We start from the raw sequence: 144,179 nt of genomic DNA, 5'->3' as shown, positions 1-144,179 counted from the left end.
CCTGGAGCTGTAACCCTAATTTCTTTAGAACATTTACAACCAACACAACAGTGCTTGCAGTTAAAGACCGCAGAGATATTGTACTGCTTTCTCAATGAAAATAAATTGAGGCTAAGTTCCGCTGCAGAACAGAACACAGTATAATGCATTCCATTATGCATTTATTCCTCCCCCTGTGAGCATGTACTATAGAAATAGTGTCCAACATATGCATGCTCTGGTCCTCCATTGGTTCTCCTCCCATGCCCTCTCCCATCCCACCTTTCTCTTCCAGTTCATTCCAGACAATAAGCAGCCAGTGCTCTGTCTCTACTGCCTCTGTGCATACTCCCACCCTGCTGGCTCACAACAACAGCAGCATCAGAAGTACTTGTATTGATGACTATCATTTATAAAATCCCCTACTCTCAGCCTCAGCTATATTCTCTCATTGAATCCTCACACCAATCTTGTTGTTGTTAGTTTCAACCACTAAGTGTTTTACGGTGGTTTGTTTGTTACTGAAGTATAATTGACCTAACATTATATTAGTTTCAGGGGTACAACATAGTGATTCAATATTTTTATACATTACAAAATGATCACCACAATAAGTCTAGTCACCATACAAAGTTATTAAAATATTACTGACTATATTCCCTGTGTTGTACATTACATCCCCCTGGCTATTTTTATTTTTATAGCTGGAAGTTTGTACCTCTTAATCTCCATTACCCATTTCACCCATCCCCCCACCTCCCTCCCCTATGGCAACCATCATCTTGTTCTCTGTATCTATGTTTATTTCTGTTTTGTTTTGTTTGTTCATTTGTTTTGTGTTTTAGATTCTATATATAAGTGAAATCATATGATATTTGTCTTTCTCTGTCTGATTTATTTCACTTGGTACAATACTCTCTAGGTATATCTGTGTTGTCCCAAATGGCAAGATTTTATTCTTTTTTATGGCTGAATAATATCCCATTTTGTGTGTGTGTGTTTATATATATATATATATATATATATATATATATATATATATACACATATATACCACATCTTCTTTATCCATTTATCTACTGATGGCATTTAGGTTGTTTCCATATCTTGGCTATTGTAAATAATGCTGCAGTGAACATTGGGGTACATATATCTTTTTGAATTAGTGTTTTCATTTTCTTTGGATAAATACCCAGGAGTGGAATTGCTGGATCATATAGTAGTTCTATTTTTAATTTTTTGAGGAAACTCCATACTATTTTCCATAATAATTGTACCAATTTACATCCCCACCAATAGTGTGTTACCATTTCTCTGCATTCTGACCAATACTTGTTATTCATTGTCTTTTTGATGATAGCCATTCTGACAGCTTCAAAATGGTACCTCTGGGCTTCCCTGGTGGCACAGTGGTTGAGAGTCCGCCTGCCGAGGCAGGGGACACGGGTTCGTGCCCCGGTCCGGGAAAATCCCACATACCGCGGAGCAGCTAGGCCCGTGAGCCATGGCCGCTGAGCCTGTGCGTCCGGAGCCTGTGCTCCGCAATGGGAGAGGCAACAACAGTGAGAGGCCCGCGTACCGCAAAAAAAAAAAAAAAAAAAAAAAAAATGGTATCTCATTTTGATTTTGATTTGCATATCCCTGATGATTAGTGATGTTGAATATATTTTCATGTGTCTGTTGCCCATCTGTAAATCTTCTTTGGAAAAATGTCTATTTAGGTTCCCTGCCCATTTTTTAATTGGATTGTTTGGTTTTCTGATACTGAGTTGTATGACTTCTTTATATTTTTTGGATATTAATCCCTTATCAGACAAAACACTTGCAAATGTCTTCTCCCATTTCGTAGCTTGCCTTTTCATTTTGTTGATGGTTTCCTTTGCTGTGCAAAAGCTTTTTAGTTTGAAGTAGTCCCATTTGTTTATTTTTTTCTTTTGTTGCCCTTGACTGAGGAGACAGATCAAAAAAGTATTGCTAAGACTGATGTCAAAGGGCATACTGCCTGTGTTTTCTTCTAGGAGTTTTGTGGTTTGGGTCTTACATTTAAGTCGTTAATCCATTTTTAGTTTATTTTGTATATGGTGCAAGAGAGTAGTCCAGTTTCATTGTTTTTCATGTAGCTGTCCAGTTTTTCCAGCACAATTTATTGAAGAGACTGTCTTTTTCCCATTGTATATTCTTGCCTCCTTTGTTGTAAATTAATTGATCATATGTGTGTGGGTTTATTTCTGGGCTCTCTATTCTGTTCTCTCTATTGACTTATGTGTCTGTTTTTGTTCCAGTGCTATACTGTTTTGATTACTATAGCTTTGTAGTATAGTTTGAAATCAGGGAGCATGATATCACCAGCTTTGTTCTTCTGAAGTTTGCTTTGGCTATTCTTTTGTGATTTCATGCAAATTTCAAGATTATTTGTTCTAGTTCTGTGGAAAATGCCATTGATTTTTTGATAGGGATTGTGTTAAATCTGTAAATTGTTTTGGATAATATGGACATTTTAACAATATTAACTCTTCGAATCATGAACATGGTATATATCTTTCCATTTATTTGTGTTGTCTTCAATTTCTTTCCTCAATGTCTTATAGTTTTCAGAGTACAGTTTTTTTGCCTCCTTGGTTAATTTATTCCTAGGTATTTTATTCTTTTTGATACAATTGTAAATGGGGTTGTTTTCTTAATTTCTCTTTCTGAAAGTTTGTTATTGGAGTATAGAAATGCAACAGGTTTCTGTATATTAATTTTGTGTCCTGCAATTTTACTGCTAAGAGTTTTTTGGTGGAGTCTTTAGGGTTTTCTATATATAGTATCATGTTATCTGCAAATAGTGACCGTTTTACTTCTTCCTTTCCTATTTAGATGCCTTTTATATCTTTTTCTTGTCTGATTGCTGTGTTTAGGGCTGCCAATACTATGTTGAATAAAAGTGGCCAGGGTGGGCATCCTTGTCTTATTCCTTATCTTAGATGAAAAGTTCTCAGCTTTTCACCATTGAGTCTGATGTTAGCTGTAGTTTTGTCATATAAGACTTTATTATATTGAGGTATGTTTCCTCTATACTTACTTTTGAGGGTTTTTGTCATAAATGGATGTTGACTTTTGCCAGATGTCTTTTCTGCATCTATTGAGATGATAATATGATTTTTTAAATTTATTTGTTTATTAATTTTTGGTTGTGTTGGGTCTTCGTTGCTGCATGTGGGCTTGTCTCCAGTTGCAGCGAGCAGGGGCTACTCTTTGTTGCGGTGTGTGGGCTTCTCATTGCAGTGGCTTCTCTTGTTGCAGAGTACAGACTCTAGGCATGTCAGCTTCAGTATTTGTGGCACACAGGCTCAGTAGCTGTGGCTCTCAGGCTCTAGAGTGCAGGCTCAGTAGTCGTGGTGCCCGAGCTTAGTTGCTCCGCAGCATGTGGGATCTTCCCGGACCAGAGCTCAAACCCGTGTCCCCTGCATTGGCAGGCAGATTCTTAACCACTGTGCCACCAGGGAAGTCCCAATCAAATGATTTTTATCCTTCGTTTTGTTGATATGGTTTATCACATTGATTGATTTGCAGATATTTAACCATCTTTGCATCCCTGGAATAAATCCTACTTGATAATGGTATGTGATGCTTTAGTGTATTGTTGAATTCAGTTTGTTAATATTTTGTTAAGGATTTTTGCATTTTTGTTCATCAGGCATGCTGCCTATAATTTTCTTTTCTTGTTTGTTTGTTTGTGTTTTTGTAGTGTCTTTGTCTGGTTTTGGTATTAGGGTAATATTGGCCTTGTAGAATGTGTTTAGAAGTGTTCCTTCTTCATATCAATCTTATAAGGCAAAGACTTTGTCATTTTATAGATGAAAAAATTAAGTCATAAAAGTAAAGGGAGTAATTTGTCCCAAATTACAATTTGTCCAGAATGCAAATACAAGTCAATTTGGATTCCAAAGCATTGCTCTTTCTATCAACCTGCACTGGATTATCCACACACTCAGTCGTTTCCTTTCTTTTACACATCTCCAACTCACTCATTAAGTATGTTCTCTTTTCTTAATTAATTTTATTGAAGTATAGTTGATTTACAATGTTGTGTTAATTTCTGCTGTACAGCAAAGAAACTCAGTTATACATATATATATTCTTTTCATATTTTTTTCATTATGGTTTATCATAAGATATTGAATATAGTTCCCTGTGCTATACAGTAGGATCTTGTTGTTTATCCATCCAATATATAATAGTTTGCATCAAGCACACTCTCTTTTTAAGCCACATTTTCTGTGACCCCTTTCTCTTTGTTTTCTCTTGCGCAGTTTCCCATTTAAAATTCCTCTTATTTTTTCCATTCATTTTTGCTTGACTTGTTTGATATGTGAAAAAGTAGTACTAGGCAGTTACCTATGAAAGAAAACAAAATTTGTGCTTTTACAAGTAAAAAGTAGACATAATAAACAATACCACTATTCAAAGACTGAGAGATACCCAAAATTCCTCCAGAATTTCTACAGGAAAGTGCATCAATTTTCTCCCCTTTCTCAAATGAAGTATTTTTCTCCTTAACCATCAGCAGTAAACTCTATTATTTTCAGTTTGATCTAGTTTTTACTCTAAAGTCAGGTTATTTGGGGTTGAAGATACTTTTGCAGGCTGACCTGGGAACCCAAGCACCGAACATGCTATGTTAACCCAGGAAAAAGAATTTTGAAAACCCTGTTTTAGTTGGTGATAGTTTGTATAGGTTTTGGAAATGTATAATATGGAAACATATATGTATAATGTATCCAGTCAGTCTGTGCAAGCTCCTGATTAATTCAGGACAACAGCCTCCCCTTTCCCACAATCTTATACACCAAAGGACTGTTGCTTATTTTTTTCACAGTGGTAATTACCTAAATGTGTTTATCCTCTTATCCCTTTCAGTTGCCTGCCTGCTTGATCAATGAACGCATAGTTCACATTCCTTCCCTTAGATTCCTGTTCTTCCTCATTATTCCAGTCCCACTCTGTCACTTGTTCACACAGCATGATGTTGGTACATGATGTTATAGATAATTGAGAGATGAGATGAGATCCAGGATTTTATTTCTTATACCGTGACTCATTCCTTAGCTTGGTGTCAGGAAGACTTGCTTTGGTGTCCTTAGAAACTACTTAGAAACTACATTTTGCCCTAAATATATTTTTAGAAAGGCATCATTTATTTATAAATTCAGTGTCTACCTTTTGGGCACCTTCTGTGGTGCTCCAAAATGGTACTTGCTCAAAAATAGAGTCCTGGCCTAGGATTTATGAAAACTGGATCCGATTCTATTTTAAGACCATTTGTGTGACCTGGGGCAATCAAATAATTCTATAATCCTCTCTATGAATAAGACACAGTTACTTTCCTCAAAGAGAACTTGGCACCATGGACTTTTATTTGTTTCAGGCTCTGCCCTCATAAAACTGTTTATACCTCATGTGGGGAGATTAAATGTGCACGCATAAAACAGATAACAAGTCAATGCAAACTATAATCAAACTCTGAAAATTGTCATGTATATAAAAATGCTATTGAAAGTCAGAAAATGGATGTCCGTGTGGACTAACATGGTTGGCAATGACTTAATGGAGGAGGAGAGGCTGAAGGTGAGCCTAAGCACACGGGCAGGTATATTAGTCTGCTCGGGCTGCCATAACAGAGCACCAGATACTGGGTGGCTTAAACAACAGGAATTTATTTCTCCCAGATCTGGAAGCTAGAAATCTAAGGTCAAGGTGCTAGCTGATTTAGTTCCTGGTGAAGGCAATCTTTGTGGGTTGTAGCTTTCTTGCTGTGTGCTCACATGGCCTTTGCTGGGTGCATGAGCAAGAATAGAAAGAGAGAGCAAGTTCTCTGTTGTCACTCCTTATAAGGACTAATCCTATGGAATTATGAGGCTTATGAGCTTATTTAACCTTAATTACTTCCTTAGAGGCCTCTTCTCCAAATATAGCCACACTGGTATTAAGTCTTCAACATATGAATCTGGCAGGGGGACACAAACATTCAGCCTATAACAGTAGGGTACGACCAAAGAGCATGGAGAAAAGTGGTTTGGAACAAGGACAGCATGAGAGAAAATGAGGAGGTAGGAAAAGAGTGTATATATATATATATGGCATTAATTACTTCTAAACAATACTTATTGAGCACCTGCTCAGGACCAGGCACTGTTCCTGGCACATGGACTGCCCTCATGGAGTTATTTCTAACAGGTGGCAACACACATAAACATAATAAGTCAATTATTTAGCAATGTTATCAGATGTGTAAAAATGATGAGTACTATGGAAATAAGAAGAAAGTCAAGCCAGAGATGGGGGTCAAGGGTAGACATGCTGAGGCAGAGAGGTTGAAAAGTTGAATGAGGGTAGTCAACATAGGCCTCGTTGAAAAGAAGAGAACTGAGTGAAGATTAGGCAGTTAGTGAAGTGGCTAAGTCCCAGACAGAGGGAAGATAAAGCAAAGGCCTAAGAAGCAGAAAATTCCTGACATTCAACAAAGAAGGAAGATGCCAGTGTGGCCAGAGGGGAGTGAGTGAGGGCGGGGCTGTGGGAAAGTCAGAGTGGGTCTCAAAGGCCACTAAAAGGACTTTAGGAGCCAATTCAGGGTTTGAACCAACAAGATCCAACTTTTTGAAGGCCCACTCTAGCTGACGCGTGTAAGGTTAGGAGCTGGGAGGCCATTAGGTATTCATTGTGATAAACCAGACAGGATATGATGGTGGTTGAGACCAAGGTGGTAGCAGGGAGGTGGGAGAAGCGATCTGATTCTGGATAGATGTTGACAGCAGAGCCAAGAGAACTGACTGCGATTTTGAGTATTATGTTTACATATCACACTAGATTCATTTCACTGTAGTTAGAGCACTTCTACTTTCCTACCCCCACTCCACCGCTGTTACTTTGTAGGTGAGAAATGCAGGACTCAAGAGAACCTCACTGAGTTTTCAGAAATCTCTGTGTTAAAGGATTGAGAACCAACATTGTTTCTGTTTGTAATACATAGTACAACTTCATTTTACATTGGTTTAGTGCTCTCTATACTGTTAAATATGAAGAGTCCTTGATCACTCTTCGAAAAGGTGCAACTCAACTCTCCCTATTTCCCTTTCTTCATTTATTTTTCTCCCAAGCAATTGCCAACATCTAGCATGTTGTACTTGTGTATCTTGTGTATTGTCTGTCTCCCACGCAAGAATATAAGCAGCAGTTTTTCTTGGTTTGTTCATTGCTGTATCTCTACAGCCTCAAGAATTGCCTGGTACATGTAAATATGTATTAAGTGAATGTGCTCATGCATGACTGTGTGGAAGAAAGCAGGAGGGAGGGGGAGAGAGAAGAGAATGACAAAGGAGAGGAGGGGAAAGGAGAGGAGAAGGAGAGAGAAAGAAAAGGAAATTAAATGACAAAGCTGCTATAGGAGCACATATTCCTCAGTGCCCTTTACTATGGGACACAGGAAATTCAAACTCTCCAGCTTTTTAGGTCTAATATATCCACATACATATACACAAACAAAATAATAGAACTAAAATTTAAAAGTAATAAAAAATAAATGAGAGAATTGTTAGTTTTTAAAAACAAAATTCAACTTTTTATATATTCCTTTCCCACAAATGATATTGAGTCTGGGCACATTTTCTTTACTCCAGAAGATTTGAAATCCTGCCAATTTCCACTGGGAGGGAGAAGAAAGCTATGGTAGGAGTTAGCAAAGCTATGACATAGATTTTTTTTAATGAGTATTGAGCAAATAAATCAAGTGACACCATTCTTCCCAACAATGCTCAACTAGTGGCTTATAACTCTGAAGCCCCTCACAGAAGAAAACGTGCTACATGCTTATGTATAAAGTGAAAAAGAACCGAAATTTCAGGTCACAAGTTCATAACTCTGAAGGCTGGCCTTTCCAATCTACAGCCCCCAGTAAATCAAAATGCAGTATAGCCAGCATGGGAGTGATTTCCTGCTACTGAACCAGTGTCACTGTCTACTGCAGTTCTTCCTAGATCTGCAAATGGGTTGAATTGTATGAAAACCTACCCTTGGAAATGATGAGTGAATATTTTCAATTAAACTATATTTCAGTTTGCAGTTTACAAAGCATGTTTTCTGTATTTCACGTACTCACTCTCTCACTTCGCCTCAGCTTACCCTTCCCCCTCCTCGGGTGGGCTAGGTAGAGCTCCCTTCCCAGGGTGAGAAGAAAATTACTCAACTGGAGTCTTTCCATGGTCCTTGTGCTGGGTACCTTCCGTGTGCCACTCCAGACCCATTCTCCTCCCTTCTCCACCCTCTCCTCCTACTCTGCCCTCTGTGCCTCGAAAGCCATTAGCCTTCAACTACCATCCCCTGGGCTTCTGGCTTCTCACTGGACTCAGCCAACGGGAGCCACTGGTAGGAGAGGGGAGGGCAACGGACAGTAGGCCCTGGCCATTTACTTCTCCTGTTCCCTGCTTACTGGATCTCAGTGCATGAGCTCTATCCCTCTAGCCAAGCACAGTTCCTTTCTGGTGGCCCCTCTGCATTCCAGACATGGCCCCCTTCCCTCTCCCCTTCTGGCCTAGAGATGGTAACATGTCAATAGCCCCAAATACTGCATTATTTGTTGTTTTCCTTGAACTTGGCTCTTGCTTTGTAAACAGTACTTGTATTAAACTCTCCTCAAATCACCTGATTTGAGTGTACCCTCTGTTTCCTGCTAAAATCCAGTAATACACACACCTAATAAATAAAGACAAGAGCAAGACTTGCACCCAGATCTGTTAACTTCAAGTCCAGTCCTCCTACCCTGGCTCATAGTCGAGGCTATTCAATGGTAAACCTGATTGTCCCCTTCACCTTTTGACAATATCTCATCTCCAGAGGCAGATCCAGTTTCAGCCCTAGGGGGCAGGTGCAGGATGAGGCAAGTGGAAACTCAGAAGGAATTGATCATTCCGGAGGAATCATCATTCCACTGTGTTTTATGGCATGGGTGTAAATCAGTCCCACCTGAGATGCCCAGAAGGGAAAGATTCCTGATTCTCAGGCTTTTGCTCTTTCACCATGCTAGCCAAGCCCATCAAACTATGCTCTTCTCTATATGATATAAAACTGAATAAGAGGGCTTCCCTGCTGGCGCACCTGACAATGCAGGGTCCACGGGTTCGAGCTCTGTTCTGGGAAGATCCCACATGCCACGGAGCAACTAAGCCCATGTGCCACAACTACTGAGCCTGCGCTCTAGAGCCCGCGAGCCACAACTACTGAACCCAAGTGCCACAATTACTGAAGCCTGGGCGCCTAGAGCCCTTGCTCCACAACAAGAGAAGCCACTGCAATGAGAAGCCCGCTCACCACAACGAAGAGTAGCCCCTGCTCGCCACAACTAGAGAAAGCCTGCGTGCAGCAGTGAAGACCCAAAGCAGCCAAAAATAATAAATAAATAAATAAATATAAATAAATAACTGAGTAAGACAATTTAATCTGCCTCTGAGGAATCAGAAGGATGTTAGGATTCTACAGCTGCAACTGTCAAACACAAAAAGGTCTCTGGGTAAACCAGGTGCGCAAGCACAGTCCTGTGCTGTGACAAATTCAAGCTTAGCACTGAAGGAGACAGCTGAACATGTCCATGCCTGACATGAATTTCGTTCCTTGATAAACGTTCCTGTCATGTCAGGTTGGCCTGTGAAAAAACATTACTCTAGACACCCACGTCTTCTCAAGAGTCTATTTAGATGACAGTTTAGATTTACAAACGACAGTTGACTATGGCCCTTAATTCTGGTTAACAGGCTTGATCTTAGCTGAACTGTATGGAATTTGTTTGTCAAAACATGATTTTTTTTCCCTGAGTTAGATAAATGCCTCAAATTCAATGTGCTTGATTTAGACCATTAAAGTGTTAATTGTATGTCAATTTTATGTCACTGTGAAAAAGAAGAGGCTGCACACTTGGGTCCTTCCATTTTCCTGAGACATGCCCTTGAGCTCTCCTCACTGGCGACAGAAATTTAAAGATAAAATTCCATACAGGGAAAATTCCATACAGAACATTTTGCTTTCTTCCAGGGAGTAAAATGAGAACACCAAGGGAAAAAGAAAGCAGCTTTGGCCAGGGAGGAGCCCCATGAGGGTCAGAGCTGAGAACAACCTCAGTTTGTCTGCGCTGTTGCTATAGATTTAAAATATATAGCCATGCAATTGTTTTGGCTGATTTCCCAGGGGCATATATGTTCCAAATTCCTAGCTCATCTATCAAGAGCTATAAATTGTTTAATGTTGCTTAAGACAAGCTGGGTGTTGCCAATACATCCTTCCCTTCAGGGAGCGCTTTTCTCCTTGAACGTTTTCATCTTGGCTTGTTTGAGGCAAAGGCCTTAAGAACACATCAAGTGCTTTGCACTAGGTATCACCACACCCTGAGGGCTCCTCCGTATTCTATACCTCATAACATATAGAAATGAGTCTTTTCGCCCATTCTTTCTTTCACTAAGCCTTTAAGGATTATGTTTGTTCCAAATACTAAGCTTAGAGGACTTTAGCAAGTGGGAGAGGTCAACAAGTCAACACAAAACCATAATCCAAGCTGATTATTGCTGAGAGATTTAGAACAACGTGCTTTGGAATATTTTTCGACAATCTTGTCCACAACTAAATTATGGGCTCATCTCTGTGATTTTGCCTTCTTAGACTCTTCACTGTGCCCCCAGTATAAATATCTCCTTTAGCCCGGTCCTTTCCAGAAGAGAGCACTATCCTCAATTCTTTCTAATGGATGGGCTTGGAAAGTCTAAGTGTGTCTTCCGCAAAGCTGTTTGTTCCATTATTGTTCCGTCAGAGCCCCTATATCAAAAAGATCATTGGGAGATTTTGACTCTCTTCTCCGAGGTACCATGCCATTCCAAATAATAGCTAAGAAGCACAAAGGCTTTTGTGCCATGGAATTCATTCAAGAGGAGGAGAGGCCTTTCCCTTGAACAATTTTATGTAGAATATTGAAGATGTTAACTCAGTCACTGACCCCTAAGCAGGGGCTTCTTTCAAAACAGAAAGGACTGGCAGCTAAATATTCTTTTAGTTAAATCATCTGAAAGTATAAACACAGGAATTCCTCTTCCTTATGGGTTTATCTCCAGTGCTTCTGACAGATAAAAGAGGTGATCTCACGTTGTTGATTGAGATGCGTAACTATTTTACTTAAGCTCTCCAGCAGCAAGGCATTATTTGGAATATGTTAGAGGAAAGAAAAAGTAAAGCCAGTTCTTTAGGACAATTATGGAGAAACTGCCAATGGAGCTGGCATTTCTTTATAAACAGTTGGCTTCAAATGGTCCAGAGATTAATGGACTGGAAGCAGGAATGGCCTCATCAGCCTTCACTTTGACGTCATAAAACTACTGTTGCTTGCTCTTCCTTCCATCAAATGAAGGGACTCAAAGCTCTTCGTGGGTACACATTCCTATTCCCATCACCAAAAGCCCTCATGCGTTTAAATGTCAATGCCTCTGAAAAGGGACCTCAACCCTGCTGAACCAGGAAGAGAGAGAGCAAACAAACGCTTATCTGCAGGACCAGAGGAACAAACAGCTCCCTGGTCTGAACCTGAGTCTACAGCCAAGCCAGGCACCAGGACGATATCGTCTGGCAGGAGGCCACTGCACAGCCCTCTGCAGAGTCCAGCGCCCTGAAAGAGTTCATTCACTCCACGTGGGTGAGCAATTTCCTCCCAAGTGGCTACTCACCAATGGCAGCCTCAATTACAGACAAGATTGATGGGTCTGTCTGGCGTGCTAAATCTACCTTAGTTCTTTTTTTTTCTTTGAAGAAAAATCTTCACACACAAGAACTAAAGCTCTGGGACAAATTTCATCTCAAATAATGGGATGATTTCTTTAAATGGAAGAAAAAAGGAAACAAAGAGGGAAACCAAAAGAAATATTGCAGAAAGGGACTCAGGAAGCACTGACTTCCACACCTCCGTCCTACACACATACACACACACACACACACGCACACACACATGCACACACACACACACACACACCCCAGAAGGGCAATAATGCTCAGGGCCAAGAGTTGAAGACATTTTCTTACCAGTGAAAAGCCATAAGCTCTGACCCTGGGAATGCCATGAGCTCTGTGTTCATTCTCTTCCTGGCTGGATTCCTGCTGCCTGGGTCTGAAGCTAAGGGGATGAGTTTGCCTTTGTCTGGTTTTATCTAGAATAACTTTTTGGTAAAGATGTATTGGACCCTAAGCCCTCTGAATTTCACCTACTAGAATTTTTCTTCCAGAGCCAGCTACTTAATTTATGGGGCCCTGTGTAAAATGCAAATGTGGGTTCCTTGTCCACAAAAGCAGAGAAAAAAGATATTTCTTTTGTGGTTTCTCTTTCAACCTTTTTCAGGTGTTTGTTATTGGCTATTCAATGTTGCACATGCAACAAAGCACTTCAAAGTGAGTGGAGACCCTCACAGGTGTCTGGGGCCTCACCCCACAATGTGGATTGCGTATGCTTGACCACCAAACCTCTGTCCACCACATCCATGCCCCCACCAGAGATAGAAGTCAGCAGCAATAACTGGGTAGTCTCAGGGAGTGGGAGGCCAAGAACCCATCCAACAGAAGTGGCAGGAGACAGGAGTACAGGTAACTCAAGGCTCCAAGCCCCCCTGTGCATGCTCCACTGTCCCGTTGAACTTGACTTACAAAACACAAATTCAAAGATAAAATTGAGAGTGTCAAGATGGTGACCACAGAGCATTAAACTCCAAGTGTGAACCCTTGTGTGAACGTGGGACCCTATATAACTGCACTGGGCACCCACTCATGGAGCCAGCCCTGTTTTCTTCTAATACAGGAAATATGGATATGAAGCTAAAAATTAAAAGTTTCTATAAACATATAGATTTAGATAAAGAGAGGATACATGCAAACATGCACTTACATGTGTAGAACTGACTCTTCCCTATATTGTTCTCTTAATCTATTTGCTTAGATGCAGGGTTACTGAGACAAAGGTATAAATATTGCTGGGATTCTGAGTGTACATTGACAGATTACTTTGATGAAGTGTGTGGTGACTTCCAATGCCGCCAGCAAATCCTGGTAGGACAGGTTGACTATATCCACTTTGGCACGGGGCAGAGGATGGGGTGGACATGGGTACTGTGTGCTGGGCAACAGTTTTGTTCATTTTACATGGAAAAAAAAGTTAGCCTAATGTTATTCTCATTTGGGCTAAAATGTTATTTTATGTAATTTTTGTATGTCTGAAATATTTTGCAATTTTTAAAAACCAAAATTTTTAAAAATTAAGGCATGCTGTTTAGTGATGTCATTCAGCAGACACTATTTTTAAATGTCACCTTTCGAGTTGATATTATTGGACGAGTCTGCATCCAGCAGAAGAGGATTGGATAAGAAAAGAAAAGAGAAAAAAAGAAAAGGAAAGGGAAAATTAAACCTCAGTAGGAAAGTATCTTACCTTGAGTCATCATTGTCACATGTAGCAGTTGGAGCTATCACTTGTTATTGTAATTGGACAAACACATCTGGTCTTATACATTCATTATCAGAATTCATCCAAAGTCCTTTATCACTTGCTGCTTTTACTGTGATTACTCTCATGTATGTTTTATCCCCCAGCCTTTCACCCTCAAACAAATCATAAGCCCCTTGGTTTTTCTGCAGCTTTGCACGACACAGTGACAGGTACATAGACATCACCAGACTTTCTAAAAGCATGAGAAAAATTCAAACAGTTTATACACGTTGAGGTCCCTCACCCTATCCTCTCACCCTCGTGTGTAGCTATTACTAGATTTATTAGTTTCAGGTAGAATTTATGATAACCATGAATTAAAAGATAAAGAGACAAATTCAGAAACATATATATACATAGACATACACAAGAGAATGACATTTTGTGATACTAAAATACTTGCACTATTCAGAGCACACAATAGTTGCATTTTTACCTAAATTATTTCCTAATTAATATCTAAATTCAGGAAACTTAATATGTAATCAAGAATAGTCTTTAACTTTAATTTGGCAAATAAAACTCTGACTATATTAAAAGTTTATAATAATTATACACTAAAAATTTACAAATATTATGATGAAGCTAACAAAAAATGAAGTTAAACATACCTAGGTTGAAATATTTTAAAACTGAATACTTTTTCTTAAACCAGAGCTGAAACCAACAATAATAAATATAGACAACTTAATACAAAACCTTCTACAAATGGAGAAAAATATTTTTAAGGAGATTCATCAGATAATGCAGTTACTACATACAAGTGTACTGGCCAGTAAGAAACTCTGAATATAAATACAGAGGTAAATACAGAGATAGACATAGACATAGATAAGGTGTATTATGGATAATTGAAAGTGTTATCATCTCTGTGTTCTCTGGGAAGTGGAGGCCATGTATGAAAATACTAACATTAAAAACAAAGTTTATTGAGGACACGGGGAGAGGGAAAGGTAAGATGGGATGAAGTGAGAGAGTGGCATGGACATATATACGCTACCAAATGTAAAATAGATAGCTAGTGGGAAGCAGCCGCATAGCACAGGGAGAGCAGCTTGGTGCTTTGTGACCACCTAGAGGTGTGGGATAGGGAGGGTGGGAGGGAGACGCAAGAGGGAGGGGATATGGGAACATATGTATTTGTATAACTGATTCATTTTGTTATAAAGCAGAAATTAACACACCATTGTTAAGCAATTATACTCCAATAAAGATGTAAAAAAAAACAAAGTTTATTGAGCATTTATCATGTGAAAGGTATGCTAGATTATTTAATTCTCACAACAATCCTAGGGAAATAGAGACTGTTATCTGCTATTTTGCAGAGGAGGGAACTGAGACTTAAGAAAGTTAACTAAGCTAGTAAGCAGTGGAACCAGCATATGAACCCAAGCAACAAAGTCCTGCTTTAGCTTCTACATTTGTCTGCCTCACATTGTGTTATTAATGGATTCGCTATCCTTAAGCTCGGACCAGGCCACCAACTGTTTCTTGCCCTTGGAAGCTAGCTTGTAGGGTTGCCAGATTTAGCAAATTAAAAATACAGGATACTCAGTTAACATTGAACTTCAGATAAACAATGAATTTTTTTTTTAGCATAAATATGTCCCAGTATTACATGAGGCATACTTATATTTAAAAAGATTCATTGTTTATTTGAAATTCAAATGTAACTGGGTGTCCTATATTTTATCTGGCAACCCTACCAGCTTGCCATCTCCCAGGACCTCTGAGTGACCATCACAGTTTCTGAAATGACAGCAGTGTGGCTTTTGAGAAAGATAAAAGAGTAATTATAGGTTAAAGTTCGCATCAGAGACAAGGACAGACCCTGTTTCCATAGACAAAATCTCCACTTAACAACAGCCAAAATGAACATCCCTCTTAAGCTTGCAGATTGGGCCAAACGGCCTCATGAACCTCTCCCCTCTTTGGCCCTGTAAACCTTAATCAATATTTACAGAATGAGGGCCTGCTGACCTTCAAACTTCTCACCTTGTAAATAATGATAATTTTTCACTGGCTTGTTTTGAAGATCAAGTGAGGTTATGTCTGTAAACATTTACTGTAAATGCTGTTTTGGGACTCGTGTTTTTGAATATATGAAATTAAGAAGTTATGTCATTTTTATCCAAGAACCAAGAATAAATACTGTTAATCCAAGCCACTTTCAGTGAACATATAAACCAGGAAGCCTAATATTTAAACAAATTAAGATAAAAACTAGCATACTTGAAAGTGTATTTTTTTAAAAAAAGACAGGTTTAAATTCTGAAATCAGCTGTAAAAATGACTTAGCATCTGTTCAGGCAGTTACGTACAAGTAAAAATAGCCCTTTTTATTCTTTATATCCATTATTATGAAGTGTCAACTATTTTTAAATAATATGACATCAAAAGCAAATAATATTAATAAAGATCACCCTTTTTTCTCTTCTTAACTGAAAAGTTACCAAAACACAATTACATAGAACAAAGATTTCATTAAAGACGCTAGCAGCCAAGAGTAACATGGGAAGAGGAAAGTAAATACGTTATATACTAAACGGTGATAATGAAACAATGATTTTTGAGTGAATTTTTTTTTTTTTTTTTTTGGTTGCATTGGGTCTTCATTGCTGCGCACGGGCTTTCTCTAGTCGTGGCGAGCGGGGGCTACTCTTTGTTGTGGTGCACGGGTTTCTCATTGCAGTGGCTTCTCTTGTTGCAGAGCACAGGCTCTAGGCACGCGGTCTTCAGTAGTTGTGGCATGAGGGCTCAGTAGCTGTGGCTCGCGGGCTCTAGAGCGCAGGCTCAGTAGTTGTGGCGCACAGATTTAGTCGCTCCGCGGCATGTGGGATCTTCCTGGACCAAGGCTCGAACCCGTGTCCCCTGCATTGGCAAGCAGATTCTTAACCACTGCGCCACCAGCGAAGTCCCTGGGTGAATATTTTAATTTACCAGCATTTTTCAGATTTTTGCTCAATTCTTGCTTTTTACACAAGTCTTGTTTTTTTAAGAAACCTCCTTCATCCTGTAAATGGGAATTTTGACTGTTTTGTTCAGAAGGAAACATTTTTCTTGAAAAAAAAGAAAACACCTCTGAAGAAAAGTTAATTGAACAGAAGACTCAAATATTCAAGTTGGATTGATCAGCAGAGGCAATCTCTTCCCCCAAATTCCTTTGTAGACCAGCAGCCCTCAGTCTGATGAGGGTTAGACTACTTGAAATATAACTTCTTCTAATAGAAACTTCTGAAAGAGTTTTAAGAAACTCTAGGGAGTTTGAAGAGAAATGATAGAGCTATAGAGAAGAGGGAAATAGCTGAAGCTGGTGGACCAGAATGTAATCCTGTGGCTTCAGAGAGTAGGCAGCTGAGGAGGTAGGGTTGTAAGGAAGAGAATATAAACCTGTGAGGCAGGAAAATCTGAATTCTTGTCCTACTTCCACTACTAACTTGCTGTGTGACGCTGGGCAAATCACTCAATTCCTCTGAGCCTCTATTTTCCTATCTTCAAAATGGAGATGGTAATACCTCACAGGGATATTATGAGGAGAAAATGAGATTGTGTGGCATAAATGTACTTATTTAAAGTTGATAAAGTTATAAAGAGTGTTCCTGCATTATTTATAAGGAAGTAGAACCTGAAGGCTAGATCCTCAGGAAAGAGGAGATTCAGTGAGGAGAGATATAAGAGGCAGAATTCAAAACTTTATACAGTAGAGTTCATGTGGGTACAGGGAGAAAAAACTGAGGATGAAAACTAGATGTAGAGGCCAAAAAAAGAATTATAGTTCCTGAAAGTTCTGATGTTAACTGGGACATAGACCTGGAAATTATTGTAACAACCTCGACTGTCTGTGCACTCATAACTAAAGTCATTGTACATGTAGCTGGTCCTACAAAATCACTTCACACAATAATAACTCCCATTTGTGCTGTGCCTGAGGGTTGAGTGGAGACAACCCAGAATGGGAGCAGTGACTCAGGAGAGTAGAGAAGAAAGGTCGTGAGTTTGAAGGAGAAATACATGATTGGATGCGATAGAGGAAGGTTTCCCAAGTGTCAGCCAAACCAGATAGATGCATTCTGCCTGGATGTGTTCATGTTTTGCATCGGTTCCAAATTGGAAACAGTTGGCAGTCAGAGAGGAAATCAAGTCAAATCAAATCAAATTATGAGTTCAGTTTTGCTCTTCCCCCTGCTGCCCTGCAGGTAGGAATGAAGAATGAATGAGGTACCAGATACCACATCCCCCAGATTCCAGTGGATGCAGTGAAGGTCATCGGAGTGATTTTCTTGAAGTCCCCTCCCCCCACTGGGCTTAGGGTGAAAGGGAGTGTTCCCTGCCCCCACCCCAGGATCATGCTTAGAAGCTTCTCCAGAGATGTGCTCCTATTAACCTTGTCAACCTCCTCATTAATTCATAGCCTTTAAAAAAGATATAACCTCTTATATGAGCTAATAATAGCAGATCTGGATCACTCACTTTGCAAGTCCTGCAAAAATGGTCTGATAATCTCGCTCCATAATATAGGTATTCACACTTATTGGGGGTTTTTTAATATAAATTTGTATTTTATTTATTTATTTTTGGCTGTGTTGGGTCTTCGTTGTTGTGCACAGGCTTTCTCTAGTCACGGTGAGCGGGGGCTACCCTTCGTTGTGGTGCGCAGCCTTATTGCAGTGGCTTCTCTTGTTGTGGAGCATGGGCTCTAGGCATGCGGGCTTCAGTAGTTGCAGCACGTGGGCTCAGTAGTTGTTGTGGCACACGGGCTTAGTTGCTCCGCAGAACGTGGGATCTTCCTGGACCAGGGCTCAAACCCGTGTTCCTTGCATTGGCAGGTGGATTCTTAACCACTGCACCACCAGGAAAGCCCACACTTATTTTATCCTTGATTTTTTGGGCCTCTTGATAAACTGAGACATCAAGAAAATTCTCAGTTAACATCCCACTTCATTAGTATATTGATAGAAAAATCTAAAGGAATATGCACAAAACCATATAGTATCGTGATTTTCAAGGAAGTGGGAGTGATCAAAAGAGACTAACTTTCTACAAGACACAATTCTTCTAAGTTCAAATTTGTATGTGTATTTCTTACTTTTGCAAGAAGAAAAAGAAGTCATTGATATAAACGTCCCCAGGATCTTAGGTTAAGGTATTCACAGGGAATGTTGAATTGAAGTCCACGGAGAGAGCAGACTCTGGCTTCAAGGCATGGTGAAGCTCTAGATTCAGAAGATGACATCAGCTCCCTGCCCTCTCTCCCTCCAAAACTTGGCTTTGCCTTCCTCTGAGTTGGCTTCATTCCCAGGCAGACTGTCTCCATGTGGAAGGAAATATACCTCCCAGAAGTTCCAAGTTCATCTGTGAGCACCAGGAGCACCAGGTCTCTTGATGCTCACAAAATCAGGAATAGGGAGAGTCTCTCCTTCATAGAGTCCATGTTGCTCTCTCCCACACCAACGATTCTCAGTGGCCCTGCTGGAACCAATCGCTATGTCCAGGGAGCAGAACCCTTTGACTGGCCAGCCTGGGTTAAGTGACTACCAAGTGACAGATGAGATAAGATCCACTACATTAGTGGCCCTATCTGTAATATATGTTAAAAAAAAAAAACTGACGTGGAAAGAAATCAAGTCAGATGCAAGAATTTCTGGATTGTGGAATGACCAAGAGTTACTAAGAGAGATACTGAAAAACAAACAAACAAAAATAAATAAATAAAATATACATAAAGGGGAAGAGCATGTCCTCTAAAGTGACAAAGGGCAGAAGAAAAAAAAAGGAAGGAGAAGGAAAGAAGGCAGGAAGGAGGGGAGATAGGAGGGAGGAAAGTAAAAGATGACTACTACCTCAGAGATGCAGCATCTATAGGGAACATTTATTGACTGCCTACTGCATGCATAGTACTGAAGATCCTTGGAAATCTAGCATTTAACATTGAAAGTTTTAGCTTTAAGGAACTTCAAAGATCCAATGTATGATAGCATATAATAAATTCTATAGTCATAATGTGTCCTACATCAGTGGTTCCCAAACTTTGGTATGCATCAGAAGCACTTGGAGGACTTGCTAAAATACAGATTGCTGGCCCAGTAAGTCTGGGGTGGGACCCAAGGATGCACATTTCTAGCAAGTTCTCAGGTGATGCTGATATTGTGAAGACCATACTTTGAGAACCACTGCCCTACATGAAAGTGTTTCATGAAGACAAATTAGATAATGTAAGTAAAGTGGCTACCACTGATTTGAATCTCTGGTTCAGCAAGAGTGGTAACCTTGTGTGAAGAACAAGTCAATTCAACTTCTGCATCTCCACTAGTGGTGTTCATGAGATAGAAAAGCCATAAATTCTATCAATATATTCTTCACAATTATCGAAGGTTTGATGTTCAAAGAAGTTTAACCAAGGGCACACCTTGGATAACCGTGAGATTCCATGTCAGATGCTAGTTCTCTGACTGAAGCTAAATCCGGAAGCAAATGGCCCACACTGACCTTTCCCTGCTGCTGCTCTATCCTATGAAAAACAGTGCAAGTCATGACCAAGTCAAGGACACCATCAGAAAGAAACCAGCAAAACAGGCAGAAATGACAAGATGCTTTAAACTCAAGATGCTTTCATCTCCAAAACAGCATGTTCTTTCTCTTTGGTTCACCCACACTTTCTGACGGAAGTGAAATGCTTCTCTGGCTTCCAAGAAAGATTTATGACTGAAAAAGAACAGATTTTACCTGGCAGAGGGTGCATGCGAGGTTTGCTCTCTTTTACGGCAGGCCCAATTGCTCTTTATTTTGCAGATGCTAATATTAGACTCAGTTAATCGTTGCACATTCCTTTTATTAGGTGAGGAGCTACATTCTTGAAACCACTCTCGGGAAAACAATCCTTCACTTCCAGACCACCCTGAGTTGGAGGCTTGGGGTTTCGGCAGTGGTAGCACTGCTAGGCCATGTGGCAGACGTCTGGGCAGCCCAGAGGCATCTGTTGCTCAGCCTCAACCCTTTGCAAGTGGTTCAGGAACTTCCTCTTTTCTTGTTCACTTGGTCCAAGGTTGCTCCTTCTACAAACATCCAGAAGGTGTTAGTACCACCAGAATATCAGATTTTATTGCCTCTTTCCCTATGAGCAAACCAGCCTGTAATGAGGGCAAGCCTGTTGGAAGAGGATGTATTCAATCTACTTTATTTGAAGGCCCTAATTCAGACAAGTTAGAGCCATCTGAGTTTTGTGCAAAATCTGAAATAGCTAGGTTAGCTCTCGGTGAATATGTCTTGATTCTAAAAGTCATTTCTAAGTTGGTTATTGGCAAATTAGTAGTCAAATTGCCATAGAAACATTGTGGTTAGATTCTGAGCCAACCCCCAGAAGGCTTCCTTAGCTCATTTTGTGCCTGGAGTGTAGCAGTCCACTAAGAGTACCATGAAATCTCATCATCACTTTCAACTCTGCTTTTGAAATTAAAACATTCCAAGTTCCAACTCAGGACATCAGGAAGAGGTTGCTGGGACTCTCTTGTTCCAGCCACAGTCGTCTGAAGGATTCCCAACAGTGAGATGGGGATCCCAGAAAGCAGAAAGGGGGTTCCAGGGGGAGACTTGGGGTGATGGCAGCAACAGAAGCCGAGGTCTTCACTGAACATCAACAAGAAGTAGCAGCTGTCCACATTTCACATGGTGGTCCCCATGCTTGCTGAATGGCAACAGTGGAGGAAATGGGGAGTCAGGAAACAGGAGGAGGAAAAGGTGGCCCCTCACAGAAGCGGTGATGCCCGTAGGGAGATGAGCCTCTGGCTTGGCCTCCCAAACAAGAAGTAAATACTTTAGAGTCTTGAATTAGGAGGTGGTCCATATGATGACCACAGCAGAACAAAAGAGTGTGTTGCCAACAAGGTCCTGTTTCACATTAAAAAAAAAAAAGATTTATAACTGGCACATCAATTCAAAACATAAATGCTTCCAATATGCTTGAAATTAATTTATTCCCTTAAATCTTTTAGCACCTACTTCTCTGCCTACTCCCAGTTTCCATTATCAGACCTCACCCAGTGACATTTTCAGACTACCTACTCTGTGCCAAGGCCAACCTCGTGTATCTACTATTAGTTTGCACAACCTGCAAAACATTTGATGTGCATCAGAAATAAACTCACTTGCCTCGTTTTTTCCCGCCTAACACCTCTGGGCCTCTTTCTCTCCTTTGCTCCTTCTTCTTACCTCTTTAAATTCATTCAATCTGACCAGCCCTCCTAGGGGGACTTGTGGGTACTGCTCATTCTATGAATCCCACTCCTGGTCATATCCCAGATGGACAAGATCCCTGCTGCTACCCAGAGAAGGAAGCAGGCATCAGTCCTGGCTGCAGCCTGATTGTCAAACAGGATAAACAAAGCCCGCCTCTATTTCTGTCTGCATTCTCTTTTCTAGGCTCTAATAGGACTTGCTTCTTTTACTTTCTTTCTTTTCCTTCCTGCCATTTTTTCCCTTGTATCCCTTGCCTTGTATTGCCTTTCCCTTCCCTTTCATTCTTCCTTCCTTCCTTTCAGCCTTTATCCATAGAACCCCTGCATCCTGCTAAGCAGTGTGGGGAAGTGGGAGAAATGTTACATATACTCATATCCAACTCACAGAGAGGAGAGATGCACAGGTTAGGCTCCCAGTGAAGAAAACAAGCATGCAGGATAACATTCCAAAATAATCCTACTTGAAAGACTCCTCACGGGCACTCATGGAAGTCTCCAGGCTCTTAGACTTCATTTACATTTCATAGCTTTTACGGACTTTTCTTCAACTGTATCTCCAAACATGCTTCTCTGGTCCATAAGTCATTTCCAGTGAAACTTGGATCATACTTGTTGTAATTCCTGTAACTTTGCTAGAACCGGAGACAGACCATTCACTTCTAAGCAAAACTCTACTTCAAAGATGACCTTTGCCACTTCTCAGTCAGCATTGTCAGTAGCTCCATCCTCCCTCCTGATAATCATGATGGTCTGTATCCCCCTAAAATAGTGGTTACTGTGACCCTTGTTGCCACTTTTAATTTCATTGCTTCTTTATAAACATTTATTCATTAAACTATGAAACAAGTCTGTTCAAATTGCATGGGGCCAAATGTGAGAGAAATGCTGTAACATTTGATATTCCCAGCCTTCCCCAACCTTGTCCTTTTAAATAAAAAACCTTTTATACTAAAATTTAGATAACAGGTCAGGCTCAGAGGTGACTTCTTCCAGTATATGAAATTTTCATTGGGGCTAATGTAGGGTGGAACTTCAGGGAAGGAGCATCCAGGCTATGTTCTGAAGCTCTTGAAATATTGATATTATAATGTTAAGGTAACCATTTACTCCCCTGGGTCTAAGGGCTCTGAGAAGTCAGAGGAATTGCTCACTGTGCCACTGCTACCTGGAATTTCACTTTTTTTAAAAAATTTTTATTGGAGTATAGCTGACTGAAAATGTTGTGTTAGTTTCAGGTGTATAGCAAAGTGAAACAGTTATATATATCCATTCTTTTTCAGATTCTTTTCCCATGTAGGTTATTACAGAATATTCAGTAGAGTTCCCTGTGCTATACAGTAGGTCCTTATTAGTTATCTATTTTACATATAGTAGTGTGTATATGTTAATCCCAATCTTCTAATTTATCACCTCCCACAACATTTCCCCTTTGGTAACCATAAGTTTGATTTTGAGATCTGTGAGTCTGCTTCTGTTTTGTAAATAAGTTCATTTGTATCATTTTTATTAGATTCTACCTATAAGTGATATCATATGATATTTGTCTTTCTTTGGCTGACTTAGTTCACTTAATATGATAATCTCTAGGCCCATCAATGTTGCTGCAAATGGCATTATTTCATCCTTTTTATGGCTGAGTAATATTCCATTGTATATAGGTACCACATCTTCTTTAGCCATTCCTCTGTCGATGGACATTTAGGTTACTTCCATGTCTTGGCTATTGTAAATAGTGCTACAATGAACACTGGGGTGCATGTATCTTTTTAAATTATGGTTTTCTCCAGATATATGCCCAGGAGTGGGATTGCTGGATCATATGGTACTTCTATATTTAATTTTTAAGGAACCTCCATACTGTTCTCCATAATGGTTGTACCAATTTACATTCTCACAAACAGTGTAGGAGGGTTCCCTTTTCTCCACACCCTCTCCAGCATTTATTGTTTCTCAATTTTTTGATGATGGCCATTCTCACCAGTGTGAGGTGATACCTCATAATAATTTTGATTTGCATTTCTCTAATAATTAGTGAGTTGAGCATCTTTTCATGTGCTTTTTGGCCATCTGTATGTCTTCTCTGGAGAAATGTCTATTCAGATCTTCCAGCCATTTTTTGATTGGGTTGTTTGGTTTTTTGATATTGAGCTGCATGAGCTGTTTGGATATCTTGGAGATTAATCCCTTGCCAGTCACATCGTTTGCAAATATTTTCTCCCATTCTGAGGGCAATATCACTGATGAACATAGACTCAAGAATCCTCAACAAAATACTAGCAAACCGAATCTAACAATACATTAACAGGATCATACACCATGATCAAGTGGGATTTAGCTCAGAGATGCAAGGATTCTTCAACATATGCAAATCAATCAGTGTGATACACCACATTAGCAAACTGAAGAATAAAAACCATATGATCATCTCAATAGATGCAGAAAAAGCTTTTGACAAAATTCAACACCCATTTATGATAAAAAACAAAAAAACTCTCCAGAAAGTGGGCATAGAGGGAACCTAAATCTACATAATAAAGGCCATGTATGACAAACCTACTACTAACATCATTCTCAATGGTGAAAAACTGAAAACATTTCCTCTAAGATTAGGAACAAGACAAGGATGTCCACTCTCACCACTTTTATTCAACATAGTTTTGGAAGTCCTAGCCATGTCAATCAAATAAGAAAAAGAAATAAAAGGAAACCAAGTTGGAAAAGAAGCAAAATTGTCACTGTTTGCAGATGACATAGTACTATACATAGAAAATCCTAGAGATGCTACCAGAAAACTATTAGAGCTCATCAATGAATTTGGTAAAGTTGCAGGATACAAAATTAATACACAGAAATCTGTTGCATTTCTATACACTAACGAGGAAAGATTGGAAAGAGAAGTTAAGGAAAAAATCCCATTTACCACTGCAACAAAAAGAATAAAATACCTAGGAATAAACCTACCTAAGGAGGTAAAAGACCTGTACTCAGAAAACTATAAGATGCTGATTAAAAAAAAATCAAAGATGACACAAACAGATGGAGAGATATACCATGTTCTTGGATTAGAAGAATCAATATTGTCAAAATGACTATACTACCCAAAGCAATCCACAGATTCAATGCAATTCCTATCAAATTACAAATGGCATTTTTCACAAAACTAGAACAAAAAATTTCACAATTTGTATGGAAACACAAAAGACCCTGAATAGCCAAAGCAATCTTGAGAAAGAAAAATGGAGCTGGAGGAATCAGGCTCCCTAACTTCAGACCATACTACAAAGCTACAGTAGTCAAAACAGTATGGTTCTGGCACAAAAACAGAAATATAAATCAATGGAACAGGATAGAAAGTCCAGAGTTAAACCCATGCACCTGTGGTCACCTAATCTATGACAAAGGAGGCAAGAATATACAATGGAGAAAAGACAGCCTCTTCAATAAGTGGTGCTGGGAAAATTGGACAGCTACCTGTAAAAGAATGAAATTAGAACACTCCCTAACACCATACACAAAAATAAACTCAAAATGGATTAAAGACCTAAATATAAAGAGGGATACTGTAAAACTCTTAGAGGAAAAGAGAGGCAGAACACTCTCTGACATAAATCACAGCAATATCTTTTATGATCCACCTCCTAGAGTAATGAAAATAAAAACAAAAATAAACAAATGGGACCTAGTTAAACTTAAAAGCTTTTGCACAGCAAAGGAAACCATAAACAAAATGCAGTTTCACTTTTTAAATGACCAGAGTGTAGTTAGGAAGCAGCCTGATCCATAAAGACCACCTACGACAGGGAACTCCACAATAGGAGAGGCATTCTCTCTGCCTTCACCCCTCCTGGAACACAGAGAACACACAAAGGCAAGCTCCTCTTTAAGTCCCCTGGAAGAACAAAGTCTCTCTCCTGGGAGTCTAACCAAAGAAAAGAGCACTTTGTCAATCATTACTCATCATCAGTTTGGCCAAAGAATTGAGGGTTGGGGGGAGTTGTGGTTTTTTGTTTTGGAGTGAGTTTCAGGGGTTTTTATTTGTGGGAGGGGTTGTTTGGTTTTCAGTTTTGGTTTTTTTGTTTGGTTGGGGGTTTTTTTTGGCGGGGGGTGGGTGTTGCATCTGGGTGGCACAGAATCTGGGCAAATTACATCACGTAAACGACCAGTTTACAATTCTGGGTGGTTTCCCTGAGGCAGAAACTCTCAAACGTGTCCTTCTAAATTTCCAGTGGGATCTATATCACTTTAAACCTAATAGAGTTGACATTTTTATTCATCCTCTTGACCTGGTGAAATGGAATTCTCCATGTACCTCTTCAGAGCTCAGGAGGCTTCTCTGGGAAAAAAAAAAAAAGTTTCTACAGACTATGATTTCCAGGTGCATTTACCTTAAAATGGAAGAATGAATAAAAACACTTCTGTGGGGCCTCCCTGGTGGCGCAGTGGTTGAGAGTCCGCCTGCCGATGCAGGGGATACGGGTTCGTGCCCCGGTCTGGGAGGATCCCATATGCCGCGGAGCGGCTGGGCCCGTGAGCCATGGCCGCTGGGCCTGCGCGTCCGGAGCCTGTGCTCCGCAACGGGAGAGGCCACAACAGTGAGAGGCCCGCATAACGCAAAAAAAGAAAAAAAAAAAAAAAAAAAAAAAAAAAAAAAACACTTCTGTGCATTCTTCTGCTCCCATCACCTGGTGCTGTAGACTCAAGGGCTCAGCTTGCCTTTGCCTTTGGGAACAGGGGGATGCTTTGTGATACTCGGAGTGGGTCTAGCTTTTCTTCCTCAAAATTAGTTATTCAGTGACCTTGTTTGATTTAAACAAGCCCCATTGGTTATTTTGCCTTCGACAAATAGAAAAGTCCAGTAGGAAATCCATGTTTACTCTTGCGGATGGCAGATATGCATTATTGACTCTAATCCTCAAAGGCTCTTAGAAACACTGAGTCAAATTTTCATCTCTTATGATGGTCCCTGGGGAAATCTCAGACAAAAATCATTTGCTTAGGTAGGCAGGAAACAATTGTTAGTATTTCATTTTGATTCATTTCCTGAGAGGACTTGGAAAATCTGAGAGACTTCAGCTCCTCTGATATAGGACATAGAAAAAAATCAAAATATTCTGCTTAAAATCCACAACAAGGCAAGCTGCACTAGCCAAGACTGTCCCAATTCTAAGAAAAAGCCAACAACTCATTCAGACAAAATCAAATTGTATTTTCTAGAGGGTAAATTTAAGAAAGCATTTTCAAACTTTTGTTTTTACTATAACCCACAGCAAAAATATATATCTTTTTACATCACTTATACACACGTATATATTTCCCTGAAATATATTTTGTTAAACATAACTTACCGTTATTACATGCTGTGAACACTGATATTCATCTCTTTTATTCCATTCTATTCAATTCTATTTCATTCTTTTAAAAAATGTTAGCTGTGACCCACAAAATTGATTTCCCAATCCACTACCCACAGTGTGAAAAAAAACTCTTAGGGTGGGGGATAAAGAAGTTAATCCCTATCACAAATCCTCTTAATCCTCTCACTTCTGTTAGAGACGTTCAAAATTTCCCATTGAGGATGTCATTGGTTTGGCTAAAACTATTCTCTCTAATTAAAATGTAAATGAACACTGTACGGGTAAAAGATTAAATCTGGTTTGTCATGTACATCTTTATGCTTCTGAGTCTATTACATTACATCCTCTCACGGCCATCACATCACATCCCACAGTAGATAAAGGAGGTCAGGTTGGATAAGGGAGGAGGTGGGAGTGAGGACACGAACACTCCAAGGAAGGAGTGGGTAAAGGGCTTCTTCTGAGGGCACTTCGGTGATCCTAGACCTTTGCACTCTCCCCGTACAAAAGTGAGGAGGAACCAGGCTGAAAGCCTCCTCAGCACATCCGGAGTTCCCTGGCTGCCCCGCTCCGCTCCAGCATGCATCATGGGGCAGGAATGGGAAGTGAAGGGCAGAAGTGGAAAGAGCAGAGCCAGCGCACCGTGAGGGCTGCAGTGAGGTTTCCATCAGGCGGTGGAGCAGCCCAGAAGCAGGCGCCACCCACCCCACCCATGGCCCCAACTCCTTCCCTTCGCTTCACTCTTTCTCCCTCTAGGAATGTCCTTCCCATTCCTCTCCACATTGCTTACGTTTTCCAATAAGAAGTTTCCAGCTCTGCCAGCCCTTCTCTGGGCCCCAGGACCACTTTATGCCAGTACCAGTCCTCTGCCTTTCAAAGCAGCATGTGCATACATCCACCAGAGCACTGTGTGCAGGGTACCACCACTGATCAGCTGCCTTGGTTGTGAGATTGTCAGCTCCATGAGGGTCCTATGGCCATCTCTAGTACCTGGCCCAGTGACCACACCTATTCGCTCATTCATGTATTCTTTCATTCATTTAACTGATATTAATATAGTACTAGCACTCTGGGCCAGCTGTAGGTAGTACAGTGATGAGCTGCCTTGTAGAACCTGTTGTCTATTTGTTAATGTTGTCTGTTCGTTAATGCATAAATATTTGCAGAATAAATGAAGGGTCAAAGGAGTGAATAAATGAACCCATGCTGCCTTATGTTGTTGCCTCACTGCTTCATCATATACCCCCAGCCATCTGGACAGCTTTAACTGTGAGCAAGTCCTGAGGTTGAATCAAAGTCTGTTGCCCTGAAGCTTCTATGTATTAGTCCATAAAGAATAGGAGCAGCTGACGACAGCTGCTATGTCCCTGGGTCTTCTCTCCAGTCTAAACATCCTCAGTGTTTTCAGGGGCTCCTTGAGATAGCTACATCAGGAATAGTTTGGAATGGAATGGTTTGAGTTGCCCCACCAGTCTCCTTGCTTCCCTCAAAATTCTCTCCACTTGGTCTATAAGCTCCTCTGAGCATGATCCCCATAACAGAACCCCTGCCTCCAGGTGTGCTGACAGCTGCACCTGCAACTCCACATTCACAGACCCAGTCTCCAGCCACATCAGCATCTTTGAAAGACACATTCTCTTGCTGACTTAATATGAACAGTGTTGACCACATGCTTATGCTTAGACTATAGGGGGCTATTTATCCAGAAACTCCCTTTACTTCTTGAAATTTTGGAATTTCAAGGACATTTAAATGTCTCTTTTGAGAGCTGCCCTTTTTTATATGGTTCTGTTTCCCTGTTTACAGGAGAGACCTTACCAGGTTTCCTATCAGAAATCTTCCACAGAATTTTTCTGAGCCTCTCAAGTCCAATAGCAAAAGTCAGAAGACGTGAGACTCATAAGCATTTAAGGGTCATGACCCTGCCTAGTGCAAAAAGATAGTCTGTAGTGAGAGCGAAGAAAACCCAAAGGAGAGAATGGCACCCAAAGGGAAGCTGAGACTAGAATGGAGAGAGCCCCAGGGCTCTTGTGTCCCTTGCCCCATTTACCCCTGAAACCCAACAGCCTCCTTTCCTTCCCTCGGTCTGGTTGTTCTTGGATTCTGAGAGCCAATCAATTCCCTTTCTGCCCTTTTGCCTAATTCCAGTTGGGTTTCTGTAAGTTTGCAACCAAAAAATTCCTGACTAAAACAACCGGTAATTTTTTCTTCCTGAGTGCTGCTGTGCTGTTCCTAAACCAAATATTCACAACCTGTACTTACGGATTTTTGAACTCAAAAGCAGGATCTTACATTCACTGCTATGGAACATCATTTGGTTTTATTTGATTCATAATTCTAGTGTAGCTGGTCACAAATTTGCACACACTACCTTCAGTTGTGCTAAGAAAATGTGGCTTTTGTAAACTTTTGGTAACAGAGCTAGTCACCCTCATAAGACCCTGCTGGGTGGCAGGAAAAAAAATAAATTTTCCAGTAATGATGTCTCATTAAAGAAGACTTTTAAGCCAGAAGAAACTGACTCAGTTCTTTTGAGTAAATTTTCAGTCCGTTGGGGCACTCCAGCCCTTCTTCTCCAAGATGTCAACTAGCTGAAGGAGGGAATCATGAGACCTCATGACGATGGAAAAGGGTCCCCAAATCCAAGTGGCATCCTCTAGTTCTCACTGGTCTAACCATAGAGCAGCTTGTCCAGTCTCATCCCTGAGAGATCAATGGCCCCAACTGAGCCTTGGGTTATCATACTGGCACCCACGGCTGGATCAGTAGCCCTGGCCATTTGCCTCTGGTCACAAACTCACCATATGTTGTTGTCAAATAAAAACAAATCCAGACTTAATAAGATGAGACTTTATCCAAAGGATTGTTGCAAAAGGGGGAAAGGCTATTGCAGAAGGAGGAGGGGCTATTGTAATAGGAGGATTTTGTGACCATAGGTCTGCAAGCCTCTCAAGAATTCAGCAAAAAATAATTTTTCTTTTATAGAGAGGAGTAAACAGGGCTAAAAAGAACTGGGTGTGGAGAAGTAGGATGAAAGGGTGGGTGTGATGGAATAGTAGAGCAGAGAGTATATTGTACTCTGAGACCAGCCTATTCTTAGGAGGGGTTGTATTCTGGCTCAGGCTGAGGGTAGGCCAAAGTTCAGAGACCTGGGAGAAGGAGAGAATCCTAACTCTAACTAAACCAGTTTGCTTAACAAGTTATTTTTTTCCAATTGATCAGTATACACAAGGAGTTTAGCTAATCATTTATGAGGCAAAAATGGGAATTTGGAGACTGTGTGTCTGGTCTTGTCATAGGTAGATGAGGTGGCATCAGAAAGTCTTTTCTAGGTCCTATGAGGGAGGGTGGTTCTTTGTGGTGATCCCTTTCCTGGAACACAAAAGGGTGGGGGATTTCTTATCCTTTAGTTGTTTTCCAGAATCACAGGGTTTGGGTAAGGTCTAACACTATCACTGTGAACTTTTGTTTTCACTCTAAGTCCTCTCAGCTTCTCCATGTGCCCTCCTTGGGGCACAGGAGAATGTCTGGGCTCTGAAAATGAAACAAACAGATCATAGGAGGCCAGAAGTGGTGTGTCTGATCCTTCCATCAACCTGCCTCTCTGTCAGGGATATACCACATTGGAAACTGTGGCTGCCCAACCCATTGAGAGGCCAGTTCCAGAATTTTGCAAGTTATTTCAGTCTACATCTAAAGAAACTGACCAACCATCCCAATATGACTGGGTTTATGGAAACCTGGATATATCTGGATATTTCTTCAGTCCTTGCACTTTGGGCCTTGAATAAAGTCCCCAAAGCCCTTATGTCTGACTTCCATATCTTACTCTAGCTCTTTCCTCCTTCCCACAGCCCTCTGAGATTCCAAGGGATGAGCTTTCCTTCCTTCTTTAATGGCAAAGGCTTCTGAGACATCATACCTAAGTTCCCTCTGCTCTGTTACTTATAGTAAACCTCAATGGTCTGAGACCAAAGAGGAGCAGTGTACTCCTAGTTATATATCCAGGAGAAATAAGACATATGTCCACACAAAAACCAGTTCAGGAACATTCAAGCAGCATTATCCATAATAGCCAAAAATGGAAACAACCGGAATGTCCATCGATTGATGAAGGGATAAATCAAATGTGGCCTGTCTTACAAAGGAATATTATTTGGCAATAAAAATGAATGAAATACTGACCCATGCTACAACCTGGATGAACCTTGAAAATGCTATGCTAAGTGAAAAATCCAGTAACAAAGACCACATGTTGTATGATTCCTTTTGTATGTAATGGCCATGATAGGCAAATCTATAGAGACAACAGTAGAGGTTGCCAAAAGCTAGGGGAGGGAGGAAAGGGGGTTGCCTGCAAATAGGTACAGGGTTTCTTTATGGGATAATGAAAATATTCTAAAATTAGATTATGGTGATGGTTGCACAACTCTGTGAATATACTAAAAGTCATTGAATTGTACACAGTGTTTTGTGAGCTGTCTTCAATATATTTGCCGTATTATAGTGTAATCTGTAACCTTATATACTAAAGGTAAATATGGCCTCTAGGAGCTGAGGATAGCCTCTAGCCAGCAGCCAGAAGGAAGCTAGGGCCCTTAGTCTCACAGCCACAAGGAATAAATTCTGTGAACAACCTGCGAGAGCTTGAAAGAGGATACTTTTCCAGTCAGGCCTCCAAATGAGAACACAGCCTGGCTGATACTTTGGTTGTTGCAGCCTGAATCCAGAGAATCCAGCTAAGCCTTGATCATACTCTTGACCCACAGAAATACTAAGAAACATATAGTATAGAATATATATAGTATGTAAATATATATATATATAATAGTGACATAGTAAATGTATACTGTTTTAAGATACCATGATTGTAGCAATTTGTGACATGGCACAGAAATCTAATACAGGGTCATATAGTGAGGGAACAAACTGTTCAGACATGTGCCTTTGTTCTGCTTCAGATTTTATTGCCCCTTTAGTCAGGTGGCTGAATCAGGACTCAGAAGATCTAGGATCCCATTAGAGAGTTCCCATTAAATTGTTGCCAGCAATTTCCTTCCCTTCTCTATGCCTCATTTTTCTCACCTGTAAAATGAGGATATCATAGTGGTTGAACTCTAAGGAACATTACAGCTCAAGAAATTTTTGTCCTATGGCCCAAAAAGAGGAAGATACCCTTGAAATGCATTTGAACTGAGGTGAAGCAGAGAAGAATGAAGTTTGGACATAATGGAACAGAAATGAGCAAGTATTGAAGACTAAAAGGAAATTCAGCTCAGAATAGAAAGTTTAAAAAGCCCATACACTGATGGCTCCATAGAAGTCAGTGAAATGACCCAGACCAATTACAGACATTATGCTGGCACATCCTGTCAAGTGGGCAATGGGACCATTAGTACTTCCCACCTTTGGTTTTATGGACTTCATTCTGAAGACATCCATTGTTTGGGTGTTTTTTTAATCTAGCTCAAATCTTTTCCAGTGAAAGAAAAAAGAACGTACCTTTAACCCAACTCTGAGAAACTCTGTGGAAATCCTCTTCATGTTCTCCACCCCTAATAACAGGCATTGCTCAGTTATTAGACCACTGTCATGACTCCTTGTTAGTCGGAAGATCAGAGCCAATGTTCCTAGAAGTAAACCAGAGGAACAAACTCATGTGAAATAGTTTTGTGGGTCTCCATTTTCTAATGCTACATAAAGAAAGGCTTTGAATAGTGCTGGATTCTGGGAAGAACCATGATGAGTATTTTCTAAGATTTCAAAGTCAATGGGGGTAAAACTGAGAACATAAATTCTAAAACCATCATAAGCTGAATGTTGGAAAAAGAGAAGCAAGGGTTCTTTTCAGTGTGAAAAAAAAAAGCCTTGCTCATTAAGGCCTTAGCATGAATCTACTCTTACAAGTCTAATCCATGAATAAACTAAGAAATATAACTTCGCTGAAAAATTCCTCATGGATTTACAAGTTGCTGTAAGTCCCCAAGGAGTAGGGTTTGAGCTATAAAGTTGCCTGAGGTATATAAGTCTGTACAGTGTAGTGAGAATTTGGAAACTGACATCTGTCCACAACAAAGACACTACTGATACCAAAAACCAGACCTATCTGGCTTTCTGTCCCCTGTGTTACATAGCACTTAGTGTGGGTTTAAGAGTAACTTAATATATATTCTTTAATATATATATATGTACCTTTGCTGTACACCTGTAACTAACACAACACTGTAAATTAACTATACTTCAATAAAAAGGTTAAATTTTTTAAAATTTAAAATTAAAAAGTAAAAATAAATGTAGGTTTCATTTCATCTTCCATTCTGTGCTTTATTCAAATGTCCCATGATAATGGACCAATTCTTTGCCAACTCTTAGATTTTGTAATGAACTAAGCTGAATGTTAAATGTGTTGTTTTGGATGAACATCAGTTAAAAACACAGTCACAAAACTGGACTATAGTAAGATTAAGCTGAGAATATTGACTATCCAATCTCTGATGCTACATCCATTTGTGAAGCTTACGTTGGTCAAATGCAGCATTCCTTTCTTCCTCAACTGAGGAAGGATCTAATTTGGAAGAACTATGGGAGATAGGAAAACGAGTGACTTTGGGGACATAAGAATGCCTGGTCAGAGTAAGGATTATTTTATCTTCTGTATATTTTGTTAATTAGACTGAATCAAAAATCTGGAAGTCAGTGATTGGTAGTGATCTTACCACCTTAAACAGATAGCTGGAGCTCATCAGATGGAGGACTTCAGGGAAATGTTTCATGACCCTTAGATCTCTTCAGGATGGGCTTTTTACTTAGCTTGGAGTTCATTCATACTTTCTAGTTCACATCCAAGAATTCAATAAAAGAAAATTTTTAGCAATTTCACTCAGTGTATTTAATTACATATCAAATACTCATTCACCAAAAAATGTATTGGTGTCCAGCTACATTCAAAATCTCTTGCCAATTAGGGAGAGCAGTTTGGAGAGAAACATAGTTAATAAATAAGACATAATTCCTGGCCTCTAAGAATACCTACTCCTGGTGGGAGAAATGAGACATAGTCACGTACAACCACAATACAAGGTAAGATATGCCGTAAGAGGAATACACGTAATATAAAATGTGAGTTTGAAGACAGAAGGATTATTTGGGATTGGCAGGAGTCAAAAAAATATTCAATAGTATTTGCCATTGACTTCACAATAAGGAGCAATCAGATTTATCTTAGAATCAAGGATCTCTGAGAAATCTTCAAGTCCAATCCTTTATCCTATGGGTTCTTAAGTAGAAATCCATGGACTGACTTTAGGGTATTTAGACCTTCTACATTGCTTCTCATTCTCTGTCTCCTCTGGAGACTCACCCTCTTATACCCTGTCATTAAATATTGAAGTTCCTCAAATATTCATCTCAGACTCATTCATCCATACCCATGACTTCAATAGCTATAAATATCAATGATTCCTAAATTTATCCTCTAGTCAAGATCTCATCTCTAAGTTCCATATATTTCACTGCCTACTAGGCATCTCCACTAGGAAAACACAATACTTCTAAGATGTACCTCATAATCTTCCCCCTTAAACCTGGTCCTCCTTTATAGTTACTCCCTGCATCCATCATTAAGCCCCTACAACCCTATCTCCACACACTGAAATTAGATCATCTTTTTTCCAACTCATAGCTGACCGTGTCACACTTTTATTAAGATCCTTTAACAGCTTCTCATTGTTCATTAATTAAAGGCCAAACCCTACACAAGGCTTCATGATTTTGGATGCTTTTGGATGCAAATAGCAGAGAACCCTCACTCAACTAGCTTAACTAATAATGATGTCACTTAACAAGAAATCCTTAAAATGGTGGCTCCAGATGGATCATCAGCATCTTCAAGGACCCAATTTTCTTCCATCTTTTTTTCTCTGCCATTGAATTTTTTTAAGATTTCTGGTTTATATTCACCGTAGTTTGGTCATGAAGGAAAAATTTTCTTCCCATATCAATCCTTCATTGAACTGTTATTTAAAGTGTCTTCATTTTGTCTTTTAATTATGGTGAGGGCATTTTGCAAGGCACTTTCAAGTGTGATTAAGTAGGGTCCATGGGATATGTTGCTTCACCAAGGTGCACATTTTTGAGAACAACCACCTTGGTCACATGATGAAAAAGGGTCATGGTCCCATACTAACTTATCTGTAAAGCAGCAGCAGCCAATGAGTTTCAAGGTCAGAAGCATTCAGTTGTATTGGACTGAAATGTTTAATAGTGTTCAGTCATGAATAGGTTGGCACACTGTGTTTCCTTCAGGCTACCTCCCAATAAGATAAAATATTCATTGATTGTGAGTCATAAGTTCTCCCCTTGCCATGTACTTTGTTTTGTTAAATGGGTACAGGGCTGTAATTCGAGAGATAATAAGGAAATAAAAGGGAATGTAAGAAGTACAATTTCTTATTTCTTATTCCCCAGCCATGCTCTGGGGAGAGGCACACCAGGCAGAAATGCACCATGAGATACCCTCTTTGGGAATGGCATAATGCTGACAGGAATACAGCTTGCAAAGCTAAATACACCAGGTTCTAATCCAATATTAACTGCAAATAAAATCTGATGAACAGAAAGTCATTTGCAGTAAAAGTTCTATGTTGCTTGTAGTCATTACTTAAAGGTAGCCAAGGCAACCTTTGCGACATCCAAAAAAAAGCCAATCACCCTAGCTTGAGGAGAGACTGAGACTGAAAATCAGAAGTGAATGGACTCCTATAGTTCTAGTCTAGTCTGTTCCAAGCATATAAAAGACATGGCACAATGACCCTAGCATGAGCTCACAGAGGAAAAGCAGAAGCCAAGATGAAGTGGTCTTTCCATCATTAGGAAAACACACAGAAGGCTTATAAGGAGAGCTCTATAAAGCTTATGTAATGAACCCAGGTGGAATTTGGTAGTGAACATTAATTGAGTGATAATTTTGGATGGAAAGCAAACATGAACTTTCTGGATGTTTTCTACTCTTGATCAGAAAACTCTTAATTTGTAACAACTTCTTTTAATTTTGAAGCTCATTTGAATACCCATCACCATTGAAAACTGAACTAAGCAACTAGAGACTTACTGATGGGATATTTTCAAAACATCCATAATTCCAGGAATCTTATGAAGAAATATAAGAAAGATATTGCCATCTCACGTCCATTAGGATGACTACTGTCAAAAAAACAGAAAATAACAAGTGTTGGCAAGGATGTGGAGAATTTGGAACCCTTGTGCCCTATTGGTAGGAATGTAAAATGGGTATCTGCTATAGAAAATAGTACAGAGCTTCCTCAAAAAATTAAAAATAGAACTACCATATGATCCAGCAATCCCACTTCTGTGTATATATCCAAAAGAATTGAAAGCAGGATCTCAAAGAGATATTTGCACACCCGCGTTTATATCAGCACTATTGACAATAGCCAAGAGACGGAAACAACTCAGATGTTCATCGACAGATGAAAGTAAAAACAAAATGTGATGTATTCATACAGTGAAATATTATTCAACCTTAAAAAAAGAAAGAAATTCTGACACATACTAAAACATGAATGAACCTTGAGGATATTATGCTAAGTGAAATAAGTCCGTCCCAAAAAGGCAAAAATACTGTATGATTCTACTTATATGAGGCATCTAGTAGTCAAATTCATAGAAATAGAAAGAAGAATGGTGGTTACCAGGACCTAGGGGGAGGGCGAAAGGGGAGTTGTTTAACGGGTAAAGAGTTTCAGATTGGCAAGATGAAAAACGTTCTGGAGATCCATTTCACAACAACGTGAATATGCTTAACACTGTTGAACTCTATACTTAAAAATGGTTAAGAAGGTAAATTTTATGTTATGTGTTTTTTACCACCACCATAACAAAAAAGACATTGCCAATTCCTTCATTGGCTATTAACTTCAGGAGAGACTTGGCGAGAGACTTCCTCACAGGTAACAGGAAGATGGATGGGGGAAAGAATGCGGAGAGTTTAAGGGGTCTGGATTTGTCTGTCCTTCCCAGTAACTTGGGAACTATTGAGGCTGCAGAGCGTAAATGAAGAGAGAGATGAGATAATGACCTTGGGATACAAAAGGGATTGAAGAGGCTTATGCAAGACCTCCTTCTTGCTAACTTCAGGTCTCCTCAATTCTGAATCTCTTGATAGATCTGCATCTTTTGATACCACACACACCCACTCTGTCCTTCTTAGAATCTGTACTACCTGAACTGTCAAAGCAGAGTCTTCGTATGATTTGCCTCTATCGTGCTGGGGAGAAGACTCAGAGAAAGTACTCCATCCTGAGAGCTACAACACAAGAGGCAGGTGAGCCATCTGAGGGTGGAAACACATGGTTCTTTAGGTTGGATCAAGGCAATAGTTCAAAATATTCAGACACAAGCTAACACAATAAACCACAGGATTACAAAGAAATGAAAAGAAGGCCAGCCAGTGGGTCAGAGCCTAAGAAATAGAGACCAGTAGTCTGGACCATAGACATGACTAACAGCCTCCCTTCCCCAGGTGGGAAGTATGACAAACAGAGGTTTACGGACTCAGTCAGGTGGTCCAGGCAGCAGATGCAGAAGCCTTGCAGCAAAATGTAACTGATGCCCCTGTCAAGAGAGCTCTTCCCAGGAGTAATAGAGATCACCCAGCACAGAAAATCACCTATACCCCTGTTAGAAAGATCTCCCCAGGAGTAATACAGACCACCCAGTACAGAAACTCACCTCACCTCAAAGACCGTGATTCAGGACTTCACCAATGCCTGGCACTTTCTACTAAGGGTAAGAAGGTGCCTCTGTTGTTGATCTGTTTCCATTCTCTTTACATCAGATTTCAAAGACTTCACTTCCGGCATTATGGAGGATGGGACTACCTAGAAACTGCCCACTGCAGATCAGCTAGAAATGCTGGACAACTCTAACAAACATTCCTTTAAATGCATACCTGAGCTCACCAAAAAATCAATGGAAAGCTCAGGAACCCAAAATGCATAAGGAACGGAATGAACACTGGAGCACTAAAAGCATGAGCCCTGGTACAAAGCAGGTGGGGATTTGTCAGTTTACAGAAACCAGGACTTGGGTTTTAGCCAGACAGGAAGAGAGAATGAACATTTCTGAGAAAATATGCCATGACTAGGTGTCTCTCTTAGGTGACCCTGGGTGACTTCTAGCCTTCTAGTCAGAACCAGTGTCCAGATCTTTCTTCCCATTGACTGGTCCTGAGAAAGAACCTGGTAAACTTTCTTTGGTGGTTCTTCTGGATATGTTTATCTCTATCAGAAAGCAGAGGACATTGAAGCTACTTAAGTACAATTTTAAAAACTCTGGAGACCCTCAGAGTCCTCCAGCTCTGGGCATTTAGTCACCTGAGAGCCTTTAGCTCCTCATTTTCTCACCCAGATTCACAAAGTTTAGGGCTACATCTTCCACTCTTCCTGCCTGCCCCACTCCCAGGCACCTAGAGTCTAGAATCTCTAGCCCAGAGGATCCTGAGTTCAGAGCCTACTTTGCCTTAAAATGAGCAGTCAAGCCTAGAATGTTCTTTCTGAAAAATTAAACAATTATTCCTTTTAGAAGGCGGGAGACTGTCTGTTTTTAAAGCCAAATATGTTGCGTTTACTTTAACAAGTCTCCATAGTGACAACTTTGGTCATGGCCACCTCAAGTCTGGAACCAGCATCTGGGAGAAAATTTGGAGGTCTCGGGACATGGCACCAAACTGTCAGGTCAGGAGACCAGTAGGCACCTTGGAAGGAAAAAAGGAGCACACAGTTACAGTAAAAACAGAACTCCTTATCGGTGATGTTCATCCTTAAACAAGGAATTCCGTGTTTTCCTGAGAAGGTAAACATGAGAAGTTTATTAGCCCTGAGATGACTCACTGAAATGCACCCAGAGTAGCTGTATGTTCACTGGGAGACCCCCACTGGCATTGCAGGCTGTAAATTATGGTCATTCCTAAGAGGTAACAAGAGAGGTTCTGTCAGCTGTGCGATTACTTTGTTTTGGCAGGACACTTTGGAGTCAAGAAAACATTGGCTGGAGTTCAAGGCCAAGATTTTGGATCAGCTGCCTCCATAATTTTTCAGAAATGTGATGACTGTTCCTCAAGAAATAGTTTCCTAAGAAAGCTGCAGGAATGTCTTCTGTACATGTTCAAATGGGATTTAAAGAATGAAGCCCTTGGGGACTGACCAGTTCAACTGAGTTACCATGGGCTTCTCAAGCAAGGGGTGAGAAGACCAGGTCACATCAGGAATCCTGCTCACCAAGTGGGGTGAAAGAATTAGCGATTTTCCTTGAGATAAGGCATGCCTGGACTCTGTATCTTCTACATGATATATGAGAGCAGCAATATAAAATCTATTGAGGTTACCCAGATAGATCTTCTCTCTTCGAGTTCTGTGTTAAACTAACAGTGTACTACGCTTCCTATGCTTTTCCATATCCTGTTTGGATGTAATAATTGTAAAGACGAGAATCATGTGAACATCTAACTGGCCCCCAGCCCTCCAGAGGGCCACTGGATGCACTCACTCTTTCTTGCCTATTCATAGTCCTTGATTTATATAGCAGAAAGAGTCACTCATACTTTAAAAATTCAGGTAATCATTGCAATTTGAATACCCAAGTCTATGGCCTGGTGTGAAGAACACTCCCTGCTCTTTTTTATTTAGCATAACATTGCATCTATGTAAACAGTGTATATTGGGTTCCTCAACAGAAACATTTACAATGTACCTGAATTCCTAAGATAGAAAAGAAGATAAAGTTTGGGTTGTTGTTGGAGGTTAGGTATGAAATTGAGAGTCGAATATTGAGTCAGAAATTCCATCACAGAAACATAGATATGATGCCTGAGGAGGACTGAGCATGCTTAGCAGTGAGGGCAGAGAGAGGAAAATGCCAGTCCTTTGAGGCAGTAGCTGGGCCATGCAGATAATAACCTGAAAATTAGCTTATTATCAGCTATTACAGTCATTTTATTGATTTTATAGGAGTAAAATTAAGTGTATTAAAAACACCGCTTGCTCTCTAAGAGATTAAAAGAAGATGGTAGCCGGTCTCTGAGAGTTTATATAGTTCACACAAATGGTTTCCAAGATGGAGGCTGATGATGGAATTCTCATTCTATTTAGGAAATTATATTCTTTTCTCTTGGTGAAGCCTGTAAACATTTCTCTGCTCTACTATGAGTGTGCTTAGATCATTTCTACATTAGAATACAATGTTTAAAATGTCACAAGATGGTGTTATGCAAATGGTATGGACTGAGATCTTACTTGGAAGACCTACTATATTTCAATTGTTTTGAATTGAGTTACTTATTTATTATTTATTTACTTATTTTATTTTTGGCTGTGTTGGGTCTTTGTTGCTGCACGCGGGCCTTCTCTTTTCTTTCTTTTTTTTTTTTTTTTTTTCGGTATGCGGGCCTCTCACTGTTGGGGCCTCTCCCGTTGCGGAACACAGGCTCCGGACGCGCAGGCTCAGCGGCCATGACTCACGGGCCCAGCCGCTCCGCGGCATGTGGGATCTTCCCGGACCGGGGCACGAACCCCTGCCCCCTGCATCGGCAGGCGGACGTTCAACCACTGCGCCATCAGGGAAGCCCACGCGGGCCTTCTCTAGTTGCAGTACACAGGCATCTCATAGCGGTGGCTTGTCTTTGTTGTGGAGCACAGGCTCTAGGCATGCAGACTTCAGTAGTTGTGGCACACGGGGGCTCAGTAGTTGTGGCTTGCAGGCTCTACAGCGCAGGCTCAGTTGTGGCGCATGGGATTAGTTGCTCCGCGGCATGTGGGATCTTCCTGGACCGGGGATTGAACCCATGTCCCCTGCATTGGCAGGAGGATTCTTAACCACTGCACCACCAGGGAAGTCCCTTGGATTTTTATTTTCTAAATTTCTTATCATGTTGCTAACTTTACCATGTGTGCCATGTGGTGAGTGGGGGTGGGTGTACATTTAAGGAGGTGGGAGAGTCTAAAAAGTTCAACAATGAAGCTTCCAATTATCAGATCCCCAGGGATTCTCATCCTTTTGTGCCATTCTCCCTTTGCCATCCCACAACTTGCAATCCATACACAAACCTCACTAAAATACTAAGGGTTTCTTGTGAGACAACAATTTGGGAATATTAGCTGAGGCTGCAAAAACATTTTCATATTTTAAGGATTTCTGTTATAAGAATCGAAATCTTTGCTCTCTCAGCAGACCCTTAGGGCAGAACTCTCTCCAGGGCTCTTGTTAATCTGGGAAGTTCATCCTAACACTCAAGATTCTTTTTTAGGATCTGAGGTGTCTTTCATCCACTAGTATAAAAAAGGCACTAGACTTTTGAAGCCCTGGGTTCTAGACCTGAGATTATTGTTTGTCAGCTGTGAGATTTTGAACAAATCATTTAACTTCTCAGAACATCAATTTCTTTATCTGTGAAAGAGAAGTGTCATTGTTGGGTTGAGTTCTGGGTTCACCTACTAGGAAGACAAGAATGACAGACAGTGGTGTGCTGGTGAGCATTTAACAACCGTGTCTCTGAAGGGAACGTGCCATGGTTTGTAGTGTTTGTTGATTTCCGTGGTGTAAATACTCGTACCATGACCCATTTCTAGCTACCTGTGTGACATCACTGAAGGTGGAGCTGGGAAGAGATGTACTGTAGCAAGCACACCATTATTTTGTGTTTCCGTACAGATACCTTACAGATAGAGTAATGTAAATAACCTCAAATGCATAGGTAATGGGAAAATGTAGTAATTAGAAAGTGATGGTTTGAGTCTTTATTTCCTTTGCTTTTAATAAGATTTATTTAATTGTGATCTAGTTTTTAAGAATGGCTTTGTTTACCCACCAGCTCACAGAGTTCCTGAAAATGTAATAAATTTTTCTTACAAGCCAGTAGGAGCCAGCTCCAACACACCACCAGTGGGTTTGGTCTCTTTATATGACAGAGATGAACCAGTTGGCAATTAATTCTTTTTTTTTTTTTTGCGGTACACGGGCCCCTCACTGCTGCGGCCTCTCCTGTTGCAGAGCACAGGCTCCGGATGCACAGGCCCAGAGGCCATGGCTCACGGGCCCAGCCGCTCCGCGGCATGTGGGATCCTCCCGGACCGGGGCACGAACCCACGTCCCCCGCATCGGCAGGCAGTCTCCCAACCACTGCGCCACCAGGGAAGCCCAGCAATTAATTCTTAAATAAAATATAAGAAAGGCTTTCAGCCAAGGCTTACTTGAACAAGAAGATACAGGATCTTGGATGGGTAGAAGTGAGAATAAAATGCAAAAAAGCATCCACAGTGATATGCAGGACTTGGGCATCAGGGGCTATTCTTTTTTCTCTTAAGTCAGAGCAGCTAAGTTTAAATTGGCTTAAAGTAAGGAAAAAACAGTTTCAGTGTGATGGTTTGGAAGGACACACTGAGTGGAGGTCTCTAATATGTTGTCACATTATTGTCACTATCCTTATTGTTGTTATTATAATAAGCTGATAAGTAGTGGTCTGTGTCACTATAGAAGCTGCTTGTAAGGTAGCTAAAAGTTCAACATTGGGGACTGGTTTTGAGAAACAGCTATGAAGCCTTTGAAGGAAAGAGCTTCAGTCTGAGATGTTTGTTCTGCCAACAGTTTGGGTTTGAAGATGACTTAATCATGACTAGTCAGAATGTGAGGGGTCGCTCAAAGAAGGGCAAAGATAAACTATTAAGAATCTGGGCTGGAACACAGGTTTTGTGTGGCCCTTAAAAGAATCAGCCAGCAATTTTTACTCAGCAATATTTACTCAAAAAATATCTCCAACCTCCTGGGATACATAAAGGGGAGAAGGCTGACCCAGAAGACAAGATACAGTCTCATGTAACAATGAATAAACAAGCGGACATTTTGTAATTCCATCAGACAACAGACTATGTTTCTAGACTGGTGGATTTCAGGAATTTCAACCATTATTTGCCAACTTTTTATTTGTCTAATAAAGACATTTAGAAAAAACAAAAACTGGGGCTTCCCTGGTGGTGCAGCGGTTAAGAATCTGCCTGCCAATGCAGGGGACACGGGTTCGATCCCTGGTCCGGGAAGATCCCACATGCCGTGGAGCAGCTAAGCCCGTGCACCACAACTACTGAACCTGCGATCTAGAGCCCACGAGCCGCAACTACTGAAGCCCGTGTGCCTAGAGCCCATGCTCTGCAACAAGAGAAGCCATCGCAATGGGAAGCTCGCGCACCACAACGCAGAGTAGCCCCCGCTCGCCGCAACTAAAGAAAGTCCGCGCGCAGCAATGAAGACCCAACACAGCCAAAAAAAAAAAACACACTACTAGTGTCATTACCATTTTATAATAGAAAAGGTATTTTTTTCACAACTCAGACACAAAATCACTAAGTTATAATCTCAGAAAAAGAGCCAGTGCTTTAAATACTGAATCAACTTGTGTTAATGAACATTTCCCTATTATTGTCCTAATTTTTCTTATTTCAGCACAAACTGGTAAAACTACATGGATTGACACAAGTCTGCAAATGGTATTGATACTTGGGAACCTCTGAGCTACAGTCCTAAATTCTGCTATAAACATACTATCCTTTTCTTATCATAGTGATTGATGTGTGATAGGACAGGAGGTGACAGAGGATTAAAGGTGGAGGGTCTTTGGGGGTCTTGTAGACATACTGAGGACATTAGGACACCGAGTGTGCCTCTGGTGTATTTCAGAGGGAGGAGAGCTTGGGTTCTAGAACCAGATTTGTTACTTTCACGCCTTGGTGCTGTCATTTCCTGACTGGGGATCAGGGCAAGGTGTTGAAGCACTCTGTGTCTCAGAGGTGACCACAGTGCCAGCCTCGTAGGGCTGTGGTAGGATACGGGACTGCGTAAGATACAGGACTTAGAACAGCCTCTGGCAGAGGGTCTGTGTAACAGACATGAGCTATTGGAGCTGCTCTGTGCCAGGAACCTCACAGCCACAATCTTGGTACCCCTCAGCATCCTCATCTATGAAATGGGGATAAGGTTAGAAGGATGCATGTCTACCACAAGGTTCGTGGCAAAAAGACCCCATGTCCTCTGTTTGGGACCAGGCTTGACACCAGGAACCCAAGAACTTGAGGCAATAAGTAAAGCTGCCTCATGAAAATAGTAACAGCTCCAATTTATTGAGCTGCTGCTGCATATCAGACATCCCTTGAACCCCACAAAGTAGTTAATATTCTCCTGATTATACAAAGGACGAAACTGAGGCTGAGAGAGGCCTGTGGTTTGCTGGGCCCCAGAGCTAGTAAACAGAAAAGCAGGGATTTAAGCTCTGGAGTCTTCCTTGTGGGAAGACACTTAAGAATATCCCAGTTTTAAGAAAATTTCACAGAGCAGAAAGATTATGGATTGAGTATTAACATTACAAAACTACATGGAGTCTCTTTGGGTAATAATTCCCCTGGGGAGGGAAATATTTTATTTTGGAATCACTTAGCACTTGACAAAGATGATAAAGGAAGAGAAACAAATTTAAAGTGTCAGAGAAATTGTTGAAGACCAGCAGCTTGGAAGTTATGATGTTGAAAAGATAAGTAAGGTGGCAATAGAAGAAATGGGGTAAAGCTCCACGTGATTGTCCAGTTAGCTGTACATGCAGAGTTTGCAAGCCCCAGAGCCCTGATGTAAATCAGAAAACTGGGTGTAAGAACATCAAGACTGAAAGGATCTGGCAAACTGGAGAGCATTTGTCCCATCCAAAAACATTCAAATTCCTTTTGTTTTGTTTTTTTCCTTTCTAAACACTGGCTGGCCAAACAAAACACATCTGCAGACCACCCATTCATAACCCCTGCGACAATAAATGCCACAAAATAGAGTAGCGCTCATCCGAGGCGAGCGTGGATAAGGAAGCTTACAGAGGAGTTGGGATGTGAACTGCAGATAAAGGATGGATGGACCTGATTAGGAAGCAAAGAGTTTTCCAGGTGGGAGGAACAGTGGGAATAAAACGCTGCTGGCAGGAAAGTGCAGGGAATGTTTAGTGGATGACAAGTAAATCAATCTGAGTAAGTCAATGTCAGCATAATTTGACTGAACAAGGAATAGTGAATAATAAGGCAATAAAGGAAGACTGAGGGGGTAGGGCTGTGACACCAGGAACCGAATATGGAAGCTGACCTCTGGGGATTGGGAGTCATTATAGGTTACTGAACAAGAGAGAAGCATTATCACAGCAGTATTGTAGGGCGACTGACAGGGCAGTGGTGAGACAAATCAGTTAAAGGAGGAGAGCTTAGAAATAAGAGTTAGGAGACTGCCCCCTGCTAATTTGGGGTGAGGTGGTAAAGGCCTGGTTTGGCGGCAGTAAACATGGAGAGGGAGAGATGGATGAGACTCTGATTGGATGTGGAAAGTGAAAAGGGCGCGAGGTCTACTGATAGAGACTGAACTGACCACGAGCCACGGGATTCAGCTGTTGCTAAGGCCACCAGTCTGCCTTCAAACCCCAGCCCTGCTGCCTAGTAGCTGGAAGGCCTTGGGCAAGTTACTTAGCCTCTCTGTGCCTGAGTTGACACACCTCTAAAGTGAGGAGGATGACCATAGTCCTGCTTCGTAGGGGTGATGTATGGATAACCATGTCTGGTGAAATAAACGAGCACGGTTTAGGTGCTCGGCGCAGTCTTGGCATGTAGGGAGCGCTCCATAAATAGCCACTGGGGTTGGATTGAGATGGGGACACGCTCCTTCTCATTCTTCATTTTCCTTCCGAATAAAATGCTGAGAATAGTCATCAAGGGTATATGACTAAGATACCAGGTGGCAAGTTCTATTTAGATAGGGCCTCTTGCTGGATTTTTGCCTGAAAGCATAAAATACCTTTGACGGCACCCAAGACGGCCACTGCTGGGGGAGCACAGCTCTCATGCACAGCTGGTGCTTCTCAAGCATTTTATGGAGCTGGTCCACCCCCGCCAGAGGGTGCCCAGTGCTGGCCCCTGCAAGAAGGGATGTGGAGGAGGGGCCACAGCCTGGAATGCAGCCTCCCAGACCTGCCTCACCCGACCCTGTGCACTGTGGCAGGCTTTCCAGAAGAGCGCTCTGTCTTCATCTGGTCTCTGGGGCTGCTAGGTCCCATGGGGAGAAGCCCCACAAGCACCAGGGATTCCATGGCTTTGATGAGGTAACTTTCCAGCAGCCAGCATGATGCCTGGTCTCTCTTGGCCCACTGGAGTGGCCGTGAAAAAAGAACCCCCTTTTGTCTACACTGGAAAATCCCCCCCATCCACTAACACACTTATGAGGTGCCGCTGTTGCATTTGGGACAAAATCCCAGCATTCTCAGGGGAGGCCTGGGGTGAGGGCAGCCCCTGGCGGGAAAGATGTTCTTTAGGGCCCACGAGAGCCCCTCATGTTGCAGGGGAGAACGTACTGCTCTGACTGATCACAGCTGCTAGCGTCGTTGCCCAGGGGGGATGAGGTCCAGGGAGCGGTCCTTAAGGTCCTCTCAGCCAGCGGCGGAAATCAGGATGTGTGTGGCAGGTGTGATACACGGGTCCAGCTGAAGAGAAAACAGATTTGAATGAAACTGCTCACGCCCTCTGACAGCTTCATCACTGTCCCCTCCTGTCCCTTGTCTGGACCTTTTGGCGGGTGGGGGAGACAGTGTACAGAAAAGGGACCTCTTTCTCTTCATAGTCTCTCATTTCATCCTCTAAGAAGGCAGGACTAGGTGTCATCAAGCCAAATTGTCTTGAAAAGGCTCAAAAATGGCCAACTGAGAGTTTTGTCCCCTTATCCAAGGAAACAGGAGAGTGTGGTAATCGTTCTTTTGAATGCTTCACCGTGTGGCAAGTTTGAAGTCCTTCCAGCAGCCTGATGAACTCGGTACTATGATTATCCCCATTGTCACACAGGTTACACAGCTGCAAGGATCAGAGTCAGGATATAAATCCCAGGGGTCTGGCTCCACTGTGTCATCGTCTATGAAATGGGAATGATAGGGCTTTAGCAGCTATGACAGTCAGAGATGCACAAAGCCTGCAAAAGGAATTATTTTTCGTGGTTCTAGTTCGGTGATAATAGATGGCTTATTAAATTGCTATTTTTTAAAGACCCACAGCCGTTGGTACCTCTCCCAATAGTAGATGCTATTTAAGTCAACCTCAGAAGCCCATGATTTAGGGTTAGGGTGAGGCCCTAAATCAATTGTTTTGGGAGCTCCCAAGGGTTCTTCCAGGGACATACCCCCCGCTAGTCGTAGTCATGAGGCATCTTTGGCCTATTGTGGGGTGTTGGGTGTTCATGAAGAAATTCAAAATGGGTAGGATATGGAATGGAAAGATTCAGGGAGGCCATGGTCCCCAAAGTGATGTAGGAAAGTAGTGATAATACTCTGTGCTATGGACTGAATGTTTCTGTCCACCTTAAAATTCATATGTTGAAGTCCAAACCCCAGTGTGGTTGTATTTGCCTCCAAGGAAGCAATTAAGGTTAAATGAGGTCATAAAGATGGGGCCCCATCATAGGATTAGTGTCCTTATAAGAAGAGACACCAAAGAGCCTCCTTCCTCCTTCTCTCTCTCTCCCTCCCTCTCTCTCTCTCCACACACACACACACACACACACACACACACACACACACAGGACAGGCCATGTGAGGATGCAGGAAGAAGGCAGCCATTTACAAGCCAGGAGGAAAGCCCTCATCAGGAACCAAGCTTTCCAGAACTGTGGGAAATAAATATCTGTTGTATAAGCCCGAGCCTATGGTGTTCTGTTACAGCAGCCCAAGTAGACTGAGACACCTGTGTTTCCTGGAGGTTTCCTGGCCCCACCCTTCATTCCTGCCAGGACCCCCACTCCAACCTCCAACCCTAGAGTCAGCATCCTGATGCAGAATCTTCTCAAACTCCAGTACCCAATGTGTCATTGGTGGTACTGCCAGGGGACCTCACTGGCGGTGGCAACAGCAGCAGCAGGGCCCGGGGCACATTGATCCAACCCTGAGGATTGCTATGTGTTTCTTGGGCCTAAAATAAATCATGACTAACTTCCCAGAAGTGAAGCAGCTTTTTACAAGCCAGAGTCACCTATAGATGCTCCAGGCTATTAACTTGTTTAGTACCCTAGAAACTGAGGAGCTCTTTAGAATGACAAAACTGACTTAAGACCTCTTCAGAGTGGGCAAGGGACATAATAATATGAGGCCAACGTGTAGCTATGTGGTGTCCTCAAGCTGTAGAGACTCAGGATATCATTCACAAAGATTTCTCCCCTTACCTGCCAATTCAAGGTTTGCTCCTCATTTTAATAATATATTCTTTTCTTATTTCTGCAAATTTCCCTTTCCTGGGAAGAAATTCTTGAGTTCTTTCATGGGTACCATTCAGACAGCACAATTCATCACATCTGCTAATTAATCTTTTACTTAAACTGGTCCTAGGAGACCAGAAAGTCCTCGGAGAATATGGATATGTGCAGTGTATGTTGGTTGAATTATAAACAGGAAAATGTTTCTGTGGGATGTATTTTTTTAATGAGAACACATTGTTATACTGTGAGCATGTGGCGTTCTTGCTTAACAGAAACATTTACAAGAACACATACACATTTATATCCAAACACCAAATGAAGATATCTTAAATGACCGATTTGCACCAGAAATAAAATATATTATACAAAACAGGGGTTATATCCACAGTCATTAATTCTCGTTTTCTACACAAAACAACAATAAATTAAATCACATTATATGCAGATAGTTCTACTTACATTAGAATAATAAACTGTATGTAGTTGTCAGCTTTTACTTTTACTTTTCTACCAGACTCACGGTAGGTATGTATTGTTCGGTAGTCCTATATAGTATATTATCAGTGAATAATATGGTCCAGAAGACAAGGACTGCAGAAGTAATCTCCCATGTGTCTGTTCTGTGTCCTCTTGGATTCATTTATGCACCATGCACAGGGAACAAAGCTCAGATTCCCAGGGCCCTCCAGAAAGATCTGCAAACTCACAGCATCTCCAGGCTGTTACGGGCACCTCATTGCTGTCTTGTAAGACACACTACACTGAACATTTTAAGATCTTGGCATTGAATACTAAATAGGATATCCTGTCTCAAAATCCAAATTTTCCTCTTTCTCAACCTTCTCTGAGCAATTATTATGTGCTATGACAGCCTTGTTCTTCTAGCAAATAGAAAACACTTTGGTAGCCTATGTTGTGACTTACCCTGGTGAATGGGCCCTTTCTTCCTTGCACGTAGAAATTTAGGTCTTTAAACATGTGAATCAAAGCAATGCAGCACTTTTGCTAACTCTTAATTCTGCTTGTTCAAATATGTCCCCTAGGAATCATCCCACACCTGATACATCAAAGAGTTATTGTAACATATGGATTTTTACTTCTGAGACTCAGCTCCCACTGAAACCCTTTCACTGTGTTTGAAGTGGCTTAAAATATGAACACTAACAACATCAGCTGGTTTAGAATTGCTTTGCCTTTGGTATGAATTAACATTAGTGGTTAATGAGAAATTTGAACAAACTCCAATCCAGCACATTTTGAAAGTCGATTTAATCCTGGAGTCTAGCTATGGGGGCACACCTGCAAGCTCTACATGCTGAAAACCGAAGCCAGGTTTGTTGGAGTATATGCACATCAGAGGCTTGAACTGCCCTGGGAGCCCGTGATCAAGTTAGGTAAGGGTTCTGATCAAAAGCCGGCTACATTCTTACAGCCAGCACGTTGTCTTCTTTCCCCCTGAGGAAGCATGGATGTTCTACTCGCAAGCTGATATCTGCATGGGCACGATGCTGATGCATCTTTGGAGCCATGGTGGACAGTGGATAGGGTATTGGGGGGAGGGGTGGTAAAGATGCTGGCAGCTGGCAACACTACCCTCTTCTGTTTCTTTTGGAAGAGCTTGATCCTGATTCTTCTTGCTGGGTGTGTCCCAAGCTTCTTACTGAAGAGGAACTAAATTATAGGTTATTCTATAGTTCTAAAGATCAACTGGAAAAGAAACAGATTCCTCTGAACAGCACCATCTCATTCTCTGTGCTTCCGCACTGCCCCCAAAACATATTCCATGTTATTAGTTTCCATTTTTTCTACTGAAGAAGAAACTCAGCTCATCTTCAGCTTCCTTATGAAGCACTGAACCACACGGCATAACTAAACAAACCCCATGAAATGTAGACTGAGGGACCTGATTTTGGTTGGTGTTTGGCTTTATGACTGCATCCACTCAGGATCTGAATACTTTGTGTCCCAGGAAACATAGGTATGTGTTCCTTTCAGTTTATAAACACTCCCTAATACCAGTGGCATAATATTCTATTTGGTATCCTAAGAGACTTCCACAAACAGCTACTTTATGCTCACTCACAAGAAGGTGGTAAGCCCACTGGACCTACTCTGAATTCCTGTCTCTGTCTGTATAAGGTCTATACAATGGCCTTACTTTCACTCTCAACAACAAATCTCACACTCCCAAAATCAGCGGCAACCAGAAGGAAAGTGGTCAATTAGGGGAGCAAAGGGCGCAGGTGCCTTGAATAAGTGAATGATACCAGGAGCATGTGAATAGGGAGAAGTGCCTGGCATTCCAAAGCAAAAGACTTTGAACTTAAGGAAGAAGAGAAAAGGAGGCATTAACTTTCCCTACCTTTCTCCCCTTCCTCCATTAAATATAGCTTCTGAAGTGTAAAGAACCATTTTAAAACCTGTGGAACCATGTCTGCGGTTCAGGAAAGGACAGGCTGATGGTTCTTCCAAGAAATGTAGTGTTTACAGGGACTTCCTTGTGGAGCCTGTGGTCATTCTTGGGGAAGCTCCACACTCTACACAGAAAGTTCTTCCTGGATAGAAGTGATCACCTAGAGAAAGCTTTTATTTCTGAGTCCAGAAAAGAAAAAATCTAAGATGATGATGATGACCATAAAAACCTATACTTATTTCCAACACCAAGAGTATACACACAAAAAGTATATACTCATTCTGACCTGTATCAATGTCAGCTTATGTTTGGCCAGATAAAAAAATGCTGATAAAGTATCCCTTTTGAAATCTGAATGCCCTGAATTTCAGGATAATAATTTATGAACGATTTAAGATCTAAAGTCCTATTTATTTTACCATATGAGATGTGGCTACTGGCGAAGTTGCCACACAAATAACTAGTTGTCAAACATGTTAGCAGTTAGGAATTTCAATCCCGATTTATAATCTCCAGAAGTCTTAACCCAGGGTAACCTTGGGCCAAACACCTACACTTTTAGCAAAGGTTTCCCAACTTAAGGGAGCTTTCAAAACTTAATAGAGTTTTGTAACTCATGTGACAATTTCAAGGAAGAAAGGATAGCAAACAGACATGTAAATAAACAATCTTAAGAACACTAGAATTGCTTTAAGATTGGAAGAGAATGGTATTCAAATATCAGAAACCTTATGATTTGCTCTACCTTTTTTTTTTTTTTTTTGAGGTATACGGGCCTCTCACTGTTGTGGCCTCTCCTGTTGCAGAGCACAGGCTCCGGACGCGCAGGCCCAGTGGCCATGGCTCACGGGTCCAGCCGCTCCTCGGCATGTGGGATCCTCCCGGACAGGGGCACGAACCTGTGTCCCCCGCATCGGCAGGCGGACTCTCAACCACTGCGCCACCAGAGAAGCCCTGCTCTACCATTTTTAGAAGACTAAATTCTCACTTAACATTTTTAATATTTTACCTGGGAATATAATATTAAGTTTAGAACTATTCCTCTACCTGAAGTAGAAATAAAAGACATTTGCTTTAAAAAGGTTAGAGTTAACAGCCCCTATATAAATTCTAGAAAGGTTAGAAATGTTTCTACCCAAAGACTGCAGCCAGGTAAGAGTGTTTTTTCCCTGTAATAAGCACATAGGCTCAAAATTTTAATGTTTTTTACAAACACAAGATAATAGAGAATGAGTATCTCTAAAATACATGGAAAACATCACTGAAAAACATAAATGAGAGAGAAATAGTCTCTCAACTCACAAAAATAAGATGGATGCAACTCTTCCATTCTGTTTTCACGTTGAGTCCTGAGATGTTATACGCGTCGCTTTCCTGGATTTTACTTCCCAAACTGTCTTCCTGTGTCAGAATTTCTGAAGCTGGTCACTCTTGCCTTCTTTTTCCATCCTGTTTTGAATTCAGCACTTTTTCATTTGCACCCAGCATGGAGAACTACAACATAGTTCCTTGAGTTGATCAGAGTTCATTCTTTTATCATGTTCTCCAACTGCCTGCGTTCCATTTTTAAGCAATAGAGGGGGAATTGCCTCACGCAGAAATAATCCATTCACTTTGACTGGTTGAAGTAGGAGTGGCGGACGCCTCCAGGGAAGCAAGCTCAGGCCAACTTCCAGGACACACGGCTCTCACTCGCCCTGCCTCATCTCCACCATTACTAGTGAACCACAGCCTCCATCACTACCTAGGAATTGCTCCAATTCCGGTATTCCCCTATTTTCTTAAACTGCCCTATTTTCCTCCTATAGATGGTCTTTTCCAGACATTAAGATAATTTTTAAAACTATTTTCCAGCTGCTCAAAACATTATTGAGGAAAGACCTTTGTGACGTCATGATAAGATGGTACACTGATCTGGCAACTTCCCATTCTTCCCTCACTGTCTATTTTCTCCACAAATTATACATGAAAGCGGCAACCTGAGTTTAAACCCATGAGCAGAGTACTAGGCACAAAGTAGGGATTTGGTATATACTTATTCAACCCTGTCCAAATTCCTCATATCCCCACCCCTGTTACATGGGTTATTAGTGGATGACTGCAAGCCTCTCTGGAGTTTACTAAAAGGGAAGATAGTAGCTATTTAGATTCCCTCTTTTAACCAAAATCATCATTGTGAATTTTGGAAAAATGTCATTTATTAAATGTATCGTTTCTGTGCTACTGTCAAGTTCTAACTCTATAAAGTTCTTCTTGAGAAAAAAAGGACCGCCTCCCTTTTATAAAACCTGACTTAATTCTATTAAATTTCATCCTTGGTCTTGATACTCATCACTGGCCAGAACTGGAAGGAGTCTATCACTAAAACAAGTTGCATTTAAAACAGGTAAATTGATGTATTCCTGTAGAGTCTATAATCTGAATACATTTCCAGATCTCTGTAATTAAAGCAGCAATTCGTATTGGGCTACAGCCACGGGGAAGAGGAAAACACGGAGAAAAAGAGAGGCATCTTTCATCATTATTGGTTTGTTGTACACTTTACCCATGCTTTTAAAATATAAGTGAAATTTAATCTTCAAAATGAAAAAATAGACACATTTTCTAATAGTAAAATATAAGATTAAAATACTTAAAAATAAAGTGTTAGTGTGAAATAGGGCTTTTTTATATTAAAAAATGAAACCTCTTAGATTTGCTTTTCTTGTATAAATCCTCTTAACTTATTAATAGTTGCAACTTTCCAGAGTAGCTTTCATGAGATGCTGAAGGAGACGGGGGGCAGGGGGGGATTCTTTTTCGAGATATGAAGTCAGGACCTGAATGTATACATCGGACAGAGCAGTTTTCAACTTCAGATCTGTCCACCAGCACTAGACAAAGGAATGATGTATTTCCTACCTTGAGATTTTTCATTATGTTTTCTTCTTCTTGGGGTTAAATTCTTTTCAAGAATATTCTACTTGTAAAAATTATTTTATTCTAGCTATAAAACATTTCATTTAAGAAAAACACATTTTATAGCCTTGCATAAAATCCCCACAAAAGCCATCAAGATATGGAGACATCAGACCTTCAAAACATAAATCTGATCATGTGCCCTTGAAAAAGTATGAACATTTAACAAAGTGACATTATATTCTTATATTTGTTTGTCATGAGATGAAAGGCCGGGAGGCATATGGCAATTAATAACAGTTCCTGAGCTTCTGAAGAAATTTTACAATGAAATGACTAACTGCTTAAAAGAATGAGTTTTTCAAGAGCGCCCCTTCTGTTCCATTGGTCTTTCATCCCATTTATCTCCTTAAAGAATCTCAAGCCAAAAGAATAGGCTTCCTTTTAAGCCACCGAAAAATGGGATCTGATGGAATCTTCCCGTAACTCCCGATGTTTTCCAACGTTGCTTTCTTCTTGCTGGTTTCGCCTCTCAATGGTTATTCTGTATTTTTTCCTGGGTAAAGGGAAAGTGAATGTAGTAATAAAACCTCTCTTGGCTACAAAATACTATGGTTTCTCTTACAAAGAATGCCCTCAAGGGACATCTGGGTTTGGGTTAATAAATGAGAAGTGACACAATATGAAACCCTGGTCAAAGATTAAAGTAGTGTGCCCTAAGGCATTGTGCCCTTATTCAAGGAGGAAAATTGGCCTGCCTTCCCAGATGCCATAGAACAAGCCTTCCCCTTCTTCCCTGGGTGCCTCGTGGGTTAAGTCTTGTCTATTCTGCCACAGAAGCTCTCCCCAGCTCCCAGGATATGCCCTAGATAAAGATCAGATGAAGCGTACAGGAATACAATTGTCCCCACAAAGAGTCACATACGCCCGGAGTTTCAGTTCCATGCAGAAATGAAAAAACTCATGGTCCGCTGACTTAAGAATAAGCCATAAACTCAACCACCAAAGATTGCAAAGGAATGAACAGGTCTCAAGATGCGAAACTATCGGTATCTTGAACACACATAAATATTACAACTTTACAAGACTCGGGGCTTAACCACAGTGGTCACTAAGCATGTGGGTTCTCAAATACTGAGCACAGACATCCTGAGAACATAGGCTGCTTGGAGCCACTACGTCCTCTACAGAAGGTGAGCCCAGCACCTGTTTCTAAACTGGAGGAAGCCAGAGACTGGGGAAGTTGATTCTCCCTTTGTCCAGATTCCCTCTCCACTTTCGCATGTGGTGGGTGGTAGGAATGGGGTCAGAATATTTGTGAGCCAAGGACAGCATTGGCTCTGTGGTCCATAGGGGGAGGCAATAGAAACCCTGACCCACTGCCTGGTATGCTAACCCACTGACCATCAAACCAGCGTCACACCAAAGGAATGGCTCAGTTCTTCTCACCACATGCTTTTTGGGTAAGAGCAAGAGAGGCACAGGTCACAAGGAGGATCGTTCAAAGGCAAGTGGCAAAGGCAATTAAGGGGAGTGAATTTTAAAACTTTATAAAGTGGTCCTAACCTGAAAAAGTAGAAGGCCATTAGCAAACCAGCTCCTAGTAAGGCTCCCACAACAATTCCTGTCACCGCTGACTCTTCTAGGCCACCTGCTTGAAAAAGAAACAGAGATAATCTGAGTTCATGTTGAGAAATAGCTAGAAATCCCTCATTCTGACGTTTCAGTCATTGAAAACTTTCATTCATTGGAAGATGTTTCTCAATTTCCCACTTGGGGCAAATTTTCCAATTTTCCTTTCTTTTTGAGAACTATTTTCTAGGGGATCTTGTTCATTGTTGTGGCAGTGGTGGTTGTGGTTTGGTTTTGGGTTTTGGGGTTTTTTACCAAGTGCAAAGCTCAAAAAGCACTTAAGAAAATACTAGATGAATGACTGTTACAAAAAAAAGTGAGCACAGTGGGAATAAAGCAGGTTCAAGGGGGAATTGAAGAAAACTGGAAACTGAAGTTTTCAGATCTAGCCACACTCTTGAGATTACAGTCAGAGAAGACAACCATGTGGACCATGGGACTGAGCCGGCTCTTCTCATTTTCAGTGTCACTTGGATGGTGACACTTCCAAGTGCTGGAAGATTTGGTGAGAAAATTCATTGGGTCAATGTTTTGTTTTTAGATGTTCTCTCACCAAAGCCAGAGTTTCATGTCAAAATGTCTTATATAACTTTGTGAAAATGTAACAGTTTGAAACAATCAAGTTCAGTAGTGTCCCAGTTATTATATAAAAATGATAAATAGCTAGCTTGTGTAGAAAGAGTTTAGGACACAGTCTTATATGCATTCATATTTAATCCTCAAAGCAGTCCTAAGAGTGGGATACATTTCTTTCGTTTTACATATGAGAAAACTGAGGCTTAAAGAAATGGAAGGAATGCTCCTGGGTTCACAAAACCAGTAAGTGACAACGGTGGGATTCCAAATCCAGGCCCAATAACTCCAGAGACTGTGTTCTTAACATATTTCTGCCTTATGCCTTCCCATAATTATTGCACATACACAAACACCTCACAGGTTAAAGACTGTTCCCAAGACATAAGGAGCACACATACATTAGCCTAAAGTGAACAAGTTCCCTGAAAGGTCGATACTCACTTTGCCTTCCCTCAATAGTTTATCAAAGGGTCTCGCTGAAGCAATGATTTCCAACCATTTTCCTACTTTTAAGCTCCTTATGAGACCCTCCACTTGCTTCTATGTTTATGACAAGGCTGCTCATAAATAACAGATTTCACACTTATTTGTCAATTTGTAAATTTTCAGGTGCCTAAGGGACACTGGTTCTGAGGGATAAGAGGATAAATACAAACTTTGAAACAAGGGATGAATAAGTGAGTGACATTTAGCATTTGATATTTTAATCTTCCCTAAAAGTGTAAACCTCAAATTCTAAGAAATTATAGTAAGAGATGTAAAAATAGGGAGATGCCTTCTACCATTTTGGAAAAGAATAGAAGGGAAGAAGGACCTAGAAGCCTCTGCTGAAGGCAGATGCCAGTTTGTGAATTGTTCCCATGGGTTTTACCACATCAGAAACAGTAATCTGCACTTTCAGGGCATGACCCCTGCATTATACTGATACCATAGATGATGAAACACAGAGCGAATTAAGTCTCTAAACTTACATGCTTTGCAAGGAGAGCTGTTTGTGTGCTCCACCATTCTGGTTTCATCTATTCTCAGCTTTAAAGGTCCCCAAGGATATTTGACATTCGGCCGCATTTCAAAACGACCTTCTTTTCCAAAGTAATCACCAATAACCTATATAAAGGCAAAAAATACATACATATACACACTGAAAGGTCAAAGTTATCTGGTTCCAAAGGAGGCACAGAGTGGGCTCTCCTGTCCTTCACACTGACTACAATGGTGTGTTTCTGAGGACTTTGTAGGTCAAGATTTGCAGGCGCCAACAGCGCTCTTAAGGTGAGCATAATTTATGGAGAGCGGGCTCCCCATGGCAGGGAAGGTGGTTATACAGAAAGCAATAAGCTGGGAAGGCATGGCTTTTCCCCTGCTCACGGGAGAGGGTGCTGCTTCTCCCACCTGCCACAGAGCAGCCCACGTGGTCAGCCATCTGTCAGGCCCAAGTTCCTTTCAGGGGTGAGTGAAGTCAGGACCCATCTTACGGGTCCCAGGCTAAGTGGGCCTCACACCACTCAATTAGCTTGGCATATAATTCAAGCATTACAGAGTGTCTTTAGGAACTTCCCACTTCACCCTCCTTTGGTTGCAAAACTATTCCCCATCCTGACTTCGGGGGTTACGTTCTCCTCTCTGATGAATTTACCCTATTTACACCCCACCTCCAAGCTGAACTCCTTTTCAATTAGTTCCTGTGGACCCTGAAAAAAACCAGTATTCTTTTATGGGTCAGTTCAAGGTTCACTCTCAGTTTCTGGTTCAACAGCCGTTTCATCAGCTCCCTGAGCCCTGACCTGGAAGTACCTTCGCACCCAGGTTCTCGGGATCTGTTTCCCTTTTGTCTGGGCACCGGCACCCTGCTCCTGAGTGGCCTGTGACACTCCCTCCCCCTCTCTCTCCTGAAGGAGGCCCAGCAAGCTCACATAGGCCATTTCATGTCAGAATGAAAAGAATTCTAGATAATCACCAAACTAACCATCCTTGGCATGTACTGAGCACATACCGAGTACTTTACACACATGAGCTCCTGAATCCTCACCACAGCCCTATCTATAATAGACCATTACTATCCACCTTTTATAGAGGGGGACACTCGAATAAACACGAGACCCAGACCATCGAAGAGTAAAAAACCGTGCAGTAAATGCAGCAAGTGCGGGTCCTGCCGGCTCAGCCCCTCCCACAAAGGCCAAGTATGTGTGGACTGAGGGAAGAAGAGCCAGTCCTTTATGCAGGGTCGCATGAAGTGTGACAGGAGCATCAACTCTGGGTGAGATCCTTCAGAGAAGCAGAGAGGGAGCCGCATTACGTGACCTGAAACACTGCATATTCCGATAATCTTTATTTATATATTTATCATGTAAAGTTTATATAGTACTTCTCTAGGTTCCATTTTATCTGGTGCTCATGATCGTCATGTGAGATCAGCAGGGGAGAGATTATGATTTCCTCATTACAGCCGAGGGAGCTGAGGCAAAGAGCTTGCACCCCAGGAAGTGTCAGAAACTCCTCTTTGTGTCCAGGGCACCCTTTTCTCTTCGTGATGCTATCCTGAAACTCCATCATCTTTTACTTTATTTATTTATTTATTTATTTATTTATTTATTTATTTATTTATTTATTTATTTTACATCTTTATTGGAGTATAATTGCTTTACAATGGTGTGTTAGTTTCTGCTTTATAACAAAGTGAATCAGTTATACATATACACATGTTCCCATATACCCTCCCTCTTGCGTCTCCCTCCCACTCTCGCTATCCCACCCCTCCAGGCGGTCACAAAGCACCGAGCTGATCTCCCTGTGCTATGCGGCTGCTTCCCACTAGCTATCTATTTTACGTTTGATAGTGTATATATGTCCATGCCACTCTCTCGCTTTGTCACAGCTTACCCTTCCTCCATCATCTTTTGAAATACTAATGCATGTCCAGTTTGTACCCAGCCCCGCCAAAAACAATTTTTTTTTCAAATTTTTAGGGAGGAAGTAAATACACAATTTCACTTTACATCTCTCAGCTGATGATGCTGTCCTGCATCTTAGGACTGAGGTGTGATTCTTGGCCACTTGAAAGGTAGGATTGCCCCACTTAGGATAAACGTGGAACCATTTCCTGAACTCTTCCCTGATACCCTCAACCAGAAGGAAGCCCTCTCTTGGAAACTCCCTGTGTGCAGCTCATTTTTATTTGGAGGCTGCTTTGGGGGCAGCTATTTGGACACCAGGACAAATACATTCCCTGGAATCTCAACAAGCAGAGGAGCTGCTGGGGCAGCAGTCCTGTTTGCTCACCTCCTGGGTGCCCGCCTCCGTGTCGGTCATGGCAATCACGGAGAAATCCCCGTACCGGTCTCCGCTGGCATCTATGGACACCTGCCCGGCAATACCTGGAGGATGAGATGTAAAGAACTCCAGTTGGTTACTTAAAATGCCTCTGTCCGCCAACAAAAACAAGAAAATGAATTGACAGGACTTTTTTAAACAAACTCATGCCACAGGGAATCTCATCAAACTCGGAGCATTTTTGTTGGCATTTGAAAAGACATTGTAATTTCATCTGTGTCTGCATTCCTAAATTCTTAACATTTCTCCATTTAAAAATGAAAAGAAAAAGAAACAAATGACCTTCTTTGGGGAATATGTTAAAGAAAAAAAAAAGATTAAGGCTAATCCTGAAAGCAGTATGCTTATCCCGGAGTTTTGTATTAAGTTTTTAAAAAAATGCAGAGCGAGAAGTGGAGTTGTAGTACAGTTCCTAGACTTGTCATTGGTTCACGTTATCACTGGGCAAACATTATAAAAGAAAACCCATTCCAGGGCCAGGACTCAGTGAATGTGCTTGCCTATGGGCTCCTTGGACGCCCAGGAGAGCAAAGGGCCTGCTTCGCAGGTCATGGGAGCCAAGAGCAAAGATGAGCTAGTTTTATCGCACTTGTGTTCATTCATTCATTGTTTTGGGGGTTTTGTTTCTGGCTTCCAGTTTAATGGAGATGTAACTGACATATCTCACTGTGTGAGTTTCAAGTGTACAGCATAAAGGTTTGACTTACAGATACTGTGAAATGAGTTTGACATTCATCATCTCATATAGATACAATAAAGCATTCCTTGTTTATCCAGTGATAACTAGGGGCTGAATTTAATGCTGGGGCAAAGATGATCTGGACACAGTGTCTGCTCAAGAGAGAGGCAGCCTGGACAAAGGGTTTATTTTGGTGGTGCTGGAATCCAACTGCCTGCATCTGAATCCCAGCTTTCACATTTCCTAGCCTATGACCTTGGGCAAGGATTTAGCCCACTGAGCCTCAGTCTCCAGGACTGTAAAAGAGGCATAGTAGTAGCTCCCTGCCAAGAGGCTGCTGAAAAGATTAAGTGAGCTAAAATAGGTAAAGTACTTTCAACATGGGTTTAAGAGAAGTCGGTGGTTTTCTTCTTTTGTTATTACTTCTATCGCTATGCCTGGAATCTGGGAGAGGACATTCTGACTATGCCCACACCACTCAGAGGAGGAGCTGGCACATCTAGTTGGAGACTCCTGGGGGACTCAGTAAAAGAGCAGGTCTTTTATAGGAATGTTGGTGAAGCCTCTGATTCAGACAAGCAGCCAGCAGAGTGTGGGAGTGCTCTAGGCAGAAAGGCAGCCCTGTTAGTATTTGCAAAGACACAAAAGCTGAAAGGAACCCAAGGGATGGTGAGGTTTTGGGTGAGGTGGCCCATGTGTATGGAAGGGAACAGTGATATGTAAAGCTGGAACAGCTGGAACAGGGTGGCCAGAGCATGGAGGGCCTTGAGTGCCACACAAAGGATTTGGATTTACTTTGGTGAGCAATGGTGGCTTACAGCAGCTAATCAATAAAAGCAAATATGTATATACTATTAGTTGATATTAAATATGTCTATATTGCAATTTTCATTAACTAAGAGAATTTATATGTCAGCCACATTCTAAGTATTTGTTTTCTTTCAATTTAAACTGTGGCAAAGTTCAGTGTAATTCTTAATTGGCACCTCTACCGATGTGGTTCTCTCCGGAAGTAAAATGAAAGTCTGGGAAAAGGGATCCCAAGGGAGAGCTCCATCCTCTAGTGTGGTTTGGAGAGGGCAAGTATTTGGGTTTACTGTCCTCTGGGTTGCTGTTTGAAGGCCCACTGATTTTTCCAGACTTTGGTCTACTTTGCCGGAAACAGAATGGAGCTACTATTCATCTTGATTTCTTTGTCTTCTTAACATAGACTGATTACAAAGGATACACCTATCTCAAGCTAGCTTATCCTTGACAGTCTATACAACTTTTAAGTAATTAATGTCATTTAAATATATATACATTTATCTGCAAACATATTGGCTGTCCAAAACCATATGCCGTTCTGTTCAGAGGTGTTTATGATGGTGTGTTCTGCTACATGTTTTGCGGAGTATTTTATAAGGCAAGGTGGCCCTAGTAATCCAAGACCTCATTACACTTTAAGCTATTACAATTCTCCCAAGAAATGGGGTGTGAACCCTCAGGGTGGCCAATTATCAAGTGAGACTTCACCTGAGAGTATTGTACATAAGGTGAGATCGTCAGGCTGACAGCAGAATTTTCCTGTACATAAATAATGAGACTTTCCACCCTCATTTCTATTGGCCTGTAGCAGAGCTCAAGGTTTGAGCCACAGTCCTATTTACCTTGTCACTCTGACCTCTCACACAGAGAGGAAATTCAGCTTCTTCCCAGGCATTTATTGAAAGCCTTGAGATTTGGTCATAGGTTTAACCGTAATGAAATCTAAATCTGTCAAATAACGTCCAGAGTATTTTTCCCTTGACAACTTTATGGTCACTTACAGTGACCATTAAAATTTAAATTGTTTTTAATTTTAGAACAGTTGGGGATTTTTTTTATAGTTCTTTTGGGGGCTACCCTCAGATTGATCATTGTTTAGCAAATAAAATGGGCTCTTCAAACACTTCAAGGTCAAAACTTACCTTGGCTTCAATTATCTTTACATTTGGACAAATGAGATTCTACGTTTAGACTGAACTATACAGTTGATTGTTTTGGGACTCATTTCATATTGCCTGCGTAGACCCAGCCCTAGAATGGAAGCATCAGGTTGGCCTATGGGAAAATTTAGTCCATGCCCTCTAAACAACACTGAGTTCCAGCCATTGTGGGCACCTGCCCTTCCCTTAACAACCTCCCTCAGATGACCAAGAGCAAATGACTACATCGTGTAGTGAAGAGTAACTAGGAACAGGATGTGGCCTACCAAGGTCATGTTCACATATGCCGGTTTCTTAGTGCACAGGACACAACTTCTGGGAAATTTGACTCAGTCCTAATATGCCCCCTGACTTATCCTATTGGATTCCAACTCCTCAGCTGAAGCAGTCAGAGGTTGAGCAAGATAATCCTGGAGGCTTATTTTATTCATTCATGTCCTACAATCTGTCCAAAGTTAAAGCAGATGTCACTCTAGTTTTGAGTAAGATGTGGCATCCACTGAAACCACCAAGGAGAAATGAAATCCACCAAATGTCACCATAGCTGTTGCCCAGACAACTCTCGCTGGAACTTGACCTCTCTGTACCATCCTACCCTTTCTAATAACCAAGGGCAAGACGAGGCAGTGGAGTGGATGGGAGTCCCAAGGGAAAAAAAAAAATGTGCCCCAAATCTAGCCTTGATAAATACATATAGGCATAGCCCCAGTGCATTAAAGGGCTCAAAGGATGAGTTGGCATGATGCAGAACTGAAAGGGTCTTTGTCAGTCATCAGCTAGTCCAACCCCCTTAGTACTGGTGACAAAGAAGAAGCCCAAAGGACTGAGGTCACAGCCAGTGGCTAGGTTGTGGGTTTCCTGACCTCTGGTCAGTGACCTGTATGGCAGTGGTCCTCAGATGATACCCACCAGCATACTACAGTTTATTTTCCTCAGCCCCCAGAAAGCCCCCATCTAAAAAAGACTCAGTACAGATCCTGACCCTCGACACCCTCTGGTGGCTTTCCATCTCACTCAGGTGGAAACTCAAGGTCCTCAGTGCAGCTTCCAGGCCCACAGGATCTGGACGCACTACCTCTGACTCTGGCTACCATCACACTGCAGCTCACATACTACTGCAGCCACACCGGGCTCCTTGCTCTTACGGGGGCCCTCAGCACTCTCCAGATGATACACTCAGGGTCTCTGCGTTTGCTGCTGCCTCTGGAATATTCTCTCTTAAACATCTACATAATTTCTTTCACTACTCTGAGGTCTCTACTCAACCACCGCTTATCAGAAAGACCTTCCCCGACAACTCTATTTAAATTAGCAGTCCTACCACACCCCTCCCTTCACTTTCCAGTTCTCTAACCTGCTTTACTTTATAGCCCCTGAAGTGGTGTATTTATTCATTTATCACCAGTTCCCCCTACTACCATGGAGCTCAGTTGATTGCAGGGAATTTCTTTTTCTTCTTTTTTTTTTTTTTTTTGCAGTATGCGGGCCTCTCACTGTCGTGGCCTCTCCCGTTGCAGAGCACAGGCTCCGGACGCGCAGGCCCAGCGGCCATGGTTCACGGGACCTGCCGCTCCGCGGCATATGGGATCCTCCTGGGCCGGGGCACGAACCCGCGTCCCCTGCATCGGCAGGCAGACTCCCAACCACTGCGCCACCAGGGAAGCCCGGGAATTTCTTTAGCTCACTGCTGAATCCTCAGCACCTTGACCGGTGCCTGGCACATAGTAAGTGCTTAAGAATATCTGATGAATGAGTGAATGAGTGAATATGAAGTTGCTATCCGCAGGGCTCCAGCAGCTGGATCATTCTCATACTGAGTCTTATGTTCATTTTTTTTTTGACTGATGGGGAGGTGAGAGGAAACTAGCATTCCACATGCTGTTAACAAGAATATGGACTGGTAGACCTTCCTGGAAGATATTTGGCAATACCTAATGCACTTTAAAAGGTACCAACATACTTTTGGACCCAGATAGGCCATGACTAAGAATGTTCCCTATTGGATGTACTCACAAAAATTCATCAAGATGTGTAAGATCATAATAGCATTTTGCATAATAGCAAAAACTGTAAACAACTGAAGTGCCCATCAATAGGAGACTGGTTAAAGAAATACTTGTACAGCCAAACAGTGGAAAAATATGGAACCATCATTTAAAAATGTGCTGAATCTATGAGCGCTCATATGGAAAATTCTTCTACTTGACATACAAGTGAAAAAGCTAAGATGAGGAATGGCATTCATAGTATGACCCTTTTGTGTAAATTTTTTAGATAAGATATACAAATGCATATGTGCTGGCAGAAGGCATAAAATATTTTTAGGCTGAATCATAGGAAATTGTTAATAGTGATTACACTGGGGACAGGGGACTAGGGTGTGAAGGGAAAACTTTCACTTTTCATTTTGTACATTTTTGTAGCATTCAAATTTTCCAGCCAAGAATGGTCTCATTCTTGTACAATGTTTAAATGTCAACAGAGATTGCTTGAGTGATGAGAGGACGAGCCATTTTTTTGTTGTTGTTGTCCTTATACTTCTCTGTTCTTAAGCAACAGCTAGTATTCAACATTTTAAAAAATAAAATATAAGCAGAGAGCTCAAATGGACCTCCTTATCATCTCAAAGCCCCCAGTTTTGAACAGAGGAATGTATATCTGGGATTAGTCCTTTTAAAACTGATCACAGAACTCTTCACAAACTATTTGTTGTGAATGAGGCTTGTGATTAATTTTAAGAAGCCTAGAGTTGTCATCTAGTAATCAGGAGACAAGGCAATTCCTATTTCAGTGGGACTCTTTCAAAGCACTTTCACATGCTTTATCTCATTTAATTTTCACAACAAGCCTGTGAAGTGGGTTGATTTTGACTTATTATCCTTTTTCTACAGCTGAGAAAAGTAAGACACTGGCAAGGTCCCAAAGTTGTACGAGAGAAAAACAGAACCAGGAAAGAAGCAGCTTGATCAGCTGCAGAGTGTTGTTGCCTTGTAGACTGAAACCTCACCTTCAAATGTTCTGTTCCAAGTCTGCTGGATAATTTTCCCTCCATCCTTCTTACTGTAACCAGCTCTGAGTACTTCATGTAAAGCCAGGACGTAGAGGAGGATGGCATCATGGAATCCTTCAACAAACATGTTAACCTGGAAAGGAAAGCCCAGCTGGGTGAGCCCAGACAACAAATGACTCACATTCGGGAATAATGTGGGCAAATCCAACTGGTTAACAAGTTAGACTCGAGGCCCATAAGCGATGGCAGAGGTGTGCAAAAGAGTAGCTAACAAGACTCATGCCACAATTGTCCTGGCACTGGCTTAGTCAGGAAAACCCTTCCCCCATTTGGGAGTTTGGAGAGCAGACAAGATATTACAGAAGTCAAGAACATTGTACCTGTGGGCCAGGTTAAGTATTCCAGGTGCATCAGCCTTTGCCCATAGATGCCTCTGCACACGTGCCCTCCTTCTTCCCACATCTGCTCTCTACCTCAAGCCAGCTAGAGTCCAACCTTCCCCCTGAGCTCTTCTCCATCTTCACCAGCCCCTGCGATCTCCATGCTCTGAATGTGGAGCATGGCTAGAAAAACAGTAGGGATCCATTCATTCATATTCAAATACTACTGAACGCCTAGTAGAGCGCAAAGGGGGCAAAGAGGAATGGACGCCACCATCCCTGCCTGCCCAGCATTTCTGTCCTCTCCTCTACCAGCATCAACATCTCAGTTTCTCTTTCCAATTTGTGTTCTGAGTAGTTCCAGGGCATCTGACCACTCCCTACATCCAGTCCCTGCCAGGCTCCAAGGACAAGAATGGAAACAGGCCATTGGTTTATCTCAGTTGAGTCCTGGCTCAAGTAAGATAGCCCTTGCGCTCAGAAACATAACAACTTCATGTGAAATTGGAGAAGTCACTTAATCCTTCTGAGCCTTGTGTCCTTCTATAAGCACCATTTGGCAAGTTCTGATACCACATTTAAACCCACTGTAACATTCATTGAACATGAACTGAGCAAATACAATCTTGAAACACTTAGTAGCTTATAGATTAGGTATAAGAGTACCCCCAAATTCCAGCCTTCTTATTTCAGAAGAAAGCATCAAGAATGGAATTCCATGCAGCAGAGTGAATTGGGCATCCCACAGACAACCACGGTGAGGCATTGAGAGAGGCATTCCTGCCCCAGTCCTAGAAAGAGACCCCGGAGGAAGAGAGCCACCTGGTTCAAATACACAAACATTCACAGAAGACATGGCTCAACGTCCAGTTCTTCTTGGCCTCAACCCACCCTGAAGGACAATAAGTCCTGTTTGCATCAGAGGAGCGAATATTTTGGAATTGCCAAAGCCTAGTGCTGAGAGGCAGGCTAGAATAATGGTTAAAGAGCCTGGGCTCGCTACCCAGCTCTGCCACTTCCTGGCTGTGTTTTTGCACCACTCTGGGTCTCAGTTTTCCCCATCTGGAAAATGAGGAAAATATTTGTGCCTGTCTCAAGGGGTTGCTGTCATGTTTAAGTGAACTAATAGATGTAAAATATGTAAAAGTCAGCACTCCCTGTTAGCTTTTGTTGTTATTGTCTAGAGACAGAGAATTATAAACTTAGGAATCCTGCTTAGCTTCTAATTCCTAAGAGCAGTGTTCAAAAAATAAGGGATCTGGGCTTCCCTGGTGGTGCAGTGGTTGAGAGTCCGCCTGCCGATGCAGGGGACATGGGTTTGTGCCCCGGTCTGGGAAGATCCCACATGCTGTGGAGCAGCTGGGCCCGTGAGCCATGGCCGCTGAGCCTGCACGTCCGGAGTCTGTGCTCTGCAACAGGAGAGGCCACAACAGTGAGAGGCCCGCGTACAGCAAAAAAAAAAAAAAAAAAAAAAAAAAAAAGAGGGATCTACTTACTATTACAACATATCTCATTGACCCACTTTACACTTAATGGAAACTAAGCCTCCTTGCTCATGCTTTCATATTCCAAACAGTTCTCTTCCACAAAGTCACGTCCTTAATTCCACCCAACTGCGATGAGTGCAGCCCAAGCTAGTCAATTCCACTGACCCTCTGGGAAAGGCAGAGGACAGAAGAGTATGGTTTACAGGAGACCCCTCAGTTAGCTGCTAGACCCAGAGTCTAATCCTGGCCCTGACATGTTAGTTGATCTCTCTAGTCTTCAATATCCTTATTGACTAAATGGGGGTTTAGTATCTACTCATCTCATAGAGCTCTTCTGGGGATTAAATGAACAAGTGCATGTAAAACATCTAAAACAGTTCTTGGGACTGTGAAAGCAAATGGTAGACATTAGCTCTTACTCTTAGCCATCAAGTTTAAGTCTCAGAGTCATTATTTTTTTAGGCAAAGCAGAATGGTATAGAAATAAAATCTACTAGTCAAAGATAATTTTCTGCTGATTGTGCTATGCTAATTCAATTTTCCAGAGGAATATGAAATTTTCACTTAGGCCACAAAGTCATCATGGCTTGAGAAAGTAGCATGCTGATGAGTTAATGAGTTTTAATGAGTGGACTTTAGCTGTGTAACTTAATCCTCAGGCCACAATAAATCTAATTTTTCAAAAGATCAATCTTCCCTTTGATAATTGTATAAAAACCACCCTGCTAGAGAGGGAAGCATCATAGAATCATGGAATATGGGAATCATAAGATGCCTTTGGGACTTCCGGGTAAGATGGCGGAAGAGTAAGACGTGGAGATCACCTTCCTCCCCATGGATACACCAGAAATACAGCTACACGTGGAACAACTCCTACAGAACACCTACTGAACGCTGGCAGAAGACCCCAGACCTCCCAAAAGGCAAGAAACCCCCCCACATACCTGGGTAGGGCAAAGCGGAGAGATCCCCACACAGAGGATCGGTGCCGAGCGGCACTCACCAGCCCGAGAGGCTTGTCTGCTCGCCCGCCGGGGCGCGCAGCGCTGGAAGCTGAGGCTCGGGCTTCGGTCAGAGCGCAGGGAGAGGACTGGGGCTGGCGGTGAGAACTCAGCCTGAAGGGGGCTAATGTGCCACAGCTAGCCGGGAGGGAGTCCGGGAAAACTCTGGAGCTGCCGAAGAGGCAAGAGACTTTTTCTTCCCTCTTGGTTTCCTGGTGCGCGAGGAGAGGGGATTAAGAGCGCTGCTTAAAGGGGCTCCACAGACGGGCGCGAGTCGCGACTGAAAACGCGGAGCCCAGTGACGGGCGTGGGACGCTGGGGCTGCTGCTGCCGCCGCCAAGAAGCCTGTGTGCGAGCGCAGGTCACTGTCCACACCGCCCTTCCGGGAGCCTGTACAGCCCGCCACTGCCGGGGTCCCGGGATCCAGGGGCAGCTTCCCTGGGAGAACGCACGGCGCGCCTCGGGCTGGTGCAACGTCATGCCGGCCTCTGCCGCTGCAGGCTCGCCCCGCACTCCGTGCCCCTCCCTCCCGCCCGGCCTGAGTGAGCCAGAGTCCCCGAAGAGGCTGCTCCTTTAACCCTGTCCTGTCTGAGCGAAGAACAGACGCCCTCCGGCGACCTACACGCAGAGGCGGGGCCAAATCCAAAGCTGAGACCCAGGAGCTGTGAGAACAAAGAAGAGAAAGGGAAACCTCTCCCAGCAGCCTCAGAAGCAGCAGATTAAAGCTCCACAATCAACTTGATGTACCCTGCATCTGTGGAACACATGAATAGACAACACATCATCCCAAATTGAGGAGCCCGGAGTCAGTGCTGTGCCTCTGAGGTGGGAGAGCCAACTTCAGGACACTGGTCCACAAGAGACCTCCCAGCTCCACATAATATCAAACGGCGAAAATCTTCCAGAGATCTCCATCTCAACACCAGCACCCAGCTTCACTCAACGACCAGCAAGCTACAGTGCTGGACACCCTAAGCCAAACAACTAGCAAGACAGGAACACAACGCCACCCATTAGCAGAGAGGTGGCCTAAAATCATAAAAAGTCCGCAGACACCCCAAAACACACCACCAGACGTGGACCTGCCCGCCAGAAAGATAAGATCCAGCCTCATCCACCAGAACACAGGCACTAGTCCCCTCCACCAGGAAGCCTACACAACCCACTAAACCAACCTTAGCCACTGAGGACAGAAACCAAAAACAACGGGAACTACGAACCTGCAGCCTGCAAAAAGGAGACCCCAAACACAGTAACATAAGCAAAATGAGAAGACAGAAAAACACACAGCAGGAGAAGGAGCAAGATAAAAACCCACCAGATCTAACAAATGAAGAGGTAATAGGCAGTCTACCTGAAAAAGAATTCAGAATAATGCTGGTAAAGATGATCCAAGATTCTATTTCCCAGATCCAAAATCTTGGAAATAGAATAGACAAAATGCAAGAAACAGTTAACAAGGACCTAGAAGAACTAAAGATGAATCAAGCATCGATTAAAAACACAATACATGGGCTTCCCTGGTGGCGCAGTAGTTGGGAGTCCGCCTGCCGATGCAGGGGACACGGGTTCGTGCCCCGGTCCGGGAAGATCCCACATGCCGCGGAGCGGCTGGGCCCGTGAGCCATGGCCGCTGAGGCTGTGCGTCCGGAGCCTGTGCTCCGCAATGGGAGAGGCCACAGCAGTGAGAGGCCCGGGTACTGCAAAAAAAAAAAAAAAAAAAAAAACACAATACATGAAATAAAAAATACTCTAGATGGGATCAATAGCAGAATAACTGAGGCAGAAGAACGGATAAGTGAGGTGGAAGATAAAATAGTGGAAATAACTGCTGCACAGCAAAATAAAGAAAAAAGAATGAAAAGAACAGAGGACAGTCTCAGAGACCTCTGGGACAACATTAAACGCACCAACGTTCGAATTATAGGGGTTCCAGAAGAAGAAGAGAAAAAGAAAGGGACTGAGAAAATATTTGAAGAGATTATAGTTGAAAACTTCCCTAATATGGGAAAGGAAATAGTTAATCAAGTCCAGGAGGCACAGAGAGTCCCATACAGAATAAATCCAAGGAGAAATACGCCAAGACACATATTAATCAAACTGTCAAAAATTAAACACAAAGAAATCATATTAAAAGCAGCAAGGCAAAAACAACAAATAACACACAAGGGAATCCCCATCAGGATAACAGCTGATCTCTCAGCAGAAAGTCTACAAGCCAGAAGGGAGTGGCAGGACATAATTAAAGTGATGAAGGAGAAAAACCTGCAACCAAGATTACTCTACCCAGCAAGGATCTCATTCAGATTTGATGGAGAAATTAAAACGTTTACAGACAAGCAAAAGCTGAGAGAGTTCAGCACCACCAAACCAGCTTTACAACAAATGCTAAAGGAACTTCTCTAGGCAAGAAACACAACAGAAGGAAAAGACCTACAATAACGAACCCAAAACAATTAAGAAAATGGGAACAGGAACATACATATTGATAATTACCTTAAATGTAAATGGACTAAATGCTCCCACCAAAAGATACAGATTGGCTGAATGGATACAAAAACAAGACCCATATATATGCTGTCTACAAGAGACCCACTTCAGACCTAGAGACACATACAGACTGAAAGTAAGGGGATGGAAAAAGATATTCCATGCAAATGGAAACCAAAAGAAAGCTGGAGTAGCAATTCTCATATCAGACAAAATAGACTTTAAAATAAAGACTACTAGAAGAGACAAAGAAGGACACTACATAATGATAAAGGGATCGATCCAAGAAGAAGATATAACAATTGTAAATATTTATGCACCAAACATAGGAGCACCTCAATACATAAGGCAAATACTAACAGCCATAAAAGGAGAAATCGACAGTAACACAATCATAGTAGGGGACTTTAACACCCCACTTTCACCAATGGACAGATCATCCAAAATGAAAATAAATAAGGAAACACAAGCTTTAAATGATACATTAAACAAGATGGACTTAATTGATATTTATAGGACATTCCATCCAAAAACAACAGAATACACATTTTTCTCAAGTGCTCATGGAACATTTTCCAGGATAGATCATATCTTGGGTCACAAATCAAGCCTTGGTAAATTTAAGAAAATTGAAATTGTATCAAGTATCTTTTCCGACCACAATGCTATGAGACTAGATATCAATTACAGGAAAAGAGCTGTAAAAAATACAAACACATGGAGGCTAAACAATACACTACTTAACAATGAAGTGATCACTGAAGAAATCAAAGAGGAAATTTAAAAATACCTAGAAACAAATGACAATGGAGACACGACGACCCAAAACCTATGGGATGCAGCAAAAGCAGTTCTAAGAGGGAAGTTTATAGCAATACAATCCCACCTTAAGAAACAGGAAACATCTCGAATAAACAACCTAACCTTGCACCTAAAGCAATTAGAGAAAGAAGAACAAAAACATCCCAAAGTTAGCAGAAGGAAAGAAATCATAAAAATCAGATCAGAAATAAATGAAAAAGAAATGAAGGAAACGATAGCAAAGATCAATAAAACTAAAAGCTGGTTCTTTGAGAAGATAAACAAAATTGATAAACCATTAGCCAGACACATCAAGAAAAAAAGGGAGAAGACTCAATAGAATTAGAAATGAAAAAGGAGAAGTAACAACTGACAGTGCAGAAATACAAAAGATCATGAGAGATTACTATTAGCAACTCTATGCCAATAAAATGGACAACCTGGAAGAAATGGACAAATTCTTAGAAATGCACAACCTGCCAAGACTGAATCAGGAAGAAATAGAAAATATGAACAGACCAATCACAAGCACTGAAATTGAAACTGTGATAAAAAATCTTCCAACAAACAAAAGCCCAGGACCAGATGGCTTCACAGGTGAATTCTATCAAGCATTTAGAGAAGAGCCAACACCTATCCTTCTGAAACTCTTCCAAAATATAGCAGAGGGAGGAACACTCCCAAACTCATTCTACGAGGCCACCGTCACCTTGATACCAAAACCAGACAAGGATGTCACAAAGAAAGAAAACTACAGGCCAATATCACTGATGAACATAGATGCAAAAATCCTCAACAAAATACTAGCAAACAGAATCCAACAGCACATTAAAAGGATCATACACCATGATCAAGTGGGGTTTATTCCAGGAATGCAAGGATTCTTCAATATACGCAAATCAATCAACGTGATACACCATATTAACAAATTGAAGGAGAAAAACCATATGATCATCTCAATAGATGCAGAGAAAGCTTTCGACAAAATTCAACACCCATTTATGATAAAAACCCTGCAGAAAGTAGGCATAGAGGGAACTTTCCTCAACATAATAAAGGCCATATATGACAAACCCACAGCCAGCATCGTCCTCAATGGTGAAAAACTGAAACCATTTCCACTAAGATCAGGAACAAGACAAGGTTGCCCACTCTCACCACTCTTATTCAACCTAGTTTTGGAAGTTTTAGCCACAGCAATCCGAGAAGAAAAGGAAATAAAAGGAATCCAAATTGGAAAAGAAGAAGTAAAGCTGTCACTGTTTGCAGATGACATGATACTATACATAGAGAATCCTAAAGATGCTACCAGAAAACTACTAGAACTAATCAATGAATTTGTAAAGTTGCAGGATACAAAATTAATGCACAGAAATCTCTGGCATTCCTATATACTAATGATGAAAAATCTGAAATTGAAATCAAGGAAACACTCCCATTACCATTGCAACAAAAAGAATAAAATATCTAGGAATAAACCTACCTAAGGAGACAAAAGACCTGTATGCAGAAAATTATAAGACACTGATGAAAGAAATTAAAGATGATACAAATAGATGGAGAGATGTACCATGTTCTTGGATTGGAAGAATCAACATTGTGAAAATGACTCTACTACCCAAAGCAATCTACAGATTCAATGCAATCCCTATCAAACTACCACTGGCATTTTTCACAGAACTAGAACAAAAAATTTCACAATTTGTATGGAAACACAAAAGACCCCGAATAGCCAAAGCAATCTTGAGAACGAAAAATGGAGCTGGAGGCATCAGGCTCCCTGACTTCAGACTATACTACAAAGCTACAGTAATCAAGACAGTATGGTACTGGCACAAAAACAGAAAGATAGATCAATGGAACAGGATAGAAAGCCCAGAGATAAACCCACGGACATATGGTCACCTTATCTTTGATAAAGGAGGCAGGAATGTACAGTGGAGAAAGGACAGTCTCTTCAATAAGTGGTGCTGGGAAAACTGGATAGGGACATGTAGAAGTATGAGATTAGATCACTCCCTAACACCATACACGAAAATTAGCTCAAAATGGATTAAAGACCTAAATGTAAGGCCAGACACTATCAAACTCTTAGAGGAAAACATAGGCAGAACACTCTATGACATAAATCACAGCAAGATCCTTTTTGACCCACCTCCTAGAGAAATGGAAATAAAGACAAAAATAAACACATGGGACCTAATGAAACTTAAAAGCTTTTGCACAGCAAAGAAACCATAAACAAGACCAAAAGACAACCCTCAGAATGGGAGAAAATATTTGCAAATGAAGCAACTGACAAAGGATTAATCTCCAAAATTTATAAGCAGCTCATGCAGCTCAATAGCAAAAAAACAAACAACCCAATCCAAAAATGGGCAGAAGACCTAAATAGACATTTCTCCACAGAAGATATACAGACTGCCAACAAACACATGAAAGGATGCTCAACATCTTTGCTCATTAGAGAAATGCAAATCAAAACTACAATGAGATATCATCTCACACCAGTCAGAATGGCCATCATCAAAAAATCTAGAAACAATAAATGCTGGAGAGGGTGTGGAAAAAAGGGAACACTCTTGCACTGCTGGTGGGAATGTGAATTGGTACAGCCGCTATGGAGAACGGTATGGAGGTTCCTTAAAAAACTACAAATAGAACTACCATATGACCCAGCAATCCCACTACTGGGCATATACCCTGAGAAAACCATAAGTCAAAAAGAGACATGTACCAAAATGTTCATAGCAGCCCTATTTACAATAGCCCGGAGTTGGAAACAACCTAAGTGTCCATCATCGGATGAATGGATAAAGAAGATGTGGCACATATATACAATGGAATATTACTCAGCCATAAAAAGAAATGAAATTGAGCTATTTGTAATGAGGTGGATAGACCTAGAGTCTGTCCTACAGAGTGAAGTAAGTCAGAAAGAGAAAGATAAATACTGTATGCTAACACATATATATGGAATTTAAGAAAAAAAAAATGTCATGAAGAACCTAGGGGTAAGACAGGAATAAAGACACAGACCTACTAGAGAATGGACTTGAGGATATGGGGAGGGGGAAGGGTAAGCTGTGACAAAGTGAAAGAGCGGCATGGACATATATACACTACCAAACGTAAGGTAGATAGCTAGTGGGAAGCAGCCGCATAGCACAGGGAGATCAGCTCGGTGCTTTGTGACCGCCTGGAGGGGTGGGATAGGGAGGGTGGGAGGGAGACGCAAAAGGGAGGGGATATGGAAACATATGTATATGTATAACTGATTAAATTTGTTATAAAGCAAAAAAAAAAAGAAAAAAAAAAGATGCCTTTGAAAAGCCCTGGTCCGATCCACTCCTTACTTTGAGAACCTGAAGACATCGCTCACCTGCCATCTCCCTGCATTCTGTAAGTGAGAGTTGTTCCATCTATAGTCCTTGTTCTGAGGGAGCCTAAGACAGCCCCTACTTAGACTGTGAAGTACCAACTGCTGGACACCACCTGTCCACCTCTCTCCCTCCTCCTCCTCAAAATCCTAACCCTGGGCTGCCATGCTGCCATTGGCCACCCGAAGCACTGGACACGTGTCCCAGCACCACCCTCTGTCTGGCTCTTGAGCTTCCTTCCTTCTTGATATGCCCTCTGAGCTGCCCCCTCTACAATCAGGATGGGAAGAATAATTATCTGGCTGAAAAACATGAACTTGGATGACTTCTGTCCTAACAGGCTTAATGATAGAAGAGAATAGATAGGCTCTCAATACATGCCCGCGTCCGAAAACTCATTTTATCTGGGTTTGCAAATGAATCGCAAAATTTACCTTCTTTCCTCTCAAAGTGGCTGTGTCTCCCTCTCCTGCCAAAATTAGCAGGAGAGCTGCTGACCCCCACTGAGGTTCACTCACACCCCAGCCCGCTGCAGGGGATGTTTAATAACACCTACCTCATAGGACCTCAAGCCAGAAGCAAAACCCCAGAGGCCCTCTTTTCTCTAGGAGAACATTCTCACATCCACACGTGTTTTTTAATAGGAGGAAAGCCCATTAGCATATTATAGACACTGAAAATTGGAAGTGCCAATTTAAAAAAAATGAGGGAGAAAAATAAATCCAGAGTATTAAGTTGTCTTTGGAACACTTTCCGCTGGCCCCCAGGCTGAAAGGAACGAGGTCATCTGGTCCATCCCCCCTGCCTCTGGCCAGAACACTGGGACTTCAAAATCCTGCCTGATAGATCAGGCGGTGGTTACTAAAGGAAGAAAACAGCATTCCCTCTTATGACCGACCTGTTCTAGTAGTAAGCCTCATTTCTAAACGGAAAGCCCTTCCTTACTGTCATTAGCCATGAGTCTTCCTTAAATTCCTAAATGCAGCCATTCCCCTGCTCGATGGCAGAGTTAAGAGAATAAATATAGTTCATGAGCCCTAGGAGTTTCATCTCCACCAAACAGCACCGCCGCCCCCCACTGGCGCATAAATGGACTCCACACAAGGCAGCTGGTGAAGTCGACCCCCGTGAGGGACCAGCTCCAGGATGATAATGATTTGTGCTGTGCATCAAAGTGTCTATAGTTCAAACAAGTTGGAAATCGTTCACCATCTTCCGCTCATTCTGGGGAGTTTGCCCAGAACAAGGAAGCATGCTCTCCCATCATTTCGTCTCAGTTCCCTTGATTTTGTCCTCTGGTTCTGGCCAGTGGCAGCTATTCCACGTAAAAGAAAGCCATTTTTGTCTTTGGCCTTTCTCCCTGATAGCACCTGTCAGCGATGTCTGTTTGTTAGTGTGGTTTCTTCTTAATTCTCTATCATGGGAAAAGCTGAATACAAATCTAGTTCTTTTCCAAAGCGGACCCACAGATATAGAGAACAAACCAGTGGCTACCAGTGGGGAGAGGGAAGGAGGGAGGAGCAACATAGGAATAGGGGATTAAGAGGTACAAACAATTAGGTATAAAATAAGCTACAAAGATACATTGTACAATGTGGGGAATATAGCCAGTATTTTATAATAACTATTAATGGCATATAACCTTTAAAAATCATGAACCACTATATTATACACCAGTAACATATAATATTGTACATCAGCTGTACTTCAATTAAAAAAAAAAAAGAAATCTAGTTCTTTTTTAACTGAGCATAAAGAGTTGCCGTTCCTGACATGGCTCCTATCTGTGACAGTGAGCAAAGTCTTTCTCATTTCTCTTTGGGGAGACAAATTCATAGGTGAATTCCTCAATGCCTGTGCTCCAAACAAGACAGCAGAGAATGCTACATGCCTCAGCTGTTCTTGTAAAGTGAGAGTGGACAACCCAGCAGTAATCTCGCTCCCAGGGTCGTCTGGATATCTGAGAAAGCCTGTAAAGCTCTCAGATGGAGACTAGTGGGAGAAAGCTACCAAAGTTAAGCACAAGGCTAGGCTATCCCAGGGCTTCGCTTGTAGTATTCACATGTACTCAAGCATATCGTAAGGTGGTTCTGTCTTTCTCACCATAAACCAACAGTTCCAAATGCAAATCAGGAAAGCAGAGGGTTTGGGGCAGTGTTTCTTAAGAGTCTTTTGAAAAGACATGACCCTTAACGTCCCCATCAGTTAAAGGGGAGATCAGGGACAAGGACATTTTGATGGCAGGCAGATAAGAGGAGAGATGGTCCAGGACCTTCCTCTCCCTATCACAGCAGAAACAGTGGCAGCTTCATCTTGAATTATTAGTAATAAGACCCTGAAAATGAACCTTGTCCTGCCCTCCTAGGCCACTGGAGATGGTAGACACAGAAGAAAGTGGCCTGGCCATGCTGCATGGGGAGGCCGAAGGTTAGAGGACATTATGCATTTGATGAACACTGCACACATGACCTCCATACAATAAAAATATAGATCCTATTTGTTTTCATTCCATTTTCTTTTGAATCATAAAATTTTAAATCTACAATATAGAGTAACAACAGCAGGAACTTCCATAAATCAAGTGATATCACCAATTCAACATCAAAATAGGGGTTCTCACTCTTATTGGCATACACCCCAATGTCTGCTCTTCTATACTGGGCCTGCCTTCATGGAATTCACACTTGGTCACTTGCTGACTTAGTTTAGCCTTGAGGAAAGTGAAGTTGAAAACTTTTACCCTTATCCTAGTAACTCCGAGGAAATGCAAAGGGCAAGTGTCTTACCAACAGTCAGGCAGCAGCCCTGGGAGAGAGCCAGGGTCCAGCCCTGTGCTTGGCCGAAGAATTGCCATATTGTCTGGCAGACTTCTTTGGGGTGGGGATGGGCCCTAAGTTGCCCAAATGACTGTCTCCATCCCAGGCTTAGCCCTGCCCCTATAGTAATGCCCTAGACTGGGAAACTAACTTGGGTCTCCTAGCCTAAAGTGTGGCTGCCTACACATAGAAGCAGATTTTTTTCTCTCTCTCATCACATAAAACAAAATGGATCATTAAACAAAAGCAGTCCTGGGAAGATCATTAAGTCAAGTTCTGACCCCTCAGGTGTCTCCCACGCTACCACAATCGGCTGCCCTTCTAATGACGGGGACAGCAGTGCAGGCTGCACACAGGTGTCACGGTGCCGGTAGACGGCATCCACTTACATGAGGCAACCTCAGCCAGGAGAGCCGCCCCAAGAAACGAGGTGGAGGAGAACTCTGTGGAACTGGACTCCTGGAATTAGTGGGTGTGGAGCACAAGCAGGAGAATGACTTTTTTAAATTCTCCCAGTGCTCATACAGGGAATTTGGTCATCTGATACATGTGCCCTTTGAATGTGTCCCACACACACGTCATATAAGGTTGCGTCTCATCACCTATCACTCTTGAAGGCTTAGTTGAGAAATGCACATACCTAATGACATAATCGTCTCTGGCTTTCAGATGATCAGGTGAGCAATGTCTGTCCTTGACCTTGATGTCCCACCAGTGCCCGACCAGATGTGCCTCCGGAAAACCTGGGGACCCGACCCCCACAGACTGCTCTGGACACTTGCTGGCCTTCTTTCCAGGGGTCTATGTTCCTGTCAGGCACAATGTTGAGGTGGGTAAACACACACACCAAACCCAAGGGGGAAGGGCCGAGGCAGGAAGCGAGTGCCCTGCTCACTCTGCTGGACGGTGAGGCAGCCCCAAGACTGCAAGTGGGGTGATCAAGCCAGAGTGAGATGGAGACCGGGGGACACAGGGGGACAATTTCTGGCCTCACTCCTTCTGAAAGGCCAAAATCAGAAGAAGCATGTAGACTCTACTTTATCTACCTTGACGACATCCTTGAAAGCTGATCCTGAGAACTTCACATAGCTTTCCTTAAATTTCTTGAGTCACCTGGAGATGTGATTACAAGGAAGAAATAAACCAAAATCTAGGCTTTGTATAAGGATGACTTTTTTTTTTCATTTCTGTCTTGTGTCTTAAAATGAAACCTCTCCTTCTTATACAAGCAGTTTCAAGGTGTGGTGAGGACTGAGTTAAGATCCAGAAGCCCAACTCCCAGTTCAAGCAGCACTGGTTTATTCACTCACTGTGAACAGTCAGCAGCTTAATTTAGTTCAATTCTTAATTCAGAGTTTCCGAAGCTGGATTCCATACAGCAGCAGCATTCCTTAAAATGTTAAGAGATGGCTCTAGAAATAGCACTATCATGGTTAAACAGGTTTACAAAATGCTAGATTGAACAAAGTCAAGCAGTTCTCTTTACTTCCAGGTATTAACTATGATATTGAACATCTCCTATACTCTAGGAGCTGAACTTAATAGAATGTAAGTTCTACTGTGTTTAGTCCTTACAAAACCTTCATAGATGGACACTGTTATTTTCCTGTAAGAGACACTCTGACTAACATCTTAAACAGAATCGAGAGATCTTTGCCGATGGATGGGGTCAAAACTGCAGAAAATGTTGGGTGGGCAAGTTCTTAAGTAGGGGTTCAAACCAGGCTTGCCTAATTATGACGTCTATCCAACTGGCACATATGTTCAGCCAGCTAAGGTTGTAAAACAGCTTTGTGCTCTGGTTTCTTCTTCTAACCGGCTAATAGTTGGGGAGTTCTACAAGTTGAACGCGTAGGCTGGAAAGACCAGTGAGGGTCTATAAAAGAGAAGACTAACAATGTACTTGAAGATGAGGGAGGGACAGAACCTGCACCTAGAGATGGAATGAGAGGGCAGAAGATGGAAGAAGAAAAGAGGAGAGGGGACATGAGGCAACATACTAACTGTTAAGCAGATATTTAAACCAGCAGCTCAGATCAAGTGAATCAGGATTTCTGACTCAGCTAAAGTGGCCCTTGTCCCATCTGTGAATAAAAAGGCCTATTAAACCTATTAGTCCCACTTCTGGGTATATATCTGAAGGAACTGAAGTCAGTGTCTGGAAGAGATAACTGCACTCTGTTCATGGCATCATTATTCACAATAGCCAAGCTATGGAAACAACTGTGTCCACTGGTAGATGAACAATTAAAGAAAAGGTGTGAGAGAGACAGATAGAATTTTAAAGAAAAGGTGTGAGAGAGACAGATAGACTTTAGTCATAAAAAAATATGGAAATCCTGCCATTTGTGACAACATGGATGAATCTGGAGGGCGTTATGCTAAGTAAAATAAGCCATACAGAGAAAGACAATGCTATATGATCTCACCTGTGTGGAATCTAAAAAAGTCAGATTCATAGAAAAAGACAGTTGAATGGTGGTTGCCAGAGGCTGGAGAGTGGGAGAAATGGGGAGATGTTGGTAAAAGGGTAAAAACTTTCAGTTATAAGATGAATAAGCTCTGGGGCTCTGATGTACAGCATGGTGACTATTGTTAACAATACTGTATTGTATACATGTAATTTACTAAGAGAGTAAATCTTAAAATGTTCTCACCACCAGAAAATGAAAATAGAAAAGGTATGAGGTGATGGTGTGTTAACTAACCGTATTGTGGTAATCACTTCACAATGTATACATACAACAAATCACTATGTTGTACACCTTAAATTTATGTGACTTCATTTGTCAATTATAGCTCATTAAAGATGTGGGGGGAGGAGAGTGGTTGCTTATGGGGGTAGAAACTGATTGGAAAGGGACATGAGGAAACTGCATGTGGTCATGCAAATCTCCTATATCTTAACAGGAGTAGTAGTTGCATGGACATACACATTTATCAGAGGTGATTAAATAGCACAATCAAGAGCTATGGATTTCATTGTGTATAAATTTTACTTAAATAAAATAATAAACTTATCTTTGAGATACATATTAAAATGCTTACGATGACACAAGGATGCCTTAGATTTGCTTCAGAATTACGGGGGCCTAGGGGTAAGGGTGAGAAAGAAGTTAGAGATGAAATTAGACTGACTTGGTTAATTATTGAAGCTGAGTGATGAGGACACGGAGTTTCACATACTGTGCTCTCCATTTTTGTATGTATTTAAAATTTCCCATAATAAAAATTTTCTTATTTCCCTAAATGAATATCCCAAGTCTGGAAAATTGTGGAAAACTTCCCACAGTAACTTCTATAAGAACATATGAAAATACATAATCATAAGGTCAACATTCATGTTTTGTCCAGTCCAGTTCGGTTTTCTATCATTGAACTAAATTCATTTTTAATTTTTAAATGAATAATTCTTTAAAGGTATTTGTATATCTCAAATATCAACTTTAAAGAATAGGGCCTCACACCAAAAGATCAACACACTCTGAATCCCATTTGGGATGCAGCATAATGAACTGATCTAAATCATTCTGGAACCCATGTTAAGACAGCCTTTGGAAAATATGCACGTAATGAGTTTCATATGCTTACTAACTACCAGGAAAAATAGTCATTCCTTGTCATTATCCTGAAAGTATCCCTTCAGGTCTACTGATTGAGAATTCAGTTAAGTCTTCAGATTTCAAGAAATGCCCCATGGTCTTCACAAGGTTGGATGGTGCAACATTTCAAAGAGATTGATCTTCTTTTTTTTTTTTTTGTGGTACACGGGCCTCTCACTGTTGTGGCCTCTCCCGTTGCGGAGCACAGGCTCCAGACGCGCAGGTTCAGCGGTCATGGCTCACGGGCCTAGCCGCTCCGCGGCATGTGGGATCTTCCCGGACCGGGGCACGAACCCGTGTCCCCTGCATCGGTAGGCAGACTCTCAACCACTGCGCCACCAGGGAAGCCCTGAGATTTATCTTTTTAAGTCTATTTCCTAAGAAAATTGTTTCACTCCCTTGGGCAATTAAAAGATACTCTATTTCTTTTTAAAAACATTTAGGGCTAACATATGCTACTAATGTGAGGAGACTCATTTCTCTTAAGAAAGTTACCAGAATTATGCAGAGTACTCTAGATGCAGATGTATCATGATTTTGAATCATGGATAGAATGACACTGAGCTTCATAAATATATTGGCCACAATACAAGAGAGACCCTTGGGTACACATCTTAGGGAGATGCATCATTTTAACCTCACAGGCATTCTTAACAGCCTAAAAGAATTACAGAATCACAAGTTTACAACTCAAAGAGAATTTAGAGCTCATATAGTCCAACCAGCATATTGTGTAAATGAGAAGCTGAAGCCTGTAATAGTTGCCTGATTCACTCAACGTTGCACAGTTAGTAAGAATAGAGCTGCGACTGGAACTCAAGTCTCCTGGCTCCAAATCAGTACCTGCATCATCCGTGTTGATTTGTCTATCAAGCAAGGCACCTCCTTAAAGACCAAACTCACACCTAAGGATAGAGCATCAATATGAGTTCTCTAACATGTATAAGATTTCCAAGATGTTATACGCACATCAAGAGAGAGAAAAAAAGAACGAAGAAGTTTGCCCTAGCAAACACATTTTTAGTTAACTGTCAGGAAAGTATAATCAAAGGAGGGGGGAGGGGCCTCCCTGGTGGCGCAGTGGTTGAGAGTCCGCCTGCCGATGCAGGGGATGTGGGTTCGTGCCCCGGTCTGGGAGGATCCCACATGCCGCGGAGCGGCTGGGCCCGTGAGCCATGGCCGCTGGGCCTGCGCGTCCGGAGCCTGTGCTCCGCAACGGGAGAGGCCGCAACAGTGAGAGGCCCGCATACCGCAAAAAGACAAAAAAAAAAAAAAAAAAAAGGAGGGGGGAGAAAAGGTGATATTGGATACCAGATTGTTTAAGTTAGCTCCAGGTTCCCTTTAAAAAAATGTAAATTGACCAAAAGGCTTAATCTGTTTAAGCCCACTGCTCGTAAAGTCAATTCATCATTATTTAAGGATCTGCTATATCTTTTTTTTTTTTTTTTTTTGCGGTATGCAGGCCTCTCACTGTTGTGGCCTCTCCCGTTGCGGAGCACAGGCTCCGGATGTGCAGGCTCAGCGGCCATGGTTCACGGATCCAGCCTTTCCGCGGCATGTGGGATCCTCCCGGACCGGGGCACGAACCCGTGTCCCCTGAATCGGCAGGCGGACTCTCAACCACTGCGCCATCAGGGAAGCCCCTGCTATATCTTTTTTAAGAGCTGAGGCGCAGAACTTAAAGGGGAAAAATTCTAATCAGAGGCTCTGTTCTCAAAGAGCTAAGACGTCAAAAATCCTATGTCAGGGGCTTCCCTGGTGGCACAGTGGTTGAGAGTCCGCCAGCCAATGCAGGGGACACGGGTTCGAACCCTGGTCTGGGAGGGTCCCACGTGCTGCGGAGCAACTGAGCCCGTGCACCACAGCTACTGAGCCTGCGCGTCTGGAGTCTGTGCTCCACAACAGGAGAGGCCGCCACAGTGAGAGGCCCGCGCACCGCAATGAAGAGTGGTCCCCGCTTGCCGCAACTAGAGAAAGCCCTCACACAGAAACGAAGCCCCAACACAGCCAAAAATAAATTAATTAATTTAAAAAAAAAAGAAAAATCTTTAAAAAAAAAAATCCTATGTCAAATATCACTGTCATCTGACGCAAGGACCCTCCCTCACTCCCAGAGCATAATGAATGCATTAAGGAGGTTGGCAGTCAGCTCACATTCTTCCTCTCCACCCACATTATTGCATTCGTACTGAACCATTTCAATCTCCCTGGGCATTATCCATTCATTGAACATTGAACATTGAATATTTCATCTCCACTGAACTTCATCAATTCACTCTCATGCACATACCCTAGGCCAAAGCTTCTCAGAACTGTGCACACAATTCACCTGCAAATCTTGTTCAAATGCAGATTCTGATTCAGCAGGTCTGAGGGATAGAGCGCTACACCTCCTCGTTTCTACAGTCTCCCAGGTGATGCTGATGCCGCTGGTCCATAGACCACCCTTTGAGTAGCAAAGATCTTATCCTCACTCAGAAGTGCTCTACTATCAAAGTCCTTGAGAATCTCTTTTTGACTACAGTCTCCTACTTTCTACGTTCTTCTCCGTGCAGAATAAGTTCTTTGAACTCGGAGCTCCACCCTCCTTGACTCCCCCTCTAGGCTTGGTCCAGCAGAGCTCAGAATGGAGCAGTTCTGAATGAAAGGATGAGGCAGGTAGACACAGTGTTATTCAGGCAGAGGTGCCCGTGGGCAATTGGAACTTGGGGCCTGCCACTCAAAGACAGGCTGGAGTTGGAGATAGAAATTTAGGTGTTATCCACATCAAGATGAACATCCTACCCAGGCGAGTGGATGTGCTGCCCAGAAAGTGTTTAGAGAAGAAAAAGGGCCAAGGAAAGAATCTGGGAAACACTAATATTTGTGGAGCAAGGGGAAAAGGGGAGTCATGAAAGGAGACCAGGAAAGTCCACAATGTAGGCAGAGAACTTAGACACGGTGGTGTCTTGGCAGCCAAGGGAGGAGCAAATTTCAAAAATGAGAGACCTTTCCAAACTCCTCCTCTGCAAAATCCCCTCATTCAAGCCAGGTGATTTTGCTCACTATTCCCTAAATGTGTCTACTGCCTCCTTCTTCTAAGCTGGGATTCCCTATATTGGCCTCTCTGAGGAGGCTCTTCTGTACCCAGCTCTTCTTACCCATCCTTCAAGAGCCACCCACACAAGTGATGAATTGTCCTCACAGGACACAGTGCCTTGCCTGAAGGAGGCACTCAGTAAGTGTGCAATGGCGGGCATACAGGTTCAATGAACAACCATCTGCAGGCTTAACTGTATGCCTGGTGATACACAGGGTCAAATGATCAACAAAAACTCACGTGCATCTAGAGGGCATACGTGCTGTATCTGAAATCTGTTCTGCCCAAGAAATTCTTAAACATAGGGTTACCATAAATATACTGCTAGTATATTTCAGTCACTGCTGAGTTACGAAAAGGGAAAATGGCCCCAAATTGAAATGAATGTAGTTTGTAGAGCAACAATGGGCAAATTAGAGTGCCAATCTGATGCAGGACTATTTACTTATAAATGAAATCTCATTAAGATTTTTAGGATAGGGTGCAAACAGAGCTGGCTGACTTCAGTGATTTAGTAATTATCCCACATAGAGATAACGGTAAAGGAAATAATACAGGTCCCCAAATTTAGGTCAATTGTTAAATTGTTCATTATACACACACAAATTCTCTGCTCACTTCCTCCCTATTTGTAAACCACAGTCTGTGGGAGCAAGATTTTTAGAACCAGGACTTCCCTGGTGGCGCAGTGGTTAAGAATCCGCCTGCCAGTGCAGGGGACATGGGTTCGATCCCTGGTCTGGGAAGATCTCACGTGCCTCACAACAACGAAGCCCATGCACCACAACTACTGAGCCTGCACTCTAGAGCCCGTGAACCACAACTACTGAGCCCGTGCACCACAACTATTGAAGCCTGTGCGCTAGAGCCCATGTTCCGCAACAAGAGAAGCCACCGCGATGAGAAGCCCGGGCAACGAAGAGTAGCACCCACTCGCCGCAACTAGAGAAAGCCTGTGCTCAGCAATGAAGACCCAACACAGCCAAAAATAAATAAATAAATTTTTTTTAAAAAAGAAGAGAGAGGGACACGGTGGCTGATGCCTTTTGTTTTGTTTTTTTTTTTAAAAAAAAAAAAGATTTTTAGAACCTTATAAAATGAAGCAAGTTCTCTCCAGGGGGGAAATCAGATGATAAAGACTAATCCAAAATAATTTCCTACAGCTTAAGCCACTTTCGAATTTCATAACCAGGAAGGAGTTGGGCCCCCAGCAATATATTATTCTAGTTCCTCCCTTTTAAAAATTGGCTGGACCTCAGAAAGGATGCCATTTGACACTGCTGCTGCACACTGCTCACAGGGCCACAGAGATGTTCTGCTCTCTGCAGCTGGGGCTGTTTTCTTCGGACACTATCAGTCAAAGTGCTTAAGCTTTGAAAACCCTTTACAATCATTCTTCATAACTTCCAAGAGCAACCTGGTGTGGTTTTCTCCATTTTACAGATTAACGTCTTCGGCACACAAGGTGGCATGCCCCCGGGTCATCGATTGTTTTAATGCCTATCAATTAACATTTACTGAACCCCTACCTTGGGCTCCTCTGCCATATCCACTCACACGGACAGAAGCATCAATGGCCAGGCCTTATGAACCCAACTCTGCCCATGGACTTTCAAAACTGTGGCTGCAGTCAGCATCAAACACCAAGAGTCCTCTGTTAGTGCAGCGGCCAACGAAGCCGACGGGGCCCATCGGCCTCCCTCCCGTCTTCCAAGCTGGAAGCCTGAACACATGGGCACTCCTTTCTGGTTCCTGTCAAATTACGTGAAATGCAGCCATTTTGCTGCTGCTCTATTAGTAAAATGCAAAGCTTCATGTAAGTTTAGAAAGTACCACGCTGCTCTAGCCACAGGGTGACCTGACTAAATAAATGTTTCCTGAGCAGAGCTCTCTGGCAGAAAGACTAAAGCCTGGCATTTGAAAGACTCACTCATATCCTCCATGGAACAGAAAAGTATCATCTTTAGGTTTACTTATGTTGTCTTCCTTTTCCAGGTTCCTCCTTTAAATGAAATGTCCTGGTAAAGCTAATCTACCGAACCCCCAATATCTTTGTGGAAATGAGTTCCTCACCAAGTGGACAAAGAAGGATGCTGAGGTCCCCAGAGCACAGAGATGTTGGACGGGAGGAGAAAGGCAGAAAAAAGAACTCTGAGCTTTCATCGTCTACAGTTTTGCCCCATGCTTCTTCACTTATGCTAATGGGTATAATTGTGCCAGCTGATGTATGTTCTTTCTGCAAGCTGAACTGGTAATGAACTGGTCTCTAGTCCATATTTTAAGTGACCTGACTCTTCTAGAAAGAATGTGCTTCCGCTGTAAAGAGTTTGGCCAAATGCGTGAAACGCCCTTCTACTCCATTCAGTGACGATACAGGAAGAAAAACAAAGGAAAATAGCTTGGCTTTTGGATTGTGAAACTTATTTCCACACTGCATTGCTATTTTAGTCATGCGCATTTGAGTACATTGTCACCATTATTGCAAAATATCTTTCTAACTGAAATTACATCGCCGCACATAATGGAAAAAAAATGCAGTGATTGTCTTTTGAAAGGTCAAAATGAAGTCTACTGCTTGGAAAAATCATGTCTCATAGGTGCTGTGGATCTTCCTTGAACATTTTCCACTTGCACCAGTTCAACAGCATTTTTGCAGTTAATAAATCCACACCTGCCAATAGGTAGAAATCACAAGCAAATGGATACCTATTTACAATCAAACAAAAATACTTTAGCCAGGAGATTCCCAAGTTTTTTTTACTATTCTAATTTAGCACAACTAAAGCTATTTAAAAGTTACAGAAATAAACAATTTTAAAACATTTTTCCCTTTTATGTCAAGAAAGTGAAATTGATGTATTTTTTTAGATTTCAGTACATCTTTATTTAAATGTGCTTTGAAAGCCGACTGATATTTCTTTAGCTAGAAAATAAAAGAATGGCCTTTAAAAAACCATTCCTCTTGCAGTCCTTATTCTGCCTGATTACATCTTCCTAATAAAACTAATCTTATTAACATGTTGGTATGTGAACGCATTACTTTTCTGTTGTTAAAAGCCAACTTGTGGTTTGCTTTGATTCTTTCAAATACAATTAGCAAAGCCCTCCAGTGCCTGAAAGGGCCTTTTCATTTGGACAAATTATTCCCTGGCTGACTTTAAAGAAAGGGGGTGAGGGCACAGGGCAGGGTGGTGTTGGGGGGATTCTCCTATTCTGATGCAGCTCTTGCAGACACAAAAGGCTGCCTGTGCACACCCTCACCAGAAGTGGGGCAAATACTGCTTGTGTCCGCTGCATTTTTTTTTCTCTTTCATTGGTTTTACTGAAGAGCTAACTGAAAATTTTCAGTAAGAGTATCCAGTTCCAATTAAATGATATTATATAAGACAATAAGGGGGGAAGTGCCCGGCCAAGATTTCACTGATGAGCTGATAACTTCTCAACTGATATCACCTCCCCCACTGCATCTGTGCAAAACCAGTGTCAAAACACAAGCTGGATTAGACAGCTTTACTGCTGGGCCTTCCCCTCATTGAAGGAAATGAGAGTGTTGTTTTTCAACATTTTGGACTTTCCAAAATGTAATGCCTGGCCTATCTAAACAATGTTTTATTAAACCTTGTCTCTTTTCAAATACTGTGACTAGATAAGTTGCAGGCTCCAGGCTCCCATTTCGTTTTTGAGTGTCAGAGGGAAACCTGGGAGGGAGGGATGGCCCAATACACATCCCACCTCCCTAACAATTCTGCTGTGCATCAGACACTGCCGGAATATTTGTTTAATTAGTTAAATTTTCAACTTTTAAATAAGGAGAAAAAGCAAGCTACGGGTGGCCTGCTAACCTCAAATGAGCAAATATCCAAGGTTATAAAATCACCTCCTGCTCAGAATACCTGGTTAGAAATAAAAACAGCATTTACCAAATTCTACCCCAAGTCAAGAACAGAGGTAGCATTAAGAAGTATGAAACTGAATTTGAAAGCCAGAGTACCAAGGATGCAGTATTATTTCATTTAAAAAAAAGGATTCTGCACATTCTCTATAACTAAAACACCTTTCTTTAACAACAACATCAAAAAGCCATCTCTGAGATTAACTGGAGAAATACTTTTTAAAAAAATGCATCTAAACCACTCTTAAAAAACAGGCTTTAATTTTGTGTTTGCAAAACGACACTTGCAGCTGGATCCCTGCAAATGCAAATTGGACGCAGAACATTGCAATTACTTAGTTTGTGTACACAAAGATGAGTTTTGCATATACAAAGGGTTTCAGGCTGCAGAATGGTGACCAGTCTGGAGCTGAAGAAAAGTTGGTCCTTTGTATTTTAAAGCTGGAGTAACGAAAATTTCCAAGAGACTTTTATGATGTAATGTTATAAGCAGCAGAATACTTTACTGGAATAAAATCCTCCTAAAATGCAGGTGGGTGGGTTGTGATGATTGTTACATTGTGATTTTTCAATAAAGCGTAAGTAAATTCCATATCCAGATATTGACAATGAAATAGCAACATCTAAATTAAGACTAAAGTTAGAAAAACACTTTCAACATATAATAACAGAAACCTGGGAATGGGAAAGCCCCTTGAGGTGGTGGCCCCAATCTCTGGTTTTACAACAGAGGAAGCCCTAAGAAGTAAAGAGACCCAGGCAAGGACCTTCTCAGCCCAAGTCCAGGGTCAGGAGCTCTGCCTTCTCGCCTACAGCTCCTTTCCCAGCTGGATTGCCTTTGGTTCTAGAATAATGCTGTCTGCAACATTGGAGATTACTAGGGAACAGATCCTATTCAGAGGAGATGGTCTCTACTACCCAAGGTTGCACTGGAAGGTGACTGAGTCCCATGTTGGAACCCTCTATACAAGTTTATGTCTTCCAATGTTTTCACTTTTTTCTGAAGTATTTTATTGTACAATAAGAGAGTCCTAAGAGATTCTAGAAAGGGTGCAAAATTGCTACCACTGCATTGTGATAAATAACCCACCAGGACACAAACAGTTCCAATTATTTTTATGTAAATATTCCATTTTTTAACCTTAAAACTTAGCTTTTTAAAAAATCCACTTTAGAACCTAAACTTCTACTTACACTGGCAACAGGATTCCTAGATGATATTCCTATATGTGTTCCTTTTTCAAATGACACTGGCATAAGAGCTATATTAGAAGAAACAGTTTAGGCCTGGACATAAAGTAAAATAAACTCTTCAAACACTAGTATGAAAAACCTGTAAAAGAACAAGCCTTTTCTTAGTGAGTATATATTATTGTTAATGTATGTTGCTTCTGTACAACTGCTTTTGAAGAATCACAGAGGGCAGGCATATCTGTGAGGGCAAGAAAGAAAGCACTGAGCTAATAAATCAAGATTAAGTAGCCACTAGAAGAGAAACTGTAACCAAGTGGGAATTTCTAAAGGAGCAAGAGCATTCTGGACTAAAATAAATACACTGACCCCTCTTTCAAACACACACTCTGTCTCTCTTTTCCTCTTCCTTCTTTGCTTTGAATATAACTAGATTACCACAACCACCACCACCCCCCAAAAATAAAGATGGCACCACCATCTCTGCATACTTGCATGGTACTGAGAGACTTCAGTAAGTCACAACCATTGAAACATACTTTCCCTGCAAAATCCCCACTAAAATGACAATGAAATTTTTAAGATGTAAATTTATAAGTTGAAAGAGTACAGGAAGTAAATAGTAGATGAGGAAAGTCAAAAAAATTTTGAAAGTTGGAAAGGGGTAAGTGACTCAATAGACCTGAGAAACCTAAATCCAAGTGTGCAGGGGAGCATGACAGGGAATTCCAACAAGAAGCAAAGAACTCCAGTCCAGAGGCTCTAAACTGGAGACACTAGTTACCTCTGGAGGTAGGGATGCAGTGGGGTTGGAAATACTGGGATTAGTTGAAAATCTGTACAAGAAACACTTAAATGTCAGATCCCCCACCCCCAAGCCTTAAACAGAGAAGAAACTGTCCCTTCCTATCCAGGCAGAAGACAGCAGATTTATTGTCTGAATATGTTGACACAAAGATCCGACTGGGAGGGTACAAGGCACAGCTGGAGGTTGGGTGAAGCATAATACTGAAAATTGAGGTGTAAGTGAAAAGTCCTCAGTCCTAAAGGTGAGAGTCCCCCCTTTCTAGGATCCCAGAATGTAGGGCAGGCTTATGACTCTCAAGAAGTTATTTGGAGAAGTATTTATTGAAACTGACCAGCCTAAGAGAAACAACCCTCACATAATCATATTTGGGATAACCCTTTGAAAAAGCCAACTTGACATGTTATTACCGTACAATAAAGTCCACCACTAGACAAGTTCCCATGCACACAGAACTTAGATAAGGATTACCAACAGTTTAAGAAAAGCTATAATATGAAAGAGAAAGAATTCAAAATGAATATTTTTAGAAAGGAATTTGAAAGAAATAAGTGAGCAGGAAGTAAAAGAAAACTTTTTAAAAATCTCAACAAATATAAAATATCTGCAATTATGTGAAGCACCTTTATTATATGTGCCCTTAGAAAGAAAAAATTATGACAGCCCACCAATTATAAAATGAATCTCAACTTTAGATGAGTTAAAATGTGAACGAAGTATATTCTAGAACTGATGAAAGAGTATACTCAGGAAAAGAAGACATTGCATCCAGGAAACAAGGTGTGTGTTATTTTTTAAAAAGAGGCACTCAGAGAACAAAAAAGAGGTCTTGTAAATTAAAAAGATGATATCAAAAATTAAAAATTCAATAGACAAGTTGGAAGATAAAGTTGTGGCAATCACAGAAAATAAAAGAAGTTGGAAGAGTTGAAAAAATGGGGGAACCCAAGAAGAAACACTCCAAGACACATATTAATCAAACTAACAAAAATTAAATTCAAAGAAAAAATATTAAAAGCAACAAGGGAAAAGCAAAAAGTAACATACGAGGGAATCCCCATAAAGTTTTCAGCTGATTTTTCAGCAGAAACTCTGCAGACCAGAAGGGAGTGGCAGGATATATTTAAAGTAATGAAAGGGGAAAACCTACAACCAAGATTACTCTACCCGGCAAGGATCTCATTCAGATTCAATGGAGAAATCAAAAGCTTTACAGACAAGCAAAAGCTAAGAGAATTCAGTGTCACCAAATCAGCCTTACAACAAATGCTAAAGGAACTTCTCTAGGTGGGAAACACAAAATAAGTAAAAGACCTACAAAAACAAACCCAAAACAATAAAGAAAATGTTAATAGGAACATACATATCAATAATTACCTTAAATGTAAACAGATTATATGCTCCAACCAAAAGACACAGACTGGCCAAATGGATACAAAAACAAGGCCTATATATATGCTGCCTGCAAGAGACCCACTTCAGACCTAGGGACCCATACAGACAAAGTGAGGGGATGGAAAAAGATATTCCATGCAAATGGAAATCAAAAGAAAGCTGGAGTGGCAATACTCATATCAGATAAACTAGACTTTAAAATAAAGACTGTCACAGAGACAAGGAAGGACACTACATAATGATCAAGGGATCCATCCAAGAAGACATAACAATTATAAATATTTATGCATGCAACATAGGAGCACCTCAATACATAAGGCAAATGCTAACAGCCATAAAAGAGGAAATTGACAGTAACACAATAATAGTGGGGGACTTTAACACCCCACTTACACCAATGGACAGATCATCCAGACAGAAAATAAATAAGGAAACACAAGCTTTAAATGACACAATAGACCAGATAGACTTAATTGACATTTATAGGACATTCCATCCCAAAGCAGCAGAATACAATTTCTTCTCAAGTGCACACAGAACATTCTCCAAGATAGATCATATCTTGGGTCACAAATGAAGTTTCAGCAAATTTAAGAAAATTGAAATCATATCAAGCATCTTTTCTGACCACAACGCTGTGAGATTAGAAATCAATTACAGGGGGAAAAAAGCCGTAAAAAAAACCACAAACATATAGAGGCTAAACAATATGCTACTAAATAGCCAAGAGATCACTGATGAAATCAAAAAATATATACAAACAAATGACAATGAAAACACAATGACCCAAAACCTATGGGGTGCAGCAAAAGCAGTCCTAAGAGGGAAGATTAGAGCAATTCAATCCTACCTTAAGAAACAAGAAAAATCTCAAATAAACAACCTAACCTTACACCTAAAGCAATTAGAGAAAAAGAACAAACAAAACCCAAAGTTAGTAGAAGGAAACAAATCATAAAAATCAGAGCAGAAATTAATGAAATAGAAACAAAGAAAACAATAGCAAAAATCAATGAAACTAAAAGCTGGTTCTTTTTATTCTTCAATTTGTTAATATGGTGTATCACATTGATTGATTTGCATATACTGAAGAATCCTTGCACCCCTGTCCTTCAAAACTAAGGTGAAATTCAACAAAGAAGGAGATTTGATATCCAAGAAAAAGAGGATCTAGTACAGGAGAGAACTAAAGGTTGATATTCAAGAAAGCAATTACTCTAAACTAGAGCAGGAAGACAAAGGGGGGAAAAAAGAAACATCATTATCCAAAATTTTTGGCTGAGGGAATAAGAATGAAATAGTGAGAATTACATGGAAGCAAATAAAAAACCAAGGACATTACTAACTGCAGAAAAAACAAAAAGCTAGGCAGGAAAAGAAATGTAATCATAGAACACTACATGATTCAGTTGTAAATATATATACATATACATATATATGCATGTCATAATAATAAAAGCTCTATTTTTTTAGCTTCAAATTTTATTTTGTGACTATACCTTTAACGAAAAATTATGTCACAAAATATTGGGAGGATGGGAGGAAAAAGAAGTATTGGTAGAGAAAGAGTGTATAAAGGAGCTAAATCTTTTTCCATTTTACAAAATCACAAAATAATATCAAAATTTTTAATATTCGAAACATCCATATAAATAAGCTATTTAGAAATATAAAGGGTTTCCCTTTATATTGGCAGAGGCCAATAAAAACGTTAAGGATTATGGCCTCCAAAGAATGGGAGTCAGGAGCGGAGAAGAGTAGAATGGGAGACTTGTGTTTGTCTTAACTCTCAGAGTATCATGAATTTATTTTTAATTCAGTGTGGGTCTTCTTTCATTGTACTCAATCTAGAAAATCATGTATTGTTTTGATTTAAACAACTACAACATCAAGGAAAGAGGGTGAGCTTCACCCAAGGGCAGAGCCAACTGCTAAAGGGCCAGCCAGTGAATGGGTCTCAGAAGTGCCAAACACAATAGGAGAATGGGGCAAAGCCAAGAGTGGGATTTACAGGACCGAGCAGTCAGAGCAGCTGCCAGAGGGGAAAAGAGGTCTCCAACATTGGCTCAGTCTAACCTGAGAAATAGTAGCTGGGACAAATTTAAGTCTACCTCTTAAAGACATTATGTGAAAACACTGGTAGTTGTAAAGACTGGACTGACTCCCTAGTTCAGAATGAAGGAATAAATAAATGAATTAGTATCTCTTTCATCTCAGAAATAAAACGAATGATTTTAGAATATAAGATTAAAAAATATTAGAGCATTCAGGTGTCTCTTCATTTTCTTCCAGGGGAGTGATTTTTCAACGCAGCACTGCTTGCACAATGTTGTACCCTATCCATAGGAATAAATAGGGCTTGGGGTAGTAACTGATTAAATGGTATGCTGACTAACCCTGGTCTAGTTCAATGATTCTTACCTTTTTGTGACATTGACCCCATTAAAAATCAGATGAAGGGTGCTGACCCCTCTCTCCAGAAATATACACATGTGCACTTACATACAAAATTTTGCACAGAATTGTAAAGAGTTAATGCCCCCTAACTCAGGAAACCCTCATCCACTTAAAGAGGTCACGGAAAGTTGGATGAATTTGGAGGGAGCCTCCTACTAAAGAACTAAGTGAACCCACTCCACCGTGTTTGATTTCATTTCTCTAGAAACATGGATATTTTCACACATGTGCCGCATTTGCTCTACTGCAAGATAAACTGTCCAGACTTGTGTGAATGCCATCAGTGTGTCAGAGTGCTGACACTGAAGTGAATGATGTTTCACATCCGTGCTGGCACAGGAATGCAGCTCTTGTAGCCTCCCAGAGCTCATGGCCATGGATATTTATATACTTGCTCAAGTATTTTTAGGTGATGAAGATCCCACCCAAGATGGGACCATTACATGATCCAGGATCAAGTTCACAGCCATGGTCCCTGGGGTGCTCAATAAACATCACCTGCTGATTTAGGAAATGGTGGTTTACACTTCAGAAGAAAACAGGCAAAAGAGATCGCTGCAGATGGAGAGGAGACAGAGTCCTAGCCGGACTTTGTCAAGTATGTGAAAGAGTAAAGAGAAACTGATATCTTAAAAGTGTGTATTCAGGGCTTCTCTGGTGGCGCAGTGGTTGAGAGTCCGCCTGCCAAAGCAGGGGACGCGGGTTCGTGCCCCGGTCCGGGAAGATCCCACATGCCGCGGAGAGGCTGGGCCCGTGAGCCATGGCCGCTGAGCCTGCGCTTCCGGAGCCTGTGCTCCACAACGGGAGAGGGCACAACAGTGAGAGGCCCGTGTACCGCAAAAAAAAAAAAAAAAAATTGTGTATTTGGGCAGGCAGGGGGCAGGGAAAGGAAGGAAGTGCTCCTGCCTGTGCCGCCTGCCGGGCTCACTTGTAGGGCCTGAGACACTTAATCTTCGGGTCATGGGTTTGCCCCCATATTGGGGCACATTGTTGTTAAAAAGGTCAGACTGATGTAGTGGATAAAGAAAGCCACTGACCAGGAGTCAGGGGATGCAACTAATCTTGGCTTGGCCACCACACAGCGCATTCTAAAACCAAATACCAGTGCTCTAGAATTGGAACCATTCGGTGGCAGAGGCCAAACAGCTCCATCCAGACACCCTGGAATGAGAGCCACTGCACATGTGGGTGACCCAATATAAACCACCAGAGAGCGTCCAATAATGACTCCGGGAACCCGGCAAGTAACATGACTAAAAAGAAGCTGGAGAATCTGGGCATCGCTCTAGAGATCGATGGGCTGTTGAAGAAGCTGTCACAACGTCGGAGAGACCTGGAGGCTGTGAACTCCAGGCTCTATGGGGCGAAGCTGAGCTCAGAGGCCAGGAGGTCTCTGGAGAAGGAGAAAAGCAGCCTGATGAACAAAGCCTCCAACTATGAGAAGGAGCTGCAGTTGCTTCGGCAGGAGAACCAGAAGAACATGCTGCCGTCTGGGGCCATCTTCCTCCTTCGGACCCTCATCTACGCCTACTGGATGCTGTGAGCCTGAGATTTCTCCAGTCAGCACAGGCTTCCCCTCAGCTCTGTGGTCATGGCCAAGCAGGCCCGTCAAGCCTCAAGAGGACCAAGGTACAAGGGCCATTTCTGCCTGACCCAGACATCGGAGCAGGGCTTCCTGTCGGCCCAGCCCCTCTCGCCTCCCGTTCCTGCTGTGGGGCTTGAGTCTCCAGAAGGACTTTGTGCTGGCTTAGCCCAAGGGAAAGGCAATAAAGACCACCCTGGCTGCAAAACAAAACCCCACTAGAGGAGGCTAGACAGACACTTGGCAAGCACTTGTCTGAGCCACGCTGGGAGTCCCACTGATATTTGACGGCCTCTCCAGTGGGGCTTTACTTCTAACTTTAGATTTCTGATGCCACCCACTAGAAGGTCTTCAGAATCCCCACTGGAAAAACCCATTACTAGCCCCCAGTACCATCTCCCACAGTATAAATGGACTTGAACTCCTGGCTTTGTGTACCTGATAAGGTCTAAGTACAGGACTCTGTCACCACCCAGCATTGTTGTACTGACTGCAATATAGTGGTTACATTTGGAAAAGCCACCTCACCTCCCTGGGCCTCAGTTTTCACCACTGTACAGGAAGGGGCTTGGATTTGATGTCTTCTGGTCCAATAATAACCCCCAATAATAAGCCTAATAATAATAGCTTACATTTATTGGCTGCGTCCTATGTGCCAAGCATACAGTAAGGGGGATGCAAGAGTGAACAGAAACAGACATGGTTGCTGCTCTCATGGAACTTACTCTCTGGCAAAGGAGGCCAAGATTAACTTTAAAAAATCCCATACATAGACGTGGTTACAACCAGAGAGGCATGCTATGATAGAAAGGAGCAGAGTGTGTGAGATTCGTCTGGAGTGTCAGGAAAAAACCTCCTGAGAAAGTGGTATTTGAGTCAACATCTGAAGGATGAGTAGGGGTGCTGGGGAGGACATTGACATGCAGAAGCCTCATATACATTGGTCACATTGGTCTGGAATATGAGAAACAAAAGTAAGAGAAATAACGGCTACCATGTATTGAATATTTACTTAGTGCCTGGCATTGTGTTCAATATTATTTATATACAATGCTTGAGTTCTTTCAGTGACCTTGTCAGTTAAAAATTATTTATCCCCATTTTAGAGTCAGCAAACTAAGGCACAGTTTCAGAAACATGCTCAAGACCAAAACAGTAAGACGCAGAGCTAGGTCTGTGAAACCCCAAGCCTGCACACTTAGCCATTAGGCTATACCACCTCCCAATATAATGGGCCCTATTAAAAGATGATGCATCAGAATAGATTAGGTTTCCAAATATACTTTTAAAAATACTATTATAGTACCCATAGGAATGGCAGAGACACTGTCATAGATACATATGGTAATAATGAGACAATTACAGTACATGCAACACCCAGAGCCCCAGGGATAGCCCAGCCCTAAGCAATCTTATTTTCCATCGCATCGCACACATGTACCCACCCAACTACCCACCAGAGGTGAGTGAAACAGGAGTGGACTTCCAACCCAGAGAGCCTAATACACAGGCTGCCAATAGCCTTTGAGACAACCCAGCATGGAAAGCTCCACCAAGGCAAACTTGTACAGGTTCAACCACAATTATATTCTCCAAGATATGAACTGGGAAACAGAGGAGTTCAAGACTTGGTATAGAGAAAGAGCAGAGTTATTCCAGGAGTGCAGAGATTATTAAAGTTAGAAAACTCTAGTAATGAAGGTGGTTCAAAGATACAAATGTCCAATTATAAGATAAATATCAATACATTCCAGGGATGAGATGTACAGCAAGATGACCATAGTCAACAATACTGTACTGTATATTTGAAACTTACTAAGATAGTAGATTTTTATAGTTCTCATCGCCAGAAAAAAAATTTGTTTGTAACTATGTGAGATGATCAGTGTTAACCAAACTTATCATGGTGATCATTTCTCAATATATACAAATATCAAATCCTTATGTTGTACTTACACTTATACAATGTTATATGTCAGTTATATCTCAATAAAACTGGGGTTCAGGGCCTCCCTGGTGGCGCAGTGATTGAGAGTCCGCCTGCCGATGCAGGGGACGCGGGTTCGTGTCCCGATCCCGGAGGATCCCACATGCCGCTGAGCGGCTGGGCCCGCGAGCCATGGCCGCGGAGCCTGTGTGTCCGGAGCCTGTGCTCCGCAACGGGAGAGGCCACAGCAGTGAGAGGCCCGCGTACAGCAAAAAAAAAAAAAAAAAAAAAAAAAAAAAAAAAAAAAACTGGGGTTCAGGGAGAAAACCCTGGTAATGCAACTCACCACATTATAACAGAATAAAGAAAAAATATGATTATTTCCATAGATGTAGAAAACGCATTTGATAATATTCAAACACCCCAACCTACACAGGTGATAAAATTCCACAGAACTGAATACCCACACACATGCACATACACACATAAGTACAAACAAAATTGAGGAAATGTGAGTAAAATTAGTGCATTGTATCAGTGTCAATATCCTGGTTGTGATCTTACATATAGTTTTCCAAAGTGTTACCACTGGGGAAAACTAGGCACTATATACGAGGAATGTCTCCATATTGCATCTTAAAACTGCATGTAAATTTGCACTCTTCTCAGTTAAAAAGTCACTTTAAAAAAAGAGAAGGCAAGAGTTGGAGATGAAGGTAGGGAGAAAGAGAGAAGGAGAGAGAGAAGAAGAGAGGGGGAGAAACAAAGTAACACTAATAACAAAATTTGGTAAGCTTAAAATATATAATAATAATTTTATTAAAAAATACCATTGCCATTCCATCTTTCTAATGTTTCAGTATAGCCTTATAAAAATTTTTAAGCTCCAAATGTTTGCATCTTGACAAGATCCTAAGCTTTCCAAAGATGCCAACCACATGCTAATCTGATGACTGTGATACTAGCATACATGACATGGGGTCAAGAATATCATATAGTTTACAATGTCTACAATCAAAAGCTGTGTCCTGACACAGAGAACAGAAATGTGGTTGCCAAGGGGGAGGTGGGTGGGGGAGGGATGGAGTGGGAGTTTGGGGTTAGCAGATGCAAACTAGTATATATAGGATGGATAAACAACAAGGTCCTACTGTAGAGCACAGGGAACTATATTCAATATCCTGTGATAAACCATAATGGAAAAGAACATGAAAAAGAATATATACATGTATAACTGAATCACTTTGCTGTACAGCAGAAATTAACACAACATTATAAATCAACTATACTTCAATTAAGAAAAAACCTGTGTCCAGATCCTTTCCTAATCTACATTATGTGAATCTTTATGTTTTCTGTGCTATTTTTGTTTCAGTTATCCTAATAAAGGGTATCATTTTGCCAGAACAGAACTTCACCAACAAATAAAAACAAATAAAAGAGAACTTCCACATCTAATAAAGACTCTTTCCCCAAAACCCCAAGTAAACATCACACTTAAATGGTGATATGAACAGATATGAAATCTGTTATATGCTCTTCACTTTAAAGTTCAGAACAAGGCAAGGATGCCCACTACCACTACGTATATTCAATACTGCATTGGGATCCTAGCCAGTATCATTAAAAGATTTAATTTAATTAATTATACTTAATTTATTAGACAATGTAATTAAATATCTCTTAATTAAGCATGCTTAAAAGAAGAACTGAAAAGAAACAAAATTGTTACTATTCAAAGGTCTTGTGGTTGTTTAGAAAATGCATGGTAAAACTTTAGAATAGAGTCCACCAAAGTTGCTGGATTTGAGATCCAGTAACAAGGACTGAAGAGCTCACGATGGGTATCACTAACAGAAATTCTAAGTAGATGAGACAACCCATTAGTACAAACAAGAGAAGCAGCAAGAATGAGGAAAGAGCTGAGGCTTAAGATGAAGACCACCAAGTCTTGTTATTCCGCTCCAGCATCTCCCGCTGCAGGAGATCAAGCTCTAGCCTCTGCGAGGCCCCGTATCTCCCTCTTCCACGATACTCACCACAACCACCTGTCTAAACTAACCTGATAAACAGCTGCAGTGGCACTCAAAAGAGCACAGCTAAAACACACATAACTATGAAAGACAGAATAAGTCATTATGAGGAACTCCAATTTCTAGTTTACATTATCATTTTTATTTATTTATAAAATCCGTTTTAATGATCCCACCATCAGAGGGAAGCGATATTGTAATCTACAACTACAAATAATCTCTAAAGCAGCAGTATTTGGTTTGGAATGTATTATGGATCTTTATAGTAGGTACACCTTCCAGGGAGATTTTGCCTAGACTACCATTAAAATAAGATTTAATATTCTGAACACAGGATAATTAATGACCAAGAAGATGTACCTGATAGTGCAAAGGAATGCCAACTTTTGCCCACTAAGTCTCATAATGTTGGACGACCTGTACTGAAATACTTGAACTTCAACAACCTTAGGAAAGAAGTTAGACAAAAGGACACCATTTCTGAGTTTTTAAACCAGAAAATTAATATGAACCTAGCAAAGTAAAATAACATACAGTGGCATAGGTAAAAGACTTGGATGTTTTCAATATTGACATAGGCCACCTCTGGCAGAACTACTGAAGAGAACTACAATGTCCTTTGTGTCCTTTCACATTCCTGAGGCAAAAGATTTGGATGATGACAATACTATCATAGGTTTCTGTAAACTTGGGCTCTACTTCTTTCATAATTAAGAACACCCTGTCCAACATGGCAGCCACTGGTCACGTATCACTACTGAGCACTTGAACTGAATTAAGATACTCTGTAAGGGTAAAATACACACTAGATTTCAAAGACTTCATACAAGAAAAAATATATACAATCTCAGTCGTAATTTTACATTGATTAAATGTTGAAATGATTTTTTTTCTATTTAAGTGAAATAAAATGTATTATTAAAATTAATTTCACCTGCTTTTTTAACTTTTTCTAATGTGATTACTAAAAACTTTTTAATTACATTTGTGGCTCACATTACATATCTAGAAGACAGTGTTAATTTAGAAAGTCAAAAGGTATTTTAAATGATATGTGTATAATATATAAATCGCATTTAAGACATGAATACATGTTTATAAGACCCTTTGTATGTCTAGTAGCAAATTCCTATAAAGACAGGTATGATCTTATAACAATAGTACAAAAGAGACACCATTCATTGAGTTCCAACTTTTTGACCAGACAATGCTAAAGACTTCAGCTAGATTATCTGTAATCCTCCCATCCTCATCTGAATGAAGGAGACTGAGGAATCTGCCCCAGATCACACAGTTAGATGTCCCTCTACTTAATCCTGAGCCTGGCCTGAGCTCCAGACTCCAGTCCACTCTTGGAAGATGCATAAGTAACAACCTCACTAATGGTGTGCGACACTCTGAAATACTTCAGTAGGGAACAGCCTGCAGCAGAAGGAGGCAACAACACGGCCACAAAAGAGAGAAGCAGACTGGTCACGAAGCTAAGACAGATTGCCAAAAGAAGGAGCCTTCTAAAATCCAAAATACCTTCCTCCACCAAGCTCTGGAAAAATCAGGCATGCAAAACTTTGGCAATCCTTCATCCGTCTTCTCCCCCAACACGCTCCTAGCAGAATAGGTGATGGAAGTCTCCAGATCTCTGCTCAGCATGACCACAAGTACCCACAGAAAGCCATTTCCCTTCCTTCAGCAGCTGGCAAAGTGTAAGTGAAGCGTGGGGTGATGGGCGCCTGGCGGGGAGGAGGGAGGAGAGATGGCCAGAAAAAAAAAAACACACAGGAAGCAACAGTGACATTCAGACATGAACCTAGGAATGGTTCAGAACAGGATGCTTTATCACACCTGATTTAATTCAAAGACTGTTTTCAGGATGCTGAAGGTCTAGGCTCATAATCAATTACTTACGTAGTCCTCCTCACTGAGCCCTTGCTTCTCAACAGAACTTTTCACCTCCATGGAAAACTTCTCAAACTCAGGTTTCACTGTCCTCAGTAGAGTGATTGTTTGGAGGGATGAGTACGCTTGCTTAGCTTCAAAGTCGTGTTTGTCTCCTCTCTTCCACGAGCCATCTCCTACGGGAGAAGTAAAAATATTTATAATTCCAAGCCAGTCACCATAAAGGGGCCATTCTCCCTTTTCAACTGCGAAGTGTCTCTACATGTTTCTTTTGGTGGCCGGGGCAGGAGGTATTGTCACAGTTTTGCACTTGGATAGAAAGTGACAATGTCAAGATCCTCAAAGGAGAAGAAGGCCCTTTGGACATGTGTTCCTTTGAAATGTGAAGCAGAAAGAAAAGCACTGTTGGGTTAATTGCCTTATAATAACCCTGTAACTAATTTTCATCCCCCAAGAATTGCACCACTGCAGGAGTAAGCAGTAGGTCTATTCCTTTCCATTCACACTTAGTTTTTAATATTTTTTAATCAACTGTGGAGGTCAACCAAGATGTTACTGCGCTACAGTAAACCCGACACTACATAGATGTGGAAGGCAGGGATGGTTACGTACGACAACAGATTTACACGAGTATTATAAAGTTGGTGCTAAAAGAAAAAGGTTTGAGATTATTGATATTTCTTGAAATGTTTCTCGAATCTCTTCAGACTGAAAAGTAGCTTAGGTGAACTTGAGGATTTATATCTCTCTAGTGCTGGCAACATCAAAAAGGTTATTTATTGGACAAGTTGATCTGTGCATCAATAGTAAAAAAATAAAAATTGCTAACATTTATTGAGTGTATATATATATATATATATATATATATATATATATAATAAAAGCCTAGTTATTGAACACTTTATATTTATAAACTCATTTAATCCTCACAAGATCCCGTGACTGTGAGTACAATTATCCTCTCTATTTTACAGATGAGGAAACTGAGGCATTCAGAAGCTGGGTACCCCCACTGCTTCATGGCTCTCCCTTTCACAAAAGCAAAGGCAAATTACATGGATAAGAATCATTCTTCTTCTCTTTATTATTTCATTTTTGAGAAAACATGTGGCTTGCAGGACCCCAACAAGAAATATGGACCTCTAACTTTTGACCATAATAATAATAATTCTGTGAATTATCATTATGATTCCTTGAGATCTCTGCAAATACAACAAGGAATTCAACCGGCTGGAGTCCAACATCACAGTCATTTGTTTGCCCTGAGCCCAGAGTCCATAGCAGATGCCCAGAGCCCAGAGGCTAACCAGAGAGGTTGCTTCTGGAATGTGCAGCCAGGGCTCCGTGGCCCTTGCTCTACCCTTACAGAAGAAGTTCAGTTAAGAGCTGGTGGTTTTGGAATTTCTATCATAGCTTAAATCAGACAAACAAGGATTAACTGAACTACGTGCAAGTTTCTGTGACAGCCAGCACAGGGGGCATCATAAGTGTTTTGAACCGTCTCCACCACCTTCAAGAGAGGGATTTAGATATGGGCATGTAAACACCTGAAGTCATTACAGGGTAACAGTTAGCTTACTATGCGGGGCGGGGGGTGGTACATGGAAACCACGCAGAGTACAGAGGAAGAGGTAACCAGCTCCAAAGAGGGAAATTTCATGCCAGGAGGAGGCATCAGCCTGGCCCTAAATGTGTGAATAGGATTTTAATAAGAGGAGAAGAGGATGGAAAAGCATGCTTGGCAGAATCTACAGCACGGGCAGAGGTGCAGACGTATATGACATCCAGTGGGCAGCTGGGAACCTTTGTCTGGAGCATGAGAAAAGGCAGAGACAAAGAATTTGTTTGTGGAGGCATCTGTTTAATCATAATCCTAATAATAGCAGCCATTTATTAATTGCTTAGTATGTGCCAGGGAGCTGTTAAAAGATAAATAAGACACAGTCAAGGACAGAATTCATTAAGGGCTCGGTCCATTCGCAATGAGCACAAGAGTAAATTTCAAGCCACTGAACAAAACTTGATGAAGTCCTCCTCCTCCTCCTCCACTATGAAACCTCCCAAACCCCAGTGAGGCCACAGCTATGCCAGCGCTTGCTCAGAGGGCAAGTGAGCTGTGTGGAACTGTCATCGGCCAGGGCCAACCCCTCTGGGTGCTCAAGACATGGACAACGCAGCCTTTTGTCAAGGGGCCAAATCCATTTGCCAGCAAGGCCCCAAATTCTAAGAATGTCCATCTTCAACCCATGAAGGAACCCATTTCTTCTAGGTGTGCAATCCATATGTATTGATTCTTTTTTAATTGACTCGAGGTATCAAGAATCAGCAGGAATGGTGTTTCTTAGGCAAAGAGGGTCAGAGTTCCTCGGCTTTGGGTAAGAGTCCCGTCCGGGCACAAGAAAGGAAATAACCCTATAGGGTATTATGCTGTGTAATTAGAAAATACACATAGAACTGGAAATAGCAACTATCTTAGTTACTAATATGGAAAAAAAAAATTTTTTTAATTTGAAAGAAGTGAAATACAGTACAATAAATCTGTCTACCACAATCTAAAAGGTAATGATCTTGGAGTTCCGTTTTCTAGAAAAAAAGAATGAAGGGACTTCCCAGGTGGTCCAGTGGTCAGGGGGCATGGGTTTGATCCCTGATCGGGGAACTAAGATCCCACACTGCCACGTGGCATGGCCAGAAAATAAAAACAAACAAAAATTTTTAAAAAGAAAGAAAGAAGAATGGAAACAAAAGTGCTTAGTAAATGTAAGCCAAACTAAATAGGTATCTAGTCACAACCATAACCAATACTATGACTTCCTGCTTTGTGTGTGTTTCTTATTGTACTGTGTCAGTAACCTCTCGGGGCCACTGAACCCTAGCAAAAGCAGAGGTCGGCTTGGCATGATGCCCCATCAGTGGGGACAAGTTTAATTCAGCAGGCACTGGGTGCCTCTGGAGATTTACGAGCAGAACAGAAGAATGACATTATCAGACTCATGTCTTGGGAAATAGCAATGGATTAGACTGGAGAGACACTGAGGGCTCACAGCCACAGTAATCCAGGCAAGGGGTTACCAGCGGTTATATGTGGGAAGTCACACCTCCCAAAAAATTGAACATGGTTCTCCAGATGGTTAGAATTACAGGCATCTTTTCTTTTTTTCCTTTTCTTTTTTTATGTGTTTTTCTGACTTTAGCAAATTTTCAGCAGTATATTTATTGCTTTTATAATCATAAAAAGAGGGAGGACCCTTGAGAATGAATGCAGAGGGCTGTGCAAGAGGAATCTGAAGACTCTACAAGAGTGAGGGAGTGAACGACAGCCGAGAGGGACACGCGTCACCAGTGATGCCAGAGAGGAAAAGCAAATGGTTGTCAGAAGAAATAGCAGAGCCAGAGGGAGGAGGAGGGGTTAGGTGGACACGGAAATGACAGTGATTTCCGTTAGGGTCATGGTCAATCCAAGGTGACTGACTACAGAGCACCCAAGTGGCAGCACCAGGCTGGGGTTGGAAAAAGGGATCTGAAGCCAGCAAGAGGGGTGAGGGCTAGAGAGAGTGCTGGATGCCACATCCATATGTGTTATACTTAGTACCCAGAAGCAGAGGGTGGAGGGTGAGCACACACACTTTGGGGACGTTGTTTTTAGTGGGCAAAGGACTAAAAGGAGACAGAAGAGCTAAGAGAAAGCCCGAAGAATGCTGTGCCACCAAAGCTAAGACAAACAGGGTTTCCAGAAAGAAATGGATGGAAACAATATAGCAAGGACTAGAGCTGTATATAGCTCTACTATAGCAGCCACTAGCTCCATGGGTGACTGCTTACATTTCAATTACTCAAGATTAAATAAGATTAAAATTTCAGTTTCTCTCTTGCACTGGCCACATTTTAAATGTGCAATAGTCACATGTGGCCAGTGGCTCCTGTACTGGGCAGCAAAGAGTAGAACACAGCCAGCATCATAGAAAGTTCCCCTGGACAGCACTGCTTTAGAGGCAGGTAGGCACGGTCTGCACTAAGGCTGGTGGCTTTGGTGATGAGAGGGTCAGCGGTGACCTAACACTCTCAGAGGAGTGGTGGGTCTTGTTGTCATACTCTTACAATGGTCCTGAGCAAGGGATTAAGAAGAGGAGAAAGAAGTCAGCTAATGAGAAGTAGGGCAGAGAAGGTGATGCTTGCAGTTGTTTCAGGAATAAGGGAAAGTGAATTTGCTTTCTTTGTTTGGTTTGGTTTTAAACATCATGGAGCCCCAAGCTTGCATTTAGAGTGAGAAGGGTACAGAATATTTGTGAAAGAGGAAATAACCTGCTCAGCACCAAGCCCTGTGCTTGGCAATCCTGTGGCCAGGAAGCTGGTGAGAGCCGTCAGTACTGGGATAACTGTGTCATCCTGTAGCTCTCAGTACTTACCAAGGACCCAGCACATAGAAAGCCTTCGGTAAATGTGCGCTGAATGAGGAGCTGAGACATCACAGACTACATCCAAAAAATGATGCCTGGAGCACACCTGGGCTGGCTGCAGAGTATGTGGCTCTTGCCCTCTGGAAGCCAATTAAGTGAGACAAAAGGATTGTCCATCCTGCCTCACCCCAACCTCTCCAAATACCCAGGAGTTACCTGCTTGCCTTGAGCTAGGCTGGTCCAGATTCTCCCATCAGTGATAACAGGACCACTTACTGAGCGATGCCATTGTGAATGGCTTTGCCTGGAGCATTTCATTCTTTAATCCTAATGAAAACTCTATGAGGAATATTTAAGTATGATCCCCATCTTACAGATAAGGAAACTGAGGCTCAAGGAGATTAACATGCCTGAAGTCACTTGGTTAATAAATAGAAGCAGGATTCAAACGCAAGCCAGTCTCCAAACTCCAGTGCTGTGCCTGTTCCTCATTCATCTCATCAAAGTTTGGTGTGTTCTAAGATTTAAAACTTCAAATTCAGTGGAGTACAAGAATGTTAAAAATAAAAGTAACAGAGAAAGAAAGATCAGAAGAAGAAGTGTCTAAACGTGGTTTAACAACTGTTACAGTTGAAAGATTGTGTGAGAATTCCTTCTCTTTTCTCACCACCCTAAACTGACTATAACATGAATATATCACTTTAATAGCAAAATATAAATCCAACCCTCCCCCAGTTTTTTCTGCCATTTTTCTACTTTTAGCGAGTCAAGTAATTTATGTGCATGACCAGCCCTGGAATACTCCCATCATCACCTTAATGAGTGCCTCTGTGTTCTCAGGAAGTCAGGAAAGCTCTACAATAACCTTACATTCCCAGACAAGATTGCGCAAATGACTTTCCACCTAGCTTACATCCAAAGAACATAATGCCAGTGAATGAAAATGCCAACAGGTGCTATTCAAAACTCTGCAGCACAATATATATCATCTTCACTCTGGATTTTTTTAAAACCTATCCTTTCAATCTTATTTTCCATCACTTGAATTCCCTCATAATATATTCAGAACTCCTGTAACAATATAATTGGGGCAGATCTGAGAATTTTTCTGAGTGCTCACCATGACAATCTAATAATCAGTAAATATGGACATGCTATCAATATGTTTTCTTAAAAAAACAATCTCAAGTATTATTTAAAACAGAACCTTTTTCTAGAACTGGTGTAGACTTTGATGTGACGAAGCACAGGGAGAGGAGGATGTTGGAGAACTTTTCATGAACATATATCTGATTCTTAGAGTATAAAAATCTCAGAGAAAGCCCTTTATGAGCGACAGACAACAGAACCTTGGTCTAGGTCACTGTGCCTGCCATAAGATTCTATTTACTGCTTCTACTCTGAAGAGGAAAAGTGCTTCAGGGTCTGCAGCAAACCTCCCCACATCCATTCTCCCACCCATTCTCTCTGTTACTCCCTTAGTAACAGATTCCTGAATTGATGTGGGGTAGCAGTGAGCCCAGCTAAAAGCACACATTTACTGGCCCCCCTCCCAACCACGGGTAGCAAATGTTACATAAGCGAAAGTTAATGAGTGGGGCTTCCAGAGAGCCCTTCAAACAGAACTGAGTCAACTGAAAAGGATCTCTTTTTGCCTCTCATCTTTCCCCTTCTGTCTTGCCTAGAATTAAGACACAATCCCTGGAATCCTAGCCACTATCTCATGATCTTGAGGATGGATGCCATTCACTAGGATTGAGGGAGCAGAAAACAAGAAGAAGCTTGGATCCCTGATGACATTATGGAACCATCATTCTGCCCCGGACTGCCCACCTCTGCACTTCTTACAGTTGAGAGAATAAACCTCTACATTTGTTTAAATTACTATAGCTGGAAGTCTTGGTTATTTGCAGGCAGATATAATTCCTAATGCACCCACGTCCTTAGGATGTACTAGATAAAAGTTGACTAATTTAGTAACAAAAAAATGTATGGCCTAAATCAAGCTATAAAACTGCACCACAAGAAAATGTACAAACTTAACTTATCATTTTTAAAGTATTATATGTAATGGTCAAAGTAAACTAAAATTAATAGTAAATATAGTGAACATTTACTAAACACTCATCATGTTCCAAGAAGCTTTCTGTGTCTCTCACATACACTACCTCATTTATTACTCAGCCTGATGCCATGAGATAAGTACTATTATTATCATTAGAAGAAACTAAGACTTGCAGGGGAAGGGCAGGGTTATGTCAATTTGCCAAGAGCTAGTACATGGCACAGACTCTCAGGCAGGCTGACAGCCGAGTGCAAAGCCTAAGCAACCAGGCTGTAAAAGGGAAAAAAAAGGGGATATAATCAGAAAAACCCTGACACCACAGAAATACAAAGGATCATGAGACACTACTATAAGCAACTGTATGCCAATAAAATGGACAACATGGAAGAAATGGACAAATTCTAAGAAAGGTACAATCTCCCAAGACTGAACCAGGAAGAACAGAAATATGACCAGACCAGTCACAAGCACTGAAATTGAAACTGTTGTTTAAAAACTCCCAACAAACAAAAGCCCAGGACCTGATGGCTTCACAGGCGAATTCTATCAAACATTTAGAGAAGAGCTAATACCTATCCTTCTGAAACTGTTCCAAAAAATTGCAGAGGAAGGAAAACTCCCAAACTAATTCTATGAGCTCACCATCACCCTGATACCACAACCAGACAAAGATGTTCACAAAAAAAGAAAATTACAAGCCAATATCACTGATAAACATAGATGCAAAAATCCTCAACAAAATACTAGCAATCTGAATCCAACAATACATGAAAAGGATCATACACCATGATCAAGTGGGATTTATCCCAGGGATGCAAGGATTTTTCAAAATCCACAAATCAATCAGTGTGATACACCACATCAACAAATTGAAGAATAAAAACCATATGAGCATCGCAATAGATGCATAAAAAGCTTTTGACAAAATCCAGCCCCATTTATGATAAAAACTCTATAGAAAGCAAGCACAGAGGGAATATACCTCAACATAGTAAAGGCCATATATGACAAAACTACAGCTAATATCATACTCGATGGAGAAAAGCTGAAAGCATTTCCTCTAAGACCAGGAACAAGACAAGGATGTCCACTCTCACCACTTTTATTCAACATAATTTTGGAAGTCCTAGCTATGGCAATCAGAGGAGAAAAAGAAATAAAAGGAATCCAAATTGGAAAAGAAAAGTTAAAGTGTCACTGTTTGCAGATGACATGATACTATACATAGAAAATCCCAAAGATGGTACCAGAAAACTACTAGAGCTCATTAATGAATTTGGTAAAGTTGCAGGTTACAAAATTAATTAATACACAGAAATCCATTGCATTCCTATACACTAACAACAAAAGATCAGAAAGAGAAATTCAAGAAACAATCCCACTTACCATCGCATCAAAAAGAATAAAATACTTAGGAATAAACCTACCTACGGAGACAAAAGACCTGCACTCTGAAAACTATAAGATGCTGATGAAAGAAATTGAAGAAGACACAAACAGATGGAAAGATATATCATGTTCTTGGATTGGAAGAATCGATACTGTCAAAATGACGATATTACCCAAGGGAATCTGCAGATTCAGTGCAATCCCTATCAAATTACCAATGGCATTTTTCACAGAACTAGAACAAAAAAATCTTAAAATGTTTATGGAGACACAAAAGACCCTGAATAGCTAAAGCAATCTTTAGAAAGAACATGGAGCTGGAGGAATCAGGCTTCCTGACTTCAGACTATATTACAAAGCTATAGTCATCAAAACAGTATGGTACTGGGCTTCCCTGGTGGCACAGTGGTTAAGAATCCGCCTGCCAATACAGGGGACATGGGTTTGAGCCCTAGTCTGGGAAGATCCCACATACCATGGAGCAACTAAGCCCATGAGCCACAACTACTGAGCCTGTGCTCTACAGCCTGCAAGTCACAACTACTGAGCCCGTGAGCCTAGAGCCCATGCTCCACAACAAAAGAAGCCACCGCAATCAGAAACCTGCACATTGCAACAAACAGTAGCCCCAAATCACCACAACTAGAGAAAGCCCATGCACAGCAATGAAGACCCAATGCAGCCAAAAATAAATAAATTTTTTTTAAAAAACAGTATGGTACTGGCACAAAAATAGAAATATAGATCAATGGCATAGGATAGAAAGCCCAGAAATAAACCCACACTCCTATGGTCAATTAATCTACAACAAAGGAGTCAAGACTATACAATGGGGGAAAGACAGTCTCTTTAATAAATGGTGCTGGGAAAACTGGACAGCTACATGTAAAAAAAAAAATGAAATTAGAACACTCTTTAACACCATACACAAAAATAAGCTCAAAATGGATTAAAGACCTAAATGTAAGACTGAACACTATAAAACTCTTAGAGAAAACATAGGCAGAACACTCTCTGACATAAACTGCAGCAAGATCTTTTTTGATCTGTCTCCCAGAGTCATGGAAATAAAAACAAAAATAAACAAATGGGACCCAATTTAACTCAAAAGCTTTTGCACAGCAAAGGAAACCATAAATAAAACAAAAAGACAACTCACAGATTGAGAGAAAATATTTGCAAATGATGTGACCAACAAGGGATTAGTCTCCAAAATTTACAAACAGCTCAAGCGGCTTAATATCATCAAAACAAACAACCCAATCAAAACATGGGCAGAAGACCTAAATAGACATTTCTCCAAAAAAGACATATAGATGGCCAAGAGGCACATGAAAAGATGTTCAACATCGCTAATTATTAGAGAAATGCAAATCAAAACTACAGTGAGATATCACCTCACACCAGTCAAAACAGCTATCATCAAAAAATCTACAAACAATAAATGCTGGAGAGGGTGTGAAGAGAAGGGAACCCTCCCACACCGTTGGTGGGAATGTAAATTGATACAGCCACTGTGGAGAACAGTATGGAGGTTCCTTAAAAAACTAAAAATAGGACTACCATATGATACCTCTATCCCACTCCTGGGCACATATACAGAGAAAAACATGGTCTGAAAGGATACATGCACCCCAATGTTCATTGCAGCACTGTTTACAATAGTCAAGACATGGAAGCAACCTAAATGTCCATTGACAGAGGAATGGATAGAGAAGATATGGCACATATATACAATGGCATTTTGCTCATTCATTAAAAAGGATGATATAATACCATTTGCAGCAGCATGGATGGACATAGAGATTGTCATACTGAGTGAAGTCAGACAGAGAAAGAGAAATATCATATGATATCGCTTATATGCAGAATCTAAAAAGAAATGATACAAATGAACTTATTTACAAAACAGAAACAGACTCACAGACTTAGAGAACGAACTTATGGTTACCAGAAAGAAAGGGTGGGAGGAAGGGATAGTTACCGAGTTTGGGAGTGACATGCACACACCGCTGTATTTAAAATGTATAACCAACAAGGACCTACTGTATAGCACAAGGAACTCTGCTCAATATTATGTAACAACCTAAATGGGAAAAGAATTTGAAAAAGAATAGGCACATGTATATGTAAAACTGAATCACTTTGCTGTATACCTGAAATTATCACAACATTGTTAATCAACTATACTCCAATATAAAGTAAAAAGGTTTTAAAAAAATAAAATAAAATAAATAAATTTTTAAAAATTAAAAAAAGAAAAACCAGGGATTTGGTAGATTGTATCAGAGTACATTGTATAACTCCATGCAATTCAGTTTTCAAGAAGCAGAAAAACTGAACTAATGGAAAAATAAGTTTTAAAAAGTTGTCCCCAAAATCACCAACAATAAGTCATATATACATAAAGCCAATAATAAGTCATATACATATGTATATACAAATACATGACTTCTTATGCACTCATATTTTGCACTGAGAAGGACACAGCACCACTTTTGTAGTATTCTTGCCAAAAATGTGTAAACTCAACTTATTTGAAAACACCAGATAAATCCAAACTGAGAGACATTCTACAAAATAACAGACTTATCCAAAGTGTCAGGTCATAACTAACAAGGAAAGGTTGAAGAACTATCACAGACTGGAGAAGATTAAGAAGACACAAAACTAAATGGATTGGATCCTGGAACAGAAAAAGAGCATTAGGAGGAAAGGTGGTAAATTTCAAATAAAGCCTGTAGTTTAGTCAGTGGTATTGTACTAATGTTAATTTTCTTATTTTGATCATTGTACTATGCCCATTTAAATTGTTAACATTAGAGGAATCTGGGTAAAAGGTATACACAAACTATTTTTTTTTAAGTTCTTTTTACATCTAAAATTATTTCAAAATAGATGTGTTTTTTAATTTTCCAAAAATTACCTCTGAAAAGAAGTTAGGTCCAGATAGAGAGTTGAATTGTTTCCATATTTCAAGGAATATTCTTATGGTATATAAACTGTTCTAGAGCATAAAAACAATGGAAAGTGTCCCAGTTAATTTTATAAAGCTAATATTAACCTGATATTAAAATCTGATAATACCACCTAAAGGCAAGAAAACTATCCAATCTCAAGAGTATAGATTCAAAAATCATAAATAAAACACTAAAAACTTAAAGTCAGCAGTACTTCTAAAAAAATCATGACAAACTATGCTTAATTAGAAGAATACTATAATGGCTCAATACTAGGAAATTTATTAAAAGTACAGATAAAATGTATTTGATAACACTCATCACTCACTTCCAATTTTTAAAACCACACTTAATAAACTAAAGAATATTTTAACATCTACTTCTGACAAGATATTAGAAATTAAGTATCACCATTGTTATATAATATTATTCTAGAGGCTACTGCCAATGCAGTAAGAAAAGAAAGATAAATATAACATTCAACTATCAAAATGGAGGAATACAGCTTCCCTGGTGGCGCAGTGGTTGGGAGTCCGCCTGCCGATGCAGGGGACATGGGTTCGTGCCCCGGTCTGGGAGGATCTCATATGCCATGGAGCGGCTGGGCCCGTGAGCCATGGCCACTGAGCCTGCATGTCCGGAGCCTGTGCTCCGCAACGGGAGAAGCCACAGAAGGGAGAGGTCCGCGTACCGCAAAAAAAAAAAAAAAAAAAAAAAAAAGGAGGAATAACGATTGTTATTATTTGAAAGTGATTAAGAAAATCTATTAGAACAGAGGATTTAATATGTGGAATTCTTGTTTTCTATATAACAACTACAGTTACAAAATATAATAGTAAAAGGTCATGAACATAATAACAACCAAAAAACATAAAATGTCTAAGAATGAACTCAGCAAGAATGGTGCAGAATTCAAATAAAGAAAACTACAAAACTTTGCTTATGGACATAAAAAGAAATTCAAATAAGTAAAATAATTTAAAAGTTAAATGATACAGGGTTGACAGAAGTGCAGGAAAACAAAATATCTCATACACTGTTGCAAAAATGTAAATTGGCAAATCTCTTTAGAGGACAACTTTGGCAATATCTATCAAAATTTAAATGCATGTAACATTTGACCCAGAATTCTACTTCTAGAAGCTTGTCTTACAGATTATACACACATACATACGTGTGTATGTATGTGCACACATGAATGCACATGGCAAGGCAACTCAATATAGCATTGCTCTTATAGCAAAAAGCTGGAAACAACATAAATATTAAAAAACAAAAGACTGATTAAGAAAGATGGCATATCAGGGCTTCCCTGGTGGCGCAGTGGTTGAGAGTCTGCCTGCCGATGCAGGGAACACGGGTTCGTGCCCCGGTCCGGGAGGATCCCGCGTGCCGCGGAGCGGCTAGGCCCATGAGCCATGGCCGCTGAGCCTGCACGTCCGGAGCCTGTGCTCCGCAACGGGAGAGGCCACAACAGTGAGAGGCCCGCGTACCACAAAAAAAAAAAAAAAAGTTAGGGGGAAAGACAGTGATGGGAGCAAGCAGGGGGAAACTGGGTGTTTATCCTGCAAGCCTCAAATCTTCAATTTTATCCGCTACAGGAAGCAGAGGTTACTTCAACAACTTTGCTTTATTCCCGTGAGAAGTGTGATTCACTACGTTTATGCACAATGATCTACAGCTTAAGCCAGGAGCTTATCAGAGCAGGAAACTGAGGCATATGCTTTAAGGTTTAGATCCCATCTAACTATATCTCGACCATGATAACTGAGAAGTGGAGCTCAGCATGAACATGCTGTTCGTGATACACACACTTACAGTTCCCCTGTAACTGCCAATGTGCAGTACTTGAGAAAATGTTCCATAGCCCTACACTGTTTACTTCAGAGAGAGCCCTAACCACATTTGGGGAAAATGTTTTATACCCGCGATCTTGATGACTTCCTTGAACACTCTCCATCACAGGAACCCTGGGAACTTCCCCAGATCCATTTTAAGGAGTTAAATGCTTTCGATTGTAACTGTTAGTGGCTACCCAACTTTTCATAAGAGAAGCTAAGAGACAGTAATCTGGAAGGAGGAGGGGCTGGGAGCAGCACCTTTCAAAATTTTTTACCTCGATTTACAGTAATGGTTATTTTATTTATTTGACATTGTGGCCCATTACAAATACATGTGTAACATGCATAAATATATACACACAGACATGTAATCGTATTCCTAAAATAAAAGTTGTATGAAACCATACATATGCTATGTGTGACACACTTTGACATGTTCTATTACGTTGATGTGTTCGAGTCTATTCCATGCTACTAAAAATTCTGCCCAAATCTCTCTAAAATTATTCCAGCAGTCCATCATGGTGGCAACCCAAAGTTGGAAATGCACTGGGGAGGGGTCCTCAGGGCCTGGATTTATGATCCTTTAGAGTGCTGGAGTGAGCTATGTTCTCCCCCAAGTCCCTTGGCATCACAGGTGGTGGTAACTTTGTGCTCTGAGTTCTCAGAGAAGAAAAGCTTGAGACCTTATGAGAAGTGGGAGTGTTCAGAATCACAAATTTCTAAAACCCTATCTATGGAAATCAAATCTACTGAGATGACTCAAGTTTTTGGCGCTGTCTGACAATCCCTTTTTGACACCTGGCAGTGGGAGGGGAAACCGAAGGCAGAGTTACCGTAGGAAGAGCTGTTGAAGAGCTCGATGTTGAAGAAGGCATAGTCTCCGCTGGTCATCCCGTGCCTGTGCGCCGCCAGCATGATGCCCCGGATGGTGTCGCCGCTCGCACACATGATCACCACTGCAGGGAGGAACAAACAGACGCGTGAAACGCCCCTGCACGGAGGACAGCATCTGACGAGGAGCAGGGCACGGTTAAAGTCCTAAAGAATCCTCACAGGGCTTCCCTGGTGGCTCAGTGGTTGAGAGTCCGCCTGCCGATGCAGGAGACATGGGTTCGTGCCCCGGTCCGGGAAGATCCCACATGCCGCGGAGAGGCTGGGCCCGTGAGCCATGGCCGCTGAGCCTGCGCGTCCGGAGCCTGTGCTCCGCAACGGGAGAGGCCACAACAGTGAGAGGTCCGCGTGCCGCAAAAAAAAAAAAAGAATCCTCACAAATTATTCATGAATTACAAAGGGCAGAATAATAGCTTGACAGTGGAGAAAGCTATCCATCGCCACCATAACCAAGTGATGGACGTCAACATCACCCACCATGGGAGCAGACTCAGGAGTCCCCTGGTGTAACACACCCCGGGCCCCAAACCTCACCATGGGTGACCTGAATCTAATCAGAAGGAAGCCGCTGCAAACCCAGCTTGGGGGACAGTGTATAGAATAGTGGACCTGCACCCTTCAAAGTGGTCACTTTCATGAAAAACAAAGATGGCCTGAAGAAATGTTCTAGACTAAAAGAGACTTAGAGAAACAAAGCTGACTGCAGTGTGTGGTCCTGGATTGGATCCTGGACCTTAGAAAAATAATAATAAAAGCTTTTCTATAAAGGGCATTATTGAGACAACTGGAGAAATTTGCATAAGGTCTGTGAATTGGATAATAGTATTGTGTTTGTGTTAAAGTTCTTGCTTTTCATAATTCTACTGTGGTTATACGAGTGAATGTCCTTGTTCTTAGGAAACACACACTTCAGTTTTCAGGGGTAAAAGAGCATGAGAGCTCTATTTACTCTCAAACCGTTCATAAAAAGATAGTAATATTTGTGCATGTATATGTACATGTGTATATATTTGGAGGGGCAAGGGAGGGAAGGGAGAGATTAGAATGACAAAGCATAGCAGCAGAATGCTAACCATTGGTGAAAATCTGGGTGAAGGCTATAGGAGGTGCTTTATACATTCTTACATCTTTTCCAAACATACACAATTGTTTCAAAATGAATTTCTTTAAAAAAATACTTCAAATAAATTCCCAGGTTTGCCCAATATAAGATAGTGAGGCTTGTCAACTGCTTTTTATACTTTTACTAGCATAGTAAACATATTTTCCTGAGAAAGCTTTCATTTGGCAAATCAGAGGATGCAGCGAGTGCTACAGGCTTTCTGCAGGCTGAATGTAGAACCCTTTTTCTCAAGCTGTCTCAACATATATAGGAAATAGTTACCAAGATTCCAGGTCCCTCCCCACGTGCTCTCAGTTCACAGCCACACTGTCAGAGCTGAGAGGCTCTAAGCAGCTGCAGAAGAGTGTCGCCTGCCACGTAAGAGCTGCAACGGACTAGAGGGAAGTGGGGACCTGGCCTCCATCCAGTTATTTTGATCACTGTTGATGGCCCCTGGCCCCCAAGCCAGTGCCCGCAGTGCTTTTCTGCACACACGGAGGAGAGGAGAAGCCTGGGTGCCATAACCACATTATCGCAATGCGTGCCAGCCCTGCAGGTTGTGTACGTTCTTTGTAAAAGCATGGGTGCTGAAAGATGCAGAACAAACTTCAGGCTGTGCCAAAGCCTCCTTGGCAGCCTGCATGAAGGGCCAGGAGCTTGTTGACATTTCGTTGACTGCACAGGTTAATTCAGAGTGTTAGATCATGACTCTGACATTTCTTACGACAAAAGGGCTCAGGGGACAGGCTAAAAGTCTGCAGAACAAGTTTTTAAAACAATACAAAACTCCGAAAGATTTATAACTGTGGGAGTAGGTGTTGTTTGTGCCTGGAAATATAGTTATATATTTCGGATAAATAGTCAAATTGCAAGATGTCTCAGTAAGGAAGCTTTTGAAGAAACTCCTGATTGCTCACTATGACCTAGACACTTGTTTTAGCTCCGATTTGATTCTAGTCCTTTACATGACAAAAGAGCCAAGGTGTCTCACAAAACAGCCTGGGCTAAGGCAGGACAAGTTTGAAGAGTGTGGATTCCAAGGGTGGGCATCACCAGGAGGGTCCAGGAAGCTCTGGCTGACTCTCCACTGGCAGACCTCATCATTTTTTGATCACTTGATCATAGTCCAGAGTCTGGCTCTAAACCTAAGACACAGAACCTGATTCTGTCACCACATAAAGAGTAGAGTCATTGCTTGGGGGAGCAGAATCCTGATAACCTAACTCAGACATTTTTAGATAATCTGAAGTGAAGATTAATATCAACGAGGACCAAAATGGTCACAAACATGTTTGTGCCGACATAGACCTGGGAGTGCTCACTGAGTAGCCAAATTATAAGCAGAAGGATGTTAGTGGGGATGAAGTCAGAATCAGGGAGATCAGCTGCAGGGTTCAAGCATCCAAAGACATCAGGTCTTGATAACCCAAAGCATCCATCTAAGTGCTACACCTGGCCCAGGCCTGAACAGGCTGTGTCCTCAGGCCAGAGCACAGGCTTCCCCAAGTCCTGGATGGGCTGTGCCCAACACTGGCCTCTCTATCACTTCTTTTCTATTGTTACAGCCCTGGCCCTTCTCCTCCTCTCTCTTCCCATCACCCCTAAGACCAACCCCTTGTGATAGACACATTCTTTCTTTAAATGGCAGTACCTGCTTGGACCAAGCAAGAGTGACCCAGAGCAGCACTGGGCCTATCTGAGCAGACTGGAATTATTGTAGATCTCATCTGTTTTGTGTGGACAATGTGGTCCAATTCTGAAAATGAAATCCTAACTCCCATCTTCATGGGCCAGGTATTGTCTTTCTTCCACAAAACAAACCCATAGTGCACATTATTGCCCAGTTTAAGTTGGAGCAAGCACTCAAAGACACTGGCCGAGCAGTCAGAATGCAGAGTCCTTCTAGATTGGTAGAATGTTCCCTAATCTGTTAGGGCTTTTTCATTCATGCCTAATTCAACAGCAAGTATTTTTAGCAACATGCCTCTATACAATCTTATGGAATGTTTAAAATAGTTTTCACTGAAATAGCTTTCTCTTCTTACTCATGTTTCATCAGTTTACATAATAACTAATTAACTTGCATACTTATAATAATAAGTACAACTGGTATACACAGATTTATGAGAAATGTGCTGGCAAACATGGGAGAAGTATACCAGCTACCAGCGTTCACCAACAGCCAATGAAGTTTATAGAGAAAAGGAGAGCTTCAGCTAATGCTGCAAGCTGCTTAAGTGGAGGTCAATTAAAATAATTTCTGCTATACTTAAGTATATTTAAATATATAAATATTTAAATATATTAAGTATATTTAAGTATATTAAATATATATTTAAATATATAGGTACTAACTTTTTTTTTTTTTTTTTTTTTTTTTTTTTTTTTTGCGGTACGCGGGCCTCTCACTGTTGTGGCCTCTCCCGTTGCAGAGCACAGGCTCCGGACGCGCAGGCTCAGTGGCCATGGCTCACGGGCCTAGCCACTCTGCAGCATGTGGGATCTTCCCAGACCGGGGCACGAACCTGTGTCCCCTGCATTGGCAGGCGGACTCTCAACCACTGCGCCACCAGGGAAGCCCGGTACTAACTTTTTTGGTCAAATTGTTAAACTTCTAGAAGAGGAAATGATGATGCGATTCCAAGTTTCTGGGTAGACTTTTCATCATTCTGCTCTATCTTTTCCTCCTTGCCAAAGAACTTGTGATGTTCCATGTTACCCTCCACTATCTGATTCCCACAATGTCTTCTGTTAAGTGGCTTCTCCCTACTGCAACACGTTCTTGCAATCACTCTAAGAATAGCAGAGAGAAGTACAAAGGGGTGGCTAGAGAAGTCAGTTCAGAGATCCCAAAACAATCCAGGAAGCATACCTGAGTTAGGGTGCTACCCTTTCCCCCTTTCAGGTTTACATTTGGAGCAACCTCTAACAGAAGGACACTCTTCATCTCCCCATGTGCCTTCATTTGTCCCTCTCCCCCCATTCCCATGGGGAGGAGAAGGAGGGAATTGTCTGATTGCTGTGTCTGGAAAAGACAACTGGGCATACTGGACTCAGCCCTTTCTTCCTTCCTCTTTGGGGTGTGTCTGCTTGCAGAGAGTACACATTACGGGCAACTTTCACCCTGTAGTAAGGGGCCTGTCCTGGAGGGGGGCCTGCAGCACTACCTGTGATTTAGTGGATGACCCTGCCTAATTATGAGGGGAAGTAATAGCAGGCAGGCACTTTTGGCAACAGATCTAAACCCATGTTCTCCAATAGGTTATCAATAATAAAAATGACATTTTCATATTCTCCATCTGACTCTTGCATCCATCTTCTATTTAATTCTAAACTTACAAGGGAAAAGAGAGGTTATTCCATGGAAGCAAAACAAGATATGCCATGTGCTGCAAATTGAAAATATGACAGCAGAAATTTAAAACTAAAACTCAATAGTAACTGTGGGAGTAGCCAAAGAAACATCTAAGTAAGAGGAACTTTTTTTTTAAAAGACAGGTGGTAAATAGGAGAAAAGGGATAAGAAAAACAGAGTCCCAAATCAGAGAGCCTAACATCCAAATAAAACAAATTGTAGAAAGAGAGAACAGAGAAAATGAGGGGATATAAGAATTAATTTAAGAAATTTTCTCAGAACTAAAAGACATGAGTTTGTGAACAGAAGAGACTTACACTTCAATACCCTAAAGGGCATATGGCAAAATATGGGCACAGAAGTACAATCAGAATGAAATGTTAAAACACTGGGAGAGGGTTTCCCTGGTGGCGCAGTGGTTGGGAGTCCGCCTGCCGATGCAGGGGACACGGCTTCGTGCCCCGGCCCGGGAAGATGCCACGTGCCGTGGAGCGGCTGGGCCTGTGAGCCATGGCTGCTGAGCCTGCGCATCTGGAGCCTGTGCTCTGCAACGGGAGAGGCCACAACAGTGATGGGCCCATGTACCACAAAAAAAAAAACAAAAGCAAAAACACTGGGAGAAAAAGGGGATTCTAAAAATTTACAGAAAAAAAAGCAAATAGCAAACAATAGGTCAAGAATCCTAATCAAATCAAGTTTTCCAATAGCACCACTGGAATGTAATTGACAATTCTTCAAATTTTGAGGAAAAATTACTTCCAACCTAGAATTCTATAATTATGTATAAGGGTAGGAAGAAGAAATTTCAGTCATGAAAGGTCTCAAACTTTAGCTCTCATCCATCCTTTCTCAGAAAGCTCCTAGAGGATGTGCTCCATCAAAAGAAGGGCATAAACCAAGAAAGAGGAACACATAGGGATCTAGCTCAAAAGGGAGAGGTGATAGAGTTGCAGAGGATGTTGAAGAAAGAATCCAGAGTGGCAACCATGTGGTATGCTTAGAAAATAACCAAACTGGAGCAACTCAGGAGGCTTAAAATAGAGAATTGGTAGATGATTTAGTTATAAGTTCATAGGAAACTAAGCAAAAATAGACTATTGTTTTAACCCCAAGGAAAACAAGAAGGGCAATAAAGAAATATCATTGTAGTAGCTTATATGGCTCAACTACATATAACATTTAGAAGGTAATAATAATACAGACACTGAATACTGAGCTAACCAAAAAAATCCTGACACAATCATATTGAAAGGGTGACTGGAAGGAAAGCTTGAGTGTGTGGTTAACAGGCAGTAGAAGAAAACTAAATCACTATCTTCCCCTGGGATGGCAAGAAATAAGATCTAAACCTGAAAAAAATAAAAAATAATGTTATTTAGAGGTATGAAGTCAAATACCTTCAGACATAGCTACAGGAGTTGAAAATAGTTGCCTCTGGGAGGTGAGATATGGGGAGCAGGAGATAGAAAACTCTTGTTCCTAGTAAGACTTGTGTCATTTTCTGACTTTCTAAACTACATAGCTGTATAACTTTCATAAAAATAAAATCTATTATTTAAAAATATATATTTCTCTCTGGCTGTTTTTACTTTACATAAGCAATAGGTTTCATTTGCAAAATAGAGACTGCACCTTTATTTTTTTTTTGTTCACAAAGTTCCATCTACTCCAAAGGCTTTCAGAATTTCTACACTGCAGCCTACAATGCTCCTTTTACCCCCTGCTGTGAATTAGTTATTTTACATTTATCATGGGTTCTTTGCTTAAAAACTCTGACCAACCTCTCTGTCATTTACCCCAGCCTAATTCTAAAAATAAATGACTCTTCTACTGATTAAATACTGTTATCACTACAGTTGTTATGCAGGCCAAGAATAATGACATATTAATAACTGAAAAGATAAAACTACAGTTCTTCATACAAAAATGTGTGTGCACACACTTCTAGCTCTGCATCTTATGAGATGTACAGACAAAACAACTGCTGGTTTTTATTGCTTAAAAAAATATTTATTTTTAAACTTCCCTTTTTAAAAATAAATTTATCATTGAGTATAGAATATTGAGGGTAGTAGTTGACTTTTTAAAAATAATATATGCTCAGGTGTGTGTATTTTAGTGATATATGTTAGCTAAAAACATGAGAGAAAAAAATGTTCATTATTGATTTTGATAGTAAATCCCTAAGAAGAATAAATAATACCCCTCAGTTTTTCATTCTATAGCACACACAAAGCCAAATGAAATTTTAGTTATATTATTATTAGAGATAGTGGCATTATCACTTTTACCCTTTAAGAGATTAAAACTTTTGGGATTTCCCTGGTGGCGCAGTGGTTAAGAATCCACCTGCCAATGCAGGGGACATGGGTTCAAGCCCTGGTCCGGGAAGATCCCACATGCCGTGGAGCAACTAAGCCCGTGTGCCACAACTATTGAACCTGCGCTCTAGAGCCCGTGTGCCACAACTACTGAAGTCTGCATGCCTAGAGCCTGTACTCCGCAACAAGAGAAGTCACCTCAGTGAGAAGCCTGTGCACCGCAACAAAGAGTAGCTCCTGCTCCTGCAACTAGAGAAAGCCTGCACACAGCAACGAAGACCCAACACAGCCAAAAACTTAATTAATTAATTAATTTTTTAAAAAAAAGAGAGATTAAAACTTTTGTGATCTGATTTTAAAGATGAACTTAAGTCCAAAAATATGCTAAAAACATTATCTTCAAAAGGGGGTGGGGGGGGGACGGGCTTCCCTGGTGGCGCAGTGGTTGGGAGTCCGCCTGCCGATGCAGGGGACGTGGGTTCGTGCCCCGGTCCGGGAAGTTCCCACATGCCGCGGAGCAGCTGGGCTCGTGAGCCATGGCCGCTGATCCTGCGCGTCCGGAGCAGGAGGGGCCACAGCGGTGAGAGGCCCGCGTACCGCAAAAAAAAAAAAAAAAAAAAAAAAAAAAGGGAGGGACTCTCTAGTTCTATGATATTTAATATGGAATTTTCAAAGACAAAAATAGAGTCAGTTCCATTTTACACTTGAGTGAGCAGAAATCAGAACCACCAAATACCAGTCTGAAGAGGCCTGATTCTCAACCCACCTCAGTTTCACAGAAGAGGAAATTCAGCCTCTGAGAAAGTAAGTGACTTGGGCAGGCCCTGCAGCAGCTGAGTGCAGCCGCCAGATCCAGAGGGTCTGCTTCTCACCCTTGACATGGTCTCACCTTCTGGTAAAAGAAATTATCACCATATATATAAAATAATTATAACAACTCTAATAAAACCTAGGTTTATTGAGCACTCAGTAGGCATCTGCCCTGTTTCAGGGCATTCCTGTAAGATAGCTCATTTACTCCTCCCAGCATCCCCCCACTTTACCTGAGGAGCCTGAGGTACAGAGGTTTATGGCAGCCCAAGCTCCCTTCCCAGTGAATGCCTCAGCCAGGCCAAGAGCTCTGAAAATTCAAACTCCACTAAATCCTTGTACTGGACCCCTATTTAACCCATTAACCACTTATGGTGAAATAAAGGTGATTAGTAAAACTAAAAGACCCCCAGAGAGAGCTTTGTTATCAAGCAGCTTTCTCTCCTGAGAGTAGGGAATTTCAGGGGAGGGAGGAGGGCTTAGGGGAGAAATTATTTTGTTTTATATTTCTGAACAACTGCCAAGTCACTGTTGGAAATGTACTTTAGAGTAAGAATGGTAACCTTATCACCTGTAAAACATACCGGTCAGTCAAGCAAACTTTCACCACTAGATTCAAACTTGGGGCGGTGGGGGGGGTGGAAAGTAAAGAGGCTTGGGAACATCTACGAGGCTTTCGGAATTAAAAAATAATCAGCAGCAAGACTGCAGCCCAAGCTCTTTGAAGCCCCCAGGCCCACTAGGGCCCTGGCGCCCTCCCTACCCTCTGGCTCAGCCACACCCTTGTGAGGCTGAGGGGCCCCCCGGTGGCTTCGATCTGCCCTCTTCTGGGTTGACCTCGGCCACGAATCCCAGGCCACGTGCGAGGAGATCACCGCTGGCATCGAGACCTTCAGGGCAGTAGCATCACGGACGCATTGGCAGACCGCGGATCTCGCCCGTAGGCGGACACACCCCCATCCCCAGCCCAAGCTGGGAAGTGTCCAACTCCTAGCTCCAAGCCCTCGAGAGCGAGAGCTGAATAATCAGGTTCGGGGGCTAGAGCAGCCCGAGGTCTGCAGGGGTCTGCAGGAACCTGGGGACTGGGAGTGGGAGAGCAGATGTGGCTTTCTCAGCCTGGCGTGGCGAATCCGCAGCCATTGTATACAAGTGTCCTTTTTCATAATCAGCAAAGCCGGCGCCCCGCCTGCTTGGCTGGCAGGAATTCGGCGCAGACAGCCTGGAGTTCGAACGCTCAAAACTTGGCCGTGCATCCCCACTGTCAACACTTCCCGCCTCTTCGCTCTGAAGAGTGCGTTCACTCCGAGTCCGAAGTAGTCACACTGGGAAGGGGGATGACCGCAGCGCCATCCTCTTTGGAACCTTTACCCACCCTCACATGTTCCTGAGGCCCCCTGCCTCCGCTTGCGCTGTCTCCCACGGCCAGCGCCCAGGTGCCCAGCCGTGCCAAGTCGTGGGCTAGCCCTGCGCCTGGCTCCGCCCCTCTCCCCTTCCGTCTCCCCGCGTGGGGTACTGGGCCCCTCTCCCCTTCCGTCTCCCCGCGTCCGGTAGTGGGGAGCTTTGCTGGGGCTGCACCCCACCGACAATCGAGGCGCGTGCGCGCCGAGCGGGAGCAGGCAGGATGCCCTGAGCGTTATGCACCCAAACCTGACATCCGTAAGGAGGGAGCTGCGCTCTGCTGGCATCTCCGCCCGCCATCCCGCAGGTCTACTCTGCAGTACAATGAGGCAGCCGCACTGGGGGGTTCCGCGATTATATATCCGTGACCGGCCACTTCTCCTCCCATTCCCTGTAGCCATAGACACTACCCTCAACCTTGAGCTCTTTGGCCAGTTTGGTGGTTATTCAAACCCCCAAAGACCCGCGGAGAAAACTACAAGGGGGCGGGGGCGGGGGGACGCGGAAAGCAGGTTCAGCGCCCGCTTCTCCAGCGCGCGCGCTCTAGCAAAGTCTAGCTGCCGGCGCTTTAGACCGCGATGCCGACCGCGCCGGGGGCAGTGAGTGTCGCCAGAGTCCAGACACTGCGAGGCATTTTTGATGAAAACCACAGAAGCCAGTTCATAAGCGGCTGGAGGGGCCAGAGGAGGAAGGAGAAGGGCGATACAATGAGCCTTTAAAAGAAAGCCGGGATCTGTGCGAGGAGCATCCGGGAAACCCGGAGACCGGAGCGGACCGTGAGGCGGAGCGTCGGCTGTAGAGCGTACGCTTCCGCACTCGGAGGGGGCGGACGTCGGCAAAGACCGGGTAACCAGTTCTTTCGGCCTCGTCACGCTTTCAGACCCTGGTTGGAGAAGGGCACCCGTAGTGAGCCCCTAACCACAAGCCCGGCGCCGGAGCCAGGGAAGCGAGAAAGAAAAAACCCAGGAGCTTTGACAGCACCTGTTGGACCAGAGCACTAGCGCGTTGCGGGCTCACATGCCCCTCCCCCAGGCTCCACCACCTCCCCGGGACGCTCTACGTACACCCCACCACAGCCATGGATGATGGTCAAAGGTCTTCGCAGCCAGACAGCGCACAGCCCGGCGAGTCCAAGCGCACGCGCCCTCCCCGGGTCCGCAGTGCCGCAGCGGGTAGTGGGGTCCCCAGAGGAGCGGACGAGCGTGTAGGGAGAGCCGCGGAGAGCGGTTGGGTTAGGGCCTGGGGCCCGAGGCGCACTCCTGCTCACCTCGCTCACTGGCCTGGATGTAGCGCACGATGTCGTCCACATCCAAGTCTTTGGTCTCATCAAAATTGTAGGCGGACGTGTGCAAGCCTTCCTCCTGGAAGACCTCATGGACCCCCTCGAGGGTGAAGTAGCAGTTCCGCTCCAGCTTGTCGTCGCTGTAGACCAGCACGGCGCGGCTCCACTGGTGGTGGCGGAACAGGGCGAGCATCATCTCGCCCATCTTGGCGTACGCGGGCGCCACGCGCGTGAGGTGCGAGTACTCCGTGTCCTTATGCCGGAAGCCGGCTGCCAGTGCCCCGGCCGACAGCATGGGTAGGTCCCAGTGCGACGCTAGCCGGGCCACCGGCGCCGCCGCGTACTCGCACACAGGCCCCAGGATGAGGTCGGGCTTGGCGCCCCGCGCCGCCGCCACGCGGTCCACCAGACTGAAGAGTGCGCGGTTGCCGCAGTCCGAGTCTTCGTAGGCCACCTGGAAGCGAGTGCCGGGTGGCAGAAGCCGCCGCCCGGTCCCGTTGCCCTCCACGCTGCGCAGCGCGTATTCGATGGCCGGCCGAACCCGAGCCAGGGAGAACAGGTACGAGTCGTCCTGGGGCAACAGCACCAGCACCTCGATCTTCTGCGGCGGCAGCGCCTCTCTTTCCCGGCGCCCGCCGCCCGGGCCCGCGCCCCCGCCGACACCGCCACCCGTGCAGCCGGCCAGCAACGCCCAACCGAGCAGGACGCACGCGGAGAAAGTGAGCACCAGCAGGGACGGCATCGTGCCGCAGGAAAGCGCCTGCCCTCGCTGCGGACTCGCCCTCTGCCCCCCACCGACCCTTCCTCTTTCCTCCCCACTCTTCTCTCCGAGGTCCCTGCGCCCCCTTGGGCGCTCTAAGAAAACAGAATACCCCCTTCACTAACTCGCCAAAAGATAGAGAGGAAGAGTCCTCCTCTGCAATGCCACTCGTTTAAAAAAAAAAAGAAAAAAAATTCACCGGGTGTAAACCTGTACGCCTGTAATATATTTATATATATACTTTTTATAAATATATATATTCGCCCTCCCTTTATATATACTATTTTGCTTAGAGGTGGCTTCTTATTTGGGCATTGCTAAGGTTGCTTTTGAAAGCGTATTTGTAAAAGAAGAAAAAGTTAGACTTGTCCAAGTGCTTGTAATTGACGGTGCATCTCCCTCGCGTTTGATCTCATTGATTCGCGCCGGTTCCTGGATCCATAACCCGCGTTTAAATAGCGTGGCAGCGGCTGAGCGTGTTACCACACAAGGCGCGCCGAGGCCCGGCTTGTATTTCCAGCGGGTGGGGAGGGTGGGGGGGGGGTGGCGGCTGGGCTAGGGGAGCCTCTCATTAACATTCTTACATCAGGACTCCTCCCCGCACCCCTACTCTTCCCACCCCCTCCCCTGTCCCTAACTCCCGCTCCCCGCCAGACCTGGGCCTTTTCCTTAAAGCCACAGTCGCTCACTTCTGTACCGGCGGGAGCCCCCAACGCGCTACACCGCCACCTGGGTGTAACGGGGTCCCCGCCTCTCCCTGGTCCCGCACGCGGCAGCTCTCTTTCCAGTTCTGGGCTTTAAAAATGGAAATATGTTTGAATGTAAAGAAACGCGCGCTGGCACACACACACACACACACACACACACCACGCCGTGCAAAAAACAACAGGATTAAAGGAAGGAGGTGGCCCTGGAAATTGGTGGTTTCGTTGCAAAAAAAAAAAAAAAACCACCCTAGGTCCCGCTGACTCTCACTTCTTTCTCACTCCAGCCACATTCCCTCCTGATGCGCCCACTCGGGGCGTGCACTCGACCTTCCCGGTCCCCTGGCGCAAGGTCAGGGAACAGAGACCAAGGTCCCGGGGCAGACGGCTCGGTCGCGGACCTGGAGCACCCAGCCAGCCCGGGCGTCCCCGCTATCCCTCCTTCCCGCGCTCCTCACCCCCGCCGGCCTCCTCCCCCTGAGCCGCGCGAGTTCGCGCCAGAGTCGCAGCGCTGCCGGGCATCCAGTGTCCCCGCGCACGGACACCTCCGCCGGCGCGCTGCGAGCAGAAAAGCTAAACTTGTTGCTTCCAAAGGCGAGAGAACAGTTCTTCTGAAGGTGGCAGAAAGAAAGCTTGAAAAGCATCTCCAAGGCGTCCTCTGGGCTTTATTTGCTAAGCCGGGTAATTAAGTAAAGAGACCTTCTCCCTAAAGCTTCACCCCGAGGGTCCCCCGGGTGGAGGCGCGTCCTCCGCTCCAATCCGTGCGCTCGGAAATCCCACCACTTCTCCTGCGGGCAGCGCGAGACCCTGTGCTCCGGCTTCGGTAGTGCCGAGGAAGGTCCTGCGTCCAAGACCCAGTCTTGCCACTCGTCACAGGCACAGCAGCGGTGGAGACGAGGGTGGAAACGGCCGTGGAGAAGTCGCTGGCCAGAGGAGCCTCGCCGGAGTCCGCCTCGCTGCAGGGCAGGTCCGAATGGAGCTTGACCCTCTGGACGTGGTAACACACCGAGGTCATTTGCAGTGGGAACGTACTACATTGGACGGGTGAATTCTGACACTGAAGTCCAACAAATTAAAATAAATTGAGAATGTTTTTAAATGGTCTTTCATTTGGGCGTCCGTGTCCACCAATTTCTATTAGTCTTAGACCAACGCCCTCTTTCGGCAGAAACTTGTAGCCGACTTGTAACCCCGATGCCACCACCCCAGGCGCTGAGTTTGCTTTTTGGTCTTTGTTTTATTTTTCCTTGTTTAACGCCGAGGCCTCAAAGAGCAGTCGCTCTCATTTGTGACGATAAGAAGGCGAATTGGAGCTTCCGGAGATGTGGCAATTTCAGGCATCAGAGTTCGACACCTTTAACAGCACCCTCCTTATCGCTCTTTCTGGCACCGTAAATGTAATTATGAGTAACGTCTCATCCTCCGGGACATTTAGAGTTCAGATTATGCCCTGTGATCCCTGACTCTTCAAGTAGGACCTTCTTACTCCTGTGAAAACGTTCATTTATTTTATTACAGCTGCTAACCAGTAGCAAACGAGGCATCGGTGTACAATTTAATTCCACACAAAGGGTAGTCCTCACATACTGGAAATAGAGATTTAGAGCTTCACAGCGATAAAATCCCCCCTGAACTCCTAGGAAGGAGGGAGGGAGGGAGGGAGGGAGGGAGGGAGGGAAGAGAGAGAGAGAGAGAGAGAAACAAGCTAAATCCCGAATTCCAAGGGTCTTAATGGATTTCGAAACTGGTTGCCAGGAGACGTGAAGGAACCAAGGTTTACTATTACTGCTCGCTATGCCCCGTGTCTGGGGAACACTGGCCAATGGCGATATGATTCCGCACACTGTGTAACGTGGGCTTAGTCGGAAAGGCTGGGGTTTCAGTGGCACCGGGTGTGAACGCCTCTCCCCTAACAGGCGCTGCCCGTTCGCGCCAAGGGTCACAGACAGGGTAGTCAGTGCATTTGTGTTAGAGCGAGTCATCGCAGCCTCTCAGTGGCCTTTGGATCAGAGCTCTCAACTTCCAGTTTGTCATTCAAGACCACTGACAAACCGTGTAAGGGAGAGCCCCCAAACTAGGCAGCAGAACCAGAAAAGCCAATGTTACCTCTCTTGCTGATGCTCAAAGCACCCCTTACATTTTTCCATTGAGCAGAAATGTTTCCATCGAGCAGGATTTTTTTTATTGAGGTATAGTTGACATATGACATTATGTTAGTCTCAGGGATATAACACAATGATTATGATATTTGTATATATTGTGAAATGATCACCACCGCAAGTCTAGTTGACATTTGTCACCATAGAATTACAAAAACTTTTTTTCTTGTGATGAGAACTTTAAGATCTGCTCTTAGCCACTTTCAGATATGCAATACTGTATTATTAACTATAGTCACCATGCTGTACATTACATCCCTATGACATCATTTTATAGAAATTCAGATTTTTGAAGAAAGTTTTTCAAATGAAAATAGCCACAAGATTACAGGAAGACCTGCCAAGTAATATATGTATATGGATTTAACATTACCAGTTTATTCACTTTCCATCAAGTTAGATTTTCCCAAGCAGCTGAAAGTGTGCATATCATGAATATCATGAAGTTCTCCAATCTTAGGGCTGGAAAAATTTTAGAAGTCACCTAGCCTGAGACCCTTCACTCTCTACGTGAAGAATATAGGCCAAAGAATATAAATGGCATACTTAAATACCTCTTCATCCCCAGAGAATATTTTTAAATGGGATTGGATTAGAAATAAGTATTTATTATACCATGTAAAAGAGTGTTGGGAACAAAGTTAAATTTCATTAAGGAGTAACATGCTTTATATCAAACTTTGATTTTATATGAAGCTGTTTTGAAAATATGCATCATAGTAACACAATTACTAATAGATTATAGTATAACTTTTGCAGCATTATAATCACAAAGATGAATCAAATCAAGAAGGTAGGAAAAAAGAAAAAATAGAAATAACTCGTCCCTTGGACTCAATTTTTCAATATTGTTCCCTTCAATTCTGTAAAACTTGAAATGGGGAAAAAAAGAAGCAGTTTTTTTTAACATTCAAAAGATTGCTAACCTTTTCACTGAGTGTATTCTTTCTGACTACAATTACTGAATGAAAACAAAAGAAAGTTACAGGGAAATGCTGCAAAATAAAATAAAATTAGCCAAATAAAAAGCAATGTTAGCCCTAAATGTGATATTACAGAAAATATCAATAATAGACTTTTTATAGGATTTAGAACTCTCATCAATATCCACAAATCCTATTTTTTAACTTTGTTACTAAAATCAAGTGGCAAGTTTTCTATAAAGTATTCAACTGTTTGCTTTCCATCTGTGAAATGAAATCATGTCTCTATGGCATTCCTTTGCCACCAGGGAAGACAACATTCTATAGGGAACCTCAATCGGTGATTCTTTGAAATGTGTTAGAAATGCTATCAGAAGGAAGTTTTCTCCAACTGTCACAGTCTGTGTGATCTCCCTCAGAATCCAGGCAGCAACCTCTAAAGTGCCTTTCAAAGAGCATCTCCTCTCCCTTGTTAAGCCAGCCCTGAAGTCATATTGAAGAATAACCCTATGAAGCCTGTAGCCCACAAAGAAAGTGTCCTCTGGGGACAGAATTGTTGAAAACACACTTCCCCCTAGAGGCAGAAAAGACGAAAGAATATTACACATAATTCAAGAACATTTCTGTAATTCAATAAGTGTTGAGATTTTGTTTTTAACATATAGTTGATCTTTTAGAGGGAACCATCCATTCAAGACATGGGAGGAAAATCAATAAAGGGCAAAAAATTAAATTGAAACCTTGCCTCTAGGTTTTAGCTTTCCTTAGCAGGGACTCTCTCAATTGATCTCTTTTCTTCTTTTATACAAATCTACATTTTTTTGCCAGCACTGTAAGTAAAAGCAATTACATATTTTTTCTATTCAAATTTATGATTTAATTTCATCAGAAAATGCAGTTAAATGTGGCCTCGAGGGATTCTTTTGAAAATGCAGCTCTAGCAGATTTATCTCCTCATGATCAGATTTGTTTCTGTATTACTGTCCTCCTAGGTTTCCATCAACTGCAATCTCTCTTCATTTCTTTGGAGATGTCCTGAGATAAAATGACATTAGAAACACTTCCGAAAAATGTAGAACTCATCTGTGATTTAACCTGAGTTGCTGGCATGAGGTTTTCTAGGATTTGCAAGCTACATCAAGAATTCTCACCGTTGATTTATAGACAAGTCATTTAATATAAATCATTAGATTCACAAAAACAAGTGTATGTGCCTCAACTTTATCCATAACAATTCTGACTCCATTTAATTTGTTTAGTTAGTTGTACATGGCATTATTCCAAAAAGGACTTAAGAAGGTATGTAAAAATATAAAATGGAATTTTAGAGAATTTTTCTCAGGGCAAAATGCACAGCCATTGCATTCTACTCTCCTACTTTTTTTCTTAAGGTTTTACTAACAGTTGCAAGCCTCAGCAACAGTCACCTCTCCCATCTGAGTTCCCACAGCATCCCTCGGGGTCGTGATCACACTCAATTTTATTTCCATTTACAAGGAAGCAGTCTGGATAGGGATCAAGTCCTCAGAGCGGTGTCCTGCGGGAACAGCACACATTTGGAAGCCTCACAACATGTCCCGAGATTATCTCCTCACCTATTTGCCCTTCAGTTTCCTCGTTTCCCTCAGTTTTCTCCTTCTAACATGGAGATAATGGTCTTTCCCTGGTGCTGTAGAAGTAAGAGTCAGAAAAAAAAAATATTGATAGACACACAGTGCTTCGTATACAGTAGGAAATTAATAAATGGCAGCTCTTGCTATTACATTCCCTTCAATGCCTGGTGAAGAGTACTATACCAAGTAAATGTTCGATCAATGTTCCATAAATTCATTATGGAATGAGTGAATGAATGAATTTAAAACCCAAAACCAAGGTGGTTTATGCATACCTTGTTTGGAATTATCTATTGCCTGATCACAACAGACTTTATTTAAGAAGGCTTCTTTTTTTAACTTTAACAGTGGCTTTTTTGGAGGAAACTTTTTGGCAATCACTTTGATATTGGCCCTGGATTCCCAGACTCAGATATTTCCTGATAAGCTTGAGGCAGGAGTTTGTTCAGTGTTCTTTCCTCTGCATAGTGGGGCAAAGAGAGCAAGAGATCATGCCCACAGCTACCCTTCACAGCTTTGAGGCTCCTCCAGAAACTCAGGCTAAATGGAGCAAGTGGAGACAGGGTAAATCAGAGAGCAGTTTTAAAAATGGAAGAAATAGAAGTGGCTGGTCCCTGCAAGGGGCGGGACCTTCAAGATAAAGGGGAGCAAATGCTGTATGGAAGCACAAAGAGGATTGTACTGGAAGGAATGTATTTAAATTATAGATCATGAATATTACCATAAGTAATGAGAAAAGAGTAGAATGTCCTAATGTATTAAAACCAAGGCTGTAAAAATATCAGACCCAGGGCTGCATGCTCTTGTCCAATTCAAAAAACCTTTTTAAACATCTACAGTGTGTCAAGGGCAGTGGTGTTCTCTAGCTTAAACCTATTGCATCAGACATTCACTTGTTTTATTTGGGGATATGATTTGACCCAAGTTATATTTGAATCTATGTGATAGTCATGTTATAATAGTCAAATGTGCAAAGTTTAAGAGAAACATTATCAGGACAAAAATATATCAAATTTCACCTTATAAACATAACATTTTGTAAAAATCTTATAAAAATCATTTTCCTGATGTTATTATATCACAATATTGAGCAGTTTATACTCCAAATTAATCAGCATTAATCTACTAGAATGTAAACTCCATGAGGGCTGGGATATTTTTTTTCTTTAATCCTGCATTCTCTCCTTCAAGAATGATGTAGTAGGCACTTGAAATTTCATTTCACCAATGATAAATCCAAAAAAAACGCAAGTTTCCTATAAAACCGAATTTAGAAGAGAAATAATAAAGCAGTGAAAGGAAAAAGATAATTCAAAGGGAAATAAGCTCATATATATTCCTATATATAACTTCTAATATAACTTTTAAAATATTCAGATATCATCATGTTGGAGTTACGATTATGCAAATAATATCAGAAGCCAAAGATCCTAAATACTAACTTCAAGAGATCTTAACACATTGACATACCAGCACCTCATCACTCATACCTAATTCTTGATTATTTCCTCGCTAAGAGAAAAATTCAGTATTCTAAAAAAAAAAAAAAAAAAATCAGTACATTATCTTTTGTAATGCTGTGAACAGGAATTAAAGATTATGAGGAAAATTTGTGTTACCACCATGTACAATGTTGTGAGATATAGTTTTTTATTTCTTTCCAGCAAGTACATTCCAAGAGGTATTCAATCTTGGAAAGCTGATGCATGAGACTAAAATAGAATAGAATGCCATGAGGAAAACATCAGGAAAATTCTTGACATTTGCCCTCTCATATTTTTGGTGATCATGTTGTGACATCAAATTTCGCCCTGACATTAGTGGAGAAAACTGTTTCATCAAGCTAACATTGTTACTTTTCAATTGTTGGTAATTCCTCTACATTAAATGCTCTTCTTTTTTCTTCATCCTTCCCACAAAAATAATCCCTTTTCAGCCTTTATGTTCTTTTTCCCTTTACTAACTGCCTGGGGAAAATAGTAAGAATTATTTTAACATAAACCCTGTTGCTTTGCAGACTTTGGGAAGTCTGGAGGTGAGATATGGAAATGACTTTCCACTTGGGCAAATTGTCATATTCAAGTGTATATAAGTGTACAAATTGTCTCAAATTGCAAGTCATTCATGTTCTAGTGAATCATTTTGGGGTTTTGTTTAACCTCAGGTACAACTGTTTTAATTAACTATATCCTCAGTTCTTGGCCCATTCATGATCAATCTGTACGGTTCTTGTCTTATTTTAAGTTCTCCCCTTCATTGCTCCCTTCATATTCCTTTCACTGTATAAGATCCTCTTTATGTGTTTAATACATGCTGTAGATAAGTCTATATTCTTAAAAAAGAGTGTGTCTTGTGCATACATGTGTTATTCTAATACAGAAACTGTATTATGCTACTTCTTATTTTCACAGAGCGTGTCAAGGATTGATCTTAACAAAACTATTAGGGGGAAAATCTACATCATTAGTTTCATTTTGTTTAGTTTTTAGAACTGGTCATCTCTTTATTGATGAATAATTGTCAAATATAATTATACATATTTAATGTACAACGTGATGATGTGATATACATTGTGGAGGGGTTACCAAGATCAAGATGATTAGCACATATATCACCTCATAGAGGTAACTCATTTGTGTGTGTGTGTGTGTGTGTGTAGTGAGAATGCTTAAAATCTACTCTCAGCAACTTCCAAGTGTACAATACCAGACTGTACATTTGATCCTCAGAACTTATTCTTCTTATAACTGAAAGTTGACACACTTTGACTGGCATCTCCTCAATCCCCCTCCTCCTAGCTGCTGGCAATCACTATTCTATTCGCTGTTTCTCTATGGAATCAACTTTGTTTTTATTCCACGTATAAGTGATACCATACAGGGTATAGTATTTTTCTTTCTCTGGCTTATTCACTTGACATAAGGCCCTGAATTTTCATCCATGTTGTCGCAAATGGCAGGATTTCCTTTTTTATGGCTGAATGATATTCCATTGTATATTCATTGTAATACATATATACATATACATATACATATATATCACATTTTTGTTATTCATTCATCCATCAAAGGATATTTAGGTTGCTTCCATATCTTTGCTATTGTGAGTAATGTTGTGATGAACATGGTAATGCAGATATCTCTTTGAGATACTGATTTTATTTCCTTTGGATATATACCCAGAAGTAGCATTGCTGAATCATATGGCAGCTCTATTTTTAATTTTTTAAGGAATCACCACACTGTTTTCCATAATGACTGTACCCATTTACATTCCCACCAAAAAGTGTACGCGTTCCCTTTTCTCCACATCCTCACCATTTGTTATCTCTTACCTTTCTGGTAAGAGTCATCCTAATAGGTATGAGGTGATAATCTCATTGTGGTTTTGATTTGCATTTCCTGATGATTAGTGATGTTGAGCATCTTTTCATATACCTATTGGCCAGCTGTATGTCTTCTTTGGGAAAAAAATGTCTATTCAGGTCCTTTGTCCATTTTTTAATTGGATTATTTGCTTTTTCCTGTTAAGTTGTATGAGTTCTTATATATCTTAAATATTAACCCCTTATCAGATATATGGTTTAGAGGTATTTTCTACTATTCCATAGGTTACCTTTTCAATTTATTGATTGTTTCCTTTGCTGTGTAGAAGCTCTTTAGTTTGATGTAGCTCCACTTGTTTATTTTAGCTTTTGTTGCTTGTGCTTTGGTGTCTTATCCAAGAATCATTGCCAAGACCAATGTCAAGGGGCTTTTTCCCTGTTTTCTTCTAGGAGTTTTATGATTTCAGGTCTTACATTTAAGTCTTTAATCCATTTCAAGTCACTATTTGTGAGTGGTATAAGATAGAGGTCCAATTTCATTCTTTTGCATGTGGATATCCAGTATTCCCAACACCATGTATTGAAGAGACTCTCCATTCTTGGTGCCCTTGTCAAAGATTAGTTGACCACATATGCATGGGTTTATTTCTAGGTTCTTAAATCTGATCCACTGATCTATATGCTTGCTTTTATGCCAGAACCATACTATTTTAATTACTATAGCTTTTGAATATAGTTTGAAATCAGGAAGTATAATGCCTCCAGCTTTGTTCTTCTTTCTCAGGATTGTTTTGGCTATTGGGGTCTTTTATGGTTTCATACAAGTTTAGGACAGCTTTTTCTATTTCTGTGAAAAATGCCATTGGAATTTTGATAGGCAGCGCATTATATCTATAGATTGCTTTGGGTAGTATGGACATCTTAAAAACATTAATTCTTCTAATCCAAGAATATGGGATATCTTTTCCATTTATTTGTGTCTTCTTCCACTTCTTTCATCAATGTCATAGTTTTTAGTGTACTGGTCTTTCACCTCCTTGGCTATATTTATTCCTAAGTATTTTATTGTTTTTGATGCCATTGTAAACGGGATTGCTTTCTTAATTTCTCTTCAGATAGTTCATTGTTAGTGTAAAGAAACACAACTGATTTTTGTTTGTTGATTTTATATCCTGCAACTTTACCGAATTCATGTACAGTTCTAACAATTTTTCAGAGAGCCTTTAGGGTTTGCTATATATAAGATCATGTTATCTGCAAACAGAGATAATTTTACTTCTTCCTTTCCTATTTGGATGCCTTTTATTTCTTTTCCTTGCCTTTTCCTTGTGAGAGTGGCCATCTGCTCTTCCTGATCTTAAGGGGGAAGTCTTTTTAACTTTACAGTGTTGAGTATGATGCTAGCTGTGGACTTGTCATATATAGCTTTTATTATGTCACCACAGTGACAGTTTCAACCCTGGGGAAGACACAGCAGTGGGGACTCTGGGCAGCTCCATTAGCTGGGTTTGGTGCTGGTGAAGACTGCGGGGGTCCTCAGTAGCAAAGCTTGCAAATGTCCACAGCAATGAGGCTTGCTGTGTTTCTACTGCTGTCCCTTGCCACTTGGGGTAAAATCCCTCCAAGGGGATCCCGCTCAGTGCCAAACTGCTTTGGACTGGGGGATGGGTGACACAGGTAAAATGCTTCCTATTCTTTTTTTTTGGGGGGGGGGATTTTTTTTGTGGTACACGGGCCCCTCACTGCTGTGGCCTCTCCCGTTGCAGAGTGCAGGCTCTGGACGCGCAGGTTCAGCAGCCATGGCTTACGGGCCCAGCCACTCTGCAGCATGTGGGATCTTCCTGGACCGGGGCACGAACCCATGTCCCCTGTATCGGCAGGCAGACTCTCAACCACTGCACCACCAGGGAAGCCCAATGCTTCCTATTCTTTTCCATGTGGCCATCCTCCATTTTTGAGCCCTGCAGAGTGTCTACTGCTTCTTCATTACAGTCCAGAGCTTTCTCAGAGCTATTTTCATCAGTTTGGAGTTGGTTATTTATGGTTTTTTTATTTTCGTTGAGCAGGCAAGCGTTGAGACCTCCTAGCCTGCCATGTTGCTGGCCTACATCATTACTTTTGAATGCCACATAGTATTCTACCATATTTTACTTGTTCACTCCTCCAGTTTCTTTTTTTCTTTTTGGCCTCCCTGTGCAGCTAGCAGGATCTCTGTTACCCGACCAGGGATCAAACCCTGGCCACTGCAGTGACAGTGCCAAATCCCAGTCACTAGGCCACCAGGGAACCCCCATTCTCCTAGTTTTTGATACCTGTGTCCGTTCTCTGCTACCAGAAACTGCTCAGATGAAGATCTTCATCTGTGTCCCCTTTTGGACTTATATTAGAGTTTCCCTGGGCTATATTTTGCTGCATCAACATGTATATGTGTTTTTACTTTACTTATTATTGTCAGATTACAGCAGAATGGCAGCATCAATTTATACTCCCTCCAGGTCTACATGAGGGTTTCCTTTAGGAACTTCTTTACAGTAAAAATTCAGTATGTTTCTAGTGGCTATTTGGTATGTCTCCATTACCAAAGAGGAGGGCCAAACCAGTTTCCTCAGATCTTTCATAACTTCAGAGTCTGCTTTCTAGATGAAAAGAGAGTTTGAACAAAAGTCCTGGACCAGGCCTTTAATTGTCTGAATTAAGTCACCTACTTCTTCCTGTCTAAACACTGTGGCCAAAGGAATCACATGTGAGAATTGAATAATTGATTGCCCTGAGTAAAATCCTAGTGTTCTTACCAAACGAGGGAGGAATGGATGCTGGGTGGCCAAAAACAACACGTGCTTACTGAAGAGCACATTCTTAAAACCATAGCCTTGTGGTTTGGGGATATGACCAACCCATAACCCTAACCCTAGCCATAACTTCTCTGAGCAATTTCCAATATGTCTCAGTTTTCTGTTTCTACGTAAAGGATCACCTCAAAATATAATGGCTTAAAACAGCAACCATTTATTTACTCATGATTCTGAAAATGAGCTCAGCTGGGTGGTTCTGGGATTTTTCTCATTTATGATTTCTCACGTGGCTACAATCATATGGTAGTTTATCTAGGGCTGGAAGATCCAAGAGGGCCTCTCTCACATGCCTGGAGATTAGCTGGGGCTGCTGGCTGTTAAGTCTCACTTCTCATCTCTGCAACCTCTCCAACAAGATGGCCTAGCTTTCTTACACATTCTTACAGGTGATCCAAGAATACAAGCCCCAGTACAAATGCACATATCAAGTCCCTGGCTTGACATTTGCTGATGTCTCATTGGCCAGAGCATGTCACATGGCCAAGGCCAGAGTCAGTGTGGGAAGGCAGTACTCTGGCCAAGGCCAGAGTCAGTGTGGGAAGGAGTGAGTACCAGATGCATGATTCATTGGCAGCCATTAAAATAAGAATCTACCATGCTAGAGGACAGAAAATTCCACAACATACTACCCTAAAATGGTGAGTTTTACTGAGAGTCACCTAGGGAAGAGGTATGACTCCTTGACCACAAACTGAAACCAAGTAGGACAAGCCCAGAGAAAAATTTGTCTCTTCTGGCTTGAGCCAGCGTGGGAGACTGAGGGAGCACTGAGGTGATGGGTTCTAAGATGAAAACTCCCCATGGATTCTTGAGAGGAGCTCAAGGTACAGACAAAATACAGGCAATGTGGCTTTGGATTTTTCCCAGTTCTTTAAAGCTGAAGGACATCTACTGAATATAGCTTCTGAGCCATGGATGCCATCTATGGCAATGGCAGACAGGGCTATTGTCCGTCCAATGTCCATTCTCCCCTTTGTCCTTAGAACCCCACTTTATTCAAGGAAACAATCTTCTCTGCTGATAAACTATTATTGATCATCCTCCCTTGACACTTAGCATGGCCATGTGAAATGAAGTTTGGCTAATCAAATGTAACTACAAGTTACATTAGAAGTTGGGTAAAAATTTCAGGAAGGCTCTTTTTTTTTTTTTTGCGGTACGCGGGCCTCTCACTGTTGTGGCCTCTCCTGTTGTGGAGCACAGGCTCCGGTCGCGCAGGCTCAGCGGCCATGGCTCACAGGCCCAGCTGCACCACGGCATGTGTGATCTTCCCGGACCGGGGCACGAACCTGTGTCCCCTGCATCGGCAGGCGGACTCTCAACCACTGCGCCACCAGGGAAGCCCAGGAAGCCTCTTTTTAAAGGGAGGGCATACACTAAGGCCCTTGGTCCTCTCTATTCTTCCTTCCTGGTATATGTACATGATGGCTGGAGCTCCAGCAATCATATCAGACTATAAAATGACCTTGAAAATAGAGCCCTCATGTTAAGGATGGTGGAATAGAAAAATCAGTGTCTGAGTCCCCTATGATAGACCTGCAGGCTTCTTTTACAAGAGTGAATGAATTCATAATTTTATGCCATTCTTTGTTTGAGTTTTTGGTCAGTACACATGAACCTAGTCCTAACTAGTACATCAAGGTAGGTTGAATAACTTGTATTATGTAAATTGGGCTGTTGTGGTTTCTTGAAACTTGGTATTTACTTTCCTTTTGTTCTTTCCTGTTATACAGAAAAGTCCTTTGAAGACTTTCCTCACTGGTGGGTCTATAGAACCCTCAGATCCACTGTGAGATGGACCTGAGTCAGGACTCCACTTATTACCTGGTCTTCCATTTGCCCCCACTATAAAAGTGGTCCACAAAAATGTTTTGGTTCCCTGGATAACAATGTTAAATTGTACCCCAGGTCCAACAGTCCTTGTAATGTTTGGGTATTGCCTTTTCCCCAGTGATTGGTTATCTGCGTAAATGCCACAGGTGTCCTTGGGAAAGGACTAGGGGGATTGTTACCATATACACCTGCTATGGTATTGCAGGGTCCTTCTTCCTGAAGATATGGCCTCTCCCTTAATTCAGGGGTTCTAGGTCTTAAAACAGCTCGGGGTCTGGAAACTGAGCAAGGGATCATGACTTTTGGGTCTGGCTGCATTCAGCCTTTTTATCATCCATCCTTGATTTCTCTTGATTGCATAAATTAAGCAATACCCTTATTGCCTGCCTTCTGTCTTGCTCCTAGGGAAGACATCTTCTATTAACCAACTCTGAGCCTTCTTAGAGGTCAAACCCAGTCACCCAATGCCCCTCTGATTTTGTAGCCTCATTTCTTCTGATGATTAAAGACCAACAGGTCTTTATTATTTTAGAATCCTATTATCCCCTTGTTACCAGGAAGCTCAGTTCTATATTGGCATCTCCTATCATCAAGGACAAATACCAGTGAGCATTTCAGTGAATCTGCTGCCCTCTCACTAGAGCATTTTTTTAATACATTGATAAATAGACTGTTCTCTGGGCCCTTTCCCAGAACATAATCAGCTAATGGGCTCACTGACCTTAGATTGTATGTTTATTCTAGCATGCCTTCTTCTCTGAAACTTCTGATCTGTTTTTCACTGCCTACCACAGCAGCTCTGGAATTTCTATTTTGCTTGGTGTGAGCCTTCCCTTTCTTTTCAGGGTCATTGCCAATACTGTTAAATCATGTATCATGGAAGCGTGCTCCCGTAATAAACTCCTTTATTATGTTCTAACTTCCCTTCATGCAGCACCCTCAGGACCCAGTTCCATACACATCCTCCCAGCAGCAGCTACCATGTTGGTAAGTTCTTGCACTTCCTTCCAGGTAGAGTTGCTATCCTTCCTTAGCAGGCCAGCACTTCCACAGATGAGTTTTATTGTGATTTTACCCTAATTATTGACCTGGTAGCCAGGATATGAGATGGGTGTGGAGCCCAAGGGGACTTCTTATTGTCTTGCATGGCAGAGGCTTCCAAGTTGTTTTCAAGCAAGAGGGTGGGAGGGAAGGTCCTTTAACAGGGATTAGTGTGCCTTTTCTGCAGCCCTAGGAAGTTCTGATTTCCCCATTTCATGTCATAGGCTACTAGTCTTTCCCAGTCAGGGCCATGGCCTTGGTATCACAGACTTTCTAATGTTAAAAATTCAACCTCTGGAGCACTAGTATTCTTATATGCACTATGCCTGATCCCTTTGATTTTTCTGCCCTCTAGCTGCAGGAGGCGTCTGCTTATATGCTGCCCAAAAGGCCTTCTGGCTTTCATACTTAACCTTTAATTAATAATTAATATCCCTCAGTTTTCATTGTCTTACTCTATTTGATTAATTTTCCCCAGGAATAGCCATCCAATTCCACAGTTCTTATAATTACTACTTCCAACAAACTTCTCAGACACCTGTGCTATTGCCCCTACCTCTGCATTCCTTTCCACAATCCACCCATAAATTCCTTTCCATTGGTATCCCATCCCAGTACACCAACCGTGACAGTTTTAATGAATGCATTGCTACAAGCCTGGGGTGATCCGTGTTCCACTTGCTACCACTGATGCTGTCCTCAATGCCAGTCAGCTGGCAGATGATCCTGCTCCAAAATCTCGTTGTAGGGTTGGCTTCCTCATACCACACCTGGCACCAACTCTCATGGATGTGGTTCTCTGGGAAACACACTCTAAGAGAAGATTTGTATGCAGGAAATTTACTGGTAAATGTTTTCATGATGAGAATATCTGTGGGAGAGTGAAGCAGGAGAATTAGACAGAGAGAGGGATTGAGTTGCAATACAATCCCACCAAGAGTTCTGGAGTTAGGATGCCCAAGTTTGAAGCAAGGTATCCAGCTTCACCTTGAAGTCTGACCCCTACGAGATGCATGACCTTGGATGAAGTGGCTTTCTTCAGCTTATAAAGGCAATTCCTGGAGAGCAACTCAGTTGACAGTCCTCAGCTACCAACATTCCCAGCAGCTGATGGAATGAGTGTGTCTCTACCCTAAAACGGGAATCTGGAAAGCTCAGCACACATTCACCATAGCCAGGGAGACACGGCAAGTGAACTGGTCTCTTCAATATCAACAGGAATGAATGAATCCAATGTGTTAGAGATGATGGAGACCCAGAATCAGTACTTAGCAATCCAAGGTAAAGTAGAAACACATGATTACTATTCTACAGGACTGGGACTAGGGTGAGGCAATCAAGACACACTGGACACAAAATTTAAGGAGACATTCACTCTCAACGTTGTGCCAGTGAAGGGCTTAACACTCATGTTACCCCCGGCAGTGAGTGCCTCCTTAAATTTTGTATCCTAGGCACCTTGCTTGCTTTACCTTCCTCCCCTTCCTGCTATTATAGACAGTAAAGTCATCATTGTAATTAAAATGTTCTGATCCATGTGAAACTTTGGTGACTTTTAATTTATTATTTGGTCCCTAGAATAAAAATATAAAGTTAAACTGCTAAGGTCCTACTTGACTTGAATAAAAAAACACAAAGTCCTAAGAGTAACAATGCTTTGCCCAATTTTTGATCCTGAATCCATTCAGAGTTGGTGAAGAAAAGTCTGGGTTCCACTGAGGAAAGAAGGAAACTGAAGTAACACCACAAGTGGGTACTGTGACTCTTCTTCCAACTCTTCTCCAAAGGGACCTTTAGCTATTCATCAGTATAACCATGCACTAGGAAAAAAGGGAAATACCCAAAACTTTGGAAAACTATTGTTACACTGAATCAAGGGTAATTCTAACTCCCAGAGCTCCCAGATGTCACTACAGTCTACCAGTCACAGTAGAGATAATCACAGTCTACCAATCACGCATGATATGCTGACTTTTTCTTTAACTTTATCTACCTCACCAGAGGTCCAATGAGACTGCCATACTATCCATGATTACCAAAAATATAGATATCCTCAGCAACTCAAGAATAGTTTCATTGCCTTCTAACCCATAGAGTAAGGACTATTTTAGTAGACAAGACCAAGTGGAAACCCAAGGATTTCCCCTCCTTTCCAAAATTGAAAACCAAAAGCAATTCTGCATTTCTGAGAAATTACCAAGATTGGGGGCATCATTAAATATTTTTTATATGTTAGGGAAGAGAATGATTCCTATCACATGTCCATTTATATGTCCAATTTGGCTGGAATGAAAAGAGTATAATTCTTGGGAAAATGACAGTGAATTATCTGATGTTCAATCTGGTAGAGACAGCATTTGTAGTCATCTAAACAGATGTGGGCAAACCAAACAGCCCCCTCGAAACTGTTATGCAACTACTGACTTAACAAGTTATTTCTCCAACCCAGGATTTAGAAAATTTGCCAATAAAGATGGTAAATATTTCAGACTTTGCTGGCCATATAGTATGTCTCAACTACTCCACTCTGTCCTTGTAGCATGAAAGCAGCCATAGAGAATCCATAAATGAATGCATATCACTGTGTTCCAATAAAACTTGATTTACAAGAACAAAAAGCTGTAATTTGCTGACGCCAGCTCTAGCTTAATAAATTAAAAACCCCAGATCAAGTTTCTTTGACCTGGCAGGGAAAGCAGTATACTTTTATGACAGCACCTCAGGTGTATTTCAACTCACTAGCTTGAAACATAATTAATTTTGCAGGGACCTTGACTGTCTTAATATCTCATAGGTCATCACACTGATCAAGTACTTTTGTAACATATTAAGTGTATCTGGAAACATAAAATGACAAATACTATTCAGACCATTTAAAATATATGGTTAGGTGAAGACAGAAGATAGAGCCCATGAAAATACAAAAAGGACAAATTTATGCATCTTATACTCCATACTCCATACTCTTAAGAACGAAAGATACATTTCACTTGCTGGGCCTCTTTGAATTTTGGAGGCACTGTATACTGTGTTTGGGTTTGCTACAGTGACCCAGCTAAACTGAAAGACTGCTAGCTTTAATTCAGGACCAAAGTAAAAGCAAGCTCTCCAACAAGTCTAGGCTGAAGTATAAGAAGTCTGCTACTTGTCATTATGATGTAGGAGATCCTTGAAGTGTCTGTGGAAGATGGAGATACTGTCTAGATACAAGCTTCATTAGAAGTATCACAATAGCTGGCCTTGGAGTTGCAGCAAGTAAATACTCTCCTTGTGAGGAGCATTCCTCGGCTTGCTGCTGGACCCTGATGAAGACAGAATGTCTGACCATGGACCACCAAGTGACCGTGTGACCTGAGCTGTCCATCCTGAACTGAGTTTTATCTAACCCCTTCACATAAAGCCAAACATGCCCAGAAGTTCCCCATATCAAATGGAAGAAGTATGTATAAGTTCAGACCCACCAGATACTGGAGGGTCATGGGGAAGATTTTTACTCTCTCTGAATAAATACTACTCATTCCATACTAATACTTCTTCCTTAATTTACACCTTTGGCCTCATAGGAAATGTATTCCATCCAACTCACTGGTGAAGGGGAGAAAAAACAAGCCTGGTTTAAGGATAATGCTGCAGGGCTTCCTTGGTGGTGCAGTGGTTGGGAGTCCGCCTGCCGGTGCAGGGGGCGCGGGTTCATGCTCCGGTCCGGGAGGATCCCACGTGCCACGGAGCGGCTGGGCCCGTGGGCCGTGGCCATTGGGCCTGCGCGTCCGGAGCCTGTGCTCCGTGGCAGGAGAGGCCACAGCGGTGAGAGGCCCGCGTGACACAAAAAATAAATAAATTAATTAATAATTTTTTAAAAGGATAATGCTGCAAAGTATATTAGCATCAGCTAGAAGCAGACTCTGAAGTTACAGCCCCCATCTCACCCACCTGCAAGTGGCCTCGAAGAGACAGTGGAAAAGATTTTACATGTCTACTTTACCTTGAAGGAGATATGGCCTGAGTAAGAATATTTGA

The 144,179-nt window shown here is 41.8% G+C and overlaps 2 protein-coding genes across 3 annotated transcripts; one reads left to right on the top strand and one right to left on the bottom strand.

Annotated features, from left to right (window-relative positions):
* Window positions 1–48,665: 48,665 nt before the first annotated feature.
* NPR3 (natriuretic peptide receptor 3) lies at window positions 48,666–126,223 on the bottom strand. 2 transcript variants are annotated; one of them, XM_060092766.1, is made up of 8 exons: window positions 124,938–126,223; window positions 114,627–114,749; window positions 101,148–101,314; window positions 64,922–65,057; window positions 59,218–59,312; window positions 56,907–57,042; window positions 55,294–55,381; window positions 48,666–54,283 (listed from the first exon to the last, which is right to left on the bottom strand). In XM_060092766.1, exons 1-8 carry the CDS (start codon window positions 125,692–125,694, stop codon window positions 54,172–54,174), a joined length of 1,614 nt encoding a protein of 537 aa, XP_059948749.1. In that variant the 5' UTR covers window positions 125,695–126,223; the 3' UTR covers window positions 48,666–54,171. The 2 variants fall into 2 exon arrangements, with proteins under 2 accessions (XP_059948749.1, XP_059948750.1); XM_060092767.1 differs by having other exon boundaries at window positions 55,294–55,378.
* On the top strand, window positions 94,950–95,243 carry LOC132485142 (coiled-coil domain-containing protein 167-like). The gene has a single exon (XM_060091617.1). The coding sequence runs from the start codon at window positions 94,950–94,952 to the stop codon at window positions 95,241–95,243; it is 294 nt and encodes a 97-aa protein (XP_059947600.1).
* Window positions 126,224–144,179: the final 17,956 nt, after the last annotated feature.

Source organism: Mesoplodon densirostris, chromosome 3, assembly GCF_025265405.1.
Source record: "Mesoplodon densirostris isolate mMesDen1 chromosome 3, mMesDen1 primary haplotype, whole genome shotgun sequence".
In the NCBI taxonomy this organism is placed as follows: domain Eukaryota; kingdom Metazoa; phylum Chordata; class Mammalia; order Artiodactyla; family Ziphiidae; genus Mesoplodon; species Mesoplodon densirostris.
The sequence above is the reverse complement of the archived record's forward strand: the minus strand, read 5'-3'. Positions and strand labels throughout refer to the sequence as shown.

Excerpts from the sequence above, each read along its gene's own strand:
- LOC132485142 (XM_060091617.1), top strand. The coding sequence starts at position 94,950 with ATGACTAAAAAGAAGCTGGAGAATCTGGGCATCGCTCTAGAGATCGAT.
- NPR3 (XM_060092766.1), bottom strand. The coding sequence starts at position 125,694 with ATGCCGTCCCTGCTGGTGCTCACTTTCTCCGCGTGCGTCCTGCTCGGT. Across the intron at positions 65,058-101,147 it reads GGCTCAGTGAGGAGGACTAC|GTTAACATGTTTGTTGAAGG; the intron begins GTAAGTAATTGA and ends TTTCCTTTCCAG. Across the intron at positions 59,313-64,921 it reads TTGGAACAGAACATTTGAAG|GTATTGCCGGGCAGGTGTCC; the intron begins GTGAGGTTTCAG and ends CTCATCCTCCAG.